General features: G+C 45.7%; 4 protein-coding genes across 5 annotated transcripts; 2 read left to right on the top strand and 2 right to left on the bottom strand.

The window, feature by feature from the left end:
• The first annotated feature begins 1,312 nt into the window (after positions 1–1,312).
• Positions 1,313–8,356, top strand: LOC149462465 (protein ZBED8-like). 2 transcript variants are annotated; one of them, XM_089676785.1, is made up of 2 exons: positions 1,313–1,937; positions 6,211–8,356. In XM_089676785.1, the coding sequence occupies exons 1-2, from the start codon at positions 1,322–1,324 to the stop codon at positions 8,157–8,159; spliced, it is 2,565 nt and encodes an 854-aa protein (XP_089532911.1). In that variant the 5' UTR covers positions 1,313–1,321; the 3' UTR covers positions 8,160–8,356. The 2 variants fall into 2 exon arrangements, with proteins under 2 accessions (XP_089532911.1, XP_089532909.1); XM_089676783.1 differs by having other exon boundaries at positions 1,313–2,021.
• A 28,213-nt stretch (positions 8,357–36,569) lies between these two features.
• LOC149462464 (uncharacterized) lies at positions 36,570–44,204 on the bottom strand. Its single transcript, XM_089676781.1, has 7 exons — positions 44,069–44,204; positions 42,881–43,678; positions 42,696–42,782; positions 42,532–42,603; positions 38,098–38,162; positions 37,934–37,999; positions 36,570–37,382 (listed from the first exon to the last, which is right to left on the bottom strand). The coding sequence occupies exons 1-7, from the start codon at positions 44,130–44,132 to the stop codon at positions 36,609–36,611; spliced, it is 1,926 nt and encodes a 641-aa protein (XP_089532907.1). The 5' UTR covers positions 44,133–44,204; the 3' UTR covers positions 36,570–36,608.
• Positions 44,205–44,247: 43 nt separating this feature from the next.
• LOC149462463 (uncharacterized) lies at positions 44,248–54,865 on the bottom strand. The gene is made up of 2 exons (XM_089676782.1): positions 54,745–54,865; positions 44,248–44,526 (listed from the first exon to the last, which is right to left on the bottom strand). Exons 1-2 carry the CDS (start codon positions 54,808–54,810, stop codon positions 44,248–44,250), a joined length of 345 nt encoding a protein of 114 aa, XP_089532908.1. The 5' UTR covers positions 54,811–54,865.
• A 23,071-nt stretch (positions 54,866–77,936) lies between these two features.
• On the top strand, positions 77,937–142,617 carry LOC149462462 (uncharacterized; the record flags this gene model as incomplete). The annotated part of the gene is made up of 6 exons (XM_089676820.1): positions 77,937–78,080; positions 82,064–82,270; positions 82,350–82,556; positions 141,993–142,116; positions 142,233–142,330; positions 142,411–142,617. Coding segments are annotated over exons 1-6 (987 nt in total), but the record flags the coding sequence as incomplete, so codon positions are not given.
• Positions 142,618–144,179: the final 1,562 nt, after the last annotated feature.

Raw genomic sequence — 144,179 nt, 5'->3', positions numbered from 1 at the left:
TATATACTCCATGTTGTACATTACATACTCCTGACCCCTGCACTATATACTCTATGTTGCACATTACATACTCCTGACCCCTGCACTATATACTCTATGTTGTACATTACATACTCCTGACCCCTGCACTATATACTCCATGTTGTACATTACATACTCCTGACCCCTGCACTATATACTCTATGTTGCACATTACATACTCCTGACCCCTGCACTATATACTCTATGTTGTACATTACATACTCCTGACCCCTGCACTATATACTCGTGTGTTGTACATTACATACTCCTGACCCCTGCACTATATACTCGTGTGTTGTACATTACATACTCCTGACCCCCACACTATATACTCTATGTTGTACATTACATACTCCTGACCCCCGCACTATATACTCTGTTGTACATTACATACTCCTGACCCCTGCTCTATATACTCTGTTGTACATTATATACTCCTGACCCCTGCACTATATACTCTGTTGTACATTATATACTCCTGACCCCTGCACTATATACTCTGTTGTACATTACATACTCCTGACCCCTGCACTATATACTCTATGTTGTACATTACATCCTCCTGACCCCTGCACTATATATCCTATTGTACATTACATACTCCTGACCCCTGCACTATATATTCTATGTTGTACATTACATACTCCTGACTTCTGCTCTCCCCCCTCCCCCCACTGCTATATATACACATAATATGGATTGTCTTTTGTTCCCCCCATTTCCTCCCACCTGGACATTTTATATCGAATGATGTGATTGGAGCACAGACTTTTACATGGTGATAATAATGTGATAACATCCTCCAACTTTGGACCCTTAAACAGAAAGCGATAATGAGGGAGGAGTCAATACCCCAATGATGGTGGTCTTCAGGATCAGTCCAGTCTTCATCTTGGTTGTTCTCCCCCCATCCTCACTCTCTGACCTCTGGTGGGGCTCAGCCCCGCTGTTCTTCATGACTAAATCATGGACTAAATAAGGAAGTGCAGTACTTCTTGTGTTGGGAAGATGGTGATGAGTGATAGAGGGGGTGGGGACCCTCGTCCTATAATCCCCTCATCACTGTCCCTCCTATAAAAGACAGTTCTGGTTGTTTCCTCACTCTCTGACTAAGGTCCATGAATAAAGAAATGACCTGGTAGGAGATCAGAGGAGCCATTTCCTAGTTCCCTTGAGGGTGGAATTGTAAGCTCCTCAGAGACCAAGCTGCCTGATGTGGGCAGAGTCCTGGTTTGGGGGAACCAATCAGCTCCTGTCTAGTAATCCTCTTTGTCTTTGTATTTTAGTCCATGGCCGGGAGATGAGGAAAACCTCCGAGGATTGTCTCACTTTGTCTCCAGACTGGAAAGTAGAAGATGAGGACATCACACAGTATAGTCCAGGAGAAAACCCGGCTCCCTCCAATGTCCATCCGGCACCACCCAGTGTAGATGGACCATCGGATTCCTCGTATCCTGAGGAACCTCAGACTGTGCAGGACCGGGCCGGCCTTCCAACAGGGAAGAGGTTCTCCTGTCCTGAGTGCGGGAAGGGTTTTTCATTGAAGTCCAGTCTTTACAGACATCATAGATCTCACACAGGGGAGAAGTCATATTCCTGTCCTGAGTGCGGGAAATGTTTTTCAAGGAAGTCTGATCTTTACAGACATCAAAGATCTCACACAGGGGAAAAGCCGTATTCCTGTCCTGAGTGTGGGAAATGTTTTTCACATAATTCCAGTCTTCAAACACATCAGAGATCTCACACGGGGGAGAAGCCGTACTCCTGTCCTGAGTGTGGGAAATGTTTTTCAGAGATGTCCAATCTTCATAAACATCAGAGATCTCATACGGGGGAGAAGCCGTATTCCTGTCCAGAGTGCGGGCAATGTTTTTCACAGAAGTCCCATCTTTACACACATCAAAGATCTCACACAGGTGAGAAGCCGTATTCCTGTCCTGAGTGTGGGAAAAGTTTTTCAGAGAAGACCAGTCTTTACACACATCAAAGATCCCACACAGGTGAGAAGCCGTATTCCTGTCCTGAGTGTGGAAAATGTTTTTCAGATAAGTCCAGTCTTCACAGACATAAGAGATGTCACACGAGGGAAAAGCCATTTTCCTGTCCTGAGTGTGGGAAATGTTTTTCACAGAAGTGCCATCTTTACACACATCAAAGATCTCACAAGGGAGAGAAGCCGTATTCTTGTCCTGAGTGTGGGAAATGTTTTTCAGTGAAGTCCAGTCTTTACACACATCAGAAATCTCACACGGGGGATAAGCCATATTCCTGTCCTGAGTGCGGGAAATGTTTTTCAGTGAAGTCCCATCTTTACACACATCAAAGATCTCACATGGGGGAGAAGCCACTTTCCTGTCCTGAGTGTGGAAAGTGTTTTTCAGATAAATCCAATCTTTACAGACATCAGAGATCTCACACAGGGGAGAAGCCGTATTCTTGTCTTGAGTGCGGGAAATGTTTTTCAGTGAAGTCCAATCTTTACACACATCAGAGATCTCACACAGGAGAGAAGCCATATTCTTGTCCTGAGTGTGGGAAATGTTTTTCACAGAAGTCCCATGTTTACATACATCAAAGATCTCATACGGGGGAGAAGCTACTTTCCTGTCCTGAGTGAGGGAAATGTTCCTCACTGAAGTCCTGTCTTCCTGTACATCAGGGATTATAACAGGGTAGACAGATCAGACAGGGGTCAGTACTTATTGGGGGGTGGAATGGGAAAAGATGGGGGGAGGGCTATGGCAGATGATAAGAAGGTTCCCATGTTACAAATAACCAGTGGAATTGGTACCATTTGTATGAAAATAAAAAATACACAAAATCCGTGTAAACAAGGTGTCGGTGAATGAAAGTGTTTGCTCACCAATGCCAGAAGTCTGCCCAGCACAATAGGTGAGTTGGAAGGTTTGGTGCATGAAGAGAACTAGGATTGAATTGGTATTGCTGAATCTTGGCTTCATTCCTCACATGACTGGGACATTCATATTCCTGGCTAGGTTCTCTTTCGGAGAGACGGGGGAAATAGGAAAGGTGGTGGTGTCTGTCTCTATGTGAGAAGTGATCTCAGAGCAAGTGTGAAAGAGGACCTAGTTGATGGAGAGTGTAATGAGGCTGAAGTATTATGGGTGGAACCAGGGGTGGACTGACAACTCCTGGTGCCCCCGGGCAATAGGGGATCATGGGGCCACTTTGTCCTTGCCCAAACTCAAAATAGCTAATGAAAAAGGTACCAGGGGCATCTCGTGGGTCCCCCTACTTACCCCGGGCCCTCGGGCAGTACACGAGTTTCCAAATAGTCAGTCTGTCCCTGGGTGGAACTGCACATGGGGGGGCGTACTACAAAGGTCATCATTGTATTTTGTTATAGGCCTCCCAGTGTTAATGAGGAGGTGGAGACTCCGCTCCTCGCAAAGATGGAAAGGGCTGCAAGGGCTGGGACAGTGATAATAATGGGGGATGGGAACTACCTGGAAATTGACTGGAGTAATGGTACTACAGGAACAGTTAAAAGACAGGAATGTGTAAACCTACTACAGGACAATTCTATGGTCCAGTTCATAGAAGCCCCAACTAGGAATGATGCTCTGCTGGACCTGGTCATCTCCAAACATGCAGAGCTTATTACGAATGTCCATATAAAAGATTATCTGGGTAGCAGTGACCATAACATGATTTCATTTATTGTTAGCTGTAAACAGCGAGCACATACGGGAAAAATAAAAATGCTGAATTTTAAGAGCTAATTTTTAAAGGCTGAGATCTGCTTTCCATGACTTAGATGGTTAGGGAATATTGGCATTGATGAACACAACACAGAAATGGGAGTTCTTCAAAAAGACTGTATGTGACCACACTGCAAAATATATTCCCATGGGCAACAAGTATAAAAGGCTACAAATCCAACCTATGTGGCTTACGGCCAAAGTTACAAAAGCGATAGATAATAAGAAAAGAGCTTTTATTAAATATAACAATGAAGGAACGCGATCATCGTTTACACATTACAAAGAATATTATTTACATGTTTCCCTCTGTACAATGCACATCCTCTGCCATTGAAGTGTTACATTTGTTGGAATGGGATTGTGGATCCATCAATATGAGTTCCGGGGTCAAGAATGGCTACATTTGATGTCTTCTTATCAGGCGGACTTTTCCCTGAAGGAACAAACTGAAACAGAAATGTATTCGCTGTTTTTGAGGTTGGGAAAGCTCTTGGAAAAGAAATCGGCACTTTTTTGTCATATTAAAACATTCGATAAGTATGCCCGAGAAAAGATCAACCCACTTGGGTGGAGGATCCAGATCTTTCCCAACATTGAAAAAATAAGTGAGCAATTCAAGAGGGAACGGGAGGAAAGCCTACAATCATGCTCACAGCAAAAGATGTCCATATTGGCTCCGGAATATAATAAACAGATGTTATCATTGGAGAAGGATATTGGAGATGCAGAGAGATTGTTATCTGCATTCACAACACTTTCATTGTATTCTGATTTGGGGAGGAAACTTAGGGAAGGCCTAGCAGATTTGTACAAACACTTATCAATGAAAAAAGAGAATACATTTTGGTGAGATAAAATAGTGTTTTTGGAAGGAAAAGCATAAAGGTGGACGATCCTTCAGTACATGAACCTCCAGAGGAGGCGCTATCACCACTCTACACAGGACACCTTAGAACAGTGGTCGGCAAGCCGTGGCTCGCGAGCCACATGCGGCTCTTTACACACTTTAATGCGGCTCTTCTGTGGGCCGGGCGCCTGCTCCCCTCCCTCCTCTCGGGCGGTCGCCCCAAAAGTCAGGACTCTGCAGCTAGCCTCTGTCAGTGCGCGCCCTGTGTGCAGCCCCGGCGGCCGGCTCTACACAGCTCCAGTCGGGTCATGTGGTATAGGGGGGGCGTGTATTTCTGTGTAGCGCCGCGGCGGCGAGGCAGCATCCTCTCTCTGTCTGCTGCCCTCAGAAGAAGACTGTGCCTCCCAAATCAGCAGCGTGTCATCCGGTAGGTGTAGCAATGGCCTGGCCTGCCTGCCTCTGGGGACTCAATTTCTGTGACAGAAAAAGGAAGGGTTGGGGGGGGGAATGGAGGGGGGGAGGGGATGAATATGAACTATATGCCTCTGGAACTTGGAAATGAGAGATGTGGGCAGGGCCAGGGAGAGACAAATGAAAGGGGTGACTGATGGCCATCATGGAGGGGGGGGATAATTATGAATTATGTACTCATATGAGAGATGTGAACTGTGAACAGGGCAAAAAGAAAGGGGTGACTGATGGCCATCATGGGAGGGGGGGGTGGTGATTATGAATTAAGTGTGCCTAACTATGGAAATGAGAGATGTGAACAGGGCAGGGTAAAAAGAAAGGCGTGATGGCCATCATGGGGGGGGGGAAATGCGACATGAGGGGGGAGAAATGTGACACGAGGGGGAGAAATGTGACACGAGGGGGAGAAATGTGACATGAGGGGGTGAAATGTGACACGAGGGGAGAAGTGTGACATGGAGGGGCAGAAATGTGACATTGTGGGATTGACATAAAAAGGGTTGATGTGAAAAGGGGGTTGTGGACATAAAATTGCGGAATATCGTAATCTAGGAGCCAACAAAATAAGTTAGTGGCCAGGTTCTGAGGTCAATATATAACAGTACCAGTGAGGACTATTTGAGTGTGTTTTCACATACTTTTATATGTACTTTTTTATTTGTATCTTGATTTTTATTTCATTTTATGTTGTCATTTTTTACTTTTATTCAACTTGACTGCAGAGCCAGTGCAATGTGTGCATGCCTGTTTTATTACTTTTACTTCTTGCCTACTGTTTGGGTGTATCCATCAAGGTGGAGAACCCTGCTTAAAATATCCATGATGAGCCCCACTCATTTTATAATACTATTTACACACACATAAGATGCCATATATGCGTCATCCACAGATAAATACCAGTGCGTCATCCACAGATCCCCCATAACAGTGCGTCATCCACAGATCCCCCATAACAGTGCGTCTTCCACAGATAAATAACAGTGCGTCTTCCACAGATAAATAACAGTGCGTCATCCACAGATCCCCCATAACAGTGCGTCTTCCACAGATAAATAACAGTGCGTCATCCAATATTACTTCTTTTATGTGATTAAGGATGCCGGTTTGGTGTTGGTGGCTTTATTTTAAAATGAAACATTTTTATAGGTGCCCTGTTTGACATGGCTACAAAGAAAAAACAACGAAAAACGGAAGACGAAAACCGTGAATTTAAAGTGGAATGGACCGAGACTTTCGCGTTTCAGAACGTAAATGGCTTTCCGACCTGTCTTATTTGTAAAGAAAAATTGGCGCATAACAAAAAATCTAATTTGGAGAGACACTTTACAACAAAACACTTGTCCTTTAGTAATAAATATCCTGTTGGTGATGCAAGGAAGAAAGCAGTTGAGGAACTTCTGAAGAGTCAAGAAAAATCAAGTTCTGCGTTTAATCAGCGGGTGCAGTCTTCCAACTATGTTAATTTTGCAAGTTTTGCGGTTAGTCAAGAGATTGCTAAGAGAGGCAAACCATATACAGATGGCGAATACATAAAACGTTGTTTTATAAGTGCATCAGAAGAGTTATTCAGGGATTTTAAGAACAAAGAAGAAATTCTAAAAAAAATGAAAGAGTTGCCATTGTCTGCTAAAACAGTGAAGGATAGAACAGCCAAAATGTCTTCCAATATAACCAACCAACAAGTTGATGATCTTAAAGTGGTTTCAGCTTTATCAATAGCAGTTGACGAGTCTTGTGACTTAAATGATACAGCTCAAGTTTCACTTTTTGTAAGATTTATGTCAGCTACAGGTCCCAAAGAAGAACTTTTAGGATTATTGCCACTGAAAGGTCAAACACGTGGAGAGGATATAGCAAATGCTGTAATTGGTTGCATTGAAAAATATCATATTCCACTTGATAAAATCGTCTCAATTGCAACAGACGGGGCAAAAAGTATGACCGGCGTAAGAAATGGATTTGTTGCTATTATGAAAGAAAAAATTAGTCACGAGATACTTACATACCATTGCATCATAAATCAAGAAGCACTTTGTGCGCAGACATTTCCAGAAGAAATGTGCAAAGTTATGGAATTGGTGACTAAGATGATCAACTCCATTGTAGCTAAAGCTCTTCATCATCGCCAATTTAAAGAATTTTTAGTTGAAATTGAGAGTGAGTACGCAGATCTTCTGCTGCATAACAAGGTACGTTGGTTATCAAGAGGAAACGTTTTGAAACATTTTGCTTCCTTATTATCAGAAATCAAAGCATTTTTCCTCGAGAAGGGTGTTCACTATCCAGAATTAACAAACGATCAGTGGACCCAAAAACTGTATTTCATGGTGGATGTTACTTCCCATCTAAATCAGCTTAATCATAAACTACAGGGGAAAGGAAACACAATTTTTTCGATGTTAGAAGAAGTTATTTCGTTTGAAAACAAATTATCTGTTTTTGCTCAAGATTTTGACAGAGAAACTTTGATTCACTTTCCAAGCCTGTTGAAACATTGCCAAGAAAATAATTCTGATATTGACATTACCTATTTTAAAACAGCACTTTTAAATATGAGGGAAGCTTTTCTCAAGAGGTTTCAGGAATTCAGAAACAGCAAAGCGACGTTGGCCTTTGTTAAAAAACCTCTGGATGCCACTGTAACGGAATTAAATTTTTCTCCCTTTAATATCGACATTGGCAACTTTGAAATGCAATTGCTGGATTTAAAAAACAAAGAACTGTGGAGCTCGAAATTTGAACGTCTTTGTGCTGATTTAGAAAGATTGGAGAAAAACAAATGTGAACTTAGTTCACAGAACAAGTGGTCTGCTTTGAAAGACCTGGAGAAGGAAGATATTTTGATTTTTAACACCTGGAATAGTATTCCTGACTCATTTAATCAACTAAAAAAGCTAGCGTTTGCTGTTCTTTCCTTGTTCGGGTCTACATATTTATGCGAACAATCATTTTCAAGCATGAACCTTATCAAGAGTAAATCGAGAAATCGTCTCATCGATGAGAACCTGGAATCGTGCCTAAAATTAAAAACAACAACATACAAACCTGACTTACTCAAACTATCCAAGGAAATGCAAGGCCAATGTTCACATTAGTGGTTGTGACTTTGTCAGTCATTGTCAGGATGTCATTTTCTCTACATTGTAAGGCAAATTTTACGGAATTTAACGTTATCGATAAATAATATCGTTGTAAAGTTTTTGTTTTATTAGTTGTGTTATTTGTATCCTCCCGACCTATGTGGATACTTGCATGCAGAATATTCTCAATAAAAACTTATTGAAACTAAAAACAGTGTACCATCCTATGTATTTTCAGTTTTAAAAATGTGGCTCTCAAAATAAATTTCAATCGTGGTTTTGGCGAGATTTGGCTCAGTTGAAAAAAAAGGTTGCCCACCACTGCCTTAGAACATGAACCTCCAGAGGAGGCGCTATCACCACACTGCACAGGACACCTTAGAACATGAACCTCCAGAGGAGGCGCTATCACCACACTGCACAGGACACCTTAGAACATGAACCTCCAGAGGAGGCGCTATCACCACACTACACAGGACACCTTAGAACATGAACCTCCAGAGGAGGCGCTATCACCACACTACACAGGACACCTTAGAACATGAACATCCAGAGGAGGCGCTATCACCACACTGCACAGGACACCTTAGAACATGAACCTCCAGAGGAGGCGCTATCACCACACTACTCAGGACACCTTAGAACATGAACCTCCAGAGAAGGCCCTATCACCACACTGCACAGGACACCTTAGAACATGAACCTCCAGAGGAGGCGCTATCACCACACTGCACAGGACACCTTAGAACATGAACCTTCAGAGGAGGCGCTATCACCACACTACACAGGACACCTTAGAACATGAACCTCCAGAGGAGGCCCTATCACCACACTACACAGGACACCTTAGAACATGAACCTCCAGAGGAGGCGCTATCACCACACTACACAGGACACCTTAGAACATGAACCTCCAGAGGAGGCCCTATCACCACACTACACAGGACACCTTAGAACATAAACCTCCAGAGGAGGCACTATCACCACACTGCACAGGACACCTTAGAACATGAACCTCCAGAGGAGGCGCTATCACCACATTACACAGGACACCTTAGAACATAAACCTCCAGAGGAGGCGCTATCACCACACTACACAGGACACCTTAGAACATGAACCTCCAGAGGAGGCCCTATCACCACACTGCACAGGACACCTTAGAACATGAAACTCCATAGGAGGCCCTATCACCACACTGCACAGGACACCTTAGAACATGAACCTGTTGTTCGGCCCACGTATTGCTTATCACAGGGACACGTAAGCATATAGACCACGTTTCTAGTGTTACAGGAAATGAAATTCTTCATGTTATCCGATCTGCCTGTGCTGCTCCAGGTGAAGGAATCTAATCTGCGTTTCCTTATACCATTACAGGTACATATAACACACCTATTACAGGGATGACACCCTGGAAGGTTAGCAAACAATGAAACCGTCTTGGGTGGGTCCACAGTATTAGGTGCCAACCGGTGTCTAATGGCCATTGCCTTACGGAAGATTATTTCTGGTTTACCAGGTAAGATGTTGGCAAGCACTGGATCTGTTTTCAGGATATCCCAATTTTTCTTAACCATTTCCATACCGGGCACTTTTCCCCCTTCCTGCCCAGGCCATTTTTCAGGTTTCAGCGCTCTCACACTTTGAATGACAATTGCGCGGTCATACAACATTGTACCAAATCTAAAATGTTATAATTTTCTTCAAATAACTAGAGCTTTCTTTTGGTGGTATTTAATCATCGCTGAGGTTTTTATTTTTTGCTAAATTAACAAAAAAAAATGAAAATTTTGAAAAAACAAATACGTTTTTATTTGTTTCTGTTATAAAAGTTTGCAAATGAATAATTGTTCTTCATAAATTTAGGCCGAGATGTATTCTGCTACATGTCTTTGGTGAAAATAACCCAAATTAGGATGTATTAGTTTGTAGGAAAGTTATAGAGTTCACAAACTATGGGATAGATCTGAATATTGATCAATCCTGAAGTACTGACAGCCAATCTCATTTCTTGAGGTCCAAGAATGTCAGAACAGTACAGATATCCCCAAAATGTCAGAACAGTACAGATATCCCCAAATGTCAGCACAGTACAGATATGCCCCAAATGTCAGGACGGTACAGATATCCCCCAAATGTCAGGACAGTACAGATATCCCCCAAATGTCAGGACGGTACAGATATCCCCCAAATGTCAGGACAGTACAGATATCCCCCAAATGTCAGAACGGTACAGATATCCCCCAAATGTCAGGACGGTACAGATATCCCCCAAATGTCAGGACGGTACAGATATCCTCCAAATGTCAGGACAGTACAGATATCCCCCCAAATGTCAGAACGGTACAGATATCCCCCAAATGTCAGGACGGTACAGATATCCCCCAAATGTCAGAACGGTACAGATATCCCCCAAATGTCAGGACGGTACAGATATCCCCCAAATGTCAGGACGGTACAGATATCCCCCCAATTGTCAGGACGGTACAGATATTCCCCAAATGTCAGGACGGTACAGATATCCCCCAAATGTCAGGACGGTACAGATATCCCCCAAATGTCAGGACGGTACAGATATCCCCCAAATGTCAGGACGGTACAGATATCCCCCAAATGTCAGGACGGTACAGATATCCCCAAATGTCAGGACGGTACAGATATGCGCCAAATGTCAGGACGGTACAGATATCCCCCAAATGTCAGGACGGTACAGATATCCCCCAAATGTCAGAACGGTACAGATATCCCCCAAATGTCAGGACGGTACAGATATCCCCCAAATGTCAGGACAGTACAGATATCCCCCAAATGTCAGAACGGTACAGATATCCCCCAAATGTCAGGACGGTACAGATATCCCCCAAATGTCAGAACGGTACAGATATCCCCCAAATGTCAGGACGGTACAGATATCCCCCAAATGTCAGGACGGTACAGATATCCCCCCAATTGTCAGGACGGTACAGATATTCCCCAAATGTCAGGACGGTACAGATATCCCCCAAATGTCAGGACGGTACAGATATCCCCCAAATGTCAGGACGGTACAGATATCCCCCAAATGTAAGGATGGTACAGATATCCCCCAAATGTAAGGATGGTACAGATATCCCCCAAATGTCAGGACGGTACAGATATCCCCCAAATGTCAGGACGGTACAGATATCCCCCAAATGTCAGGACGGTACAGATATCCCCCAAGTGTCAGGAAGGTACAGATGTCCCCCAAATGTCAGGACAGTACAGATATCCCCCAAATGACCCCTTTTTGCAGAGTAGACATTCTGACGTATTTCATAAGAGGCACGGCAAGTTTTTTGAAGTTGTATTTTTTTTGGCATAATTTTTCGGAAAATGAAAAAAATGCAAAAAATTATTTTCACTATTTTTTTTTTACATTCTGTCACCAGTGCAGTACAGCGTCATCATATAACTGGCATGGCGGTGATCAGGGACACTGACTGGTGACAGTATGAAAAAAAAAAAAATACATTTTTTTTTTTAAATTGTTTATTAATTTTTTTTTCTTTATTTAAGATTTTTTTTTCATATTTCATTATGTCCAAAGTAGTACAATGTTACCATAGTAACACTGTAGATCACTGACCATTCACAGCTAGACACTAGTATACAATGGATGGCATGAATGAAGCCATCCATTGTATACAACTGTCATGTGACCTGCTGTGATTGGTCACAGAAGGTCACATGGTATCGGCAACGGGGGCCGATACTCAGATCTGTCATCGGCTGTGTCCGAGGTACACGGCCGGTGACAGATCGCACCGCTGCGTGGCTCTGCGAGTGTGTAAACTGCACATGTTCGGGAGGACGCCACATGGCGTCCACCCGGAAATCTAGAACGTTTTCCCAGCTTCCATTCGTCTATTGTCCGGGAGGGAAGTGGTTAATAATCCCGCTTATAGCTCTCTATTGTATGGAATAGGTTGTTATGAAAGGACAGACCAGTGAAGTTGGTGTTTTCATTGTGTCAATGAGCATTTGGTCCCTATCAGGACCAGCCACAGTTTTGAGAGTATTATCCAGCGTATTTACACTGTATCCTGTTTCTACAAATCTGTCTTTAAGGACTTTAGCCTGAGAATTGTAATCATCAATATTTGTGCAATTTCTATGAATTCTTGTGTTCTGGCCCTTGGGAATATTTTGTAACCACGTCGGGTGGTGGCAACTATCCGTAGGAATATAACTATTCCGGTCTGTTTTTTTTAAAACTATTTCATCGTGACATTACCATTTATGTTCATTGTAGTAAGGTCTAATAAGTCCATTTCTGATTTGCTGTAGGAATATGTTAGATTAATGTTCAGGCTATTATTATTTAAGGTGCTAAAGAAATTCGTTAAGGATTGCTCGTCTCCATTCCAAAAAAGAAGGATGTCATCTCTATACCTTTTGTATAGTAAAAGTTCCGGCCAATCACGAGCATCAATCAGGTCTTCCTCCCAGGAAGCCATAAACAGATTAGCCAAGCTAGGGGCAAATGTGGCCCACATGGCCACGCCTTTAATCTGTAAATAATATTCCTTATTGAACCAAAAATAATTATTTTGAATTGCAAACTCTAAAAGGTTTAAAATGAATTCTCTTTGTGCTAAGGGTAAGGTGCTGCAGTGTGAAAGAAAGAAATCGTCTGCTTCCATGCCGTCCTTATGACTGATGTTAGAATATAGAGATGTCACATCAGAAGTGACAGAGAATGTGTCTGGTGATAGAGCGACATCTCTCCCTACATTAAGGACTTGTTTTGTGTCTCGGAGATATGATGGTGTCTGTGTAACTAGTGTCTGTGTCTCGGAGATATGATGGTGTCTGTGTAACTAGTGTCTGTGTCTCGGAGATATGATGGTGTCTGTGTAACTAGTGTCTGTGTCTCGGAGATATGATGGTGTCTGTGTAACTAGTGTCTGTGTCTCGGAGATATGAGGGTGTCTGTGTAACTAGTGTCTGTGTCTCGGAGATATGATGGTGTCTGTGTAACTAGTGTCTGTGTCTCGGAGATATGATGGTGTCTGTGTAACTGGTGTCTGTGTCTCGGAGATATGATGGTGTCTGTGTAACTAGTGTCTGTGTCTCGGAGATATGATGGTGTCTGTGTAACTAGTGTCTGTGTCTCGGAGATATGATGGTGTCTGTGTAACTAGTGTCTGTGTCTCGGAGATATGATGGTGTCTGTGTAACTAGTGTCTGTGTCTCGGAGATATGATGGTGTCTGTGTAACTAGTGTCTGTGTCTCGGAGATATGATGGTGTCTGTGTAACTAGTGTCTGTGTCTCGGAGATATGATGGTGTCTGTGTAACTAGTGTCTGTAGGTAATAATCAATATACTCTCCTACTTTACAACACAGCGACCCTATACCACTAACTATCGTCTACCTGGTGCTGTAATAGGGTCCTTGTGAATTTTAGGTAGTAGATAAAACACGGGTAGTTTAGGGGCTACTGGACATAAAAAGGCTTTTTCTTTTTTATTTAAAATCTTATTGTCAAAACCATGTTTGATAATCTGTTTCAAAGTACGTTTAACCACATGCCGCCCAGCCACTGTATAAATACGGCAGCAGGGCGGCACGGCTTGGCAAAAGCACATTTTAAAACATGTGTTTTGTAAACAGGTAGGGGGCGCACGCGAGGTGTTCCGCCGCCCTACCTGTCCCGCCGATCACAGCTGTGGATGTCAGTTGCCGAGTCACAGCCGGTCATTACCAGCTATGTCCTGGCGATCATCGCTGACAGAGAGCAGGGCTGCAGTAGCTGTGCTTTCTGTCAGTTCCCTGACAGCTCCAGGACACGCTGATCAGGACAGAAGAGTTTCTCTCTCCCGATCAGCGGTGTTCCCTGCAGTACACACCCCGCCCCCTAGTAAAACACTCCCCTCACACAGTTAACCCTTCCCTGAATAATAAACTTAAAACCTTCCTCCCCAGTGCCATTAGTACAGTGTCAGTGTTTTTTTTTTGCACTGATCACTGTATTGGTGTCACTGGAGATGTCAGTGACCCCATGTCAGTACCCCCCCAATGTCAGAATGTCCGCTGCAGTCCCGCCATAAGTCGCTGATCACCGCCATTATTAGTATAAAAAAAAACCTAAAAATCCCAGTATCTTTCCCGCCATTTGTAAACGCTATAACTTTCACGTAAACCAATTAATTTATACGTATTGGGGTTTTTTTTTAGCAAAGACATGTCGCAGAATGCATTTTGGCAGAAATTTATGACTAAATTTTATTTTTACATTTTTTTTTACTGGACATGTTTTATAGCAAAAAGTCCAAAATATTGTTTTTTTTCCTTAAAATTGTCAGCCTTTTTTTTATAGCGCAAAAAATAAAAACCGCACAGGCGATCAAATACCACCGAAAGAAAGCTCAATTTGTGGGAAAAAAAAAAGGATGTAAATTTCATTTATGTACCGTATTGCATGACCGCGCAATTGTCTGTTAAACTAGCGCAGTGCTGTATAGCAAAAAATTGGCATAAATTGCAGTATCTATACCATAGTTTGTAGACGCTATAACTTCCACACAAAGCACTCAATATACACTTATTGGGATTTTTTTTTACCAAAAACATGGAGCAGAATACATTTTGGCCTAAATTTATAACCAACTTCGAGTTTACTATATATTTTTTATAGCTGAAAGTAAAAAATATTGTTTTTCTTTAAAATGTTTGGCTTTTTTTGTTTATAGCGTAAAAAATAAAAAGCGCACGGATGATCAAATACCACCAAAAGAAAGCTCTATTTGTGTGAAAAAAAGGACGTAAATTTAGTTTGGGTGCAGCATTGCATGACCGCGCAATTATCAGTTGAATTAGTGCAGCGCCGAGAAGCAAAAAGAGGCGTGGTCAGGAGGGGTGTAAATCCTCAGGAGGTCAAGTGGTTAAAGCTGGGAGAGGGTCTTCTGGGAGGAGAGAGTAAGTAGTTGTATCATTTAAAATATTGTAACCTTCTGGAATGTAGTCACTTTTATTAAGGATCACCACCCCTCCCCCCTTATCAGCCGGTCTAATGACCAAATCCTTCTTCTGGAGGAGGGACTTCATGGCTTTGTTGATGCCGGCACCACCATGCGGCTGCTTAATGCGTATATTTACCAAATCTTTCAGGACTTTCTCTTTAAAGAGATTGATAAAAGAGTGATTGTGGTGGGGGGTTGTAGGTGGATATTGTGGTGGGGGGGGGTTGTAGGTGGATATTGTGGTGGGGGGGTTGTAGGTGGATATTGTGGTGGGGGGGTTGTAGGTGGATATTGTGGTGGGGGGGTTGTAGGTGGATATTGTGGTGGGGGGGGTTGTAGGTGAATATTGTGGTGGGGGGGTTGTAGGTGGATATTGTGGTGGGGGGGTTGTAGGTGGATATTGTGGTGGGGGGGTTGTAGGTGGATGCCTTGCGGAGATTTCAATGTACAAAGTGACTGGAGGAAACTTCGGTAGGAATCGGATTCTCGGCAAAATGCCTGTTGGGAGATAATTGTCTGGTAAACTCCCGTATATCAATGTAAGTTGTAATTTGTGACGTTTCTTGGCTAGGGATATTTTACACCTTTGTCCAATAAGTGTAATTCCTCCTTGGTAACTTCATTCTCACTCAAATTAATAATGCTCTTGTCTATTAGAGTCTCCTTTTTGTTGTTGTGTCTGTTGCAGCGTCTGCCCCCTCTCTTTCCCCTGTAGTGTCGCTCCTTTTTCGGACCCTTCCTTCCCCTATAAAACGCTGTTGTGTATTAGAGTTGTAATTATACTGAGTCCTCCCTAGGAGTGGAAGGAGGGGCCCTATGGGCTTGATACTGAGGTCTATTAGGTGGGCCTCTCCTATGATGGTTGGAATAGGATTGTGGTCCCCTTCGTTCATTATTTGGGGAAGGTTGGTATTGGGTGTGAGGAGAATGGTATGATGGGGATCCAGAGTAGGTATTGTCATGGTTTGGTCTAGAACCTTTGTTTTTAGATGTGGAATTTCTATTCTGTGTGGTATTTATGGATACCATCTATGGTCTCTAGTCCATTCCTTAGCAGACCCGGAGAGGTAAGTGTGCATGGATGGGGTGTAGGTCAGTCCTTACCCTAGATGAAATCTCTCATACAGACACAATGGGACTCATGGGACTTTATAAAGAGGAACTCCAGAAAAACACATCAATAAAGAGCTTAAAATGTTTTATTCACAATCAGTATATAAATCATAAAACCCTCCCAGCAGGTGTACAAGGCCATGAAATCTATCACAAAGTGCATCAATGGACAATTCCTGGACAACAATCACCGTGGGACAGAATTCTGAGATGTTATCTCCTGTCCATTCCTTCTCTGTGAATGGGGCTAAAACACCGATGTCATTAGGAGATTTGCTGAGCCGGGGGAATGTTCTCCATCATTACAGAGCATTTCACACTTCATGTCTTTGGTGACCTCTGATCTCCTTATGAACAGTTTCTTCCATGATGAAGATCAGCCATGGAGTATATCTGAGGTGTATATCAGGGTGTGCTTCTTCCCCACATGAGAGCTGGGATGTCCAGCAACATTCATCTAGAAGACATTTCCCACACTCAAGGCACTAATTCACCTCCAGGGTTGTGTGGGACCCCTGATGTACAGGAAGACAGGACTTCAGTGAGGAACATTTCCCTCAGGACAGGAAAGTGGCTTTTCCCCATGTGAGATCTCTGATGTTTGTAAAGATGGGACTTCTGTGAAAAACATTTCCCACACTCAGGACAGGAATATGGCTTCTTCCCAGTGTGAGATCTCTGATGCGCAGAAAGATTGCACTTCTTTGAAAAACATTTTCCACACTCAGAACAGCAATATGGCTTTTCACCTGTATACAGTCTCTGATGTGTGTAAAGATTGGACTTCTCTGAAAAACATTTCCCGCACTGAAGACAGGAATACGGTTTTTCTCCTGTGTGAGATCTTTGATGTCTGACAAGTTTAAATTTTTGTACAAAACATTTCCCACACCAAGGACAGGAATACGGTTTCTCCCCTGTATGAGATCTTTTATGCCTATTAAGACTGCCCTTATCTAAAAAACATTTCCCACACTCAGGACAGGAATACGGTTTCTCCCCTGTGTGAAATCTTTTATGCCTATTAAGACTGCCATTATTTGAAAAACATTTCCCACACTCAAGACAGGCATATGATTTTTCCCCCGTGTGGGATCTCTGATGTCTGACAAGTTCAAATTTTTGTACAAAACATTTCCCACACTCAAAACAGAAACACAGTTTTTCCCCCGTGTGAGATCTTTTATGCCTATTAAGGCTGAATTTAGAAGAGAAACATTTCCCGCACTCAGTACAGGAGAAGCTCTTCCCTGTTGGAAGGCCAGCCCGGTCCCGCACAGTCTGAGGTTCCTCAGGATACGAGGAATCCGATGGTCCATCTACACTGGGTGGTGCCGGATGGACATTGGAGGGAGCCGGGTTTTCTCCTGGACTATACTGTGTGATGTCCTCATCTTCTACTTTCCAGTCTGGGGACAAAGTGAGACAATCCTCGGAGGTTTTCCTCATCTCCCGGCCATGGACTAAAATACAAAGACAAAGAGGATTACTAGACAGGAGCTGATTGGTTCCCCCAAACCAGGACTCCGCCCACATGAGGCAGCTGTGAATGTTTACATGTCCTGTGCACTGTGAATGTTTACATGTTATGTGCAATTAAACCATGGCAACATCTAATGTTTGTGTAGTATTATGTTCAGCAGACTGTGTTCTTCTATGGTTGTGACTTAGATGACATTCAGAGCACATTTTATGCCCAATTCATGCAAAACTCCATGTAATCCCAAGGGGTTCACATACTTTTTCTTGCAACTGTATATATATATATATATATATATATATATATAAAAATACAGTTGTGTTCAAAATAATAGCAGTCAGACATCACTAACCGGATCAATCACTGTTTTTGGTAGAAATGATATCTCTACATGGCAAATAATTTCCTAGCAGGTGTAGTAGAGTAATAGAAATCCCACAGACCCAACAGTCATGACATGCATGCTGCTGATTCTGTGTCATTGAATCACTCATTGAAAGGGGCGTGTTCAAAATAATAGCAGTGTGGAGTTCTATTAGTGAGGTCATTCATTCTTTGACAGAACAGGTGGCAATTATTGCCCTTATTTAAGGAAGGAAGGCAGCAAATGTTGTACATGCTGGTTACAGTGCATTTCTCTCTGAAATTCTGAGGAAAATGGGTCGTTCCAGACATTGTTCAGAAGAACAGCGTACCTTGATTAAAAAGTTGATTGGAGAGAGGAAAACATATAAAGAAGTGCAGAAAATGATCGGCTGCTCAGCTAAAATGATGGCAAATGCTTTAAAATGGCAACCAAAACCTGAAATATGTGGAAGAAAGCGAAAAACTACCATTGGAATGGATAGAAGAATAGCCAAAATGGCACGAACTCAGCCAACAATCAGCTCCAGGAAGATGAAAGAAGGTGTGACGTTCCCTGTGAGGACTGTTACAATTAGAAGACGCCGATGTGAAGCCAAGCTATCTGCAAGAAGTCCCCGCAAAGTCCCACTGTTGGGAAAAAGACATGTGCTGAAGAGGTTACAATCTGCCAAAGAGCACATTGACTGGCCTAAAGAGAAATGGGGCAACATTTTTTGGACTGATGAAAGTAAGATTGTTCTTTTTGGGTCTAGTGGGCGGAGACAGTTTGTCAGACGACCCCCAACACTGAATTCAAGCCACAGTACACTGTGAAGACAGTGAAGCATGGTGGTGCAAGCATCATGATATGGAGATGTTTCTCATACTACGGTGTTGGGCCTATTTATCGCATACCAGGGATCATGGATCAGTTTGAATACATCAGAATACTTGAAGAGGTCATGCTGCCTTATGCTGAAGAGGAAATGCCCTTGAAATGGGTGTTCCAACAAGACAACGACCCCAAACACACCAGTAAACGTGCAACATCTTGGTTCCAGACCAACAAGATGGACGTTATGGAGTGGCCAGCCCAATCCCCGGATCTTAATCCAGTAGAAAACTTGTGGGGTGACATCAAAAATGCCGTTTCTGAGGAATAACCAAGAAATAGAGAAGAACTGTGGAATGTGGTCCAATCATCCTGGGCTGGAATACCTGATCACAGGGGCCAGAAGTTGGGTGACTCCATGCAACACAGATGTACAGCAGTTCTCAGAAACAGTGCGACTACAACCAAATATTCATGAAGTCATTCAAAGGAAAGCAAAATCTTCAAATATTTCTCAGTTTATATAGTGAATGTTTGAGTTTGTAAAGAAGAATACAAACACTGCGATTTATTTGAACCGTCTAATATTCACTTTTCTTCCATTTTTTTAGAGGAACAACACAAATTTGATGTATTTTTCTTCATGTTGTGATTTGGAATAGAATGTGTCGTGTTCTCAATGCATTTGTGTGGATGGAAATAAAAGCTATTAGAAGGATTTTCAGCTTTATTCACTTTTTTCAACACACTGCTATTATTTTGAACACAACTGTGTTCCAACACAGTTATATATATTGGGTATATCTTTTTCTGTAAATATTTTTATTGCACCATTTTGACATTTTTAATTATAAATCCTGTTTTCTGAAAAGTGTTGAACTGTTTCTAAAGCTCTTTAATGCAAACTAAGAATCCCTGTCTCTGAAGAGCGCTACTGTGTGTTTTAAACTTCTGCATACATTTGCCTGCGGTGACAGTGTGTATACAGATGCTTATTCCAACATCACAGTGTTATTGCTAATATTGGCGAGTTTCCTCCTACTCTGTACAAAAGGTGGTGGTGGCAGTGTGAAGGGTTAATTGCGTAATTAACCTGACCCAGTAACAATCGCTCTGAGGTTGCGGTACATAGATTGTGGTCCATTGGCTGGAAAATCTTTGTGCAGGGTGCAGCTGAGCGTGGCATTGTTATGCACGTGACAGCGCGGTTTTAGATTGGCTAGTCCTTTGGTCACGAGTTGGGGAGAAGGGCTGGGGGTCTGACACTGTGACCGTCACAACTTCTTCTATGGATTACCTTGAACCTGTGCTATGTACCTTAATGTGTCTAGAAATTGGACATGTTTTCAACTGAAAATACAATTATTAGTAATATTTCCCCTGCAAATGAGGATCAGCTCCTCGGTGGAGAACAGCGATCTCGCCATGTCCAGATGTGGTCTGGAATTCCACAAAAGAACAATTCACAAAGCTAAAAAATAGACTTGCAAATTACCACTAAACTCTCCTAACTACACTCCCATCCACTCACACTCCCCACTACCACTTCCAGGTGTGTGCAAACATCCTTCCGCCAACATAATGACGTATTTCTGGTATGACAGCTGCTCCAGCGCCTCCTCCAACAGCCGTCTTGGCGTTTATTTGTGCACCATAGCAATTTTCCATGTGGCTCCATTGTGTATATGACATTCGCAAATATATGTTTGCGGCTCTATTGTGTATATGACATTGGTGAATGTATGCTTGCAGCTCTACTGTGTATATGACATTGGTGAATGTATGCTTGCAGCTCTACTGTGTATATAACATTGGTGAATGTATGCTTGCAGCTCTACTGTGTATATGACATTGGTGAATGTATGCTTGCAGCTCTACTGTGTATATGACATTGGTGAATGTATGCCTGCAGCTCTACTGTGTATATGACATTGGTGAATATATATTTGCCGGTAAAGGCACAAAGTCAACATAAATTGGGGGTCCAATGTATTACTGTTAAGAGGATTGTAGAACAAGAATAGCTAGATGCACATTGAACACGACCTATTCATTGGTAAATAACATGGTCTTGTGGTGCAATAGGGGGCTTTTGGTTGGTTAGTTTGGACATACGTGCACATGTGCGCTCTAACAAGCTAGATTTGGACGTATTATATCGCTCGCAAAATATAAGTGTTAGGGTTGCTAGTATATTGAACTTGAACATGGAATAACCCCCCCAAAAAATAAATAAACATAGTCCAAATGTTTATTGATCAAATACATGGTCCACATTTATTTGGACAGCAGAAACAAGTAGGTACATTCAATTTCTTGGTGGGACAAAAAAAAAGCAGGATTGATGTTGCTAAAATAGAACGGTCCTGCTTATAAGAGCTTACAATCTAAAAGATTATACTTCTAATGAACTGTGCTTTCACAGGTTACAGCAGAAAACAAATGATTAATATGAATCATGTAGTAGGCTTATCTATCCACAAAACAGGCTGCAGATCAAAAGATCAATATAAAAATACATACGTGCCAGAATAAAACACCTCCCACCTCCCCAAATCCCCCACACATACATTTCTCACCATGTTTGTCTGCAAACTGCATTTCAGTCTAAATAAAGCAAACTATAGCCAAGTGTAGATTTGGAAGAGCAGAGCAATGGACATGTGTTAGGATTACAATACAAAGATAATAAACACAATCATTGTACAATAACACACAAACACACCTTAGAAGGAAAAAAATGCAAAACATTTACAGCCCACATCAAAACACAGCGTGAGTGTGGCCTGGGGCAATTCACCACAATATCTCTTCCTCCCCAAACACAGCGTGAGTGTGGCCTGGGGCAATTCACCGCAATATCTCTTCCTCCCCCAAACCACCACAGACAAGGACTTGCAGAAAATAACGTGGCCTGTACAAGGAAAAATTTTGCCACTACTGCATCTTTTTACATAACATAGGCCACACCCACCACTGTCATTCATTGGGTCAGAGAAAGTGTTTGCACCTGATGAATCCTCTTCCCACCTGCGGTAACCCTTGGTATACAGGCCCCACAAATCAGAGTCAGAAAGAAAGCCACAGTGAAGTGTACCTGTGCAGCATACAACAGAACATTGAACAGGGATGTGAAAGGGAACCCTATTGGCAATATTTCTTGGCCCTATGGGCACAATTCACTGCAGATTATCGCATGAGTTAAGGCAGTCACATGACCACATCTCACATGCAATACTGAAAAAGGCCTTACACCGCGGTCACATCAAAGCCGATTTAGAAATTGTGCGACATACAGTGAAGATGCCTATTTCCTTGCGATTTGCAAGACATCTGACACAGATATCTATGCAAATCGTCACAAAAGTAGTACATGTACTACTATAGAAATCAGTGTCGGAAACGCACCCATGTGACCGCTCTAATAGCAGACAATAGGGTGCAACTTGGCATATGATTTGCAAGTCGATTTGTCATGCAAATCACATGCCAATTCGCACTCAATGTGACCGCTATTAAAGAGTTCATATTGGTGTGGTTCAAACTTGGCTGGAGCCACAACAATTTCTAAAGTAATGAATACACTACTTTTCATGCGCCTATCAGTGCCGCCTAACAGTGCTAGTCAGTGCCGCCTAACGGTGCCATATATCAGTGCTGCTTTTCAGTACCCATCAGTGATGCCTGTCAATGCCCATCAGTGTCACCTACCAGTGCCTCCTCATCAGTGCCCATCAGTGCCACCTATCAGTATCCATCAGTGCAGCCTATCAGTTCCCATCAGTGCAGTCTCGTTAGTGCACATCAGTGAAGGAGAAAATTCACTTAGTTACAAAATTCGATAACAAAAACAAAGAAAAAACGTTTTTTTCCCAAAATGTTCAGTGTTTTTTGGTTTAAGAAAAATAAAAAACCGAGGTGATTAAATACCACCAAAATAAAGCTCTGTCACAAAAAAAATGATAAAAATGTCATATGGGTACAGTGTTGCATGACCGCGCAATTGTCAAAGTGTGAGAGCGCTGAAAGCTGGAAATTGGCCTGGACAGGAAGGGGGCATACGTGCCCTGTAGGCTTGTGGCTAAAGGACTTGTCAAAGACCCTGTACTGTGGTTTTTTACACACTTTTTTTTTGTGAATTAGTAGCGGTACCATGTAGCGCATACTCATTCATGTAGGGGGATGCTGGGATCTGGGGGCCCCCTTGTTAAAGGGGGCTTCCAGATTCTGATAAGCCCCCCACCCGCAGACCCCCACAACTACCGGCCAGGGTTGTGGGGAAGAGGCCCTTGTCCCCATCAACAGGGGACAAGTGCTCTGGGGGGGGAGCCCCCCTGCCCCAAAGCACCCCCCCATGTTGAGGGCATGTGGCCTGGTATGGTTCAGGAGGGTGGGGCACTCGCTAATCCCCCCTTTCCTGACCTGCCGGGCTGCATGCTCGGATAAGGGTCTGGTATGGATTTTGGGGGGACCCCACACCATTTTTTTTTTACCCCTTAATATTCATACAGACCCGAAGGGCTTGTTATGGATGGGAGGGGGGACCCCACACTGTTTTTTTTTTTTTTTTATTGCAGACGTTTATTTTTCGATTCAGCTGTGAAAATAAATATTATCTAGACCTTCTAAATAAGTAAAATCATTACAGAAATAATTATAAAGGATAAGAAACAAAAAAAGAATCAATAGAACTAAGGAAATCAAATTAGATTACATGAAGATCTGCCTGGCTACAAATGGTGCTGGTTGTCACACACAGGAGACGTGACCGAGTGCCGGCTATCAGAGGACTCCACACACAGGAGACGTGACCGAGTGCCGGCTGTCAGAGGAATCCACACACAGGAGACGTGACCGAGTGCCGGCTGTCAGAGGACTCCACACACAGGAGACGTGACCGAGTGCCGGCTGTCAGAGGACTCGACACACAGGAGACGTGACCGAGTGCCGGCTGTCAGAGGAATCCACACACAGGAGACGCGACCGAGTGCCGGCTGTCAGAGGACTCCACACACAGGAGACGTGACCGAGTGCCGGCTGTCAGAGGACTCCACACACAGGAGACGCGACCGAGTGCCGGCTGTCAGAGGACTCCACACACAGGAGACGTGACCGAGTGCCGGCTGTCAGAGGAATACACACACAGGAGACGTGACCGAGTGCCAGCTGTCAGAGGACTCCACACACAGGAGACGTGACCGAGTGCCGGCTGTCAGAGGAATCCACACACAGGAGACGTGACCGAGTGCCGGCTGTCAGAGGACTCCACACACAGGAGACGCGACCGAGTGCCGGCTGTCAGAGGACTCCACACACAGGAGACGTGACCGAGTGCCGGCTGTCAGAGGACTCCACACACAGGAGACGTGACCGAGTGCCGGCTGTCAGAGGAATCCACACACAGGAGACGTGACCGAGTGCCGGCTGTCAGAGGACTCCACACACAGGAGACGCGACCGAGTGCCGGCTGTCAGAGGACCCCACACACAGGAGACATGACCGAGTGCCGGCTGTCAGAGGACTCCACACACAGGAGATGCGACCGAGTGCCGGCTGTCAGAGGAATCCACACATAGGAGACGTGACCGAGTGCCGGCTGTCAGAGGACTCCACACACAGGAGACGTGACCGAGTGCCGGCTGTCAGAGGACTCCACACACAGGAGACGCGACCGAGTGCTGGCTGTCAGAGGACTCCACACACAGGAGACGTGACAGAGTGCCGGCTGTCAGAGGACTCCACACACAGGAGACGTGACCGAGTTCCGGCTGTCAGAGGACTCCACACACAGGAGACGCGACCGAGTGCCGACTGTCAGAGGACTCCACACTGAGATTTACTATTGAAGAGCGGCTAAAAAGCAAGCGCCCACAGAGGACGTCTAAAATGTGTTCTGCACATGCTCATTTATATCTGCCATAGACCATGGAAAAGCGTCTAGTTCTTCACTGTCACAACTTTCTTTGAAAAACTATTTTTTATACATTTTACAATTTTTTGGAAATGTCAGATATTGTTTAAAGTGAAGTCCTGATAATTGGGAAAGCAAATTTCGATGTGAACGTCTCTGCAGTGATTTTTCATGGTGTTAGACGTGCTTCTTAGCAAGTCTGCTTTGTGAGTCTGATTCCTGGTTAGTAAATTTGATTTGGCGTCTACTCGTTGATGCTTCTCTTTAGTAAATGTCTTTGCAGTCTAAAAGTAGACGGTCGCTATTAAAAGGTAGACGTTAGCACACGGAAATGTGCCTAGGCACAATAGTAAATCAGGGTCTTGATGTCTCATTAAAGAGAACCCGTCACCACAAAATGCGATCATACGGGGGATATTGGTTCCTTATATGTTGGCATTACAGTGAAAAAATGAAAGGTGCACCTAAACACCTAAAACCCCGCCCCCTAATCATTGAATTCCCACATACATACTAACCAATATTCCAACTGTGCCTACATACAAGATCATGGATTGCACCACACATTACATCACGCCATACATGCCAGAGTGAGAGCAATCATTCTCCATCCATGATTCAGGGTCACCTCTATATTAAGGACCCGGAAAGGCTTTTATAGCGCCCCCTAGGGGCCATTTCTGAGGACAACGTTTGTCATGGTTTCATCATCACACTATTGTAGGGCTGGGCGTGTTGGGTATCTAGTTACTCAGCACAACCTCCTTTGTTTCCTGTTTTTGGGTAAAATATTACATTTGTTCACTAGATGACACTAATTCCTATAAAACGTTGTGCCATCTAATGGCGGAATGCACATTTTCAGCTGTAAATGAATGGTTGGTTTATTATTGCAGCTTGGATGACCTTCTATCCTTCAGTGTGTTCTGTACTCACAAGTGATGAGGATGACCTCAGTGATGGAGATGAATCCATGCCTGATGAAGGGAACTAAGGGCTCCACTTATAGAACATTCATTGGACAGAAGAGACAAGTGTCCATCCAGACATGACAAATTCTGGACCTATGTGATTTAACACAGTGATTTCCTCTGATTGTCAGCTCCATCTAGTGGTCATAATGCAGTATGTTCCTGAAATACCTACATCAGTAAAAGTTGCAGAATATGAAATGATGGTCCCTATTTGGAGCCAATGATCACATGAAATAAAATGTGGCCAAAAGATGTCACAGCCGGGTGAATGCCGGTCACAGTTATTAAACTTTTATTTAATAGATCTATACGTGTTTGTGAAATCTCCCACCACAAAATGTACTCAGCCAATCACAGGGCAGGACTCCATTTTTATTCTTTTCCTGCTATCAATGGCCGACCCGGTCCCACACTTCATCCATGTTTTTGGGGACCTCTGATCTCCTTATGAACTGTTTCTTCCATGACAAAGATCAGCCATGGAGTATATCTGAGGTGTATATCAGGGTGTGCTTCTTCCCCACATGAGAGCTGGGATGTCCAGCAACATTCCCACACTCAAGGCACTAATACACCTCCAGGGTTGTGTGGGACCCCTGATGTACAGGAAGACAGGACTTCAGTGAAGAACATTTCCCTCACTCAGGACAGGAAAGTGTCTTCTTCACCGTGTGAGATCTCTGATGTCTGGAACGACTGGACTTGTCTGAAAAACATTTCCCGCACTCGGGACAGGTATAAAGCTTCTCCTCCATGTGAGATCTCTGATGCTTGTAAAGATGGGCCTTCTGTGAAAAACATTTCCCACACTCAGGACAAGAATATGGCCTCTCCCCCGTGTGAGATCGCTGATGTCTGGAAAGGTTTGACTTGTCTGAAAAACATTTCCCACACTCAGGACAGGAATACGGCTTCTCCCCCATGTGAGATCTTTGATGTGTGTAAAGAATGGACTTCTGTGAAAAACATTTCCCACACTCAGGACAAGAATATGGCCTCTCCCCTGTGTGAGATCGCTGATGTGTTTCAAGTTTTGATTTTTGTACAAAACATTTCCCACACTCAGGACAGGAATAAGGCTTCTCCCCCGTGTGAGATCTCTGATGTTTATGAAGACTGGACTTGTCTGAAAAATAGTTCTTGCACTCAGGACAAGAATAGGGCTTCTCCCCCGTGTGACATCTCTGATGGCTGGAAATATGGGACTTCTGTGAAAAACATTTCCCGCACTCAGGACAGGAATACGGCTTCTCCCCTGTGTGAGATCTCTGATGTTTGTGAAGATCGGACTTCTCTGAAAAACATTTCTCGCACTCAGGACAGGAATACGGCTTCTCCCCCGTGTGAGTTCTCTGATGTCTGTAAAAATTGGACTTCAGTGAAAAACATTTCCCGCACTCAAGACAGGAATACGGCTTCTCCCCTGTGTGAGATCTGTGATGTTTGTGAAGACTGGACTTCTGTGAAAAACATTTCCCGCACTCAGGACATGAATACGGCTTCTCCCCCGTGTGAGATCTCTGATGTATGTAAAGATCGAACTTCTGTGAAAAACATTTCCCACACTCAGGACATGAATATGACTTCTCCCCTGTGTGAGATCTTTGATGTATGTAAAGAGTGGACTTGACTGAAAAACATTTCCCGCACTCAGGACAGGAATACGGCATCTCCCCCGTGTGAGATCTTTTATGCACATTAAGTTTGGATTTACAATAGTAACATTTTCCGCACTCAGGACAGGAATACGGCTTTTCTCCCGTGTGAGATCTTTGATGCCTATTAAGATAAGATTTATAACGGAAACATTTCCCGCACTCAGTACAGGAGAAGCTCTTCCCTGTTGGAAGGCCGGCCTGGTCCTGCACCGTCTGAGGTTCCTCAGGATACGAGGAATCTGATGGTCCATCTACACTGGGTGGTGCCGGATGGACATTGGAGGGAGCCGGGTTTTCTCCTGGACTATACTGTGTGATGTCCTCATCTTCTACTTTCCAGTCTGGAGACAAAGTGAGACAATCCTCGGAGGTTTTCCTCATCTCCCGGCCATGGACTAAAATACAAAGACAAAGAGGATTACTAGACAGGAGCTGATTGGTTCCCCCAAACCAGGACTCCGCCCACATCAGGCAACTTGGTCTCTGAGGAGCTTACAAGTCCACCCTCAAGGGAACTAGGAAATGGCTCCTCTGATCTCCTACCAGGTCATTTCTTTATTCATGGACCTTAGTCAGAGAGTGAGGAAACAACCAGAACTGTCTTTTATAGGAGGGACAGTGATGAGGGGATTATAGGACGAGGGTCCCCACCCCCTCTATCACTCATCGCCATCTTCCCAACACAAGAAGTACTGCACTTCCTTATTTAGTCCATGATTTAGTCATGAAGAACAGCGGGGCTGAGCCCCACCAGAGGTCAGAGAGTGAGGATGGGGGGAGAACAACCAAGATGAAGACTGGACTGATCCTGAAGACCACCATCATTGGGGTATTGACTCCTCCCTCATTATCACTTTCTGTTTAAGGGTCCAAAGCTGGAGGATGTTATCACATTATTATCACCATGTAAAATTCTGTCCTCCAATCACATCATCCGATATAAAATGTCCAGCTGGGAGGAAATGGGGGGAACAAAAGAGAATCCATATTATGTGTATATATAGCAGTGGGGGGAGGGGGGAGAGCAGAAGCCAGGAGTATGTAATGTACAACATAGAGTATATAGTGCAGGGGTCAGGAGTATGTAATGTACAACATGGAGTATATAGTGCAGGGGTCAGGAGTATGTAATGTACAACACAGAGTATATAGTGCAGGGGTCAGGAGTATGTAATGTACAACACAGAGTATATAGTGCAGGGGTCAGGAGTATGTAATGTACAACATGGAGTATATAGTGCAGGGGTCAGGAGTATGTAATGTACAATATAGAGTATATAGTGCAGGGGTCAGGGGTATGTAATGTACAATATAAATTATACAGTGTAAGGGTCATGACTCATAATATTGGTATTCAGTAATCAGTAGAAGATTAAATGTTTACTGTAGACAAGTTGCAGAGATCCCACACCGCTGCCTCCCATCTCCTGAGACTGCACTCAGTGACTTGGGTCTGAGACACTACAGACATATCCCTCCACCCGGCACAGCCAGCAGACCACAGAGCAAAGAACCCTGGGAGAATTGTTCTGCCTGAGATCTTACTGGCCCAGACATGGGACAGAAGACCCAAAACACACACACCACAGGTGCCTAGGTCTAGTAACACTTATGGTGAAAATGAACATTTTGCTGCCAGCTGAACCCCAGAACCTCCATAAATCCAGTCTGGATACATAAATTGTGTCTGCAGCACAGAGAAGGAAGATTATCCGAGAGAAATCCAGGAATACAGGACGGGGAACACAGCTCAGGAAAGTGACCAGGGGATTACAGGCTGATATCACCCAGTCCCCGCCCTACTCTGGACCAATCAGTGAGCAGTATGGGTGGAGGAATGGATTTAGTGTTCATGACCCACCTGTGCTGATCTCTGTAGGAGTGTCCTCCTCTATAAATGTCCCCGTTATTCCATCCTCCTCCATAGACTGCTGATCATCCCTCACATACGCCTCTTCTTCTTCTGCTTTCACCTCAAATTCTATATCGATTGGATCTCCACTCTAAATCAAGGAAATGAGAGAGAATATCATCTGTAAAATGTAAGGTCACATAAAATATCCACACATTGTCTCTATGAGTCCATGTTCTAGATGCTCCATCCCACCAACCTTGTAATAGTGAGAGATGGTGTGACCTTCCTGTGTGGAATCCCGGGAATACAGAGGACGGGGACATCTCTCTGGTGGGTTCCTGGTATTAGGTGGCTCCATCATCTCCTTGTGTCCTTCTGAAAACTCCTCCATCACTCCATACTCCTCATCCTCTCTTTATACTCTTCTTTAACATCAATATTATCATCCCCGAGGATTCCACTCTGAAAGATATAATAAAACATTCATTGTAACAAACATGCTGTGTATAAATCACAACTACCAATAATTGTCATCATCTACCTGATGATGGTGAGGGATGGTGTGACCTTCCTGTGTGGAATCCCGGGAATACAGAGGACGGGGACATCTCTCTGGTGGGTTCCCATGACTGGATCCATCTGTAGGAAACACACACACTGACTGAATCCATTGTTTCTATGTGTTTATCAGATGATGGGGGATCTAGGTGGATCCTCCGTACTGCTCTCTCCTTTACAATAAAGTCTCCTCTTACCCGGTGATGTGAGGGGCGGCTGATTGTCCATCATGACGTCCTTGTAGAGATCCTTGTGTCCTTCTAAATACTCCCACTCCTCCATGGAGAAATAGACAGTGACACCCTGACACCTTATAGGAACCTGACACACACAATGATACAGTCACCATCCAGACACATCCCTTGTCTGTTACTGGAGAATGTCCCAGAATTCCCGGCACCGCTCACCTCTCCTGTCAGCAGCTCAGTGATCTCTCTGGTGACTTCTAGAATCTTCTTCTTCTTTCTCTCTTCTATCAGGGAGGGAGGTGGAGGCAATGTGATGTCATATGATCTCCAGACTTCACAGGAGGAAAACTCTACATCTGAACACAAATAATCACATCAAATGATATTCCCAGAATCCTCCTCACCTCTCCATTCAGGTCTCCATTTTATTAAAGCCCCACTTCAGGCTGAGGTATAATTCCCCCCCACAGGACCCCCACACTACGCAGGGTATAGGCTTGTTGCAGCATTCTGATGTCATTACATACAACGCAGGACCAACAGTCCCACTTTACATGTGAGGATACCAAGGGGCCCCACATCCTAAGAGCATCAGAAAAATGTCAGATGAAGGGACATTGGGGGGAGGAGCTGTGAGGTCAGTGTGATGTCATAGGATTCTCTGACTCTGAATGGAGGGACATTGGGAGGAGGAGCTGTGAGGTCAGTGTGATGTCATAGGATTCTCTGACTCTGGATGGAGGGACATTGGGGGGAGGAGTTGTGAGGTCAGTGTGATGTCATAGGACATATAGACTCTGGATGGAGGGACATTTGGATGGGGAGATTTGAGGGGTTCTCTATATGAGGCTCCCGTGCAAACCAAATCCTTGTTCCTGGGTGCGTCCTACCTCTCCTAAACTGAAGAGTGACCTTTGACCTTTACCATCCAGAAATCTGTCCGGAATCTGTGGAAGTAAGCTGTCATGTGATCAGGTGACGTGCGGAGGAACGGAGTGTAAATAGCAGACAATTGTCTCCAGAGCCCCTAATGGTGGGGATGGATTTGGCGGCGTGCTGGTGCCAAGTTTCCTCCCCCCAGGGTCACTGCAGGTGTGGAGAAAAGCTGTGTAAGAGGATATGGAGGAGAGATGAGGAGGAGATCCAGGAATCAGGAGAAAGGTCAGGGCAAGCAACAGACGAGCGCATCCAAGAGACCAAGCCGGGGTCACTACACAGAAAATCAATCCAAGGAAACAACAGGCAGGACGAGGAATAGCAAGAAGGAGCTGAGAGACAAATGAGAATATTGCTCAGCCAATGGGAGATGATCTCAGCATGACTTCCATCATGAAGGAGATGAGGGGGAGGGGAGGAAGTCACTGAAGGTGACCATAGATCCATGGAAATTCAGCTGGTTCAGCAGGGATCGCTCACATTTCCATCCATGTGTGGCCACTGCCGGATAAAAGCCACTCCCCCAGCGGCTATAGCCAATAGCTTCAGTGCTGATCCGTGTATTCTGAGAGCGGAGGAGTCCCCCCATTGTCAGAATACAAGAGTGCAGCGGGGAGGATTCCCCCATCCACCTCCAATGTGCGGATGGGGGAATCACTTCAGCTTTTTATGGTCATCCCGCTGGCTGAACGATAAAACTGAACCATGTAGGCCAGCTTTGGGGGCAAATATATTATCATCAACTCCTCCCCCTGAAGGGGTTCATCTACATATTACCTCCTCTGCCGCCAGATCCAGGAATGTCTCCTCTCTACTTCCTCATTCATGGAACTTCCTGTCTGTACCTGACATCACTTCCTGTCTGTACCTAACCTCACTTCCTGTCTGTACATGACATCACTTCCTGTCTGTCTTCCATAGAGACTTCCTGTCTGGGTAGAGATGAGATCACCACCTTGTGGAGCTCAGAGGAACTGCAGCCCCGAGAAGCGTCTGGTAGTGTGACCCAGGTGTAGGGGCAAGATGAGTTCCCCCATGAAGATGTGTGTCTCTGATGCATCTGCGCATGTCACGGTTTTTGGCAGCAGCAGATGATCGCTGATCACCATCCATAGCACAGAACTGCCACATCTAAGAAATTAAATATTATTAAATTTTATGATTATTATAATTATGAATTAACTAGTTAACAAAAGTAAGAAATTGCCATGAAGGGTTAATTCAAGAAGGTCGGATGCAGCAGTTTAGTAATCGATTGATTGTGACTGAAACTGTAACATGTGCAGATGTGTCCGGGACACACATCTTCATGGGGGACTCATCTTGCCGCTACACCGGCCTTGTGCTGGGTGTGTATGGACTGTAGATCCTTATAGAGGGGTCACCTCCACTCCCACCAAGGGGGACAGAAATATATGACTGCTCGGGGGAGGGGTTTTGGCTCCTTTGATTTTGCAGTAACATTGATTGCAGATTTAGTCCTGTAGAACATCTGGTATATGGATACAAAGCCCCCCAGCTGGGAGTAAAGGGTGGAAATGGCTGGTGACCCCCAGATTTGGGCAATGATGTCATCACTATAAATGGATAAAACCCGCGCTATGTGTAACAACTCCAAACCTACAAAAACCTTCTAGTGGACTGCTGCTGTAACAAAGGGAAGGATTCCCTGTCATCTAGAAGAGCATTATGTGTCACAGCGCTGTCCTATTGTGTGTGCACAGAAATCATCACAAATACACTACAAATATGTGGAGACATTCAGAGATAAAGAGCTCGGGGCTCCAAATCCTATTCTCTGCACATCCACTGCTTCCACTTTACACCCACTTCATTGGTCTTATGGGGTTTATCGATAAATGAAGGAAACTGAACCGTGTGCAAATCATCCACAACATAAAGTGCTTTGTGCTCAAGATGCTGCTCCCTGCACATCCACTGCTTCAACTTTACACCCACTTCATTCATCTCATCAGATTTGCTGCTATAGGAAATCATTTAAAATGATCATAAGAACAATTCTGCAGCTAATTGGCCACTAGGATTACTTTTACATGAAAGCCACCCACCAGCTAATAAACCAGCACTAGAATGATGCCTGTAGCTGCAAGCATCCTCCCGGTATAACCACTCCAAGTCCAGCGACGTTCCAGTACATTGCTGGTCCATGTTGGACATATATGTACCAGCAGAGAACACGGACATACGATGAATCGGGTCTGCGGACCAATATGACTGCAATTCATTCTTTTCTGTAATGTCCATGTTGAGGGTTCGGCCCAATAAGTTTTAATTTCATAAACGGTGATAGAGTTCCATGTGAATTGTGTGACAAGAGCTGAATTTGGGTGTCGCCATGTATTGTGGTGTATAAATTGCCTTGGCCCACAATTGGTACAAATCTTCTGTGAAGAACAGTGGAGGGGCTGAACACTAGTGCTGGCAGTGACCGGGCCGATCCGGCTAACACTGAGTATTGGGGACACTATACAAAGCCGGCACTAGTATAGTTCTGTTCATGATCAATATATTGATCCGTACAAACACTATACTAGTAATGGCGGTGATCAGCGACCTATAGCGTGAGTGCGACAGTGTGCGGCCAATCTAACGCCAGCTGACCCTGGCTGGGAGGGGCTTACTGACCCTGACACTATCTGATGTCACTAGTGGCAGGAATACAGTGATCAGTGAAACATTCTATATACTGACACTGTACTAATGGCACTGGCTGGGTGACGGGGCCATCAAAGGGTTAAATGTGCTAATCTAACCTGTGTGTGTACAATGTAGTGGTGCTTTTACTCGGTGCCGTGTTCTCTCTTCTATCCCTGGACCGACCGGGGGGGGGCAGCAGGGGGTGCAGGCGCATTGACACTGGAAGCGATGCAGATTACGTCACTTTGCCAAGAGCTGCTGCTCGCCCACAAAATGCAGGTAAGTGGTTGGTAAGTAGGTAAAAAAAAAACCTTAAGAAAAATTTAAAACAAAATTCTCAATATGGTATTTAACTTTATTTTTTAATACTTGTATCAGAATAGTAGGATGTTACCATAGTAACCATTGTACTACTGTGGGGGGGAGGGGGGTGATCAGGGATTTTGTTTCCACACTTTTCTTTGCAGGAGATATAATGGTCATTTCTCCGGCAATGCAAAGCTTGCTGTCAGAACCGAACTCATTCATCAACTGTCATCAGTGAGTAAGCTTTTTGACAGCTCAAGATTGTGATCTGTGATTGGCTGGAGCTGGTCACATGGTACAGGGTGCTGTGATTGGACCCATGTATCATGTGACAGCTGTGGGCCAATCATAGCTCACTAGGAGGAGAAGCAGAGCTGTTATGAATGAGATTGATTCATAATAACTGCTTACATTGGGATCACCTAGAGATCACATGATCACCGGGTCACAATCACTGGGATCTTCATTCCCCTGTATCCACCAGACACAGCAGTCGGGGGAGGGGAGCGCTGTGTGCCGGCTCGGGTGTGTGGTGTGCCCCCTGTGTTAGTACAGCCAGAGTGACGTACAAGTACATTGCTTTGCCTGTAGCTGCCGCCTGGCCACAGTACATTGCGGGTGGGAAGCGGGTAATCTAGGACTAAGGATTCCCAGCTCACTCCTTGGGCCATGATATCATCCAGGCAAGAAATGTAAGTTCTATGTTCCAATTATGAGGTGACAACAGCATAGAGTGCTTTCAGGATAATGGACAAAGGTAGACAAGCATTGCATGCTGTTGTTGTGTAAAGCAAGTCTGTCTCCTTTTTTATTACAGATAATACATTTTGTTTGGCTTTTTCTACATTGTTCCCCGATCCTGACATTCGTGGCCTCCTGGGCTGGATGTGCCGCTGGATCCAGGCCCTGGAGCAAGCCCTGGAGGTGGAACCAGACGAGGACCAGCCCAGCCTTGGAGCCTATTTCAGGCAGCAATTTTAGTTTAGTTACAATTTTTTATGATGTTTTATAGTTTTCTATTGATTGCTGGTAATAAATGTTCTATTTCTCTTGGACAGTGCCCTGTGTTGTGGCCTTCTTCAGCCTTTGCAGGTCGGCAATCTTCTTCATTGCAGTTGGAGCTGATCTGCATGTCCCTAAAGCATTGCAGGACTCTGCTAGCTCCAGCTGCACTGGACAATCTTGCTTACCTGGAATTTCTGGTAATGTCCAAACGAAGTCTTTTCTGGCAAGTCCAGCTTTAGGACTGTAGCAGATAGGATTGCATGTTTCTGAGAGGTAAACCAGCTCCTTCAATCCTAAGCTGGGATACATAAAGATTGAAGTTGTCTGCTTGCTGTCTGCAGCTACTCCCAATCTTGGTTTGCTTCCTCTTGTGAAATGCTGCAACACTTTACACAGAACACTCCATTCACGTTACATTGTTCACGTTTGGAGTAGCTCTTCATTCCATCCAGGGACTTCTACATAGCTTGGTGGAGTGGAGTTGTGCAGACTGACAAAAGGGGGTGCAGCCAAGTAGACAATGTGTGGGGGGATCCTGTGGCCCAACTCTGTCAAGATGTCTCCCATCACCTCATCTCTAGTTGGGATTGGCATTACACAGAAGTCACATGACTTGAAAGCTGCTCTTGGATGGACTATCAGTTATGGATGAGACCAGTTACATGCAATGTCCCCCAGAAAAGAAGGGGCCCTAATGGGCAAATTGTCTATCTGCTCCACACATACCACTTGGATCCAACTTGTTGCTCATTCACATGTCAGTGTTTTGGCAACAAGAGGTGGGGAGGGAATGAAGTGAGGAACAAGTGTCCACTGGGCACATAAATTCCATAGGCACACACGTCTAGAATCAGGCAGCTAAAGATCCTATGCTCCCCAACCAATCTCAGGGCAAGATGTTACACGGGGTGTAAAGCAAACTTAGTCTGGGTCCAGTTAGTCCAGCATAATGATAGTCCAAACAACAGAAGGCCTTCTTCTTATCTCCCAACCTTTCTGTGTCTCTAGCATTCCTTGGCAGGCTTACTGTGTGTAAGTTGTGTCCTGGTGTCACGCCTGGTGTCCTGGATATTACACACTTCTTGTATAGTGTGAGTCAATGAAGTAGCACAGGGAACATATTTGGACAGCAGTGTCAGTCTCTGGGGAGGTGAGTGTTCCATGCAGGAGTCTTGGCTAAAACCAGCACCCCAAAAAGACAAAAGCTAGCCGACACTTAGAGAACAAGCTGCAATATTGTGTGTTCCCATATTGGGGAACGTTAGCCTTGCCCACAGAGTCCACTGATAATTCTAAGCTCCCTTGGGGCAGCCAAATGGTTAGCAGATAATGGCCAACCGCTACATGTGCCAGAGAACTTGTGTGATGGGGAACAGCTAAAACTATTTGCAGGACAGACCACCAGGTGAAAGCAGCAGAAAGGCCAAAGAGTCTAACCACCAATGCCTCTGGAAGGGTCACCTTTTAGTTTTCTTTCTGAAGTGCTGCTTTTTTAGTGTTCGCTATTTGGAATTATTGGTAGCCATACTCAGAAAAGCACCTGTGTTGGATTCCCTACATGACCAAGCCACCATTATTACCCCAAATGTATTTCTGACAATTTGAAAGACACGTTCTGCTACTTTCCAAATAATGTTTATTACAAAAAACATACAAAATTAATGGGGAGGAGGAGGCTGTTGCTGCAGAGGGGGTGGGTGTGAGGGTTGGGGGGGTACAGTGTGTGGAGGGGCTTGGAAAGAGTGGTGGGGAGGGAGGGCTGGGGGAGAGGTTGAATGGGGGGAATGGAAGACAGGGAGAATGTGGGGAGGGGCATTTGAGGGCTGAGGAGAGTGGGCAGGATGTGGAAGGTAAGGGTGGAAACGGGATTGAGAGGAGGAGCATGTAGAAACAACGGGAGGGGGTGTGAAAGTGGGGGTGTGGTCAAGGGGCAAAGTGGAGTGTGAGGAAGGTGCAAAAGAGGGATCCATAGGGAAGGAGGCATACTGGTCTTCAGGTGGGGTTTCTTGAGGGGGCTGCTCCAGAGTGGGTAGTTCCAGATTCGGCACCTCCAAGACTTGTTCCTCTGCTGCTTCCCGGGCACTTTCTACAGGGGAACTCTGTGGCAACCTTGGCATTGACCCCAAACTACTACTGCACAGGGGTTGGGAGCCTCTGGCCGAAGGTGCATTTTGTTCAGCCCCTGCTTGACATAAGGCCCAGATATCATGACTAAGGTCCTGCAGCGCTGTAGTCTGCTCCCTGACCGAGGTGACAAGTCCAAGCAGGGCTTCATGTTGGAGCCCCAGTAACCTTTCTATATTATTGGATGCATTAGAAAGCCTCCTTTGCTCCCATAATCTTTCCATGTTGAACGACAGCCTTTCCCCAAGCTTGCGAAGGCGGCTGGGTCCAGGTGGACGGGGTGCTGAACCAGCTGCATCCAATGTTGGCTGCAAGGAGAAACAAACAAAAAAAAGAAAGCGCGTTTAACACACAGCATGACAGGGGGCTCATTTGACACCAAACCTGGGGCGGACTGACCATTGGGGAACTCGGGCACTGCTGGGGTCAGTAGGGGGCCCCATGAAATGTCCCTGGTACCTTTCATAGGCTTTTTTGGGTGTGGTTTGAGGGTGAGCGAGCACACAGGGGCCCCATGATCCCCTGTTGACCCGGGGCCCCATGAGTTGTCAGTCCGCCCCTGCACCAAACACTAGTTCATGTTCTTGTCCCACCCCTAGGACCAGGTATTGGTGAATGCCTTTCCCTGACACATTACACTGGATGAACATTTGACTGAAATTAATGATTTCTCATCTTTCCCCAGACTGATACCTTCCTGCTGATTTGTCACATGCACATCACTCCCTCCAGCTCCTGACTAAGCAAGGATTCGAAAAAAGTAAGTTACACATCATGTTGCCAAGTCCTGCCCAGCCAGGAACGGAGTTATACTCTAAATGGGTGACTCATTAGGGAGAACATCTTTAGCATCTCTTACCGGAGGTTCAGGCAACTCAGGTGGAGGTGACGGCATTTCACACAAGTTTGGAGTGCCTGAACTTCCCTGCACCACAAAACAAAAAAAACAATGCATGACATTTCCCAAATACACATTCAGCATGCATTTGTACATCCCCCACCCCATTACAGCAGTTCCTGTACCCCAACATCAGATGTAGATTCCTCTCCCACTCCAACAGCTGCGGCCTCCAGGGGCAAAAGATGATCTGCAAATAGAGTTCAAGATGATAATTAGTAACAGATACTAGTTAGGCTGTGTGACGGACAGCAGAAATATTCTTTTATTTTTGTGTTTTGTTTGTGGCCAAACAGTTAGCTTGTCTGCTTTGTCTACAATTTGGAGTTCTTGTGCCCCGCAGGAGGTGGGAAATGGGATTGATCTCAGCAGGGAGTGCAGACAGCATGGTCTTTTGTGGTTGTGAAAGGCCCGACCAGACCAGACCAGTTCTCACCGGGAGTTTGGGGTTTGGACAATTGAAAGGGCCATGCAATCTCTTGATGAATGAGAGAGCTAGAGAGAGGATGTCAGAGCCCCTCCTGGCCGAGCCCTAACTAGGAGATCCATTGAACTGTGCTTTGCTTTGTGCACTGCTGGGACTTGTAGTCCTATATTGCCTGTGTAGTCTTGAAGCTGCGGCCAAGACACACAACCCTCTGAAGACCCATGAGCTGTTGGTCCCCTGCTCTTGAGAGAAGCGCTGTGTGAGGTGTGAGCTGAGGACAGACCCCACAGCTAAGACCCTCGCTGTTGATCCTGGAAAGCTGACCCTGTCTGCTGATCGCTGGTTGTCCCTGGAAAGCTGACCCTGCTGCTGATTGCTGTGAGGGTCCCTGTCTACTGATCGCTGCTGTCCCTGGAAAGCTGACCAATGTGAGGGTCCCTGAACCGTGAGTGTTCCTGCACATTGTTTGCTGGTTGCCCCTGAAAACTTCCTGCTGTGAGTGCCCCTACAAGCTGCATGTGGCAGAGTGTGGAACTATCCTTATTGTGCACCCCATTGCCCTTGCCCAGACTGTCTTATGGTGTACCCATATCACCCCTGTCTGGACTGCCCCATTGTACGCCCATATTTCCCTTGCCTGGACTGCCCCATTGTATGCCCATATTTCCCCTTGCCTGGACTACCGCATTGAATTCCTATATTATCCTTGCCCAGACTGCCCTGTGGAACACCCCTATGCCCCTTGCCTGGACTGCCCCATTGAATACCTGAACTATTGCTTGCTTGAACGGCCCCTATTGTGTACCCGGAGTAATACTTGCCTGAACTGCCCCTATTGTGTACCCGGAGTAATACTTGCCTGAACTGCCCCATTGTGCACCCGGATTAATACTTGCCTGAACTGCCCCTATTGTGCACCCGGATTAATACTTGCCTGAACTGCCCTATTGTGTACCCGGATTAATACTTGTGTGAACTGCCCCTCTTGTGCACCCGGATTAATACTTGCCTGAACTGCCCCTATTGTGCACCCGGAGTAATACTTGCCTGAACTGCCCCTATTGTGTACCCGGATTAATACTTGTCTGAACTGCCCCTATTGTGTGCCTGGATTATTGTAGCTACCTGGACTGCCCCACTGAATGCTCGGATTATCGCTACCTGAATTGACCTATCGTGGGCCGGATTATCACTGTTTGGACTCCTTCCCCCTTTTTGGGTACCCGCCCGCTACCCTTGTTACCCTGATTGTCTCTCCTACTTCAATAAAACGTTGTGTGTTTATCATCCTCCGTGTGTTCTGTCCTGCCTACGCTTCCGTCACAGGCTGCATGTATGATGTGACATTTGTGACCAAGGTTTGAGGGATTGCTCATTGGTATGTTCTTCACCCAAGTTTATCCAGACAAATAGAACACTGGCAGCCACAGCCCAGGAGACTGGTAGGGAGTAGAAAGAGCCATGGTAAGGCTCAGGAGCAGGGGCCACAAGAATGAGGGGCCACCTTTCCTGCCAAACAAGGAGGCAGATGTTAGGATGGCTCCATTATGCCCATAGGCTACTGCACCCATTTTGACCATGGGCTTCAAACATTAAAGCAAAAGATATAACATTTGTCATTAAGGCAACATTCCAAAAAGGATTCAATAGGTTATAGAAGGGTCACCCAGGGAAAAAAATGGGTTGAATCAAATATAAATGTTCCCCAAAATATTTCCAAAGCCAAACGCATGTAAATGCACCCAAAAGAATTGTTGATATAACTGTTGATCTGAAGAGACCAAGAGCAATGCATCCAAAACTCCTTTAATCACTTTAAACCGCAGGTCTCCTGCAAACTCAATGTGAAAAAGAAAATAATGAACTCATGTGGCAGTCTCAGAGTTACTTGATCTTGTATCTGAAAACATTAAACAGCCTTTCCAGATGATTGGAAGCTGAGCTACAAAGGGCGGGACTACTCAATATTGAACCCTACGGACTAAGACTGGGATGTCATTGAAGTTCATGTGTGTGGAAAGGAAGTCATCCCAGCAGTGTTGGCAATATAGTGTATTTGTCAATGAACTATAGATTAGTCTTTATAATGCCTTTTGGGCTTTAGGTGCTTCAATCCTGAGATTCTCGGTGGATAACTCTGACAAAGGAATAGATCTTCCTGCTAGTCATGTGATGTGCCAAAACAAAGCAGTCTAATTATCGGCCCCAAGTTTACATGAGAGGCCCAAAGCATTAGTTAGGTTCCAGTTTTTTTGGGGGGAGGGGCACTGTAAAATGATTTGACTCTTTTCCTGGAATCAGGAAAATTAAATTGTGTTATATTATTTGGATCTGGTTGGGTTTTTGGACTCCGGGAAAATGGCCCCAAGAATACTCAGTCTTGGTATGTATTTGATTTGGCCTCTACATTTGGAGCAATAGGAGAATGGTCGCCGTCACTTGGAACTTGACAATTGGGTGAGTAGCTACATTTCTTGATGTTGACCTCAAGTTTTACTATGCTGAAGTCCCAGATCACATGATGAAACAAGTCAGGAGAGTAGCCCACTAGATATTACTGCCAGCAGGGTCAGCACGGCTTTTATAACCACTTGCCTATCCGGCACTTAGACCCCCTTCCTGCCCCGGACAATTTTCACCTTTCAGCGCTGTCACACTTTGAATGACAATTGTGGTCATGCAACACTGTACCCATATGACATTGTTATCATTTTATTCACACAAATAGTGGTTGCTTCTGGTGGTATTTAATCTCTGATGGGTGGTTTGTTTTTTGTACTATAAACAAAAAAAGAGCTAAAAATTTGAAATTAAAAAGTTTTTGTCTTTGTTTCTCTTTTTCAAACAGGTAATTTTTCTCCTTCACTGATGTGTGTCGATGAGGTGGCATGGATAGGCAGCACTGATGGGCACTGATAGGCAGCACTGATCTGCACCAATGATGGGCACTGACTGGCAGCACTGCTGGGCTCTGATCATCAGGTCAATGATCATCAGTGAGCTGGTGATTGGTGCTGATCTGTTCTCTGCCAATTGTCGGTTATCTGCAGTACTTTACTCCCACTGTGACAGCATGAGGAAAGTGCAGCTGATAACCGGCAACTGCATTTACCGGTGATCTGCCATGATCACGTGGTAAAAGGCCGCTGTGATTGGCCTTTTACCACATCATGTGATCAGCTGTGTCCGTAGGACACAGCGACCCCTGAGATGGCTGGGTGTGCACCCCCAGGGGCCTATGGGAGGGCGTGTTCTGGGAGGATGTTGTATGACGCCCTCCCCAGACTGTAGCCAAATGACAGCTACAGTGCGGGTGACAAGTGGTTAAACACTACTCTGGAAATCAGCATCCTTAAGGGGCCAATAAACTCATTGAATGGAAATGTAAACAATCATGAGCTCTTTTGGGCTTTATTTTTAACAAGGATTTGCCTGGAGACCTTAAAATGAGACTTACTGATTCCAAGTGAAGTGGAGGAATGCTGTCAGTTCTGCCACCCATAGTGGTGACCAAAGTGTGTTTGACCTTCCCTTTGTGTGGCTCAAACCTGAAGGTGAGCGGCACGATTGGGAGGTGATGGGTCCCTGTAGTGGATCATTTCCTGTATATTGAGCAGGCATGATATATGATGTCACTAAACACCAAACACATTGGATATTCTGGGACTGTCAGAGTTGAGCATGGTGACGTTGGTCAGATTACATGTATGTGTTTACATGCGTGGAATGTTTTTGTGTCTGGGAGAAGTTGTGAAGTTGCGAGGGCGAGTCTAATTTGGAACGCTCAGGAGGTGTCAGCTAGTTAGTGATGTTTGGAACTTTATTGCTCTCATCAGTTAGTTCCCCCATTTGGTTTGGTGGGGTTACCTGCTTTTCATGGTTCAGGGAAACTGGTCCCAGGACATTTGGCAGGGATTAGACACATTTCTGTGTGGTAACAGTTTTCCACACTGATTTCTCTAGGGGTTTGAGCGCAATACAGTGAGGAACCCCAAAGAAATCCAGCGTGTTGTGGAGATATATTTGTGTTCACACAGAGTTTAGCATTGGTTTGTTCTGCATTCCTAAGAGGATGCTCATTGGCTCATCCTGAGTGATTATGATTGTTGTAGACAAGCACATTAATACATACCCAGATCTTCCTCCATTCCTGGCTGCAGTGGGGGGAGCCGCTCCTCCTCCTCCTCCTCCTGCTGATGTTGTGCTGTGAATAGGACATTGACATGTGAGATGATTGATGTTCTAGCAGTCTGTTCAACATTACGGGGGGGGGGGGCATTCCCAATGAGTGCTTACCAGGAGGGAACATCTCTTCATCAGCGTATGTGTGATCTGGCTTGTCCTCTGATGGGCTGGCTGGGGCTGCCCCTGCCTCGGGATTGGCTACAACACAACACAAGACAAAATGAACAACAAATGGTAAATGTTAAAAAGATAACACAACTTTGAAGACACAATATGGACATGTGTGGTGTACTTACCACTCTGCCAGTCATCAGTATCTTCATGAGCCGTCACCCCAAAAATCGTGTTGAGACCAATGATTGGCAGAAGTGCCCGTTCTGCCTGAGACAGTTCCTGCAGATGGTCAGGGTCCACCCCATGCCTTGTAACATGCCCCTGCCGAGCCCACAGAGTCAGCTTCTCCTTTGAATTCCACCTCAGATCACGCATACGCTTCTTCACATTCTTGGGGTACCGGCGTACCATCCTGCCCACTGCATTTACGGCCACCGTGATTTCCTTCCACAGACGGTCCTTTGCTGCCTTACCGCTGCGGTAGGACCTGGGCCCCGAGATGCATTCAGCCCGTTCTACATAAGCAGCCACCATGGCCCAGATCTCATCATGGGAGAAGGGTGGAAAATTGGGCTGGGATTGGGCCTGGGCCTGGGACCTTCTGCCTCCCCTTGATGTCCCTTCTCCTGGGCTCAAAGGGGATACAGCAGCCCCAGGTGAGGTCCTCAACTTAGCTTCCGCCTTTTTTCTGAAGGAAGACTGGCCCCTTCTGCCACCAGTTTGTGACCCCTTCACACCACAGTCAGACCTCTGGTCCACCCTAGCCCTAATGGACCCCTGGGCCCCAGTAGCTCCCCTGGCATCATGGCCAAGGTGTGGCCCAGTGTCCCCCCTGGCACCATGGCTCCCCCTGGAAGCCTGGCCTTTTTGCCCCCTTGGGGGTGCCATGGGAGGAAACGTGGGCAGGGAGTCTGGCTGGATGCTGTTTGCAGCAGCAGTGGGTCCTAAGTGGTGGGATGTCCGTGTGTTAGTGTGGAAATCTGCAACAGAAAAAGGGACATAAGGGCAAGGGTCAGTTGTCTGGGTCAAAAGACTGGAAGAATTGCTCTGTCAGAGATTTTGCAAGACCAGGGCATGGGAAAGAAGGTCCAAGACCCAAATGCCAAGTCAAGCAACGTCTATGGTGAAAATCAACATTTTTCTGCCAGCTGAACCCCAGAACCTCCATAAATCCAGTCTAGATACATAAATTGTGTCTGCAGCACAGAGAAGGAAGATTATCCGAGAGAAATCCAGGAATACAGGACGGGGAACACAGCTCAGGAAAGTGACCAGGGGATTACAGGCTGATATCACCCAGTCCCCGCCCTACTCTGGACCAATCAGTGAGCAGTATGGGTGGAGGAATGGATTTAGTGTTCATGACCCACCTGTGCTGATCTCTGTAGGAGTGTCCTCCTCTATAAATGTCCCCGTTATTCCATCCTCCTCCATAGACTGCTGATCATCCCTCACATGCGCCTCTTCTTCTTCTGCTTTCACCTCAAATTCTATATCGATTGGATCTCCACTCTAAATCAAGGAAATGAGAGAAAATATCATCTGTAATTTATAAACTCACATTAAAAAATCCACAAATTGTCTTCATCAGTCCGAGTTCTAGATCCTCCATCCCACCGACCTTGCAATACTGAGGGATGGTGTGACCTTCCTGTGTGGAATCCCGGGAATACAGAGGACGGGGACATCTCTCTGGTGGGTTCCTGGTATTAGGTGGCTCCATCATATCCTTGTGTCCTTCTGAAAACTCCTCCATCACTCCATACTCCTCATCCTCCTCTTTATACTCTTCTTTAACATCAATATTATCATCCCCGAGGATTCCACTCTGAAAGATATAATAAAACATTCATTGTAACAAACATGCTGTGTATAAATCACAACTACCAATAATTGTCATCATCTACCTGATGATGGTGAGGGATGGTGTGACCTTCCTGTGTGGAATCCCGGGAATACAGAGGACGGGGACATCTCTCTGGTGGGTTCCTGTAGCTGGATGACTCCACCATGGTGTCCTGGTACAGATCTTTGTGTTATCTTAGAAGCTCTGACTCCTCCATCCCCCCATCCTCATCCTCCTCCTCTTTTATCTCTTTGTTAACCTCAACTTTAGGATCTCTCAGGTTTCCACTCTGAATATATAATAAAAATGACATCAATGGTAACAATGCAGATAATGTACAGATCCTAATGATACTATCAGTGATTGTTCCTCATCTACCTGATGATGGTGAGGGATGGTGTGACCTTCCTGTGTGGAATCCCGGGAATACAGAGGACGGGGACATCTCTCTGGGGGGTTCCTGGTATTAGGTGGCTCCATCATATCCTTGTGTCCTTCTGAAAACTCCTCCATCACTCCATACTCCTCATCCTCCTCTTTATACTCTTCTTTAACATCAATATTATCATCCCCGACGAATTCCACTCTGAAAGATATAATAAAACATTCATTGTAACAAACATGCTGTGTATAAATCACAACTACCAATAATTGTCAACGTGATGATGGTGAGGGATGGTGTGACCTTCCTGTGTGGAATCCCGGGAATACAGAGGACGGGGACATCTCTCTGGTGGGTTCCCATGACTGGATCCATCTGTAGGAAACACACACACTGACTGAATCCATTGTTTCTATGTGTTTATCAGATGATGGGGGATCTAGGTGGATCCTCCGTACTGCTCTCTCCTTTACAATAAAGTCTCCTCTTACCCGGTGATGTGAGGGGTGGCTGATTGCAAGTCCCTGATGAAGTCACATGACAGTGACGTAACGCGTAGGTCGGAGAACGGAATGTGGTGACGTCATTTCTGACATGAACGGCCACAGCCATATTGGTACACCCAGTACACCCATATCAGCACATGTGATTGGTGCGTTGTTTGATCTGTTCCCATGTAAGTCCTCATTTGTCTTTACAATAAATATGATTCATTTATAATATCACACTATGGAAGGACTTGTTCTTGTCTCCCTGGGAGTGCTGTGGGCCGGCTGTTCTTTCTGGTCCAACAATCCCCTGGCAGGAGTTCTGTGCACTGGTGGATTTCCGTGTCCAAAGGTGAAAGATCTATTACCACCGCTGAGCAGTATGGTACACCAGTGAGGGGATATCATCCCTACATCGCCATTTGGGATTCCACTTAAAGGGCCCCTGCAGGGAGTGTCCTGAAAGCCTTTTGGCCCCTTGGGGTCTGGGCACAGAGATGAGGAGGCAATGTAGCCGGTGTGGGATTCAACAATCATTTACCTATCCACGTTGTGGTTTGTTTTTTTATGTGTTTTTGTTGGACATTTTTGCATGGACTTTATGTCTTTTTTACAAATTTATTTCTTCATTGTGTTATTGTATTTGCGGTGCTCAGTAATACATTCATTTGGTGTTGCTGTGCGTTTATATCACCATTTCCTCTTTTATACTAGCCGCACTCTATATATGTTTGCCACATTTATTGATGGTATTTCTATGGTCACTTATTAGTCGGTTTATGTCACATGGCCTTTGGATGCACATTGTGGTGACTCTTTAGTTGCACGGTCACAATGTTTGGCCGCACTGTGCGTTGTTATTGTCATTCTTCTGTGATAAGTGGTTTGTACACTTTTCATATTAAGCTCTTCATTTTGTATTTTTCACATTTTGCTCCACTTTCTCATCAGTTGTATTCACGTTATGTCATGTATGTTGTGACGGACTCCTATGTCCCACTATTACTGGGATTGAGTTCAGATTTTATTTCTCCCGGATCATTTCCGTGCGTTTTGCCCGCGGTCACAATTTATTGTCTGTTACACCCTGTGGTCCTCATTTTGGACTTCTATGATTTCACCTTTCCCTTCACTCCCATATTCCTTCCATTTACTGATGATGTTCTGGTGTATTCTCTGTTGTCTTCTCATCTCATGATTTGTATTGGAATGTCTGCGGCATTATTGTGATTAGCGCAGCATCAATGTTCTGTCAGTTGTCTGTTACTAGTGGTATAGCCGGGTGTGCGCTGCGTCCCAATAGTCCCATCTTTTCTAGTAGCAGCGAAAAACGTTTTTTACAAATTTTTGCCCCCTACAACATTACTGTGTATATCTTTGACTCATGACAACTATCCAAAAACAGAAAAGGAAAAGGGAGGGGAGGAAAGTAACACAACACCTCCATAGAGTAGTCACTTGTATCATAACATCAACTACAATGACATCCCAGCTATGAGGAGATGACTCCCAGTCACCATAGAGCCACAGGATAATACACCTGGGCCAGCCCATCAAACACTTTGGGGGTATGAAAAAAGTAGGCCCAGCCAGTCATTGGAAGGCAGGTCTAAGGGTGTAAATATAGATAAAACAATCTAATATCTTATTCATCCCAACAATTTCAAAAAGGTATCTTACCAAAAAATGTTTATATTGGTGCTTAATTGATGGAACAAACGCACTTGTCCGGCGAGGAGACGACCACAACTGGAAAAGGGCATGATATAAGGATTGTGCCACGAGGATCATAAATCTGATAACCTGTACGGATTAACAGCCCTGAAAGAATGGCACTGGGCGGCTGTGAACCGAGGCCTATGTAGTGTCCAGGCGAGGCACGTCTGTGTTGTGACGTGTGACATCACCGCGTCCGGCCATCAGTGATGACACCGGCGTGCTATGGCCATTCATGCTACATCACAGGCCTGCACAGGGAGGGACAGAAGGTCCCTACCAAGCCACGGAAGATTGGACCCTAGCAAGGATACACAAGGGACACCACGGGCACCCGGCCGCACATCAGGCCCAACCAAACGGCCCATCAGCCCAGTGAAAAAACAAAGGAGCAATAGCAGGTCCAGACCCCAGAGGCCAGGAGGGGAAACAGCAGCAGGATGCATACACATATAAAGATTGATAATCATACAGCAATGTGCTGCAACAGCGTAGTATACAGAGATAGAAACAAAATAAATATCATAATAAAGGTTACAAAATGGACATACGTTATAGCAAGGCTGGGAACTACATCGGTAGGGGAAGTAGCACACACAGCTGCAATGATTCCCACAATATAGGCACTGTATTTAAACAGTAACTTGAAGAAATTTACAGAAATATAAAGAGTTCATGGAAATGACAGAATTATAAAGGGATCACGGAAATGACAGAATTATAAAGGGATGACGGAAATGACAGAATTATAAAGGGATCACGGAAATGACAGAATTATAAAGGGATGACGGAAATGACAGAATTATAAAGGGATGATGGAAATGACAGAATTATAAAGGGATCACGGAAATGACAGAATTATAAAGGGATGACGGAAATGACTGAATTATAAAGGGTTCACGGAAATGACAGAATTATAAAGGGATGACGGAAATGACAGAATTATAAAGGGATCACGGAGATGACAGAATTATAAAGGGATCATGGAGATGACAGAATTATAAAGGGATGACGGAAATGACAGAATTATAAAGGGATGACGGAAATGACAGAATTATAAAGGGATGACGGAAATGACAGAATTATAAAGGGTTCGTGGAAATGACAGAATTATAAAGGGATCGTGGAAATGACAGAATTATAAAGGGATCACGGAAATGACAGAATTATAAAGGGATGACGGAAATGACAGAATTATAAAGGGTTCGTGGAAATGACAGAATTATAAAGGGATCGTGGAAATGACAGAATTATAAAGGGATGACGGAAATGACAGAATTATAAAGGGATGACGGAAATGACAGAATTATAAAGGGTTCGTGGAAATGACAGAATTATAAAGGGATCGTGGAAATGACAGAATTATAAAGGGATCACGGAAATGACAGAATTATAAAGGGATCACAGAAATGACAGAATTATAAAGGGTTCGTGGAAATGACAGAATTATAAAGGGATCGTGGAAATGACAGAATTATAAAGGGATCGTGGAAATGACAGAATTATAAAGGGATCACGGAAATGACAGAATTATAAAGGGATCGTGGAAATGACAGAATTATAAAGGGATCGTGGAAATGACAGAATTATAAAGGCATGACGGAAATGACAGAATTATAAAGGGATGACGGAAATGACAGAATTATAAAGGGATGACGGAAATGACAGAATTATAAAGGGATGACGGAAATGACAGAATTATAAAGGGATGACGGAAATGACAGAATTATAAACGGAAATGACAGAATTATAAAGGGATGACGGAAATGACAGAATTATAAAGGGATGACGGAAATGACAAAATTATAAAGGGATCGCGGAAATGACAAAATTATAAAGGGATCACGGAAATGACAGAATTATAAAGGGATGACGGAAATGACAGAATTATAAAGGGATCACGGAAATGACAGAATTATAAAGGGATCACGGAAATGACAGAATTATAAAGGGATGACGGAAATGACAGAATTATAAAGGGATCGCGGAAATGACAGAATTATAAAGGGATCGCGGAAATGACAGCATTATAAAGGGATGACGGAAATGACAGAATTATAAAGGGTTTGTGGAAATGACAGAATTATAAAGGGATCACGGAAATGACAGAATTATAAAGGGATCACGGAAATGACAGAATTATAAAGGGATCACGGAAATGACAGAATTATAAAGGGATCAGGGAAATGACAGAATTATAAAGGGATCACGGAAATGACAGAATTATAAAGGGATCACGGAAATGACAGAATTATAAAGGGTTCACGGAAATGACAGAATTATAAAGGGATGACGGAAATGAATGAATTATAAAGGGATGACGGAAATGACAGAATTATAAAGGGATCACGGAAATGACAGAATTATAAAGGGATCACGGAAATGACAGAATTATAAAGGGATCACGGAAATGACAGAATTATAAAGGGATCACGGAAATGACAGAATTATAAAGGGATGACGGAAATGACAGAATTATAAAGGGTTCGTGGAAATGACAGAATTATAAAGGGATCGTGGAAATGACAGAATTATAAAGGGATGACGGAAATGACAGAATTATAAAGGGATGACGGAAATGACAGAATTATAAAGGGTTCGTGGAAATGACAGAATTATAAAGGGATCGTGGAAATGACAGAATTATAAAGGGATGACGGAAATGACAGAATTATAAAGGGATGACGGAAATGACAGAATTATAAAGGGTTCGTGGAAATGACAGAATTATAAAGGGATCGTGGAAATGACAGAATTATAAAGGGATCACGGAAATGACAGAATTATAAAGGGATCACGGAAATGACAGAATTATAAAGGGTTCGTGGAAATGACAGAATTATAAAGGGATCGTGGAAATGACAGAATTATAAAGGGATGACGGAAATGACAGAATTATAAAGGGATCACGGAAATGACAGAATTATAAAGGGATTGCGGAAATGACAGAATTATAAAGGGATCACGGAAATGACAGAATTATAAAGGGATCGTGGAAATGACAGAATTATAAAGGGATCGTGGAAATGACAGAATTATAAAGGCATGACGGAAATGACAGAATTATAAAGGGATGACGGAAATGACAGAATTATAAAGGGATGACGGAAATGACAGAATTATAAAGGGATGACGGAAATGACAGAATTATAAACGGAAATGACAGAATTATAAAGGGATGACGGAAATGACAGAATTATAAAGGGATGACGGAAATGACAAAATTATAAAGGGATCGCGGAAATGACAAAATTATAAAGGGATCACGGAAATGACAGAATTATAAAGGGATGACGGAAATGACAGAATTATAAAGGGATCGCGGAAATGACAGAATTATAAAGGGATCACGGAAATGACAGAATTATAAAGGGATGACGGAAATGACAGAATTATAAAGGGATCGCGGAAATGATAGAATTATAAAGGGATCGCGGAAATGACAGCATTATAAAGGGATCACGGAAATGACAGAATTATAAAGGGATGACGGAAATGACAGAATTATAAAGGGTTTGTGGAAATGACAGAATTATAAAGGGATCACGGAAATGACAGAATTATAAAGGGATCACGGAAATGACAGAATTATAAAGGGATCACGGAAATGACAGAATTATAAAGGGATCAGGGAAATGACAGAATTATAAAAGGATCACGGAAATGACAGAATTATAAAGGGATCACGGAAATGACAGAATTATAAAGGGATCACGGAAATGACAGAATTATAAAGGGTTCACGGAAATGACAGAATTATAAAGGGATGACGGAAATGAATGAATTATAAAGGGATGACGGAAATGACAGAATTATAAAGGGATCACGGAAATGACAGAATTATAAAGGGATCACGGAAATGACAGAATTATAAAGGGATCACGGAAATGACAGAATTATAAAGGGATCACGGAAATGACAGAATTATAAAGGGATGACGGAAATGACAGAATTATAAAGGGTTCGTGGAAATGACAGAATTATAAAGGGATCGTGGAAATGACAGAATTATAAAGGGATGACGGAAATGACAGAATTATAAAGGGATGACGGAAATGACAGAATTATAAAGGGTTCGTGGAAATGACAGAATTATAAAGGGATCGTGGAAATGACAGAATTATAAAGGGATCACGGAAATGACAGAATTATAAAGGGATGACGGAAATGACAGAATTATAAAGGGTTCGTGGAAATGACAGAATTATAAAGGGATCGTGGAAATGACAGAATTATAAAGGGATGACGGAAATGACAGAATTATAAAGGGATCACGGAAATGACAGAATTATAAAGGGATGACGGAAATGACAGAATTATAAACGGAAATGACAGAATTATAAAGGGATGACGGAAATGACAGAATTATAAAGGGATGACGGAAATGACAGAATTATAAAGGGATGACGGAAATGACAGAATTATAAAGGGATGACGGAAATGACAGAATTATAAACGGAAATGACAGAATTATAAAGGGATGACGGAAATGACAGAATTATAAAGGGATGACGGAAATGACAAAATTATAAAGGGATCGCGGAAATGACAAAATTATAAAGGGATCACGGAAATGACAGAATTATAAAGGGATGACGGAAATGACAGAATTATAAAGGGATCGCGGAAATGACAGAATTATAAAGGGATCACGGAAATGACAGAATTATAAAGGGATGACGGAAATGACAGAATTATAAAGGGATCACGGAAATGACAGAATTATAAAGGGATGACGGAAATGACAGAATTATAAAGGGATCGCGGAAATGACAGAATTATAAAGGGATCGCGGAAATGACAGCATTATAAAGGGATCACGGAAATGACAGAATTATAAAGGGATGACGGAAATGACAGAATTATAAAGGGTTTGTGGAAATGACAGAATTATAAAGGGATCACGGAAATGACAGAATTATAAAGGGATCACGGAAATGACAGAATTATAAAGGGATCACGGAAATGACAGAATTATAAAGGGATCAGGGAAATGACAGAATTATAAAGGGATCACGGAAATGACAGAATTATAAAGGGATCACGGAAATGACAGAATTATAAAGGGATCACGGAAATGACAGAATTATAAAGGGTTCACGGAAATGACAGAATTATAAAGGGATGACGGAAATGAATGAATTATAAAGGGATGACGGAAATGACAGAATTATAAAGGGATCACGGAAATGACAGAATTATAAAGGGATCACGGAAATGACAGAATTATAAAGGGATCACGGAAATGACAGAATTATAAAGGGATCACGGAAATGACAGAATTATAAAGGGATGACGAAAATGAATGAATTATAAAGGGATGACGGAAATGACAGAATTATAAAGGGATGACGGAAAGGACAGAATTATAAAGGGATCACGGAAATGACAGAATTATAAAGGGATCACGGAAATGACAGAATTATAAAGGGATCACGGAAATGACAGAATTATAAAGGGTTCACGGAAATGACAGAATTATAAAGGGATGACGGAAATGAATGAATTATAAAGGGATGACGGAAATGACAGAATTATAAAGGGATCACGGAAATGACAGAATTATAAAGGGATCACGGAAATGACAGAATTATAAAGGGATCACGGAAATGACAGAATTATAAAGGGATCACGGAAATGATAGAATTATAAAGGGATGACGAAAATGAATGAATTATAAAGGGATGACGGAAATGACAGAATTATAAAGGGATGACGGAGATGACAGAATTATAAAGGGATGACGGAAATGACAGAATTATAAAGGGATGACGGAGATGACAGAATTATAAAGGGATGACGGAAATGACAGAATTATAAAGGGATCACGGAAATGACAGAATTATAAAGGGATCACGGAAATGACAGAATTATAAAGGGTTCACAGAAATGACAGAATTATAAAGGGATCACGGAAATGACAGAATTATAAAGGGATCACGGAAATGACAGAATTATAAAGGGATCACGGAAATGACAAAATTATAAAGGGATTGCGGAAATGACAGAATTATAAAGGGATCGCGGAAATGACAGAATTATAAAGGGATCGCGGAAATGACAGCATTATAAAGGGATCACGGAAATGACAGAATTATAAAGGGTTTGTGGAAATGACAGAATTATAAAGGGATGACGGAAATGACAGAATTATAAAGGGATCACGGAAATGACAGCATTATAAAGGGATCACGGAAATGACAGAATTATAAAGGGTTTGTGGAAATGACAGAATTATAAAGGGATCACGGAAATGACAGAATTATAAAGGGATCACGGAAATGACAGAATTATAAAGGGATCACAGAAATGCAGTATATCATAATATGTTTCACGGAAGATTACTTACGTCTTTGAAGCCCAAATTTCTTACAAAATAGCAATGGAGGTCACTCAAAAAAGAATCCCTAATAATTGCTATAAATATCAGATACATTCAGTTCAATTGAAAATGGATCCAAAATTCAACACAGGACCCCCACATAACTCAGGGTAAAGCTTGGCATAAGCAATTCTGATGTCATTACATATGACAGGACAAACAGTCCCACTGTGCTAGTGAGAATAACAAGTACCTGCTGACATCCCAAGAACATCAGAAAAAAACAGATGGAGGGGCATTGGGGGGAGGAGCTGTGAGGTCAGTGTGATGTCATAGGATTCTCTGACTCTGGATGGAGGGACATTGGGGGGAGGAGCTGTGAGGTCAGTGTGATGTCATAGGACATATAGACTCTGGATGGAGGGACATTTGGATGCGGAGATTTGAGGGGTCCTCTATATGAGGCTCCCATGCAAACCAAATCTTTGTTCCTGGGTGTGTCCTACCTCTCGTGAAGAGTGACCTTTGACCTTTACCATCCAGAAATCTGTCCGGAATCTGTGGAAGTAAGCTGTCATGTGATCAGGTGACGTGCGGAGGAACGGAGTGTAAATAGCAGACAATTGTCTCCAGAGCCCCTAATGGTGGGGATGGATTTGGCGGCGTGCTGGTGCCAAGTTTCCTCCCCCCAGGGTCACTGCAGGTGTGGAGAAAAGCTGTGTAAGAGGATATGGAGGACAGATGAGGAGGAGATCCAGGAATCAGGAGTCAGGGCAAGCAACAGACGAGCGCATCCAAGAGACCAAGCCGGGGTCACTACACAGAAAATCAATCCAAGGAAACAACAGGCAGGACGAGGAATAGCAAGAAGGAGCTGAGAGACAAGTGAGAATATTGCTCAGCCAATGGGAGATGATCTCAGCGGAGTCCCCCCATTGTCAGAATACAAGAGTGCAGCGGGGAGGATTCCCCCATCCACCTCCAATGTGTGGATGGGGGAATTGCTTCAGTTTTTATGGTCATCCCGCTGGCTGAACGATAAAACTGAACCATGTAGGCCAGCTTTGGGAGCAAATATATTATCATCAACTCCTCCCCCTGAAGGGGTTCATCTGGGTTCCCACACTATATATCTGTGTATCATCATCTGCTGGAGATAAAAGACGTCACAATGACTATGGAGGAAGAGGACAGACGTGACTATGGAGGAAGAGGACGGACATGACTATGGAGGAAGAGGACGGACATGATGGGGGGTTACTGGGTGTAAATAGAACATAACATCTTATTACCTCCTCTGCTGCCACTTCTCCTCTCAGCTTCGCTTCCACACTGAAAGTCTTGTCTGTACCTGACATCACTTCCTGTCTGTTCCTGACATCACTTCCTGCCTGTACCTGACATCACTTCCTGTCTTCCATAGAGACTTCCTGTCTGGGTAGAAGTGAGATCCCCACCTTGTGGAGCTCAGAGGAACTGCAGCCCCGAGAAGCGTCTGGTAGTGTGACCCCGGCCTTGTGCTGGGTGTGTATGGACTGTAGATCCTTATAGAGGGGTCACCTCCACTCCCACCAAGGGGGACAGAAATATATGACTGCTTGGGGGAGGGGTTTTGGCCCCTTTGATTTTTCAGTAACATTGATTGCAGATTTAGTCCTGTAGAACATCTGGTATATGGATACAAAGCCCCCCAGCTGGGAGTAAAGAGTCCACAAGGTGCTGATCTCACCTATACTCACACAGGAAGTCTCTATGGAATGCAGACAGGAAGTGATGTCAGGGACAGACAGGAATTGATGTCAATCACAGAAAGGAAGTGATGTCAGGTACAGGCAGGAAGTGATGTCAGGTACAGACAGGAAGCAGAGAGAGACATTGGAGGAAGTGGCAGCAGAGGAGGTAATAAGATGTTATTTAATATTTACACCCAGTAACCCCCCATCATGTCCGTCCTCTTCCTCCATAGTCACGTCCGTCCTCTTCCCCCATAGTCACGTCCGTTCTCTTCCTCCATAGTCACGTCCGTCCTCTTCCTCCATAGTCACGTCCGTCCTCTTCCTCCATAGTCACTAGAGATGAGCGAATCGAACATGGCGAAGTGGAATTCGTTTTGAAGATTGGGAAATATTCGATTCGCGACAAATCCAAAAATTTGCAAACTTCGGATGCACGAATCGAATTTTCCCAAAAATGGCGGCGACATGTGTGGCGACGGAGCGGGGATCTCTGGGAAGGCGCGCAGACAAGGCGCGCTGACCCATAATGCATTCATTCATGACATGTGATCGCATTAGCCAATCAGCAGCCAGCCAGCCAGCACTGTGTAATGGTAGAGCTATAAATCGCGGCCATCTTAGAATTCTCCATTAGCCTCCGGTCATTCAAGAGAGACAGACCTGTCTGTATTGAGGGACAGAGTTAGGGCCACAGAGACTTTAGGGCCACAGAATCGTTACTCAGGGACACAGAATCGTTACTCAGGGACACAGAATTGTTACTCAGGGACACAGAATTGTTACTCAGGGACACAGAATCGTTACTCAGGGACAGACACAGAATTGTTACTCAGGGACACAGAATCGTTACTCGGGGACACAGAATTGTTACTCGGGGACACAGAATCGTTACTCAGGGACACAGAATTGTTACTCAGGGACACAGAATTGTTACTCAGGGAAAGACACAGAATTGTTACTCAGGGACAGACACAGAATTGTTACTCAGGGACACAGAATTGTTACTCAGGGACACAGAATTGTTACTGTGGGACACAGAATCGTTACTCAGGGACACAGAATTGTTACTCAGGGACACAGAATTGTTACTCAGGGACACAGAATCGTTACTCAGGGACAGACACAGAATTGTTACTCAGGGACACAAAATTGTTACTCAGGGACACAGAATCGTTACTGAGGGACACAGAATCGTTACTCAGGGACACAGAATCGTTACTCAGGGACACAGAATCGTTACTCAGGGACACAGATTTGTTACTCAGGGACACAGAATTGTTACTCAGGGACACAGAATTGTTACTCAGGGACAGACACAGAATTGTTACTCAGGGACACAGAATTGTTACTCAGGGACACAGAATCGTTACTCAGGGACACAGAATTGTTACTCAGGGACAGACACAGAATTGTTACTCAGGGACACAGAATTGTTACTCAGGGACACAGAATCGTTACTGAGGGACACAGAATTGTTACTCAGTGACACAGAATTGTTACTCAGGGACACAGAATCGTTACTGAGGGACACAGAATCGTTACTCAGGGTTACAGAATTGTTACTCAGGGACACAGAATTGTTACTCAGGGACACAGAATCGTTACTCAGGGACAGACACAGAATTGTTACTCAGGGACACAGAATTGTTACTCAGGGACACAGAATCGTTACTCAGGGACAGACACAGAATTGTTACTCAGGGACACAGAATTGTTACTCAGGGACACAGAATCGTTACTCAGGGACACAGAATCGTTACTCAGGGACACAGAATCGTTACTCAGGGACACAGAATCGTTACTCAGGGACAGACAGAGAATTGTTACTCAGGGACACAGAATTGTTACTCAGGGACACAGAATCGTAACTCAGGGACACATAATCGTTACTCAGGGGCACAGAATTGTTACTCAGGGACACAGAATTGTTACTCAGGGACAGACACAGAATTGTTACTCAGGGACACAGAATCGTTACTCAGGGACACAGAATCGTTACTGAGGGACACAGAATCGTTACTCAGGGACACAGAATCGTTACTCAGGGACACAGAACTGTTACTCAGGGACACAGAATTGTTACTCAGGGACACAGAATCGTTACTCAGGGACACAGAATCGTTACTCAGGGACACAGAATTGTTACTCAGGGACACAGAATCGTTACTCAGGGACAGACACATAATTGTTACTCAGGGACACAGAATTGTTACTCAGGGACACAGAATCGTTACTGTGGCAGAATTGTTACTCAGGGACACAGAATTGTTACTCAGGGACACAGAATCGTTACTGAGGGACACAGAATCGTTACTCAGGGACACAGATTTGTTACTCAGGGACACAGAATTGTTACTCAGGGACACAGAATCGTTACTCAGGGACAGACACAGAATTGTTACTCAGGGACAGACACAGAATTGTTACTCAGGGACACAGAATTGTTACTCAGGGACACAGAATCGTTACTCAGGGACACAGAATCGTTACTCAGGGACACAGAATTGTTACTCAGGGACACAGAATTGTTACTCAGGACAGACACAGAATTGTTACTTAGGGACACAGAATTGTTACTCAGGGACACAGAATCGTTACTCAGGGACACAGAATCGTTACTCAGGGACACAGAATTGTTACTTAGGGACACAGAATTGTTACTCAGGGACACAGGGATTACAATTGTTACTCAGGGACTGGGGTGCTTATTGAATTATAGAGTATGTCAGACAACACGCAGAGGAGTGGCAGAGGAGGCAATGTTTCAGGAGCGAGCAAACGTGGCAGCAGAGGAAGGGGTCGAGGCAGCACTAGTCGCAGCCAGAGGCCAGTGCTCCCGGTGTCATCCAGCGGTCGTGTCTCCACCGACAACCCTGCCATCATCGATTGGTTGGCTCGGTCGTCTTCCTCTTCCCAGGTCACCTCTGACACCTACAGCCAACGGTCGGTGGGTACGTCAGACACAACCGTTAGTTGGCATGGCCCGGGAGCAAGCCCACTGAAATCACGTGTCCTCTACCTGCCCCTGTCCTTTGGTGTTCCCTCACCAAGCGAAGTATCGCATGCTGTGGGCTCAGCCCCACTGTACAGTGAGGAAGAGCTAACAGAGGGCGGTCAGGAACGAGAGGAGACATCCGCCTCTTCAGCAGCCAGGCGAAGAAGTACTGGCGAGGAGAGTGGCTCGGTAGCCGGTCTAGACAGGTCTGTCTCCTGACCCACACGCAGCCGAGGGGGCTAGTAGTGACGCGGAGACCCTAATTGATGATGATGAGGCTGATCGCACTTGGCAGCCTCGTCGTCATCAGGCTATTGCTTCCGCATCATCAGGAGAAGAGGGTGCCAGCTTGCCAGCGAGCAAAACAGTCGGTGGGTTGCCCAGGAGGCAGCAGGGTCGCAGCAGTGTCAGTGGAGGCAAACGGCCACGGAGTAGAGCACCAGCTCCACTGCAGCCTACCACCACGGCCAGTAGTGGTGCCGGTGTGCACGGAGGAAGTAGCAGTCAGCCAATGAGGAGTAGCGGGGGCAAAGTTTCCTACTCAGCGGTGTGTCAATTTTTCGTGGAAGTAAACGTAGCCGTATGTCGACTATGTGGCCAGAAAGTCAAGCGTGGCCAGGGGGCCCATGTTGGGACTACAGCGTTGCGTCAGCATATGCAGCGTCGCCATTCGGTGGCCTGGTAAAACCGTGATAAAGATACGGCGGTTCTGCCTGCCCCAGCCCCCGCTCCATCACCCGCTCCGTTACTTGCTCCGTCACCCGACGTGAATCGCCCTCTATCAGCCAGTCAAGGCTCCAACACCTCTGCTGAGGCGAGTTGTCGCTCGTTGGCATCTTCCGCTCGTTCAGATGCTCCTTCTCCTGCTACTCCTCTTCACGGATTCCGTCAGCAGTCTTTATTGGAATCCGTTTCCAAGAGACAACAGTTTGCGAGCACGCACCCGACGGTGCAAAAGCTGAACGTCCTCCTGTCCAAGTTGCTGGTGCTGCAGTCCCTCCCTTTCCAAGTGGTGGACTCAGCACCTTTCCGAGAAATGATGGCTTGTGCCGCGCCGCGGTGGAGAGTGCCAAGCCGGCATTTCTTCGCCAAAAAGGCAGTGCCAGCCCTGCATTCACATGTAGAAGAGATGGTGGGCCAGTCTTTGAGCATGTCGGTCTCTGCCAAAGTGCACGGCAGCGCCGACGTGTGGAGCTGTAACTACGGTCAGGGACAGTACATGTCATTTACGGCCCACTGTGTGAACGTGGTGCCGGCACAGCCGCACCAGCAACTTGGACAGGTCACGCCGCTTTTGCCTCCACGTTTGCACATCCTTGGTCCAGCAAAGATGTCCGCCTCTACCACCTCTTCTTCCGCCGTGTCCTCAGCCGCCACCCCCGTGCCAAGTCCCATGCCCCAAACATGTTATTATTTTTAACATAGGCCTCTGTATGGCCTTCAATTTAAGCTGCTTACGCTTCGCCACTCTGCCATGGGCCCCTGTACCGCCTCCTCTTGCTGCTGCCAGGTCCAGAGTGTGTCATGGGTCCCTGTACGGCCTCCCATTGCTGCTGTCTCCATCGCCACACTCTGCCATGTGCCACTTTCATGTCTCCTCACACTGCTGGTGGGTTCCATTTTGTCATAGGGTGCTGTATGGCCTCCCATTGCTGCTGCCAGGCCCGTAATCTGCCATGGGCCCCCGTACCGACTCCTCATGCTGCTGCCAGGCCCGTAATCTGTCATGGGCCCCTGTACCGCCTCCTCATGCTGCTGCCAGGTCCAGAGTGTCTCATGGGTCCCTGTACGGCCTCCCATTGCTGCTGTCTCCATCGCCACACTCTGCCATGTGCCACTTTCAGGTCTCCTCACACTGCTGGTGGGTTCCATTTTGTCATAGGGTGCTGTATGGCCTCCCATTGCTGCTGCCAGGCCCGTAATCTGCCATGGGCCCCCGTACCGACTCCTCACGCTGCTGCCAGGCCCGTAATCTGTCATGGGCCCCTGTACCGCCTCCTCATGCTGCTGCCAGGTCCAGAGTGTGTCATGGGTCCCTCCACGGCCTCCCATTGCTGCTGTCTCCATCGCCACGCTCTGCCATGTGCCACTTTCAGGTCTCCTCACACTGCTGGTGGGTTCCATTTTGTCATAGGGTGCTGTATGGCCTCCCATTGCTGCTGCCAGGCCCGTAATCTGCCATGGGCCCCCGTACCGACTCCTCATGCTGCTGCCAGGCCCGTAATCTGTCATGGGCCCCTGTACCGCCTCCTCATGCTGCTGCCAGGTCCAGAGTGTCTCATGGGTCCCTGTACGGCCTCCCATTGCTGCTGTCTCCATCGCCACACTCTGCCATGTGCCACTTTCATGTCTCCTCACACTGCTGGTGGGTTCCATTTTGTCATAGGGTGCTGTATGGCCTCCCATTGCTGCTGCCAGGCCCGTAATCTGCCATGGGCCCCCGTACCGACTCCTCACGCTGCTGCCAGGCCCGTAATCTGTCATGGGCCCCTCTACCGCCTCCTCATGCTGCTGCCAGGTCCAGAGTGTGTCATGGGTCCCTGTATGGCCTCCCATTGCTGCTGTCTCCATCGCCACACTCTGCCATGTGCCACTTTCAGGTCTCCTCACACTGCTGGTGGGTTCCATTTTGTCATAGGGTACTGTATGGCCTCCCATTGCTGCTGCCAGGCCCGTAATCTGCCATGGGCCCCCGTACCGACTCCTCATGCTGCTGCCAGGCCCGTAATTTGTCATGGGCCCCTGTACCGCCTCCTCATGCTGCTGCCAGGTCCAGAGTGTGTCATGGGTCCCTGTACGGCCTCCCATTGCTGCTGTCTCTATCGCCACACTCTGCCATGTGCCACTTTCAGGTCTCCTCACACTTCTGGTGGGTTCCATTTTGTCATAGGGTGCTGTATGGCCTCCCATTGCTGCTGCCTCCACCGCCACACTGTGGCTCCACACTCTGGTTTTGGCCCCGTGACTGCCCAAATGAGTGAAGTGTGCGGTGATTCTAAGATCGACGGCACTCATCTGCATGTCATACTGACTGACAGTATTATTTCTCTTCCCCAGCAGACTCCAAGGGCATTTAAATTAAAGGTACAGTGTTCTGCACTAATATAAAGTCTCTCTGAAGCCTAGAAACACCCTTTTTATAAGTTAAATTCGCAGCGAATTTATTCGACTCGAATCAAATTTATTCCGCGAATTCGGCGAATCAGCCGAATCGAATTTTTGAATACTTCGCTCATCTCTAATAGTCACGTCCGTCCTCTTCCTCCATAGTCGTGTCCGTCCTCTTCCTCCATAGTCACGTCCGTCCGTCCTCTTCCTCCATAGTCACGTCCGTCCTCTTCCTCCATAGTCATGTCCGTCCTCTTCCTCCATAGTCACTGTGACGTCTTTTATCTCCAGCAGATGATGATACACACATATATAGTGTGGGAACCCAGATGAACCCCTTCAGGGGCAGAACATTCCCCCACTTCTGGGGCCGGAACATTCTCCTCATTGTGGAGATAAATTCTTGTAATATGGTCCTCTAAACAAACAGCACTGACAATAAATAGACAAGACAAGGACCATCCTGACCATACATGGCCTACAAAGGGCAATGATGACACTACACAGGCAGCCAATGGGCAATCATTACACTATGCAGCCAACACAATGATGGAGTGCCGGGGTCAGGAGTATGGAGCATAGAGCCCCTTACATTGCTGCTCAGGAGGAAGGAAACATTCCTTTGTAACAAAAAATATATATACAGTCATGGCCGAAATTGTTGGCACCCTTGATATTTTTCCTGAAAATCAAGTATTTCACACAAAAAAGGTATTGCATTAACACATGTTTTGCTATACACATGTTTATTCCCTTTGTATGTATTGGAACAAATATAAAACAGAGGCAGAAAAGCAAATATGACATAATGTCACACAAAACCCCAAAAATGGGCTGGACAAAAGTATTGGCACCCTTAACTTAATATTTGGTTGCACACCCTTTGGAAAACATAACTGAAATCAGTCGCTTCCTATAACCATCAATAAGCTTCTGACACCTCTCACCCGGAATTTTGGACCACTCTTCCTTTGCAAACAGCTCCAGGTCTCTCTTATTGGAAGGACACCTTTTCCCAACAGCAATTTTAAGATCTCTCCACAGGTGTTCAATGGGATTTAGATCTGGGCTCATTGCTGGCCACTTCAGAACTCTCCAGCGCTTCTTTGCCATCCATTTCTGAGTGCTTTTTGACGTATGTTTGGGGTCATTGTCCTGCTGGAAGACCCAGGATCTTGGACGCAAACCCAGCTTTCTGACACTGGGCCCTACAGTGCGACCCAAAATCCTTTGGTAATCCTCAGATTTCATGATGCCTTGCACACAGTCAAGGCACCCAGTGCCAGAGGCAGCAAAACAACCCCAAAACATCATTGAACCTCCACCATATTTTACCGTAGGTACTGTGTTTTGTTCTTTGTAGGCCTCATTCCGTTTTCGGTAAACAGTAGAATGATGTGCTTTACCGAAAAGCTCTATCTTGGTCTCATCTGTCCACAAGACGTTTTCCCAGAAGGCTTTTGGCTTACTCAAGTACATTTTGGCAAACTGTAGTCTTGCTTTTTTATGTCTCTGTGTCAGCAGTGGGGTCCTCCTGGGTCTCCTGCCATAGCGTTTCATTTCATTTAAATGTCGACGGATAGTTCGCGCTGACACTGATGCTCCCTGAGCCTGCAGGACAGCTTGAATGTCTTTGGAACATGTTTGGGGCTGCTTATCCACCATCCGGACTATTCTGCGTTGCAATCTTTCATCAATTTTCCTCATCCGTCCACGACCAGGGAGATTAGCTACAGTGCCATGGGTTGCAAACTTCTTGATAATGTTGCGCACTGTGGACAAAGGCAAATCTAGTTCTCTGGAGATGGACTTGTAACCTTGAGATTGTTGATATTTTGCCACAATTTTGGTTCTCAGGTCCTCAGACAGTTCTCGTCTCCTCTTTCTGTTGTCCATGCTTAGTGTGGCACAGACAGACACACAATGCAAAGGTTAAGTGAACGTCTCTCCTTTTTATCTGCTTTCAGGTGTGATTTCTATATTGCCCACACCTGTTACTTGCCCCAGGTGAGTTTACAGGAGCATCACATGCTTGTAACATTCTTATTTATCCGCAGTTGTGAAAGGGTGCCAATACTTTTGTCCAGCCCATTTTTGGAGGTTTGTGTGACATTATGTCGAATTTGCTTTCTTTCCTCCCTTTTTTTGTTTTGTCCCAATACACACAAAGGGAATAAACATGTGTATAGCAAAACATGTGTTAATGCAATACGTTTCGTGAGAAATACATGATTTCCTGGAGAAATATCAAGGGTGCCAACAATTTCGGCCATGACTGTAAATCTGAGGCTCTTTTAGGAATGTTTTCGGCTTTCAAAAATGAAAGGGGCTTTATAGCGACTAAAAAGTTTAATATGTATAAAATTGTGCTGTTTATCTCCTCCTCCCCTCCCCGCCTGTCTCCAGCACCGCACCCGGGGACTAGCAGGGAGAGGAGAGACCTTGCAGTGTAATGAGCACCGATTGGCTGCTCATCAGAAAAGGGGAGTGTCCAGCTTATCCTTTATCCCTTTCACTGCCAGAACTGTTTTTGCATGTTTAAAATAATAATTTTAGGCCTAAACATGATACAAAACCCCAAAATATCGATTTTATGAAAGTAGAGACTTTAGAGAAGAAAATAGGGGCAGTTCTAATTTTTTATGTCACAAAATATTATCCAAAGTCTAGGAAATGTCAAATTTCAGTAAAATATACACTTGTTAAGTTCAGGGTACAAAAAAAGGAATAAATGACCCATTTATGTGTAAAAATATAAAAGCCGAGGTTGCAGCGAGTAAATAGATATCCAACATGTCAAACCTTAAGTTGTGTGTGCTGAAATGGTGACAACCTTTAGTCCCCGGTATTATCTATAGGGGACACATTTATAGCCCCTTCTAGGTCATCAGTATAGAGTACGGAGGAGGTCTGCTCCTAGAATTATCCTCTCATTCTGGTGTGACCGGCGATATGTAACGTGTATCACAATCAATGTTATCACGTGTAGGCGCTCCAGCGTGTGCTCTTATGTTTGGGTGTGCATATATGTGGGGGTGGGGGAGGCCTTAAAATTTTTTAAAGGGAGGAGTTATGTACTTGGTTGTAACTTTAATTGTTTACAATTAAAACATTTTTAAGTAAAAACATTGTTACTTAAGGGGACAAAGTCCTCTATGAGATGACTTTTGATGACAGGTTCTCTTTATTGAGACATCCAGGGTCTAAAGGACCCCCAATGTCTCCCCTGTACTCCATTGGATGTAATGTAGTGCACATCGCATCGCATTACATTCTTTGCCGGCCTCGATGGTCTGGAAATCTGTCATAATGTCACTTCTGGGTCAGGACAAGAAGGGAGTGAACGTGTCCGCTCTCCTCCATCCCCTCTACCCTCCGACACCCGCTGACCCGGGCCCACAGATGGGCAAGCAGAGCCGGGGAAGCAGAGTAGGTACAGGAGAGGATCACACACACGGGGTGGCAGAGGCTGGCACCTGAAAGGAGAGCCCTGCGGCTTGCCCTCAGCAGGGATAAAGAATAAAAACAATACTTGCCCGGCCCCCAGAACTACATGTCCCGGGCGTCGGGTGATGTAAAGTGACCATCCCTGCATGATGAGCCGACATTGACCTCACAGCACTGCCTCAGAGCAAACTAGTCATAGGAAGGATCAGATTTATCATTCCTTGTCTGCAGATCTAATACTCATCAAAACCAGTTCAGAGACCAAACAAACCCAACAGAGAAAAGGGGCCCCGGACCTCAAAATTGTAGTAAACACTAAACAGTCCAAACTAAATGTCTTCCCATGGGGGGAGTAGTTCTTCCCTGTCCAGCAACCCTCCTATTCCCCCCTCACATCCACATCCTATTATTGTGTGACCAATACCATCCAAATCATTCTTACTTTCATTTCCCAAAGTTATCCGTCTACAAGGAGACCTGTATAGATCACATGATGGCACCAATGAGGATGGAGGAGGACCGGAGTCACATGACTGAGAAGATACTAAACCTCACCCTGGAGATCATCTACCTGCTGACCGGAGAGGTGAGGAGGATTCTGGGAGGTCACATGACATCACTCTCATCTCTATTAATAAAACACAGACCTGACCGGAGAGGTGAGGAGGATTCTGGGAGGTCACATGACATCCCTCTTATCTCTATTAATAAAACACAGACCTGACCGGAGAGGTGAGGAGGATTCTGGGAGGTCACATGACATCACTCTGATCTCTATTAATAAAACACAGACCTGACCAGAGAGGTGAGGAGGATTCTGGGAGTCTAACATGATATTCCTATTGGTTCCTCAATACAGAGATTTCCTCTTCTGAAGTCAGGTGATCATATGACCATCACAGTGCCTACATGTGACTCCCTAAACCCTGAGAGACACAACATGCAGAAGATTCTAGAAGTCACCAAGAAGATGATGGAGCTGCTGACAGGAGAGGTGAGCGGTGCCGGGAATTCTGGGATATTATCCAATCACTGATAGTATCATTAGGATCTGTACATTATCTGCATTGTTACCATTGATGGCATTTTTATTATATATTCAGAGTGGAAACCTGAGAGATCCTAAAGTTGAGGTTAAAGAAGAGATAAAAGAGGAGGAGGATGAGGATGGGGGGATGGAGGAGTCAGAGCTTCTAGAAGAACACAAAGATCTGTACCAGGACACCATGGTGGAGTCATCCAGCTACAGGAACCCACCAGAGAGATGTCCCCGTCCTCTGTATTCCCGGGATTCCACACAGGAAGGTCACACCATCCCTCACTGTTACAAGGTTGGTGGGATGGAGAATCTAGAACATGAGCTTGTGGAGACAATGTGTGGATTTTTATGTGACCTTAAATTTTACAGATGATATTTTCTCTCATTTCCTTGATTTAGAGTGGAGATCCAATTGATATAGAATTTGAGGTGAAAGCAGAAGAAGAAGAGGCGTATGTGAGGGATGATCAGCAGTCTATGGAGGAGGATGGAATAACGGGGACATTTATAGAGGAGGACACTCCTACAGAGATCAGCACAGGTGGGTCATGAACACTAAATCCATTCCTCCACCCATACTGCTCACTGATTGGTCCAGAGTAGAGTCAACACTTGGCAATATCAGTCTGTAAGACACAATTTATGTAACTAGACTGGATTTTTGGAGATTCTGGGGTTCAGCTGGCTGCAAAATGTTACGTTTTCACCATTAGCATTAACCTAGGCACCTGGGACATGTACTTTGGGTCTCCGGCCCCATATCTGGTTCTAGCAAGATCTCTGACAGAACATTTCTCCCAGGGTTCCTTGCTCTGTGGTCTGCTGGCTGTGCCGGGTGGAGGGATATGTCTGTAGTGTCTCAGACCCAAGTCACTGAGTGCAGTCTCAGGAGATGGGAGGCACCGGTGTGGGACCTCTGCAACTTGTCTACAGTAAACATTTAAGCTTCCACTGATTGCTGAATACCAATATTATGAGTCCTGACCCTTACACTGTATAATTTATTTTGTACATTCCATACTCCTGACCCCTGCACTATATACTCCATGTTGTACATTACATACTCCTGACCCCTGCACTATATATTCTATATTGTACATTACATACTCCTGACCCCTGCACTATATACTCCATGTTGTACATTACATACTCCTGACCCCTGCACTATATACTCTATGTTGTACATTACATACTCCTGACCCCTGCACTATATACTCTGTTGTACATTACATACTCCTGACCCCTGCACTATATACTCTGTTATACATTACATACTCCTGACCCCTGCACTATATACTCTATGTTGTACATTACATACTCCTGACCCCTGCACTATATACTCTATGTTGTACATTACATACTCCTGACCCCTGCACTATATACTCTATGTTGTACATTACATCCTCCTGGCCCCTGCACTATATACTCTGTTGTACATTACATAGTTTTGTTTTCTGCTCCCCCCTCCCCCCACTGCTATATATACACATAATATGGATTCTCATTGTTCCCCCCATTTCCTACCAGCTGGACATTTTATATCGGATGATGTGATTGGAGCACAGACTTTTACATGGTGATAATAATGTGATAACATCCTCCAACTTTGGACCCTTAAACAGAAAGTGATAATGAGGGAGGAGTCTATACCCCAATGATGGTGGTCTTCAGGATGAGGGAGGAGTCAATACCCCAATGATGGTGGTCTTCAGGATCAGTCCAGTCTTCATCTTGGTTGTTCTCCCCCCATCCTCACTCTCTGACCTCTGGTGGGGCTCAGCCCTGCTGTTCTTCATGACTAAATCATGGAGTAAATAAGGAAGTGCAGTACTTCTTGTGTTGGGAAGATGGCGATGAGTGATAGAGGGGGTGGGGACCCTCGTCCTATAATCCCCTCATCACTGTCCCTCCTATAAAAGACAGTTCTGGTTGTTTCCTCACTCTCTGACTAAGGTCCATGAATAAAGAAATGACCTGGTAGGAGATCAGAGGAGCCATTTCCTAGTTCCCTTGAGGGTGGAATTGTAAGCTCCTCAGAGACCAAGCTGCCCGATGTGGGCGGAGTCCTGGTTTGGGGGAACCAATCAGCTCCTGTCTAGTAATCCTCTTTGTCTTTGTATTTTAGTCCATGGCCGGGAGATGAGGAAAACCTCCGAGGATTGTCTCACTTTGTCTCCAGACTGGAAAATAGAAGATGAGGACATCACACAGTATAGTCCAGGAGAAAACCCGGCTCCCTCCAATGTCCATCCGGCACCACCCAGTGTAGATGGACCATCGGATTCCTCGTATCCTGAGGAACCTCAGACTGTGCGAGACCGGACCGGCCTTCCAACAGGGAAGAGCTTCTCCTGCATTGAGTGTGGGAAGAGATTGCAATCTAAATCTGGTCTTAATGTGCATGAAAGATCTCACACGGGGGAGAAGCCGTATTCCTGTCCTGAGTGCGGGAAATGTTTTTCAGACAAGTCCAATCTTTACAAACATCAGAGATCTCATACGGGGGAAAAGCCATATTCCTGTTCTGAGTGTGGGAAATGTTTTTCAGTGAAGTCCAGTCTTTTCACACATCAGAGATCTCACACGGGGGACAAGCCGTATTCCTGTACTAAGTGTGGGAAATGTTTTTCAGTGAAGTCCAGTCTTTTCACACATCAAAGATCTCACACAGGGGACAAGCCGTATTCCTGTTTTGAGTGTGGGAAATGTTTTTCCCAGACATCCCATCTTTACAAACATCAGAGATCTCACACGGGGGAGAAGCCGTATTCCTGTCCTGAGTGCAGGAAATGTTTTTCAGATAAGTATCATCTTTCCAGACATCAGAGGTCTCACACGGGGGAGATTCCATATCCCTGTCCTGGGTGCGGGAAATGTTTTTCACAGAAGTCTGAACTGTACATACATCAGAGATCTCACACGGGGGAGAAGTTGTATTCCTGTTCTGAGTGTGGGAAATGTTTTACACAGAAGTCACATCTTTACATACATCAGAGATCTCACACAGGGGAGAAACCATATTCCTCTCCTGAGTGCGGGAAATGTTTTTCAGTTAAGTCCCATCTTTACACACATCAGAGATCTCACACAGGGGAGAAGCCACTTTCCTGTTCTGAGTGCGGTAAATGTTTTTCAGATAAGTCCAATCTTTACTTACATCAGAGGTCTCACACGGGGAGAAGCCATATTCCTGCCCTGAATGTGGGAAATGTTTTTCGCAGAAGTCCCATCTTTCCAGACATCAGAGATTTTACACAGGGAGAAGCCACTTTCCTGTCCTGAGTGAGGGAAATGTACCTCACTGAAGTCCTATCTTCCTGTACATCAGAGGTCCCACACAACCCTGGACGTGTATTAGTGCCTTGAGTGTGGGAAATGTTGGTGGACATCCCAGTTCTCATGTGGGGAAGAAGCACACCCTGATATACACCTCAGATATACTCCATGGCTGATCTTCATCATGGAAGGTACATTAGACCAGGAGATCAGAGGCCCCTAGAGATGTAGAAGAAGCAGGAGATCATAGGTCTCCAGAGACATGGATGAAGTGGTGGAAGAAGCAGTAGACCAGAAGATCAGAGGCCCCCAGAGACATGGATAAAGTGGTGGAAGAAGCAGTAGACCAGGAGATCAAAGGTCCCCAGAGACAAAGATGAAGTGGTGGAAGAAGCAAGTAATCATAGGTCTCCAGAGACATGGATGAAGTTGTGGAAGAAGCAGGAGATCAGAGGCCCCCAGAGACATGGATGAAGTGGTGGAAGAAGCAGGAGATCAGAGGTCTCCAGAGACATGGATGAAGTGGTGGAAGAAGCAGGAGATCAGAGGCCCCCAGAGACATGGATGAAGTGGTGGAAGAAGCAGTAGACCAGGAGATCAGAGGTCCCCAAAGACATGGATGAAGTGGTGGAAGAAGCAGGAGACCAGAGGTGCCCAGAGACATGGATGAAGTGGTGGAAGAAGCAGGAGATCAGAGGCCCCCAGAGACATGGATGAAGTGCTGGAAGAAGCAGTAGACCAGGAGACCAGAGGTGCCCAGAGACATGGATGAAGTGGTGGAAGAAGCAGGAGATCAGAGGCCCCCAGAGACATGGATGAAGTGCTGGAAGAAGCAGTAGACCAGGAGATCAGAGGTCCCCAAAGACATGGATGAAGTGGTGGAAGAAGCAGTAGTCCAGGAGATCAGAGGTCCCCAGAGACATGGATGAAGTGGTCACAATACAATAGTACGATGGAAATCTATCAATCTCTTATGTTTCACCATAAATTGAAAAAATAAAGCAAGTGTGAAGCCAAAAACAATGAATTGTGTGGTTCTCCGATTATGAGGGAAATGACAGATGTGGATGCCACCAACACTTCTCCATGATGAAGCACACAGCACTTCAGGGTACAACACCGGGGGGGGGCTTCCCAGAATCCTATGACCCCCAATTCAGAGGGATCACCCAGCACTTGTCTATCAATCCAAGATCTCCAGCTTTCCTCCAACCCCCATCTCAGAGGATGGCAGTGCTGCGTCCCATCAGATCGCTGTGCAGATAGACTGTGATATAGTAGAAAAGACACTCTCCATGGTGTCATCAAACACCAATTAATACATTTTGGCTGAAATTTATGATGAAATTTGTTTTTTTATTGTTTAATAGCAAAAAGTCCAAAATATTTTTTTTTCTCAAAATTGTCGTCTTTTTTTAGAGCACAAAAAATAAAACATGCACAGGTGATCAAATACCACCGAAAGAAAGATCCAATTGTGGGCAAAAAAGGATGTAAATTTCATTTGGGTGCAGCGTAGCATGACCGTGCAATTGTCAGTGAAGTTAACACAGTGCCGTATCACAAGAAAATGGCCTGGTCAGGAAGGGGGGGGGGGTGGTAAATCCTCCAGAGGGGATAATGTGGTAAATGGCCTTGTCAGGGAGGGGGGTAAATCCTCTGGAGGGGTTAATGTAGTAAATGGCCTGGTCAGGAAGGGGTATAAATCCTCCGGAGGGGGGGTTAATGTGGTAAATGGCCTTGTCAGTAAGGGGGGGGGGTGTGAGGGAGGGTAGGCAGGACAGAACACACAAAGCAGAGGGCAAACATTTAAAGCTTTATTAAAAGAGACAAAAATCACTCAATGGGGAGTAGTGGAGAGAGAGAGAGCCCAGAATACTTTGTAATTCAGCCCCGATGGGCAAAGTTAAAGTCTCTACAGCAGTTTGTAGTCCAACAGGGAGGTAAGAGGCAGTTCATAAACAGGTCAGATAACACAGGAGAGGCATACATGCAGAGCTGGTGTGATAGTCCCAGATAGAGCTGATGTGATAGTCCCAGATAGAGCTGGTGTGATAGTCCCAGATAGAGCTGGTGTGATAGTCCCAGATAGAGCTGGCAGCGTCTCAGGCAGAGCTGGTGTGATAGTCCCAGATAGAGCTGGCAGCGTCTCAGGCAGAGCTGATGTGATAGTCCCAGATAGAGCTGGTGTGGTAAGCTCAGGCAGAGCTGAGGTGATAGTCCCAGATAGAGCTGGCAGCATCTCAGACAGAGCTGGTGTGATAGTCCCAGATAGAGCTGGCAGTGTCTCAGGCAGAGCTGGTGTGATAGTCCCAGATAGAGCTGGCAGCGTCTCAGGCAGAGCTGGTGTGATAGTCCCAGATAGAGCTGATGTGATAGTCCCAGATAGAGCTGGCGGCATCTCAGGCAGAGCTGATGTGATAGTCCCAGATAGAGCTCTCAGCGTCTCAGGCAGAGCTGGTGTGATTGTCCCAGATAGAGCTGGCGGCATCTCAGGCAGAGCTGATGTGATAGTCCCAGATAGAGCTCTCAGCGTCTCAGGCAGAGCTGGTGTGATAGTCCCAGATAGAGCTGGCAGTGTCCCAGATAGAGCTGGCAGTGACTCAGGCACAGCTGATGTGATAGTCCCAGATAGAGCTGGCAGCGTCTCAGGAAGAGCTGATGTGATAGTCCCAGATAGAGCTGGTGTGATAGTCCCAGATAGAGCTGGTGTGATAGTCCCAGATAGAGCTGGTGTGATAGTCCCAGATAGAGCTGGCAGCGTCTCAGGCAGAGCTGGTGTGATAGTCCCAGATAGAGCTGGTGTGATAGTCCCAGATAGAGCTGGCAGCGTCTCAGGCAGAGCTGATGTGATAGTCCCAGATAGAGCTGGCAGTGTCTCAGGCAGAGCTGATGTGATAGTCCCAGATAGAGCTGGCAGCGTCTCAGGCAGAGCTGGTGTGATAGTCCCAGATAGAGCTGGCAGTGTCCCAGATAGAGCTGGCAGCGTCTCAGGCAGAGCTGGTGTGATAGTCCCAGATAGAGCTGGCAGTGTCCCAGATAGAGCTGGCAGTGTCCCAGATAGAGCTGGCAGTGTCTCAGGCAGAGCTGGTGTGGTAAGCTCATGTAGAGCTGATGCGGCTTCTGGGGTCCCCCTTCCTCCAATGGGGCTCAGGCAGAGCCTGGACCACTAGAGTCCAGCTACAGCTGGACCCCTCAGTGGCTGCACAGCAGAATGGCTCATCAGGAGAGACCAACACTGACCTCTTAAACCCCCTGAGCAGGATGAGAGGTGGAGGGGGGTCATTAGCAGGATGACAATGGAGGGACTACCTTAATTGAGTTTAGGGACATTTTGGATGACAATGGAGAGAATGGACAGGAACAGAACTACAGTAATTGAATTTGTAGCTGTAAACAGGAGGACAGTGGGGAGGATATTATATTTAGGCAAAAGACTGGACAGGATGGACAAGGAAACACAATAATTGGATTTGTAGCTGTAAAAGGGATAACAATGGGGAGGATACACTAATTGAATTTGGGACCTTTTGTGGAGGGGACACATTAATTGCAGCTAGGGGCCTTTGGCACACAGGAGTAGAATACTAATTGGAGGATGCTCTTCCTATGGCCAGGAGGGATTAAAGGAACAAGGAATTAATAACTGGGCTGGCAGAGAACTCGTGACACTCAGGATCATTATTCAGGAATTAATAATTGGCCGGGGCCCCTATACCGTGATGGGGGGTAAATCCTCAGAAGGTGGAGGGGTTAATGTGGTAAATGGCATGGCCAGGAAGGGGGGCAAATCCTCAGAAGGTGGAGGGGTTGATGGGGTAAATGGCTTGGTCAGGAAGAGGAGGGTAAATCCTCTGGAGGGGGAGGGGTTAATGTGGTAAATGGCTTGGTCAGGAAGAGGAGGGTAAATCCTCTGGAGGGGGAGGGGTTAATGTGGTAAATGGCTTTGTCAGGAAGAGGAGGGTAAATCCTCTGGAGGGGGAGGGGTTAATGTGGTAAATGGCCTGGTCAGGAAGAGGGGGTAATTCCTCCAGAGGGTGAGGGGTTAATGTGGTAAATGGCCTGGTCAGGAAGGGGGGGGTAAATCCTCTGGAAGGGGAGGAGTTGATGTGGTAAATGACCTGGTCAGGAAGGGGGGGGGGTAAATCCTCTGGAGGGGTTAATGTGGTAAATGGCCTGGTCAGGAAGGTGGGGTAAATCCTCTGGAGGGGGAGGGGTTAATGTGGTAAATGGCCTGGTCAGGAAGGTGGGGTAAATGCTCTGGAGGGGGAGGGGTTAATGTGGTAAATGGACTTACAATGAAAAGATGACAATCAAGCTCTTCATATCATATAAACAACTCGCATTCCAGAATCCAAGATGGCGGCAGTGGGATCACGTATGTGTAGGGTCATGTGTTCCATGTTTGCCCCGGAGAGGAAGAGTCGTAGTCTGTACATGGAGTCCTAGCGTGGTTTATTTCCTTCTCATGGATGAAGTGTGGGACCGGGTCGGAGTATATTTTGTGGTGGGAGATGTCACACTTGGAGGTCTGTTCCATAAAACAATGAGCTGAAGGAATGTGAGCCGTGTTCACCCAGCTGGGACGGGTTTTGGCCGTATTTTATTTCACATCATCATTGGCTCCATCTAGTGGCCATATTATTGTATTGCACTATTTTTACATCAGGAGGTATTTCAGGGAAGATACAGCATTATGGCCACTAGATGGAGCTGATGATTATAGGAAATCACTTTAACCTCTTAAGGTGGAACTTCACTCTCCCAATCAGCATTGACTATTTCTAGTCCTTACACTGCTAGCATCGGTATATAGATAGGAAAGTAGATCATATTTACTTGTTTTGAATGTTTTTTTTTTACATATTGTTACTCACTTCCTGGTTTCCTGCCTAGGAAAATGATGTCATACACCCCAACAGTCTTCGGAAGGGGAGGGAGGGTTCTCCGCTCAGCCAATGCCTAAGCTAAGGGCTGATGGATTCCAGGAAGTAAATGCTACAGGAATCATCTGCCCTTACTCAAGATGGCTACTGACAGAAATGCTGGGGTGATGTTTTTCAAAATGATTTCTCAGCAAAATAAATCCTGAAGACACGGAGGGATGGATGGATGGATGGATGGATGGGGGAGTTTGCTTTGAATATTACCAATGAATTAAATAGTATTTTTGGTGTGTGGTGTTCAGATGAAGTGCAGATCCATTTTAACCGCTTGTCAACTGCGTATAACTGAATGACGGCTACAGCATGGTTGTCCAGTCCTGGGAGGGCAACATATGATGTCCTCACAGAGACGCACCCTTGGGGCGTGCACCCGGTGATCTCTGCATCCTACGGACACTGCTGATCATGTGATGTGGTAAAAAGCCAATCACAGCGGCCTTTTAGCACGTGATCAGCTGTGTCCAATGACAGCAGATCACCGGGAAATGCAGTTGCTGGTTATTGGCTGCACTTTCCTCACACTGTCACAGCATGAGGAAAGTACTGGCAATAACCGGCAATTGTCAGAGGATGGATCGGCACCGATCATCAGTAGTGCCTACCAGCTGTGCCCAGCAGTGCCTAGTAGTGCCATCCACCTGTGCCCAGCAGAGCCACCCATCAGTGCTGCCCAGTAGTACCACCCATCAGTCAGTGTCGCCTATCAGTGCCCATCATTGTTGCATATCAGTGCCGCCCATCAGTGCTGCCTATCAGTGCAGCCTTATCAACGCACATCAGTGAAGGAGAAAACTTACCTGTTTATAAAATTTTATAATAGAAACAAAGAAAACGTTTTTCAAATGTTTTGCTCTTTTTTTCTTTATAGCGCAACAAATAAAACATCCAGCAGCAATTAAATACCACCAAAAGAAATCTCTATCTGTCTCAAAAAATGATAACAATTTCATATGGGTACAGTGTTGCATGACCGCTCAATTGTCATTCAAAGTGCAACAGCGCTGAAAGCTGAAAATTGGCCTGGGCAGGAAGGGGGTATAAGTGCCCAGTAGGGAGGGGTTATTTTTTGCTATTTGGCACTACGCTACTTGGTAATTGCTCAGTCATGCAACAATTTGTGCAAATTATATATATAGAATTTGTTTCACATAAATGGAGCTTTGTTTTGGTGTTATTTGATGCCCACTGAGGTTTTTATTTTTTATTATATAAATGAAAAAAATGAACATTTAAGAAACCCCCCAATATTTTCTGTTATAAAACATCCAAAAGGAAAAAAAATTTTTCCTTATAAATTTCAGCCAAAATGTATTCTGCTACGTCTTTGGTAAAAATAAATCCTAGTTTTTTTGAAGTTGGCAGTTTTGGTCCCAATTTTTGGGAAAATAAAGAAATTAAATATTTTTTCACGTTTTTTTCTACAAACTCACCAGCGCAGTACAGCGTCATCACATGACTGATGTGGTGGTGATCAGGGACCTGACTGGTGACAGTATGATAACAAACAGAACCAAAAAAAAACAATAAAAACATTTTCAATTTATTAAACTTTTTTTCCCTCAGAGTAGTGTCCATAGCAGCACTGCACTACTCTGGGGGGGATCAGGGATTCTCTTTACAATGATGATCACCGTGTCAGCAATGCTTTATACAGAGTGTCATTCATGACAGCTGTGATTACTAGTGATCTGTGATTGGCTACCACTACATGACATAGTAGAGGGTGCTGTGACTGGCCCAGGTACCATGTGATAGCTGTGGGCCAATCACAGCTCACTAGTATCAGAATGAGATTCATTCATAGCATGTTTGGTGACATTGTGATCCTGATATTAGCACAATGCTGTATCCAGGGTACACTTCAGTACAGAATCATTATCATCGGATTATTATACAGGATTTATAGAGTGACAACAGTCTGCGCAGCGCTTTACAACATGATGGAAGACAGTACAGCTACAATACAATTTGGTACAGAAGGAATCAGGGGGCCGGCTCGTGGGAGCTTACAATCTAAGAGGGAGGGTGAAGTGATACAAAGGTCATAACTGGGCAATGGGCCGATGGAGGAACTAAAACACAGTGTATTCATTAGAAGCAGGAGAGGCTTCTTTACAGAGAAGGATTTCAGGGATCCTCTAAAGGTGGATAGAGTAGGAGATAGTCGGACAGATTGGGGTAGGGAGTACCATAGGATGGGAGAGGCTCAGGAGAAGTCCTGGAGGTGAGCATGGAAGGCAGTGAAAAGGGAGCCAGAGAGCAGGAGGTCTTGAGAGGACTGAAGGGAGCGGTTTGGTTGGTGTTTTGAGACCAGGTTGGTGATGGAGCTGGGGGCAGAGTTGTGGATGGTTTTGTAAGTTGTTAGTATTTTGAATTTGATTCATTGGGTGAGCGGAAGCCAGTGGAGAGGACAATTCAGCAGAAGAGGCCATAGAGGAAGAGGAGGGGGAGGGGGTGGAGCAGACAGATGTGGCAGAATCACCACCAGGTTTTTGGAGGCATGGTGGTGGAACAAGCTCCAGAACTGAACCCTGTCCTGCATCCTTCCCAGCTGCTAGCAGAGTCACCCAGTGTGCCGTGACGGATATGTAACATCCCTGACTGTGCCTGCTGGACCACGTGTCAGTAATGTGGACCTTGCTGCTGACCGCCTTGTCCAACAAGGCCAAAACATGACCTTCCACATGATGGTACAGAGCTGGAATGGCCTTGCATGAAACAAATTGTCTTTTCGGAACCTGTCACTGTGATACAGCACATTCTGCAAATTCCCGGAAGGGGGAAGAGTCCACCAGATGGAAAGGCAGCAGTTGTAATGCAGCAATTTGGCCAGGATAGAATGTGGATGGGTGGGACAGTCTATTTTTCACGGTTCAGCAAATGGGGTAGTGAAATGTTCCTGCTGAAATCAACAGGTGGTGTCCTGCTGTCAGATGGGCCACCCACTGCTGTACCATCACTCCTCTCAGTGGAGGCTGTTGAGAAGACCTGACGTTTTACAGTAGAGATCCCAGATGAGGAGCAAGGAGAAGTCTGCACTTTTTCTGGGTCTTTCAGGTGCTGTTACCAGCGGGCTGCATGGCAGCTCATCATACGTCTTGTCAAGCATGTGGTGCCCAAGTGGCTGGTGTATTGGCCACGCTTGGTCTGCTTCAGTCAAAGACTGCAAACAGCAATGCTGCACATGTGTTGAAGAAAGCCCCCACCAGAGAACTTGTGGAAGTCTGCCTGGAGTCAGCAGCGCCCCCCACCTGTGGAGCTCTGTCATGGGATGCCATTGGTTGGCTGCCCTTATGCCTGTCCCTGGAGGGTCTCCTGCCTTGTTGGAGTTCTGCCTCCTCCTCACTGTCCTCCTCTGTTCTCTCAGGCACCCAAGTATGGTCAGTGACCTCATCATCCCCATCCTCCTCATCAATGGGGCCAACTTGGCAGTGTGCTGCGGCTGGGGGAACAGGACTGACAATTTCTTTTCCCTCACTGGCGCCCCCTCTCTCTAGGCTCACGTCACTCCTTTCCTCATCCTGGGAACCAACATCACAGCATTCAGATTGCTGCACATCCTCCAGCAGCATGGGACTGACACTATGATCCAATCATTCTGGTGACTCCTCCATGCATGATGGTGGGGCTACGGAAGGAGCAGCTGTGGTGGACAAGGAGCCGGAGGAACAGGACACTTTGGCAGCTGTGGTGGAAGGCAAAATAGTATGAGCCTGGATGACAGAGGATGAGGATGACTGACTTATCCACTCCACCACTTCTTCTGCATGTTGTGGTTCAATAATACGGCCAGCACTTTGGCCAATCATGGCTCTCCCTGAGAACTCACCTGTTATTGGCCAAAGCATTGCACCTGACCACAGGTCAGGTGCAATGTTTTGGCCAATCACAAAGCATGTTTTACATTGTTTGGGCACGCGGGCAAACTTCCTGCATAATGGTGAACACTCAAACAGTTAATGTTCGAGTCGATCTTATGTTTGACTTGAACCGTCAGCCCATCCCAACTCAAAATATTATTCTCTGTGGATCTACTGCTTCCACTTTACACCTACTTCAATTGATCTTGTGTTGTTTGCCAGTAAATTAAGAATACTGAACAATATGCAAATCCATATACAACAAAGTGTTTTGTGCTCAAGATGCAGTTCCCTGCAGATCTACTGCTTCCACTTTACACTGACTTCATGTAGCACTACCTCAGAAGGAGCTGAATGTTGCCCCCGTTTTCCCTTTGCTTTGCCCCACACAAGGCAAACACACACACTTCTGCTCGTTGTCTCCAATGACCAGTCTAGGGGATGTTTTGTGTTTGGAGTTTATTGTAGAACTGGGGATAGGGATGGGGAATGTAGTCGGATCCTCCAGAATCAGAACTCTTCACACTGAGGACATCTAGCTGATCTCTTAGTAGAACACTTGTGAAGTCTCGGCTGACAGTAGATAGCAGACTTCTCAGTAACAAATAGCAGCAAGTAGTTGTAGGAGAGCCAAGTCCCATTAGCAGTAGCAATACTTGGACAAGCTCTGCAGAACACTAGGCAGGGCTCCCTTTCTCAGACCCAGGCTGACTATCAAGCACCAGAGGGGTAACAAGCACACAGAGCCCCCCAGATCTCTCAGAGTTTGCACTCACAGGTCCAAGGACAGAATGGTTGCCTCCTTCCAATCTTCCAAGCCACTCTCTCCAGTGATACCAGACAGAGCTTTGGCAGACAGCTCCCCTCAGTCAGCTTACTGTAGAATCAGGGTCACTCTCTCTAACTTCAGGCCCTCAGGTCACCCACCCGAGGCCACATAACAGCAAGTGCCAGGCGAGGCAGCCTGGCTGGTGCAATCCTCTCCGAGGAAAGACACTGAACCCATGTGCTCTCAGAGTATAAATACCACTCCCAGCATGCAATGGGGCCACCCTCCCCTGCAATTGGCCAGGACTGTATCCATATTCATGCTGGTCATTTGTCTAGCCAATTCCCATGTTCTGGAAGACTCTCATAGCTTCCTGAAGGCAGGAAGAACTCAGACAAACTCCAACAGAACCAGAGCAGCATGAGCAGACCTGACTAATCAATCACAGCTCTCTGTAAATCAGAATACCCGACTGAATTTACCTGACAGCCTCTCTGGTGAGCAGAGAAACACAGCTATGCTTTACCTGACTACACATCCTAGACCTGACCAGGAGGGGGCGCTACATTCATTCATCTCATCAGATTTGCTGCTATAGGAAATCATCTCAAATCCTGTGCAAATCCATGGAGACCGACAATATTGTGTGCTCAGCATAGTGTTCTCTGCAAGTCCACCGCTTCCACTTTGCAGCTACTTCAATCCACTTATTTTACTCCAAAAATCCACCAATCAGTGAAAAGTTGATAAGGTGCGAAAGTGCTCCGCCCTCCAAATTGTGTGGGCTGTAGTGTAGCCACGCCTTCTTCCACCTCTTGTACACGGGATGGTGAGGGCGCCCCCTAGTAGTGCTTCCCCCTCATCACACCAATAGGACTCCCAGCTTTTCAGCTCCCAGAGTCAGAAACATCCTTCACACTCTCCTCATCTCCGATGGTAAAGGAACCGGATCCTCCTCGCTCACTCCTGCAAGTCTGCTGCGGGTTCTGTCAGTCTCCCTCCTAGACTCCGCCTCCAACCGCCATTCCAGCAGGAGCTCCGCCTCTAAATACACACTCAGGGAGGAGAGAAAGGGGAACCCGACATCGTGTGACACCTTTTATTACATGGAAATATGAAAATCAACGGGACTAATGCAATCACATTTACTGCAAAATCAATGGAGCCAAAATGTGTCCCCCGAGCAGTCATATATTTCTGTCCCCCTTGGTGGGAGTGGAGGTGACCCCTCTATAAGGATCTACAGTCCATACACACCCAGCACAAGGCCGGGGTCACACTACCAGACGCTTCTCGGGGCTGCAGTTCCTCTGAGCTCCACAAGGTGGGGATCTCACTTCTACCCAGACAGGAAGTCTCTATGGAAGACAGACAGGAAGTGATGTCAGGTAGAGACAGGAAGTGATGTCAGGTACAGACAGGAAGTGATGTTAGGTACAGGCAGGACGTATAGAGGAGACCTTGGTGGAAGTAGCAGCAGAGGAGGTAATACGATGTTATTTTCTATTTACACCCAGTAACCCCCGTCATGTCTGTCCTCTGACTTCTACCCAGACAGGAAGTTCCATGAATAAGGAAGTAGAGAGGAGACATTCCTGGATCTGGCGGCAGAGGAGGTAATACGTAGATGAACCCCTTCAGGGGGAGGAGTTGATGATAATATATTTGCTCCCAAAGCTGGCCTACATGGTTCAGTTTTATCGTTCAGCCAGCGGGATGACCATAAAACCTGAAGTGATTCCCCCATCCACACATTGGAGGTGGATGGGGGAATCCTCCCCGCTGCACTCTTGTATTCTGACAATGGGGGGACTCCTCCGCTCTCAGAATACACAGATCAGCACTCAAGCTATTGGCTGCAGCCGCTGGGGGAGTGGCTTTTATCCGGCAGTGGCCACACATGGATGGAAATGTGAGCGATCCCTGCTGAACCAGCTGAATTTCCATGGATCTATGGTCACCTTCAGTGACTTCCTCCCCTCCCCCTCATCTCCTTCATGATGGAGACTATTGTCTGCTATTTACACTCCGTTCCTCCGCACGTCACCTGATCACATGACAGCTTACTTCCACAGATTCCGGACAAGTTTCTCGATGGTAAAGGTCAAAGTTCACTCTTCAGTTTAGGAGAGGTAGGACGCACCCAGGAACAAGGATTTGGTTTGTAGAGGAGCCTCATATAGAGGACCCCTCAAATCTCCCCATCCAAATGTCCCTCCATCCAGAGTCTATATGTCCTATGACATCACACTGACCTCACAGCTCCTCCTCCCAATGTCCCTCCATCCAGAATCAGAGAATCCTATGACATCACACTGACCTCACAGCTCCTCCTCCCAATGTCCCTCTATCCAGAGTCAGAGAATCCTATGACATCACACTGACCTCACAGCTCCTCCTCCCAATGTCCCTCCATCCAGAGTCAGAAAATCCTATGACATCACACTGACCTCACAGCTCCTCCTCCCAATGTCCCTCCATTCAGAATCAGAGAATCCTATGACATCACACTGACCTCACAGCTCCTCCTCCCAATGTCCCTCCATCTGACATTTTTCTGATGCTCTTAGGATGTGGGGCCCCTTGGTATCCTCACATGTAAAGTGGGACTATTGGTCCTGCGTTGTATGTAATGACATCAGAATGCTGCAACAAGCCTATACCCTGCGTGGTGTGGGGGTCCTGTGGGGGGAATTATACCTCAGCCTGAAGTGGGGCTTTAATAAAATGGAGACCTGAATGGAGAGGTGAGGAGGATTCTGGGAATATCATTTGATGTGACTCTTTGTGTTCAGATGTAGAGTTTTCCTCCTGTGAAGTCTGGAGATCATATGACATCACATTGCCTCCACCTCCCTCCCTGATAGAAGAGAGAAAGAAGAAGAAGATTCTAGAAGTCACCAGAGAGATCACTGAGCTGCTGACAGGAGAGGTGAGCGGTGCCGGGAATTCTGGGACATTCTCCAGTAACAGACAAGGGATGTGTCTGGATGGTGACTGTATCATTGTGTGTGTCAGGTTCCTATAAGGTGTCAGGGTGTCACTGTCTATTTCTCCATGGAGGAGTGGGAGTATTTAGAAGGACACAAGGATCTCTACAAGGACGTCATGATGGACAATCAGCCGCCCCTCACATCACCGGGTAAGAGGAGACTTTATTGTAAAGGAGAGAGCAGTACGGAGGATCCACCTAGATCCCCCATCATCTGATAAACACATAGAAACAATGGATTCAGTCAGTGTGTGTGTTTCCTACAGATGGATCCAGTCATGGGAACCCACCAGAGAGATGTCCCCGTCCTCTGTATTCCCGGGATTCCACACAGGAAGGTCACACCATCCCTCACCATCATCAGGTAGATGATGACAATTATTGGTAGTTGTGATTTATACACAGCATGTTTGTTACAATGAATGTTTTATTATATCTTTCAGAGTGGAATCCTCGGGGATGATAATATTGATGTTAAAGAAGAGTATAAAGAGGAGGATGAGGAGTATGGAGTGATGGAGGAGTTTTCAGAAAGACACAAGGATATGATGGAGCCACCTAATACCAGGAACCCACCAGAGAGATGTCCCCGTCCTCTGGATTCCCGGGATTCCACACAGGAAGGTCACACCATCCCTCACCATCATCAGGTAGATGATGACAATTATTGGTAGTTGTGATTTATACACAGCATGTTTGTTACAATGAATGTTTTATTATATCTTTCAGAGTGGAATCCTCGGGGATGAGAATATTGATGTTAAAGAAGAGTATAAAGAGGATGATGAGGAGTATGGAGTGATGGAGGAGTTTTCAGAAGGACACAAGGATATGATGGAGCCACCTAATACCAGGAACCCACCAGAGAGATGTCCCCGTCCTCTGTATTCCTGGGATTCCACACAGGAAGATCACACCATCCCTCATTGTTACAAGGTTGGTGGGATGGAGCATCTAGAACATGGATTCATAGAGACAATGTGTGGAGTTTTTATGTGATGTAACAATATTAACGCTTATGTCTTACAGATGTTATTTTCTTTTCTTCCATTGATTTAGGGTGAAGATCTGATAGATATAAAAGTTGAGGTGAAAGCAGAAGAAGAAGAGGCGTATGTGAGGGATGATCAGCAGTCTATGGAGGAGGATGGAATAACGGGGACATTTATAGAGGAGGACACTCCTACAGAGATCAGCACAGGTGGGTCATGAACACTAAATCCATTCCTCCACCCATACTGCTCACTGATTGGTCCAGAGTAGGGCGGGGACTGGGTGATATCAGCCTGTAATCCCCTGGTCACTTTCCTGAGCTGTGTTCCCCGTCCTGTATTCCTGGATTTCTCTCGGATAATGATCTTCCTTCTCTGTGCTGCAGACACAATTTATGTCTCTAGACTGGATTTATGGAGGTTCTGGGGTTCAGCTGGCAGCAAAATGTTGATTTTTACTCTAAGCATTGCATAATGTAGGCACCCAGGACATGTGACTGGGGTCTCCTGCCTTGTGCCTGACTCCTCCAGGGGACCTTCTCTGTTATCTGCTGGCTGTGCCGGGTGGAGGGATATCTCTCTAGTGTCTCAGACCCAAGTCACTGAGTGCAGTCTCAGGAGATGGGAGGCAGCGGTGTGGGATCTCTGCAACTTGTCTACAGTAAACATTTAATCTTCCACTGATTACTGAATACCAATATTATAAGTCCTGACCCTTACACTGTATAATTTATAGAAAAAAATATGCAGCGCTAAAAAACATATATCTTATAAAGGTAAGTATAACCATACAGTTGCAAGAAAAAGTATGTGAACCCCTTGGGATTACGTGGAGTTTTGCATGAATTGGGCATAAAATGTGCTCTGAACATCATCTAAGTCACAACCATAGAAGAACACAGTCTGCTGAACATAATACTACACAAACATTAGATGTTGCCATGGTTTAATTGCTAATAATATGTAAACATTCACAGTGCAGGGAGGAAAAAGTATGTGAGGCCCTAGCTTAATGACTTCTCCCAGAGCTAATTGGAGCCAGGAGTGAGCCAACCTTGACTCCAATCAGTGTGATGATATTGGATGTGTTGCTGACAGCTGTCCTGCCCTTAAAAAACACACACACCTGTTTTGGGTTTACTGGTTTCAAGAAGCACTGTCTGATGTGAACCATGCCTCGCAGAAAAGAGCTCTCAGAAGACCTACCATCAAGAATTGTTGACCTGCATGAAGCTGGAAAGGGTTACAAAAGTATCTCCAAAAGCCTTGATGTTCATGTGTCCACGGTAAGACAGACTGTCTACAAATGGAGAAAGTTTAGCACTGTTGCTACTCTCCCTAGGCGTGGTCGTCCTGTAAAAATGACTGCAAGAGCACAGCGCAGAATGCTGCATGAGGTAAAGAAGAATTCCAGAGTGTCAGCTAAAGACCTACAGAAATCTCTGGCACATGCTAACATTTTTGTTGACACATCTACAATAAGGAAAACATTGAACAAGAATGGAGTACATGGGAGGACACCACGGAGGAAGCCATTGCTGGCCAAAAAGAATATTGCAGCGTGTTTGAAGTTTGCAAAAGAGCACCTGGATGTTCCACAGCACTACTGGCAGAATATACTGTGGACAGATGAAACCAAGATTGAGTTGTTTGGGAAGAACACACAACACTATGTGTGGAGAAAAAAAGGCACAGCACACCAACATCAAAACCTCATCCCCACTGTGAAACATGGCGGAGGGAGCATCATGGTTTGGGGCTGCCTCAGGGCCTGGAGGGATTGTTGTCATTGATGGGAAAATGAATTCCAGAGTTTATCAAGACATTTTGCAGGAAAACGTACGACCATCTGTCCGCCAACTGAAGCTTTGCAGAGGATGGGTGATGCAACAGGAAAATGACCCAAAGCATACACGTAATTCAAGAAAACAATGGCTGCAACAGCACAGAATACGCCTTCTGGAGTGGCCCAGTCAGAGTCCTGACCTCAACCCGATTGAAATGCTGTGGCATGACCTTAAGAGAACGATTCACACCAGACATCCCAAGAATATTGCTACACTGAAACAGTTTTGTGAAGAGGAGTGGTCCAAAATGACTCCAGATCGTTGTGCAGGTCTGATCTGCAACTACAGGAAACGTTTGGTTGAGGTTATTGCTGCCAAAGGAGGGTCAACCAGTTATTAAGGCCAAAGGTTCACATACTTTTTCCTCCCTGCACTGTGAATGTTTACATGTTATGTGCAATTAAACCATGGCAACATCTAATGTTTGTGTAGTATTATGTTCAGCAGACTGTGTTCTTCTATTGTTGTGACTTAGATGACATTCAGACATTTTATGCCCAATTCATGCAAAACTCCACGTAATCCCAAGGGGTTCACATACTTTTTCTTGCAGCTGTAAGTGGCCGCTGATATGAGCGCAAAATGGTGCAAATTACATCTTGGCTTGATTATTGCGAGCCTCACAAGGTGGAGCCATTTAGGAGTGTGGAGTCAATGCTTAGAGCTGCCTGATGAGTCTGTGAGCGGAGTGAGACCCCCGAGTGTGAGTTATCATCTTGATTGTCCACTGCTGAGCCTGATGACCCCGCAGCCTCGGACCAGATCCGATGACCCCATCATAAGAATATACATATAATGCGCATATTATATGTACTTCTGGTAAGTGCATCACCTCACCAGATCTTGGCACCAGTATTGATGGTCATGAAGCACCGATCACCTTGCATGATGGACATCATTATTTTGTGATTGGACTCACTAGGACTGTCACGTTATTACTGTTATGTCATTCATAGACGTATTTCCACTCCACTACTTTTGCGCTCATATCAGCGCCCACTTATAATATACGGTTATACTTACCTTTATTTTTTATTTTTGTATTAACAATTTTTATTAGTTTTCACATATATATATATAGTGGGGCAAAAAAGTATTTAGTCCCCACCAATTGTGCAAGTTCTCCCACTTACAAAGATGAGAGAGGCCTGTAATTGGCATCATAGGTAGACCTCAACTATGAGAGACAAAATGAGAAAACAAATCCAGACAATCACATTGGCTGATCTGGAAAGAATTTATTTGCAAATTATGGTGGAAAATAAGTATTTGGTCACCTACAAACAAGCAAGATTTCTGGCTCTCACAGACCTGTACCTTCTTCTTTAAGAGGCTCCTCTGTCCTGCACTCATTACCTGTATCAATGGCACCTGTTTGAACTTGTTATCAGTATAAAGGACATCTGTCCACAACCTCAAACAGTCACACTCCAAACTCCACTATGGTGAAGACCAAAGAGCTGTCGAAGGACACCAGAAACAAAATTGTAGACCTGCACCAGGCTGAGAAGACTGAATCTGCAATAGGCAAGCAGCTTGGTGTGAACAAATCAACTGTGGGAGCAATAATTAGAAAATGGAAGACATACAAGACCACTGATAATCTCCATCGATCTGGGGCTCTATGGAAGATCTCACCCCGTGGGGTCAAAATGATCACAAGAACGGTGAGCAAAAATCAAAGGACCATACGGGGGGACCTAGTGAATGACCTGCAGAGAACTGGGACCAACGTAACAAAGGCTACCATCAGTAACACACTACGCCGCCAGGGACTCAGATCCTGCAGTGCCAGACGTGTCCCCCTGCTTAAGCCAGTACATGTCTGGGCCCGTATGAAGTTTGCTAGAGAGCATTTGGATGATCCAGAAGAGGATTGGGAGAATGTCATATGGTCAGATGAAACCAAAATAGAACTGTTTGGTAGAAACACAACTCGTCGTGTTTGGAGGAGAGAGAATGCTGAGTTGCATCCAAAGAACACCATACCTACTGTGAAGCATGGGGGTGGCAATATCATGCTTTGGAGCTGTTTCTCCACAAAGGGACCAGGACGACTAATCCATGTACAGGACAGAATGAATGGGGCCATGTATTGTGAGATTTTGAGTGCAAACCTCCTTCCATCAGCAAGGGCTTTGAATATGAAACGTGGCTGGGTCTTCCAACATGACTATGATCCCAAACATACGAAGAAGTGGCTTTGTAAGAAGCATTTCAAGGTCCTGGAGTGGCCTAGCCAGTCTCCAGATCTCAACCCCATAGAAAACCTTTGGAGGGAATTGAAAGTCCGTGTTGCCCAGCGACAGCCCCAAAACATCACTGCTCTAGAGGAGATCTGCATGGAGGATGGGCCAACATACCAGCAACAGTGTGTGCCAACCTTGTGAAGACTTCCAGGAAACGTCTGACCTCTGTCATTGCCAACAAAGGATATATAACAAAGTATTGACATGAACTTTTCATATTGACCAAATACTTATTTTCCACCATAATTTGCAAATAAATTCTTTCCAAATCATCCAATGTGATTGTCTGGATTTGTTTTCTCATTTTGTCTTTCATAGTTGAGGTCTCCCTATGATGCCAATTACAGGCCTCTCTCATCTTTGTAAGTGGGAGAACTTGTACAATTGGTGGTGACTAAGTACTTTTTTGCCCCACTATATATATATATACATACAGACATAGTGTCACATAGCAACAGTGAGGAGGCCATCAAAACCATACATTTGGAGAAAGGTGGGAGGAAGTGAAATTATCCCATGGGTGCCACACTGCCTCGAACACAGCAATCGAACAGGCGTGTAGAGCAGTCAGGTACTCCATCTGTCTCACATCAGCAATAATTTTAAACAGAGTTGGCATCGAAGGAGGAATAGAGGATAGCCAACACATAGGAATGCTTCTTCTAGCCGCTATCAGGATATGTGTGGCGAATTTCCTGGCCATTTTGGGAAGACCTGGGAATGGCAGACTCAATAAAAAGTACAGAGGTTCAAAGGGAAGGGAGGTATGCAATAGCAATTGTAAAAAGGACAAAACCTCTTCCCAAAAGGGAACGATGGATCCACACGTCCAAAAAATGTGGAAGAGAGCCAAGGTCTTTCCCGCAACGCCAGCAAGCAGAAGAAGCATTCGGATTAAAGGCATGGATTACATCAGGAGTTTTGTACCACAGCATCATCATTTTGTATGTATTTTCCTTATAAACCACACAGACAGAAGATTTAGATGAGTTTTCCCAAATTTTCCTCCACTGCATCAGATCAATGTCACATTGTAAAAACTGGGACCACTTGCGCATGTAGTGGTGAGTGTCATTAGAGAGGGGGGAGGCATCCATAAGAAGTTTATATGTATTACAAATTAAGCCCCTTTGATGTGGACCCTGTATGCACAGACGCTCAAAGGGAGTGGGTTTCCCAAGAGTCAATGTGGGGGACATGGTAGAGAAAAAGTGGCGCATCTGGAGGTAGATATACAAGTGTTGGGAAGGTAGATCCTTTTTCTGGAGGTAAGCGAATGGATGCAGCCTCCGAGTCACGGGGTGTACTAAATGACGTAGTTGGAAGAGGTTACCTGTGACCCAAGGGAGCACCCGGGACACGGCCAAACTGTCTGGAAGGCTGGGGTTGAAGAGGACATTAGTCAGTGCGGAGCAATCCGATGTCAATGCAAACCTAGTCTTACATTTCTGCCAGATACTCATGGAGAATTGCATGGGGCCAAGGAAAAAATGACAGATAGGGACAAGGTCCACCGCCGAGGTCGACCAGAGGATCTCAGTCCACAGGTTGGGAGGGTTATAAGACCACGATGCGAGGAAGCGGAGATGAGTAGCATAGTAACAGGTCACGATATCCGGTGCCCCTAGGCCTCCCCTAGAGCGCAGAGAGAGTAGTACACTACGTGCAATTCTATGTCGCTTATTATACCAGATGAAATGTAGAAGGGATTTCTGGAGGGAGTGTAGTCTGGACATAGGAACAGGAATGGGGAGGGTCGCAAATAAGTACAGAAGTTTGGGCAGTACAGTCATTTTTATGACATTGATGCGTCCCAGGAAGGATATGGGAAGGGTATCCCAAAATTTCAAGGAGCGAGAAATAGCTGTAAATAAGGGGGGGAAATTGGCGTCATATATAGAATCGTAGGAGGAAGTGAGACTAGTACCCAAGTATTTTAGAGAATGAGTGCACCATCGATAAGGGAAGGATTCCTGGAGAGACGTGAGAACAGCTGGTGGGATATGGAGTGGAAGTGCTTCAGTTTTGGAAGTATTAACCTTGTAACCCGAGAGAGTCCCAAACTGACATCAAATGTTTTGCAGTACTGGAAGAGAGATTTGGGGATTCGAGAGTGTAAGGAGGATATCATCCACAAATAGAGATAGTTTGTATTCATGGCCATGGGATAATATCCCTTGTATGTCGGGGTGAGACCGAATTGCAATAGCCAAAGGTTCCAAGCAGAGGATAAACAATAGAGGGGAGAGTGGGCATCCCTGTCGCGTACCATTCGACATCTGGAAGGAGGGGAGAGAAAGGAGGCCAATCTGACCTGCGAGGAAGGATAAGAATAAAGAGCTTTTAAAGCTGCCACGAAGGGGCCACGGAAGCCAAACTTCTCCAAGACCATAAACATATAAGGCCAGCTGAGGCGGTCGAAAGCTTTTTGGGCATCTAAGCTCAATAAAATGGTGGGCGTAGCAGACCGATTAACCAAGTCAACCAGGTCAATGGATCTCCTAGTATTGTCCACTGCATGTCTGGCAGGAACAAAGCCTACTTGGTCTCTGTGTATGAGCTTGGCTAGGATATTAGTAAAAATCTTGTAATCGGAATTAAGTAGGGAAATAGGACGGTAATTATCTAAAATAGAGTGATCTTTGTCCGGTTTGGGAATTACGGAAATGTATGCACAGGAAAAGTCAGCCTGGGGAGTAATACCCTTGAAAAAATCCTGATAGAGAGAGAGAAGATGTGGAGCCAGGATACCAATGAAAGTCTTGTAGTAAGAGTAGGGAAGTCCATCTGGTCCTGCCGATTTTCATGAGGGGAGATGTTTGACTATATCAAATAGTTCCTCAGAGGAAATGTCAGCATTAAAGGCCGAGATGTCAGAGGGCGATAGCTTCATCAATAGTAGAGGATTAAAAAACCTATCGAAAGAAGTCTCTGTGAGGGGAGGATGGAGATCTGGGGTCAAACAGTTGTAAAGGGACTCGTAATAGGAGCCAAAAAGGGAGACCATTACATTGGGGTCATAAGTAGGGTCCCCATTTGGTTGGATGAGATGGTCCGGCAGTGTAGAGGGAGTTTGGGCTTTGAGTCTAATAACGAGCATGCGGTGAGGTTTGTTGGAAAATTCATAGAACTTCTGCTTGACCCAGAGAAGAGATTTAGTGGACTTACAGGCATCAAGAGCCTTGATTCGGTCACGGAGAGAGGTCACTTTACGCAGCCCAGAAATAGATGGTTTTGCGAGAAGTCTACGTTCAGCCAAAGTTAACTGGTGGACTAAGGTAGTCCTGGCACTCTCTGAGGATTTCTTCAGGCGAGAGCCCATGGAGATACACAGACCTCAAAATACCGCCTTGTGGGCTTCCCATACGGTTGAGTTGGATGGTACAGAGCCTACATTGTGGCAGAAATACATGTCAAGTCCCTGTGAAAGCTCAGCACGGAGATGTTCCGTGGTTAAAAAGGTTTCATTAAGGCTCCAATGACCCACCTTAGGCCTAACAGTAGGGAAAAAGAGATTTAAGGTCAAGGAGGCATGATCAGACCATGTGATAGGGTTGATATCAGAGGAAACCAGAAGGGGGAGCAGAGGAGCTGAAATAAAAAAGTGATCTAGTCGTGAATAACTACGATGAGGAGTGGAGTAAAAGGTGAATTGTTTGTGAAGGGGGTGCCGGATCCGCCATGCATCAAAGAGACGATGTTCCCTGATCAGCTTACGCAAAAGATTTTGAAGACGAACATTGCAGCTTCGAGGGAGTAGACTCAAAAAGAGCCTTCCTATCTTTATGTGGTGAGAGCATTAAGTTAAAATCACCCCCTATAATCATGTGTGGAGTAGGGAAGGAACCTAATTTGGCGAGTGTTTGTGTCAGAAACTGTAACTGACCTGAGTTGGGGGCATATAAGTTCATCAAGATAAGAGGAGTATCACCAAGTGTACATTCTAAAATAATGAAGCGACCATGGTGGTCGACCCTGGAGGAAACGACTCGAAGGGAGCAATGTGTCCGAATCAAAATTGCCACTCCAGCCTTCCCAGATGGGTCAAAGGCCGAGTAGGATTGGGAAAAAAACCTTGAGGCAAAACGAAAGGAGCCCGTTGATTTAAAATGGGTCTCCTGGACAAAAATAATGTCTGCTCCTGAAGATCGGAATTCCTTCAAAGCCATCCACTGCTTCTGAACGGAATTAAGGCCTTTGACATTATATGACATAAGTCGCAAAGCCATCACAAAATAACAATAGATATAGCATGTGTACCAGCAGGAAAGGTAAATGGAAAACCATCGATGAAACTAAACAAAAAACAAATGACATTAATAGATAAACCGGAAACATAACAATAAAAGACATAGATATCCGTGAGGATATACACTTGGGAAAAACAACTATACCCAAGTCGTCCAGGCCAGTGGCTGGACGGGATCGGGGGCAACACGACAACCGAACATAACAGTCGTCAAACCAGAAAATCAGAGCAAATGAAAGCACCCAGCAAGGGCTCAGCCAGGGGAAAAAAAAAGGGGGGGGTAGGGAAGGGAAGAAGGGAGGGAATAAAGGACAACCATGAAGTATCTGCAGGAGAACACTCTAGAAGAGCATCAGGTAGGCTCATCTCTGGAATGAGGACGAGGACGTTGTGGAGTACATGAAAAATGCTTCCGACCCCTACAAACTGGTGTCCAAATCTTTTTGGGAGTAACAGAAGGGCGAGATGGAGTAGGCGGTGATGAGGAGGCGTCTTCTGGTAGAGGAGGTACTCCCAATTGCTTCAGAAAGGAGTCCGCCTCTTGGAGATCACATAGAATAACTTGGGAAGTGTCTTTGGAGACAACCAGCTTGAAGGGAAATCCCCAGCGATAAGGGACACAGTGGTGTTGAAGGTGCGTGGTGATTGGTTTCAGTGCCCGCCGTTTGGCCAGGGTGATCGGAGAAAGATCACAAAAGAGCTGGAGCTTGTCCCCTTTAAATTCCAAGGAAGGCTTGTTGCGTACGGAGGCTAGCAAGGCTTCTTTGCTTTCAAAAAAATGAAAACGAACGATGGCGTCACAAGGTCTGGTACCATCAGCAGGTCTAGAGCCTAGTGATCGGTGGGCCCTGTCCATGCGCCAATCTGCTTCTGGGACCGCGGGGGCGGTTGCGATGAAAAAGGATAAGAGATGTCGGCGGAGTTGGGAATCGGCAATAGATTCAGACATACCGCGAATATGGATGTTCTGCCGACGTTCCCGGTTTTCCAAATCTTCTTGTTGGAGCTGGATTTGTGACATGGTGTGTTTCAGATACACGTTATCTTCTTCTAAGACATGGACGTATTGCACCAATTCATCAAATTTGTTCTCCAATTGATCCGCACGCTCACCGATCTGAGCTATTTCCCCTCGAAGATCCAAAGCCAATTTGCCCACTTCGGTGGATATAGAGGCGGTAATGTTGCGTAAAAAAACTTGAAGTTTTTCCTCCAACGCAAACACCGTGAGAGAAGATGAGGAGTGAGGAGTGAAAGGAACAGTGGAAGGATGGCTCAACGAATGGTGTTCTATTGCCCCCCCTACCAGTGTCAGGGGCTCGGGATCCTTCATCTGGGGGTTAGGAGACCGTGGGGATGCAGGGGATGCTGGCTACACTGTAGAGCTGGTGGCTGCAGTACCTCCGGCCACCACTGGGGGCCCGGAGCTCGTTCTCCGGGTCTCAGCTGTAATAGAGGCCGGGGATTGCGGCCTGGTGAGGAACCACTGCAGCGGGGATGGCCGCGGGTCACTCGGCAGCGAGAAGGGCTTCCAGCGCCCGATCTTCCCCATTGTCTCTTCCCTTATCGTGGGGGCCGGGTGCAGAGCTGAGGTGACTCACCCAGGGACGCTCGGAGGCCGACGCTGCGCCATGGGTGAGTCGCTAAGGCCAGGGAAGCAGGGAGCCTCAGGGGAACATGGCCATCACCTGTCCTGGTCGCGCATGCGCCCCCCTTACCTTTATAAGATATATGTTTTTAGCGCTGCATATTTATTTCTATTTATCATTTTAAGGTGTTGAGGTTTTACCTTTATATGCTGGCTGCTTTTTTTCCACTTTTAATATTGCGCTCACATTTACGCTTTATATATACTGTATAATTTATATTTGTAACGGAACCGGACCCCGAATGCGCTAAGGTATTTCCGTTAGACTCTCGCTTCCCTGTCCGAACATTATCCACGGACACCACCGCTGACCATACAGGAAATAGACAGCACCAGGCTCTTCTTAAGACAGGAAGTGAGACTGCTTTATTTTAACACAAACACAAGATATACACAGGGTGGGGAAATACAACCAGTAACAGGAAACACATCAGCAGGCCATCCCATCAGGGGGAAGGGCTGCTGGAAACACCCCCCACCAAACCAAGACATACCATAGAACAATGAGATACACCATGTGGCAGTAGACAATACACACACAATAGAACAATGGGATACTCCCAGTGACAGTAGACAATACACACCCAATAGAACAATGGGATACACCCAGTGGCAGTAGACAATACACACACAATAGAACAATGGGATACTCCCAGTGGCAGTAGACAATACACACACAATAGAACAATGGGATACACCATGTGGCAGTAGACAATACACACACAATAGAACAATGGGATACACCATGTGGCAGTAGACAATACACACACAATAGAACAATGGGATACACCATGTGGCAGTAGACAATACACACACAATAGAACAATGGGATACACCATGTGGCAATAGACAATACAGGAACACATACATCCCATAATAGTTTGCTGTCAGGGAAGACACAATAGAACAATGGAGAAACCACATGGCAGTAAACAATGAACAACCCCCACACCCCACCTATACATGTCTACACAATACTAGGACATTCCACCCCGTACCCCTAACAGGCACAGGGTGATTTACACATAAGAGGGATATGGGGAGCTGCAGCAGGGGTCTTCCCACCACTCCAAAGGAGGCTGTGCCCCCCACCCAAAGTCACTCCCCTCATAATATTGTACATTACATACTCCTGGACCCTGCACTATATACTCTGTTGTACATTACATACTCCTGACCCCTGCACAGTATATTCTATGATGTACATTACATTCTCTTGACCCTTGCACTATATACTCTATGTAGTACATTACATTCTCATGACCCCTTCACTATATATTTTATGTTGTACATTACATTTTCCTGACACCTGCACTATATATTCTGTTGTACATTACATACTCCTGACTCCTGCACTATATACTCTGTTGTGCATTACATACTCCTGACCCCTGCACTATATACTCTATATTGTACATTACATATACCTGACCCCTGCACTATATACTCTATGTTGTACATTACATACTCCTGACCCCTGTACTATATACTCTATGTTGTACATTACATACTCCTGACCCCTGCACTATATACTCTATGTTGTACATTACATACTCCTGACCCCTGCACTATATACTCTATGTGGTACATTCCATAGTCCTGACCCCTGCACTATATACTCTATGCTGTACATTACATTCCTGACCCCTGCATTATATACTCTGTTGTACATTACATCCTCCTAACCCCTGCACTATATACTTTGTTGTACATTACATGCTACTGACCTCTGCACTATATACTATATAGTGTACATTACATCCTCCTGACCCCTGCACTATATACTCTATGTTGTACATTACATAGTCATGACTTCTGCTCCCCCCCTCCCCCCACTGCTATATATACACATAATATGGATTCTCTTTTGTTCCCCCATTTCCTCCCAGCTGGACATTTTATATCGGATGATGTGATTGGAGCACAGACTTTTACATGGTGATAATAATGTGATAACATCCTCCAACTTTGGACCCTTAAACAGAAAGTGATAATGAGGGAGGAGTCAATACCCCAATGATGGTGGTCTTCAGGATCAGTCCAGTCTTCATCTTGGTTGTTCTCCCCCCATCCTCACTCTCTGACCTCTGGTGGGGCTCAGCCCCGCTGTTCTTCATGACTAAATCATGGACTAAATAAGGAAGTGCAGTACTTCTTGTGTTGGGAAGATGGCGATGAGTGATAGAGGGGGTGGGGACCCTCGTCCTATAATCCCCTCATCACTGTCCCTCCTATAAAAGACAGTTCTGGTTGTTTCCTCACTCTCTGACTAAGGTCCATGAATAAAGAAATGACCTGGTAGGAGATCAAAGGAGCCATTTCCTAGTTCCCTTGAGGGTGGAATTGTAAGCTCCTCAAAGACCAAGCTGCCTGATGTGGGTGGAGTCCTGGTTTGGAGGAACCAATCAGCTCCTGTCTAGTAATCCTCTTTGTCTTTGTATTTTAGTCCATGGCCGGGAGATGAGGAAAACCTCCGAGGATTGTCTCACTTTGTCTCCAGACTGGAAAGTAGAAGATGAGGACATCACACAGTATAGTCCAGGAGAAAACCCGGCTCCCTCCAATGTCCATCCGGCAACACCCAGTGTAGACGGACCATTGGATTCCTCGTATCCTGAGGAACCTCAGACTGTACGGGACCGGGCCGGCCTTCCAACAGGGAAGAGCTTCTCCTGTACTGAGTGCGGGAAGGGTTTCCTTTATGAATGCCGTCTTAATGTGCATAAAAGGTCTCACACGGGGGAGAAGCCATATTCCTGTGCTGATTGTGGGAAATGTTTTTCACTGATGTCCTACCTTTGCAAGCATCAGAGATCTCACACGGGGGAGAAGCCGTATTCCTGTCCTGAGTGTGGGAAATGTTTTTCAGTGAAGTGTAATCTTTACACACATCAGAGATCTCACACAGGGGCGAAGCCGTATTCCTGTCCTCAGTGCGGAAAATGTTTTTCAGTGAAGTGTAATCTTTACTCACATCAGAGATCTCACACGGGGGATAAGCCGTATTCCTGTCCTGAGTGTGGGGAATGTTTTTCACAGAAGTCCAATCTTTATAGACATCAGCAATTTCATACAGGTGAGAAGCCGTATTCCTGTCCTGAGTGCGGCAAATGCTTTTCATTGAAGTCCAGCCTTTACAGACATCAGAGATCTCACACGGGAGAGAAGCCGTATTCCTGTCCTGAGTGTGGGGAATGTTTTTCACAGAAGTCCAATCTTTATAGACATCAGCAATTTCATACAGGTGAGAAGCCGTATTCCTGTCCTGAGTGTGGCAATTGCTTTTCATTGAAGTCCAGCCTTTACAGACATCAGAGATCTCACATGGGAGAGAAGCCGTATTCCTGTCCTGAATGCGGGAAATGTTTTTCAGTGAAGTCCCATCTTTACACACATCAAAGATCTCACACGGGGGAAAAGCCATATTCTTGTCCTGAGTGTGGAAAATGTTTTTCAGATAAGTCCAATCTTTACAGACATCAGAGAACTCACATGGGGGTGAAGCCACTTTCCTGTCCAGAGTGAGGGAAATGTTCCTCACTGAAGTCCTGTCTTCCTGTACATCTGGGATTATAAAGAGGTAGACAGATCAAACAGGGGTCAGTACCCCTAGGGTAAGGAATGGGGGGAGGGCTATGGCACATGATAAGAAGGTTCCCATGTTACAAACAACCAGTGGAATTGGTAGCATTTGTAGGAAAATAAAAAATACACAAAATCTGTGTGAACAAGGTGTCAGTGAATGAACAAGGTGTCAGTGAATGAAAGTGTTTGTTCCCCAATACCAGAAGTGTGCCCATCACAATAGGTGAGTTGGAAGGTTTGGTGCATGAAGACAACTAGGATTGAATTGGTATTGCTGAATCTTGGCTTCATTCCTCACATGACTGGGCCATTCATATTCCTGGCTAGGTTCTCTTTCAGAGAGACGGGAAATAGGAAAGGTGGTGGTGTCTGTCTCTATGTGAGAAGTGATCTCAGAGCGAGTGTGAAAGAGGACCTAGTTGATGGAGAGTGTGATGAGGCTGAAGTATTCTGGGTGGAACTGCACATGGAGGGCGTACTACAAAGGTCATCATTGAAGTTTGTTATAGGCCTCCCAGTGTTAATGAGGAGGTGGAGACTCAGCTCCTCACACAGATGGAAAGGGCTGCAAGGGCTGGGACAGTGATAATAATGGGGGATGGTAACTACCCGGAAAGTGACTGGAATAATGGTACTGCAGGAACAGTTAAAGGGCAAAAATAAACCTACTACAGGACAATTTTATGGTCCAGTTCATAGAGGCCCCAACTAGGAATGATGCTCTGCTGGACATAGTCATCTCAAACCATGAAGAGCTTATTACGAATGTCCATATAAAAGAACATCTGGGTAGCAGTGACCATAACATGATTTCATTTATTGTTAGCTGTAAACAGCGAGCACATACGGGAAAATAAAAATGCTCAACTTTAAGAGAGCTAATATCCCTGGGAGGGAATATTGGCATCACAATGAACACAACACAGAAATGGGAGTTCTTCAAAAAGACTGTATGTGACCACACTGCAAAATATATTCCCATGGGCAACAAGTATAAAAGGCTACAAATCCAACCTATGTGGCTGTCGGCCAAAGTTACAAAAGCTATAGATAATAAGAAAAGAGCTTTTATTAAATATAACAATGAAGGAACGCGATCATCGTTTACACATTACAAAGAATAGAACAGAAGATGCAAAAAGGAAATAAAGGCAAAAACTGAAAACAAACAACAGAAAGATATCAGGACGACCCCAAAACATTCCTCCAATCTATGAATAGTAGAAAGGTCCAGTCCCAGCATGTAGGCCCTTTACAGAACCATCTAGAGGGGGGGGGGACAAAGAGAAGGACAATGTATGAAATCCCTTCTTCAGCTCTGTGTATACAAAGGAGCATGGGGGGGCTCTTGTCCATAATGGGGGGTGGTACTGACACCCCCCAGATGATCCACATTGGCTCACAATTGATATGATCCAGAAATATTTAGACAGAATAAAGGTGAATAAAGCCCCTGGACCGGATGGCAGACACCCACGGGGCCTTAAAGAATTCAGCTCTGTCATCTCACAGCCATTGTTTCTCATTGTTAGGGACTCTTTAATGACTGGCATAGTACCACTGGATTGGTGTAAGGCCAATGTGGGGCCAATATTTATAAAGGGGACAAAATCTTTCCCAAGTAATTATAGAGCTGTTAGTGTAACTTCTATAGTTGGGAAGATACCGGAGAGTTTAACCCCTCCCCCTCCTGAGGATTTACCCCCCTTCCTGACCAGACCTCTTTTTGCTTTCGGCGCTGCATTAGTTCAACTGATAATTGCGCGGTCATGCAATGCTGCACCCAAACGAAATTTATGTCCTTTTTTTCACACAAATAGAGCTTTCTGTCGGAGGTATTTGATGACCTGTGCGCTTTTTATTTTTTGCGCTATAAACAAAAAAAGACCAAAAATTTTGAAAAAAAAAAAAAATTTTTTACTTTTGGCTATAAAAATATATAGTAAACTTAAAGTTAGTTATAAATTTAGGCCAAAATGTATTCTGCTCCATGTTTTTGGTAAAAAATCCCAATAAGTGTATATTGATTGCTTTGTGTGATAGTTATAGCGTCTACAAACTATGGGAGAGATAATGGAATTTACACCATTGTTTTACTATACAGCGCTGCACTTGTGTTACTGACAATTGCGCGGTCATGCAATACGGTACATGAATGAACATGTAACTAAACTCTTCTTTAAACATAGATGAATCTATCCCAATATACAATAAAATAAAAAAATAAATTGTAAAATAAAATTAAAAATCCCAAAAAATCAAACTAAATGTCCCAAAAAATAAATGTCCAAAATGTCTCTGTAAAGATGTCTTTCCAAATTCCAAAGCAAACTCGTATCATCTTTAATCATCCAGTATGGAAATTCCAAAATTCTTCATGAACCTCAAAAAAATAAACTTCTGATAGTGTATTACCTTTATACTGAACATACATGTAAAATAGTGAAAGAACCGTGTATCATGCCAACTGCATACCGTGAGCTCACACGTGAAAAAACAATTCCTCTACCAATATATCAATCTCTGAATATGTAAATACACTCGTGACAAGAATCAGAAGAGTGACCATTCCAAGTCCAAACGATGAAACGTGATCACCTCCAAATAGTGAGAATGGAGAATAACCCAAATCTCTAATAGTGAGCTCTACAAACTCAATAATAGTGAACAATAAAGTGCTCTCCTCCAACTGGTGCAACAATGGATCATTCCCCTCTGGAAATAAATCCCAGGCTTTCAGGGGATAGTCGCACTCTCCAGGCTTCCTAATGTTCCTGTTGGCACTCTTCCATATTCCTCATCAGGTGAGATAGGAGACAATCAGCGCTATATAGTAACAGAAGTCAATATTTATTGAATATCTTACATTACAATTGAAGAATATCAGCTTCCAGCATTCAGAACAGCTCAGGTGTAGTCCTATGTATAGAGAACCGCATGTTCCCACTTCCAAAATGGCCACCACCACACTTCCGGTTTTGCGTGAGTGCGTTAGACGTTGCGTGTCCCAATGTGTTTTGTCACTTCCTGGACTTTTTCACACGGGATCAAGATGTCTGAGAGGTGGTTCCTTATATTCTGTCCCACATCATGGGCAAGAAATCGAATCCGCCATCTTACTATATGGAAAAATGGTGGCATGTATATCTTTATTCCCATTTCCTATACAAGCACTGCAATCCCTATACGAGCACTGCAATCCCTATATGAGCACTGCAATCCCTATACGAGCACTGCAATCCCTATACGAGCACTGCAATCCCTGTACGAACACTGCAATCCCTATACGAGCATTGCAATCCCTATACAAACACTGCAATCCCTATACGAGTGTTTTAGTCATGGACTTAATCATCCAGTGCTTATCTGTTCCTGTCCTAATTTATGACGCTAGCTTTTGAAATGTGCGCACATTGGAAGGGACTCACGCTGACACACAAGTTCAGTCTATGAATACTTCTAGTTTATTATAATGAGAAAGCGAACTTATATATGCAGAATGATGCGAGAGTCATGTGACAACAGCATAAGCATTATATTAGTCTTTGATTGGTCATTTCCACACGAAAACAATCTCCGTCATGGTATAGGTGTGATCTTCTTCAGTCTTATCTCATAGAGAAGAAAAACATTCTTTGTTTCCCAAATCACACGGTGGGAGGGGGTCTGTGTGTGTGAGCAGACATTTCTTAAGCAAGGATTTCTTATAGTACCACAAAGCCCAGCAGGCAGAAAATATTCACACAACATATGTATTAAAGTATAAAAGTAAATATTTATAAAACTTATAGAAATAGCGTATATATATATATATATTCAACAGGAAATGAAATAGGCATTTTACCAAATCCATCACAGTCCCCAATTAAAATGACTATTTTACTCTGTCCCTATAAGACCTCGCTCATCTGTCCCTATAAGACCTCGCTCATCTGTCCTTATGTACCTTGGAACTCTTTTATGCTGCACGTTAGACAGGTGAAGACTATTTCATCACCCCCCTTGCCACAGACTTTGTACATAAGGAAGTCAGATGCTATCCCTACAAAATTGTGAGATTACTATTGGCGGAGAGGGACCGTAATGGGGTATAAGGTTTTCCTTCATCTACCATATGGAGATCCTCTTGCTCCTGGTTCAGGAAGGTAGGTGTTCTGTTGTCTACAGCTCTGCTCATCAATTTCCTCACACATGGTATAACACAGCATACAACCAGGACCAGGAGAATCAGAATTATTAGTACAGTTACCCCTATTTGGGCAAGTATCTTTTGCCACCCACTCATCCAACTGAAATATTGATCCCACAAGTCTGTGATCCCTGAATTCTTTTTCAACTCAACTGACAGATCTTCCAATTTCTTCATAGACAGAGTAACCTTACCATTCGAGCCAGCATTGTCAGGAATATATGTACAACATGTTCCGGTTCCTTCTATCATTTTACAGACACCTCCTTTTTCTGCTAGAATCATGTCCAGAGCCATTCTATTCTGGAATGTCATGTAGGATGTAGGGGCTAGCTGGTCAACGATTCCTTGAAGGGAATCCCTGGTGTAATTCACAAACCTCTGTTGGTTGTAGTATATGTAATTTATCTAATCTACATTTTTATTAACAGTTATCATGGGAATCAGGGATTCGAAGCCTGCTTTACTTGGTCTCTGGCTTTAAATTTATTAGACACCCCCCTTGGGACTCCAATGGCATCTATATACACATGTGGGTCAAAACTACCAGAAGGAGCTTTTCGTTTCCTCCTATGGCCAAGCGTTGGGTCAGGGGTATTTTCTGCTAGGATGTGGAGAGGCATAATGACCTTTGCAAGAGCATACTCACCAGTCCAAATCCCTTCCAATCTTATTCTAATCTTTTGGTCCCCAGTAATCATCCATGACACATATGTATACCTGGTCACTACTATCGGAACATGCTCGTTGTGTCAAGATCATATAGATTATGGTCATAGCACCACATGGGATCTATACTACAGAAATCAAAGGTGTAAATAGCTACATGAGTGTTGGATGAGTTGTACCAAAATATAGTGGTGTCACCTATATTTCGGTGATATCCACCTGTTGAGCCTCTGTCAGACTCATTAGAAAAAGGATATACAACATAGTTGTCATGGTGTAGATGACACCTTTCCCTCAGGGTTCGAGACTTTCTTGCAGTGGGAGGCGTGTATCCAAGTGTTCTTCCCGGCCACCTTGTCAGAAGGGGCTGTGGTCAGCAGAACTTGGAAGGGACCATCATATCTTGGCTCAAGGGAATGTTTCCTCATAAATTTCTTTACTAATACCCAATCTCCGGGTAATAGGCTGTGAGTTTCTGTATCTGACTCAGAATCTGGAATGGAGAAAACACTTGGACATGGATACGGGTTAATTCACGTGATAATACAGTCACATAATCAGTTAACACATCACATTGTAATTGCAACTGTTCTGGAAAATAACAACCAAGTCTGGGGGCTGAGCTAAACAAAATCTCATAAGGGGATAGGGAGTGTTCTCTCTTGGTGTGTATCTGACACTAAATAGGGCAATAAACAGACTGTCTGGCCAACTCATGCCAGTCTCTTGGGCCATTTTTTAGCATTCTTTCTATTTTTTCACTACTTTGGGGGTGATAGGGGGTATGGAACGCCAGAGTGACTCCTAATGCCGCCCATATTCCTTTGGTTACTGAAGCTGTGAAGGCGGGGCCCTGGTCACTCTCTATCACCTTTGGAAGCCCATATCTGCATACAACCTCAGTGAGGAGTTTCTTCGCAGTTGTTTTAGCAGTCATGTTAGTTACAGCAAAGGCCTCTGGCCAACTGGAAAACATGTCCAACACCACTAGGGTGTACTCAACCACCCACTCTTTGGCATCTGGATATGGTCAATTTGTATCCTATGAAAAGGGTATAGGGGTTTGGCCAAGTGTTTCTGTAGTGTCTTCTCTGTGCGTCCCGGATTGCATTTTTGGACAGATGGCACATGTTCTGCAAAAATTGTTCGTCAATGTGGTGATTCCAGGCGCTATATCGTACTTGTTGATAAAAGAGTTCATGAGGCTCTTTGACAGATGGGCTGCTCCGTGTGCCCACTGGACTACAGCTGGAAACATATTCTTGGGTAAACAAAGCCTCTTGTTGCACTCAAACAGACCGTCTTTGAGAATAGCTCCTCTCCATCTCCAGCTTTCTTTTTCTTCTGAACTTGCTGCTTCTTGGAATTCCTTGAGGTAGCTTCTGTCCACAGGTATGGTCTGTAAGGTGAATATTGGTTCCCACTCTCCGGTCACCTCTCCTTCCATTTCTGGTGATCCCATGGCCGCTCGTTTTGCCGCCAGATTATTGCCTTTGGCTTCTGAAGAGTTTAATTTCCCATGAGCTTTTACCTTCAGAATAGCCACTTGAATGGGTAGAAGGAGTGCTTCCAGCAGTTGTCCAATGGCTGCTCCATGTCTTTTGGACGTACCTGCCGCAGTCATAAATCCTCTTGCCTTCCATGTGGGTCCAAAGTCATGGGCCACCCCAAAGGCATATCTGGAGTCTGTGTAGATATTGGCCCTTTTTCCTTCCACCATCTGGCATGCTGTTGTAAGTGCTTGAAATTCAGCTCCCTGTGCAGATATTGCTGGCGATAGGGCTCTTGCCTGTAGGACTGTGTCTGCAGTAGTGACCACAAATCCTGTATAATATTTGCCTCCATCGTCTGCATATCTGGAACCATCAACAAAAAAGGTGAAGTCTGGGTCCTGCAGTTGTGTTTCACTCACTGTGGGGAGATGGAAGATTTCCATTTTCATCACTTCAAGAAAATTATGAGGCTCAGTGGCTCCATCATCCTCTCCACTTTCTGCATTACCTTCATTACCCCCCTCAGCAATTGGGAGGAGAGTGGCCGGATTCAGGGTTTGGCAACGCAGGAGAGTGACATTATCAGGAAATTGGAGGGAACACTGTAGTCTAAGATGCCTCGTTGTGGACAAATGTTTAGGTTGGACTTGGTTTAAAATGGCAGCAATGGCATACGGTGCCAGAAGAACAAGTTCATGTCCCAGTACGATATCAGAGGTCTTATCCAGCAGAGCTGGAGCAGCAAAAACTGCACGCAGACACGAGGGTGCTCCTCTAGCCACTGGGTCCAAACGGCATGAGTAGTAGACTACAGGTCGTAGGCAGTTTCCGTGGGTCTGGGCCAATACTCCTGTTCCATGGCCTTGGCGTTCAGACACGAACAGTTTGAAAGGTTTCTCATAGTCTGGTAGACCTAGGGCTGGGGCTGAAGAAAGTAAGCGTTTTAGAGCCAAAAAGTTGGAGACGGCCTCTTCGGACAGATGGAAGGGCTCAGACTTGAGAGCATCGTAGAGTGGTTGCATAAACCAAGAAACATAAGGAATCCATGACCTACAGTAGGATATGAGGTCAAGAAAGGCATGGAGTGGCTTCTGGCCTAAAGGGAGTGGCAAGTTCTGGATGGCCTTAACTCTTTCCTCCGTAAGATGCCTTGTTCCATGTGAGAGGCAGTGGCCCAGGAACACGACTGTTGTAGAGCACCATTGCAACTTCGGTTTAGAGGCCTTACAGCCTTGGTGTGCCAAGTAACATAGTAAACTCTCTGAGGCTTCTTCAGCCGTGGGCAGGTCATCAGCACAGAGGAAAAGTCATCCACATATTAAAGAAGGACCACTGCCGAATGTTCCTTTTGCCACGTGCCCAGTATGGTGGTCATGGCTTTGGCAAACTGGCTCAGGAAATTTTGCGCCCCCTTGTGGCATAACTGCCCAGGTGTATTGCCGCCCCTCATGGATAAAAAAACGAAGAAATATCTGCAGGGAAGATACACGGTGAAATACTTTGCTGTTGGAGGTACCCCTGTGAGTAAAGTGTGGGGATTTGGAACGATAGGTGTCTCTAAGACAGTGGCTTCATTCACTGCTCGGAGGTCCTGTACCATCCTGTACTTCTCTGGTTCTCCTTTGGGTGTCTTCTTTTCTTATCGGGAACAAAAGCGTATTACATGGAGAGGTACAAGGTATGAGTGCACAGTTTACCACAAGGGACTTGACCTGCTTCGAAATGGCCTTGGATTGCGCTGGTTTCAGTGGGTACTGTGGTTTCCTGGGTAGGGGAGCTCCAGGCTTCAGTTCCACCATAATTGGGGGTACCTTTTAAACGTCCAATATCTTCGGGTCCTGTGGACCATAAACAACTTTGGATTCTGCTCAGCACATCCGGTGCTACGTAGAATGTACCATTGACTTGTAAGACCGGACACACTGGGTAGAGGCGGCTCACTCGAGGCGTTGGCCTTCCATTTGTCTAATTTGGTGTACCAATATGGCCGCCTCCAGGAAGTGTACTGGGCTGGGCAGGAAGGGACAAAGCAGGAGCAGCAGGATGGCTGCCATCAGGAATTGTACTGGGCTGGGCAGGAAGGGACAAAGCAGGAGCAGCAAGATGGCTGCCATCAGGAAGTGTACTGGGCAGGGCTGGGGTGGTGGGCATAAAGTAGGCGTTAGATGAAGGGCAGGGCTGGGGTGGTGGGCATAAAGTGGGCGTTAGATGAAGGGCAGGGCTGTCCCTCCCCTCCTCCACCCCACATTCCAACATAGGGCGGTGGTTTTAGCACACTTCCAATTACAATTTTGTGATACACATACATTATACAATCGCCTTTTTCTTGAATTTCTTCCAGCTATCCTTTATGCAACGCTTTTACAGTTTTGTACCAAACGTCTGTCACGTTCAGCAAACCTTTATCACATAACATTCCTCTCTGTTCCTACAATGATTTATGCCAGTCCTGACCTTCAGCTTACAAACTTTCGCTACTTTAGATAACTTTTTAACTGCTTCACTTCCTTCACATCTCTTCACAATATGACATGCCAGTAATCCTTTTCAATATATAACACATTAATGGTACACATAAACAGTTTTTTTTTTTTTTCTCTCTGTAGCAATACCTGTTCTGTCCACTACTCTTTGTGGATAACTTTGGCTACATTATACCAAACTTCTTGCTGTCTTCAGCAAAATTCTTTGTCAACTAAGACATCTTTCTTCTCCTTTTTTTTTTTTTCTTCGCCATTCTTTTGGCTGTAAACGACCTCCCTTATCTGTGATTCCACATACTTTCACTAACTTAACTAATCCCTTCACATACTGCTCCCCCTCCCTCTGTGCAACCAGGTCACGTGCTAACATTCCTTTCTAGGGGTCTTATCAGCGTCTGACCCATCTCCTCCTGTCTCTGGTCCTTCCTAACAAAAATCTAAGACACTTCACAGGCTGCTGTCCAGACTTTCCTTAACCCTTAACAAACCCCAACCTTCTGTTATGAATGGCAAACATTAACTCACAGACACACATTTAGGACATAACATATCAGTCTATCTTGGTGGGCTATGAGTACAGATCACTGAGTAAATCTTCGTAACCCACACAAACAGTTACGGCACCCCGCTGTCACACTACAGTGACGTGTAATCCGCCACCTCCTCTCTTGTGGTCAACACACAAGGTTACCACACACCAAGAGAAATTATGTGTCAAAACCCTCAGTAGGTCCACTCCTCTTCCACCTCAAGACTGATACATAAAAACACACAACAGAGACCCAGGTAACAGATAAGCACATGCAGGTATATTTAAATAAACTCCGGGCAAGCAAGGTTACCTGCTTTTAGTGACCTTTAGCAGCCGTACTAGGCACAGGTATGAATCAACAACAAAGACAGGATAAGCAATGGTAAGATAGCAAAATATATCTTACCATGCTCCAGAGGCGATCAATCTCCGGCCTGTCCAGTTTGACTGACAGCTAATGCCCTTTTCATGTCAGCTGGCTGCAGGTTCATTACTCAGTTCCCGGGTTTCTTGGCACCAATTGTTTTAGTCACGGACTGAAATCGTCCACTGCTTATCTGTTCCTGTCCTAATTTATGATGCTAGCTTTGAAATGTGCGCACATTGGAAGGGACTCATGCTGACACACAAGTTCAGTCTATGAACACTTCTAGTTTATTATAATGAGAAAGTGAGCTTATATATGCAGAATGATGCGAGAGTCATGTGACAACAGCATAAGCAAAATATTAGTCTTTGATTGGTCATTTCCACACGAAAACAATCTCCGTCATGGTATAGGTGTGATCTTCTTCCATCTTATCTTATAGAGAAGAAAAACATTCCTTTGTTTCCCAAATCACATGGTGGGAGGGGGTCTGTGTGTGTGAGCAGACATTTCTTAAGCAAGGATTTCTTATAGTACCACAAAGCCCAGCAGGCAGAAAATATTCACACAACATATGTATTAAAGTATAAAAGTAAATATTTATAAAACTTATAGAAATAGCGTATATATATATATATATTCAATAGGAAACAAAATAGGCATTTTACCAAATCCATCACACCCCCACTTACAACCCGTGTCCCCCTCCTCACCCCATTCATCCTTCCTTCCCCTCATCACTGAACTGTCCCCACCTTTATCCTCTGTCCTTCTCCCTTCCCCCTCTTCAGCCCCATTTTGATCTCACTCACTCTTCCTCGTTATCACCTCCCCACCCCATCACCCTTTTCAGCTCCCAGTCCCCCACTTCACCATCGTTTCCCTCCTTCATCCCCTCCTCATCTCCCCATCCACCTATCACCTTCCCATCCCCCTCTTCTCCTTTCCAGCTTTTTGTCCCCTATTCACTTCCCCCTTCTACACCCTCCTTACCCCCTCCTTGCTGCTCCAGTCACCTCCTCCTCACCCTCTCTTCTCTCTCACCTCCTTTTCCTCCTCCTCACCTCCTCTTCTCCCTCCTCTCTCTCCTCACCCCTCTTCATCCTCTGTCCCTCTTCTCCCTCCTCACCCCCTCTTCTCCCTCCTCACCCCCTATCCCTCATCCTCACCCCCTCTTCTCCCTCCTCACCTCCTTTTCCTCCTCCTCACCTCCTCTTCTCCCTCCTCTCTCTCCTCACCCCTCTTCATCCTCTGTCCCTCTTCTCCCTCCTTGCCCCCTCTTCTCCCTCCTCGCTCCATATTCTCCCTCCTTGCACCCTCTTCTCTCTCCTCACCCCTCTTCTCCATCCTCACCCCCTTTTCTCCCTCCTCACCCCCTATTTCTCCTCCTCACCCCCTCTTCTCCCTCCTCACCCCCTCTTCATCCTCTGTCCCTCTTCTCCCTCCTCACATCTCTTCATCCTCTGTTCCTCTTCTCCCACCTCCCCTCTTTTCATCCTCTGTCCCTCCTCACCCCCTAATCCCTCCTCCTCACCCCCTCTTCTCCCTCCTCACCCCCTATTCCTCCTCCTCACCCCCTCTTCTCCCTCCTCACCCCCTATTCCTCCTCCTCAGCCCCTCTTCTCCCTCCTCACCCCTCTTCATCCTCTGTCCCTCTTCTCACCCCTCTTTGTGCAGTGCTCCAGGCTGTGTGAATACACGTGGCTATATATTGCCTCCTGGCTGCCTGTCAACAGCTCTATGAAAATTGATCCACCACGGATCACTCTTCAGAGGGGTGGTAAGGTCTGCTGAACATGTAAATAAGCCCTAAAAGCTGTCCAGATAACCAAATCCATAAATGCTGCCAGTGATGAACGAGACCTGGGTGTCTGTCTGTATTGTGGTCAATCTTCCTGTGTGTAGTTATCACATCTGATTGTACAATAGATCATCAATATGCTTCTTCTAGAGTCACAAGCTTTTCAAACAAATGCCCCGCCCCTAATTAAAGTGCATTCTCCACCCATGATGGTTTGCTGGACACAGAGAAAAAGAAGGTGTCCCTAGAAATTTATATGGAATGTTGGCTACTATGTAGAGGGGTCACCTCCACTCCCACCAAGGGGGGGATATCTGACTGCCTAGTCCAGCCTTCCTCAGCCAGGGGTCCTCCAAAGGTTTCTCGGGGCTTCTTAGACAAATAGGATTTTTGGTTGACCTGTAAAAGCCATTTGTTGGGGTACATGACGGGACACACAGCATCTTATTACATCCCTACTATCCTGCACCACCTACAGGTGATTGGACACCGGAACAACAGACAGGAAGTCCCCTTGTAGTGCGTGACTCTTATGTAGTTCAGGTAGATATCACGGTTCACTGCTCTTTTTTAGGAATTTAACTAGCAAGGCCTAACTAAATAGAAAGGAAAACTTAGAAAAATATAATTAAAAAGTCATTGTAAAAATATAAACTTTGCCTACCTTAAAAGTGCACAGTGTCTGTCAGTAGAGCAGTGAACGTGTCAGTAGAGCAGTGAACGTGTCAGTAGAGCAGTGAATGGTGTCAGTCAGAGCAGTGAATGGTGGCAGTATGGCAGAGGATGATGGCAGTAGAGCAGTGAACGTGTCAGTAGGGCAGTGAACGTGTCAGTAGAGCAGTGAATGGTGTCAGTCAGAGCAGTGAATGGTGGCAGTATGGCACAGGATGATGGCAGTAGAGCAGTGAACGTGTCAGTAGGGCAGTGAATGGTGTCAGTCAGAGCAGTGGATGGTGGCAGTATGCCAGAGGTTGATGGCAGTAGAGCAGTGGATGGTGGCAGTAGAGCAGAGGATGGTGGCAGTATGGCAGAGGATGATGGCAGTAGAGCAGAGGATGGTGGCAGTATGGCAGAGGATGATGGCAGTAGAGCAGTGGATGGTGGCAGTATGGCAGAGGATGATGGCAGTAGAGCAGAGGATGGTGTCAGTAGGCAGCGGATGGTGTCAGTAGTTTTTAATTTTAAATTATATTTTTTACAACTTTATTTTTTTTTATTAGTTTTTACCATTTTATTTTTGTGGTTTTATTTTAACAACTCTGTTGTGGAATGATTCTGTTCATTCACAAACTGAAGCATAGCAAATACAGTTTACTATGTCTCAGTTATGAATGAACACAGCGAGTGATCAGCGCTCCCAATCACCATCTGGAAGATCATCCACAGCAGCCGATGGGGAATGAGAGGATGAGAAGTCAACAGCACTGATGGAGAGCACACAGAGTGGCCAGGCAGAAGAAGGAAGGGGACAGGAGGAACATTGGGGGCTGCATTTACTGGAACCAATCCCCTTTCCTCAGGTAGCAGCTGACTGCCAGCTTGAGGGAGAAGCTGGCTTTCATCTGCAGCGTGAGGAGAAGGGATTGGTTCCAGTAAATGCAACCCCTACTCCTGTGCAGGTCCAGAAGGCCAGCAATGAAGGGATGCAATCTACCCATCACCTACCTCTGGTCAACAGGTAAATCATAATCAACGGGTTGCCAATCACCTCTGAACGAAGAACTGACTCCTCCAGAGACAAATGCTGGCAGCTGAGGAAAGTCCACCCTGAAAACTTCTATTTCTGGAGGGTGCATGGCTACTAGAGCAGGAACACAAAGAACCGGACATCTGGGGCCTCTCTAATGAATTACATATGCCCAGCCATGGTGTTATCTAATTGGGCCCTCACAGGGACCTTCAGTCATGTCAACCAATGCAGGAAAACAAGACTAAGCACCCCCACTATCAGAGCATTGGAAGCAGCAACCCCACCTACAACAACTAAGTCTTGTGGTAATAAAAAGGGAGAAAGCAATCTCAAAGACAACCAACAGTCCAGAATCTAATGATTGTGACCTCCCATTCCACGCCATCAGGACATTTCATAGTAAAGGCCTGGAATAGCACTGGGGAAAAGGTAGCCTACTTCCCAAGAACCTCGGGTAAAATCCAATGAAGGAAACCTTACCAGTGACCTGAACAAAGTCACCTGAGCCTACCCGGGAGGAAGAACCACTCTCACCTAGGCAGACTTCAGGGACAGGTCCCAAAATTCCAATCAGGAGTAACAAAGTGAGCCTGGAGTAGCGCACCCAAAATGGAGAACCCAACCAATCTCTGAGTGGGCATCAGGGGAGACTCATTGAGGAGAATTTACTAAAACTGGTGCAGCTGTGCATAGTAACCAATCAGCTTCTAGGTTTTACTGTCAAAGCTTTATTGAACAAGCTAAAATTAGAAGCTGATTGGTCACTATGGACAGCTGCACCAGATTATGTGTCCATTAAAAGACCCAGAATCAGAGCCAAGACCCTAGTGAACCTCTGGGAATCAGGAATTGTGGACAGGTCAAACGGTAAGGACACAAACAGGAGATAACATTCCTCCATCATAAATGTCAGGGATCTCTGGAAAAGGAAAGAAACAGGAAGTTGGCCCCCTTTATGTCCACCGATGCCCGGAAGACTCCCACCTGGAAAGAGCGTATCACTAGATACACAAATTCCATCTAGAACTTCCACTCATGAAGAGAGCTGTCACAATGACTTCAGATCCAGAATGAGAATCTGAATCTCCTCTCCTTTAGGCGCACCCTGAAAACCCATCTCTTCAGGGAAGCCTACCCCACCCCCTGCTAACTTGCCGACCTCCTCCACTCTTCCTACCACTCCATCCCCCACAGCTATCTCCTCCTGTGCCACCATCCCCTCCCTCCTAGATTGTAAGCTGGAAAGAGCAGGGCCCTCGATCCCCTCATGTTTTGCATTGTATTGGTATTGTTCTGTCACATGTTCTGTCCCCCTTTGTAATGTACAGCGCTGAGCGAACTATTGGCACTTTATAAATACTGTATAATAATAATAATGAGATGACCATCACCGTTTGGTATTGAAACCATAGAAGGTTTGAGCCTAAAGTAGGAACCTCTTGTCCTCTGTGAAATCACTCCCTGAAACAAATGAAGATCACGAGTTTGTGAAGGAACAAATCTGTTATGCAGAATGAAGGGAAAAGGTGAGGAGCAGAAAGGCTCAGAATTCCAACTCATAGTCGGGCCCCACCATGCTCAGGTGAGTGGAGTGGAGGTGCCTCTTCAACTGAAGTCTCTTGTTTAGCTGGAGTGAATTCTCAGGACTCCTAATGGAAATGGGGACTGCAAAGGAAAGCATGAAACTTGAAAGCAGCAAATGAAACCTTTTTGTTGAAGTAGAAGGAGCAGCAGATTGTTGGAAATGTGAGCTTTCCCTACCCCGACAGCACCAGAGTGGCCCCTCTTCCCGATAACTTCTGAATAGAATAACTTTTGGTTGAGATGAGAGATTGCCGGCTCTACTGGAAGCATACACCCTCTCTGAGTGAACTCGCTCTCCCTGGGGCATTGCAGTTTCCATGGAGAAGTCTTTCCTTGACCCACTTCCAGTATAAAATGTCATCTGCCTCTTGCTTCCTCCATCAGGTCCCTTCCATAACAAGGAGAGAGGTGAAAGGGAACACACGTGTTTGAGACCTAAAAGGTCCAACCGGCACCAATCCCAAATGCTATGCTATCCCTTAACCAAGCAAATATAGATTCTTCCATAATCACACAGGAATCGGAGGCAAGATATCCCTAGAGGTTGCAGAAATACCTGATAGGTGATCAGAGTCAGAGCCCCAAAAAGGAGACCTTGACCCGACTTTTCTGCCATCTAGTAGGCCCTGCTGACCCATATAATATGACCAACAATCCAGCGATCCTGGTCCGCTGAGAAGGCACTGTGCCCTGGTTACCCCAGTTGATCACTCACCCAGCCTACCAGTGCCCATAGCCACTCCCAATCATGAAGGTGTGTGCTGGTGCTGCCCCCAAGAACCTTGTGACCAGTCATTGTGTCTACCTGTAGGAGTCATCCAGGCTACAACCATGTACATCTGGGGTGTGTGGGCCTGTGGGGGAGAACACTGCCAGCTGCTTACAGCATTTGGAGACTCTCCATGAATAGTCTGCATGTATGGATGTGCCGCCTGACATGTAAACAGGCACAAGCACCACCTCACTTCTGTCATCCTCGCCTACACTGCATGTATACGCTTGCAGCCCAACGTCCAGACAAGGTGGAGGACAAAGAACTTCAACTACCACAGTAGTGCCAAAAGTCTGCCGGGCCTTTCAGAGCACCACTTCCACTATGTAGTGTTCCTGTGACCTGGGGAGGCACCTAACAATGCAAGAGTGTAGCGCCATCTAGTGTTCATGAATTGGCAATAGTACAGCAGTGCCTCATTATTGCCACTAGATGGAGATGATGACTATAGGAAATCACTATATGAAATAAAATACGGCCAATATTCATCATGCCTAGGCAAAGGTGTGTCATATTCATTCAACAAGTAAAAATTAAAAGGCCTGTAAATAGTTACAAAAGTTAACACCACAAAATGTACTCAGCCAATGACAGGGCAGGACTCCATTTTTATTCTTCTTCTGACATCAATGGTCAACCCGGTCCCACACTTCATCCATGTCTTTGGGGGCCTCTGATCTCCTTATGAACTGTTCCTTCCATGATGAAGATCAACCATGGAGTATATCTGAGGTGTATATCAGGGTGTGCTTCTTCCCCACATGAGAGCTGGGATGTCCAGCAACATTCATCTAGAAGACATTTCCCACACTCAAGGCACTAATACACCTCCAGGGTTGTGTGGGACCCCTGATGTACAGGAAGACAGGACTTCAGAGAGGAACATTTCCCTCACTCAGGACAGGAAAGTGGATTCTCACCCGTGTGAGATCTCTGATGTCTGTAAAGATTGGACTTATCTGAAAAACATTTCCCGCACTCAGGACAGGAATACGGCTTCTCTCCCGTGTGACACCTTTGATGTTTGTAAAGACTGAACTTGTCTGAAAAACATTTCTCGCACTCAGGACAGGAATATGGCTGCTCCCCTGTGTGAGATCTCTGATGTGTATAAAGATTAGACTTTACTGAAAAACATTTCCCGCACTCAGCACAGGAATAAGGCTTCTCCCCCGTGTGAGATCTCTGATGTGTGTAAAGAGTAGACTTCTGTGAAAAACATTTCCCGCACTGGGGACAGGAATATGGCTTCTCCCCCGTGTGAGACCTTTGATGTTTGCAAAGACTGAACTTGTCTGAAAAACATTTCCCGCACTCAGGACAGGAATGTGGCTTCTCCCCCGTGTGAGATCTCTGATGTTTGTAAAGATTGGACTTACGTAAAAAACATTTCCCGCACTCAGGACAAGAATATTTCCTCTCCCCCTTGTGCAATTTCTGATGTGTGTAAAGACTGGAATTGTCTGAAAAACATTCTCCACACTCAAGACAGGAATACGGCTTTTGCCCCGTATGCGATCTCTGATGTCTGTAAAGATTGGACCTTTGTGAAAAACATTTTCCGCATTCAGGGCAAGAATACGGCTTCTCCCCTGTGTGAGATCTTTTATGCACGTTAAGTTTGGATTTGAAATGGAAACCCTTCCCGCACTCAGTACAGGAGAAGCTCTTCCCTGTTGGAAGGCCGGCCCGGTCCCGCACTGTCTGAGGTTCCTCAGGATAGGAGGAATCCGATGGTCCATCTACACTGGGTGGTGCCGGATGGACATTGGAGGGAGCCGGGTTTTCTCCTGGACTATACTGTGTGATGTCCTCATCTTCTACTTTCCAGTCTGGAGACAAAGTGAGACAATCCTCGGAGGTTTTCCTCATCTCCCGGCCATGGACTAAAATACAAAGACAAAGAGGATTACTAGACAGGAGCTGATTGGTTCCCCCAAACCAGGACTCCACCCACATCAGGCAGCTTGGTCTCTGAGGAGCTTACAATTCCACCCTCAAGGGAACTAGGAAATGGCTCCTCTGATCTCCTACCAGGTCATTTCTTTATTCATGGACCTTAGTCAGAGAGTGAGGAAACAACCAGAACTGATACATAAATTGTGTCTGCAGCACAGAGAAGGAAGATTATCCGAGAGAAATCCAGGAATACAGGACGGGGAACACAGCTCAGGAAAGTGACCAGGGGATTACAGGCTGATATCACCCAGTCCCCGCCCTACTCTGGACCAATCAGTGAGCAGTATGGGTGGAGGAATGGATTTAGTGTTCATGACCCACCTGTGCTGATCTCTGTAGGAGTGTCCTCCTCTATAAATGTCCCCGTTATTCCATCCTCCTCCATAGACTGCTGATCATCCCTCACATACGCCTCTTCTTCTTCTGCTTTCACCTCAACTTTTATATCTATCAGATCTTCACCCTAAACCAAGAGAATGAGAGAAAATATCATTTGTAAGACATAAGCGTTAATATTGTTACATCACATAAAATATCCACACATTGTCTCTATGAATCCATGTTCTAGATGCTGCATCCCACCTACCTTGCAATAGTGAGGGATGGTGTGACCTTCCTGTGTGGAATCCCAGGAATACAGAGGACGGGGACATCTCTCTGGTGGGTTCCTGGTATTAGGTGGCTCCATCATATCCTTGTGTCCTTCTGAAAACTCCTCCATCACTCCATACTCCTCATCCTCCTCTTTATACTCTTCTTTAACATCAATATTATCATCCCCGAGGATTCCACTCTGAAAGATATAATAAAACATTCATTGTAACAAACATGCTGTGTATAAATCACAACTACCAATAATTGTCAGTCATCTACCTGATGATGGTGAGGGATGGTGTGACCTTCCTGTGTGGAATCCCGGGAATACAGAGGACGGGGACATCTCTCTGGTGGGTTCCTGTAGCTGGATGACTCCACCATGGTGTCCTGGTACAGATCTTTGTGTTCTTTTAGAAGCTCTGACTCCTCCATCCCCCCATCCTCATCCTCCTCCTCTTTTATCTCTTCTTTAACCTCAACTTTAGGATCTCTCAGGTTTCCACTCTGAATATATAATAAAATGCCATCAATGGTAACAATGCAGATAATGTACAGATCCTAATGATGCTATCAGTGATTGTTCCTCATCTACCTGATGATGGTGAGGGATGGTGTGACCTTCCTGTGTGGAATCCCGGGAATACAGAGGACGGGGACATCTCTCTGGTGGGTTCCCATGACTGGATCCATCTGTAGGAAACACACACACTGACTGAATCCATTGTTTCTATGTGTTTATCAGATGATGGGGGATCTAGGTGGATCCTCCGTACTGCTCTCTCCTTTACAATAAAGTCTCCTCTTACCCGGTGATGTGAGGGGCGGCTGATTGTCCATCATGACGTCCTTGTAGAGATCCTTGTGTCCTTCTAAATACTCCCACTCCTCCATGGAGAAATAGACAGTGACACCCTGACACCTTATAGGAACCTGACACACACAATGATACAGTCACCATCCAGACACATCCCTTGTCTGTTACTGGAGAATGTCCCAGAATTCCCGGCACCGCTCACCTCTCCTGTCAGCAGCTCAGTGATCTCTCTGGTGACTTCTAGAATCTTCTTCTTCTTTCTCTCTTCTATCAGGGAGGGAGGTGGAGGCAATGTGATGTCATATGATCTCCAGACTTCACAGGAGGAAAACTCTACATCTGAACACAAATAGTCACATCAAATGATATTCCCAGAATCCTCCTCACCTCTCCATTCAGGTCTCCATTTTATTAAAGCCCCACTTCAGGCTGAGGTATAATTCCCCCCACAGGACCCCCACACTACGCAGGGTATAGGCTTGTTGCAGCATTCTGATGTCATTACATACAACGCAGGACCAACAGTCCCACTTTACATGTGAGGATACCAAGGGGCCCCCACATCCTAAGAGCATCAGAAAAAAGCCAGATGGAGGGACATTGGGAGGAGGAGCTGTGAGGTCAGTGTGATGTCATAGGATTCTCTGACTGGATGGAGGGACATTGGGGGGAGGAGCTGTGAGGTCATTGTGATGTCATAGGATTCTCTGACTCCGGATGGAGGGACATTGGGAGGAGGATCTGTGAGGTCAGTGTGATGTCATAGAATTCTCTGACTCTGGATGGAGGGACATTGGGTGGTGGGGATGGATTTGGCGGCGTGCTGGTGCCAAGTTTCCTCCCCCCAGGGTCACTGCAGGTGTGGAGAAAAGCCAATGGGAGATGATCTCAGCATGACTTCCATCATGAAGGAGATGAGGGGGAGGGGAGGAAGTCACTGAAGGTGACCATAGATCCATGGAAATTCAGCTGGTTCAGCAGGGATCGCTCACATTTCCATCCATGTGTGGCCACTGCCGGATAAAAGCCACTCCCCCAGCGGCTGCAGCCAATAGCTTCAGTGCTGATCTGTGTATTCTGAGAGCGGAGGAGTCCCCCCATTGTCAGAATACAAGAGTGCAGCGGGGAGGATTCCCCCATCCACCTCCAATGTGTGGATGGGGGAATCACTTCAGTTTTTATGGTCATCCCGCTGGCTGAACGATAAAACTGAACCATGTAGGCCAGCTTTGGGAGCAAATATATTATCATCAACTCCTCCCGCTGAAGGGGTTAATCTACATATTACCTCCTCTGCTGCCAGATCCAGGAATGTGGACTCTCTGCTTCCTCCTGATTCACCTCTCCACGAAAACGTCCTGAGTGTACCTGACATCACTTCCTGCCTGTATCTGACATCACTTCCTGTCTGTACCTGACATCACTTCCTGTCTGTACCTGACATCACTTCTGTCTGTCTTCCATAGAGACTTCCTGTCTGAGTAGAAGTGAGATCCCCACCTTGTGGAGCTCAGAGGAACTGCAGCCCCGAGAAGCGTCTGGTAGTGTGACCCCGGCCTTGTGCTGAGTGTGTATGGACTGTAGATCCTTATAGAGGGGTCACCTCCACTCCCACCAAGGGGGACAGAAATATATGACTGCTCGGGGGAGGGGTTTTGGCCCCTTTGATTTTGCAGTAACATTGATTGCAGATTTAGTCCTGTAGAACATCTGGTATATGGATACAAAGCCCCCCAGCTGGGAGTAAAGGGTGGAAATGGCTGGTGACCCCCAGATTTGGGCAATGATGTCATCACTATAAATGGATAAAACCCGCGCTATGTGTAACAACTCCAAACCTACAAAAACCTTCTAGCGGACTGCTGCTGTAACAAAGGGAAGGATTCCCTGTCATCTAGAAGAGCATTATGTGTCACAGCGCTGTCCTATTGTGTGTGCACAGAAATCATCACAAATACACTACAAATATGTGGAGACATTCAGAGATAAAGAGCTCGGGGCTCCAAATCCTATTCTCTGCACATCCACTGCTTCCACTTTACACCCACTTCATTGGTCTTATGGGGTTTATCAATAAATGAAGGAAACTGAACCGTGTGCAAATCCATCCACAACATAAAGTGCTTTGTGCTCAAGATGCTGCTCCCTGCACATCCACTGCTTCCACTTTACACCCACTTCATTCATCTCATCAGATTTGCTGCTATAGGAAATCATCTCAAATCCTGTGCAAATCCATGGAGACAGACAATATTGTGTGCTCAGCATAGTGTTCTCTGCAAGTCCACCGCTTCCACTTTGCATCTACTTCAATCCACTTATTTTACTCCAAAAATCCACCAATCACTGAAAAGTTGATAAGGTGTGAAAGTGCTCCGCCCTCCAAACTGTGTCAGCTGTAGTGTAGCCCCGCCTTCTTCCACCTCTTGTACACGGGATGGTGAGGGCGCCCCCTAGTAGTGCTTCCCCCTCACCACACCAATAGGACTCCCAGCTTTTCAGCTCCCAGAGTCACAAACATCCTTCACACTCTCCTCATCTCCGATGGTAAAGGAACCGGATCCTCCTCGCTCACTCCTGCAAGTCTGCTGCGGGTTCTGTCAGTCTCCCTCCTAGACTCCGCCTCCAACCGCCATTCCAGCTCCGCCTCTAAATACACACTCAGGGAGGAGAGAAAGAGAAATCCGACATCGTGTGACACCTTTTATTACATGGAAATACGAAAATCAACGGGACTAATGCAATCACATTTACTGCAAAATCAAAGGGGCCAAAATGTGTCCCCCGAGCAGTCAGGCTGCAGGAGATCTGCTGAGACATAGAGAGGGAAATGGGTGCTAATAGGCTGAAGGAGATCCACTGAGACATAGAAAGGGAAATGGGAGCTAATAGGCTGCAGGAGATCTGCTGAGACATAGAAAGGGAAATGGGTGCTAATAGGCTGCAGGAGATCTGCTGAGACATAGAGAGGGAAATGGGAGCTAATAGGCTGCAGGAGATCCGCTGAGACATAGAAAGGGAAATGAGTGCTAATAGGCTGCAGGAGATCCGCTGAGACATAGAAAGGGAAATGGGAGCTAATAGGCTGCAGGAGATCTGCTGAGACATAGAAAGGGAAATGGGAGCTAATAGGCTGCAGGAGATCCGCTGAGACGTAGAAAGGGAAATGGGAGCTAACAGGCTGCAGGAGATCCGCTGAGACGTAGAAAGGGAAATGGGAGCTAATAGGCTGCGGGAGATCTGCTGAGGCGTAGAAAGGGAAATGGGTGCTAATAGGCTGCGGGAGATCTGCTGAGGCGTAGAAAGGGAAATGGGTGCTAATAGGCTGCGGGAGATCTGCTGAGACGTAGAAAGGGAAATGGGAGCTAATAGGCTGCAGGAGATCCGCTGAGACGTAGAAAGGGAAATGGGAGCTAATAGGCTGCAGGAGATCCGCTGAGACGTAGAAAGGGAAATGGGAGCTAATAGGCTGCAGGAGATCCGCTGAGACGTAGAAAGGGAAATGGGAGCTAACAGGCTGCATGAGATCCGCTGAGACGTAGAAAGGGAAATGGGAGCTAATAGGCTGTAGGAGATCCGCTGAGACATAGAAAGGGAAATGGGTGCTAATAGGCTGCAGGAGATCCGCTGAGACATAGAGAGGGAAATGGGAGCTAATAGGCTGCAGGAGATCTGCTGAGACAATGAAATGTGTATGAAATGGATGGATGTGCAGACACTCCCAGAAGATGATGTCATTATGAGTGGATTGATATATATTTTTGCATTGTCCCCCCCAGAAGGATCAGGTTTGGCGGGATCGCTCTCATTAGCTATACATTTGTATTTTGTGTTCTGTGTTTGTAAGACTTTTCTATATGTAATAAGAGATGTTTGTTGAACAGTTGGTTACATAAGAGTTACATTTATTTCTTCTTCCTTTATTCAGTAATGTTTCATCTCCCGTAGTATCCCTGTAAGGTACATATTATACAGGAAGGGGGATTATGGGATGGATCTCGGGGCTGCAGTTCCTCTGAACTCCACAAGGTGGGGATCTCACCTATACTCACACAGGAAGTCTCTATGGAATACAGACAGGAAGTGATGTCAGACACAGACAGGAAGGGATGTCAGACACAGACAGGAAGTGATGTCAGGTACAGACAGGAAGTGATGTCAGGTACAGACAGGAAGGGATGTCAGACACGGACAGGAAGTGATGTCAGGTACACACAGGAAGCAGAGAGGAGACATTGGTGGAAGTGGCAGCAGAGGAGGTAATAAGATGTTATGTTTTATTTACACCCAGTAACCCCCGTCATGTCTCTCCTCTTCCTCCATAGTCACGTCCGTCCTCTTCCTCCATAGTCACGTCCATCCTCTTCCTCCATAGTCACGTCCGTCCTCTTCCTCCTTAGTCACGTCCATCCTCTTCCTCCTTAGTCACGTCCGTCCTCTTCCTCCATAGTCACATCCGTCCTCTTCCTCCATAGTCACGTCCGTCCTCTTCCTCCATAGTCACGTCCGTCCTCTTCCTCCATAGTCATGTCCGTCCTCTTCCTCCATAGTCACTGTGACGTCTTTTATCTCCAGCAGATGATGATACACACATATATAGTGTGGGAACCCAGATGAACCCCTTCAGGGGCAGAACATTCCCCCACTTCCGGGGCCGGAACATTCTCCTCATTGTGGAGATAAATTCTAGTAATATGGTCCTCTAAACAAACAGCACTGACAATAAATAGACAAGACAAGGACCATCCTGACCATACATGGCCTACAAAGGACAATGATGACACTACACAGGCAGCCAATGGGCAATCATTACACTATGCAGCCAACACAATGATGGAGTGCCGGGGTCAGGAGTATGGAGCATAGAGCCCCTTACATTGCTGCTCAGGGGGAAGAAAACATTCCTTTGTAACAGAAAATGTATATAAATCTGAGGTGCTTTTAGGAATGTCTGGGGCTTTCAAAAATGAAAGGGGCTTTATAGCGACTAAAACATTTCATATGTGTAACATTGTTCTGTTTATCTCCTCCTCCCCTCCCCCGCCTGTCTCCAGCACCGCACCCGGGGACTAGCAGGGAGGGGAGAGACCTTGCAGTGTAATGAGAACCGATTGGCTGCTCCTCAGGAAAGGGGAGTGTCCGGCTTATCCTTTCTCCCTTTCACTCCCAGAGCCGTTTTTGCATTTTTTGCACATTTAAAAAATAATTTTAGCCCTAAAGATGACACAAAACCCCCAAAATATCGATTTTCTGAAAGTAGAGACTTTAGAGAATAAAATAGCGGCAGTTCTAATTTTTTATATCACAAAATATTATCACAAAGTCTAGGAAATGCCAAATTTCTGTAAAAAATACACTTAAGTTAATTTCAGGGCACAAAAAAAGCAATAAATGACCCATTTATGTGTAAAAATATAAAAGCCGAGGTTGCAGCGAGTAAATAGATATCCAACATGTCAACCCTTACGTTGTGTGTGCTGAAATGGTGACAACCTTTAGTCCCCGGTATTATCTATAGGGGACACATTTATAGCCCCTTCTAGGTCATCAGTATAGAGTACGGAGGAGGTCTGCTCCTAGAATTATCCTCTCATTCTGGTGTGACCGGCGATATGTAACGTGTATCACAATCAATGTTATCACGTGTAGGCCCTCCAGCGTGTGCTCTTACATTTGGGCGTGCATATATGTGGGGGTGGGAGGCCTTAAAATTAGGGAAGAGTTATGTACTTGGGTGTAACTTTAATTGTTTACAATTAAAAAAAAAACATTTTTACTTGAGGGGACAAAGTCCTCTATGAGATGACTTTTGATGACAGGTTCTCCTTATTGAGACATCCAGGGTGTAAAAGACCCCCAATGTCTCCCCTGTACTCCATTGGATGTAATGTAGTGCACATCGCACCGCATTACATTCTTTGCCGGCCTCGATGGTCGGGAAATCTATCATAACATCACTTCTGGGTCATGACAAGAAGGGAGTGAACGTGTCCGCTCTCCTCCATCCCCTCTACCCTCCAACACCCGCTGACCCGGGCCCACAGATGGGCAAGCAGAGCCAGGGAAGCATAGTAGGTACAGGAGAGGATCACACACACGGGGTGGCAGAGGCTGGCACCTGAAAGGAGAGCCCTGCGGCTTGCCCTCAGCAGGGATAAAGATTAAACACAATACTTGCCCGGCCCCCAGAACTACATATCCCGGGCGTCAGGCAATGTAAAGTGACCATCCCTGCATGATGAGCCGACATTGACCTCACAGCACTGCCTCAGAGCAAACTAGTCATAGGAAGGATCAGATTTATCATTCCTTGTCTGCAGATCTAAAACTCATCAAAACCAGTTCAGAGACCAAACAAACCCAACAGAGAAAAGGGGCCCCGGACCTCAAAATTGTAGTAAACACTAAACAGTCCAAACAAAATGTCTTCCCATGGGGGGAGTAGTTCTTCAATGTCCATCAACCCTCCTATTCCCCCCTCACATCCACATCCTATTATTGTGTGACCAATACCATCCAAATCATTCTTACTTTCATTTCCCAAAGTTATCCGTCTACAAGGAGACCTGTATAGATCACATGATGGCACCAATGAGGATGGAGGAGGACCGGAGTCACATGACTGAGAAGATACTAAACCTCACCCTGGAGATCATCTACCTGCTGACCGGAGAGGTGAGGAGGATTCTGGGAGGTCACATGACATCACTCTTATCTCTATTAATAAAACACAGACCTGACCGGAGAGGTGAGGAGGATTCTGGGAGGTCACATGTCATCACTCTGATCTCTATTAATAAAACAGACCTGACCAGAGAGGTGAGGAGGATTCTGGGAGGTCACATGTCATCACTCTGATCTCTATTAATAAAACAGACCTGACTGGAGAGGTGAGGAGGATTCTGGGAGGTCACATGACATCACTTATCTCTATTAATAAAACACAGACCTGACCGGAGAGGTGAGGAGGATTCTGGGAGTCTAACATGATATTCCTATTGGTTTCTCAATACAGAGATTTCCTCTTCTGAAGTCAGGTGATCATATGACCATCACAGTGCCTCCATGTGACTCCCTAAACCCTGAGAGACACAACATGCAGAAGATTCTAGAAGTCACCAAGAAGATGATGGAGCTGCTGACAGGAGAGGTGAGCGGTGCCGGGAATTCTGGGACATTCTCCAATCACTGATAGTATCATTAGGATCTGTACATTTTCTGCATTGTTACCATTGATGTCATTTTTATTATATATTCAGAGTGGAAACCTGAGAGATCCTAAAGTTGAGGTTAAAGAAGAGATAAAAGAGGAGGAGGATGAGGATGGGGGGATGGAGGAGTCAGAGCTTCTAAAAGAACACAAAGATCTGTACCAGGACACCATGGTGGAGTCATCCAGCTACAGGAACCCACCAGAGAGATGTCCCCGTCCTCTGTATTCCCGGGATTCCACACAGGAAGGTCACACCATCCCTCACTATTACAAGGTTGGTGGGATGGAGCATCTAGAACATGGACTTGTAGAGACAATGTGTGGATTTTGTGTGTGATGTCACAATCATAAATCTTACATTTTACAGATGATATTTTCTCTCATTTCCTTGATTTAGAGTGGAGATCCAATCGATATAGAATTTGAGGTGAAAGCAGAAGAAGAAGAGGCGTATGTGAGGGATGATCAGCAGTCTATGGAGGAGGATGGAATAACGGGGACATTTATAGAGGAGGACACTCCTACAGAGATCAGCACAGGTGGGTCATGAACACTAAATCCATTCCTCCACCCATACTGCTCACTGATTGGTCCAGAGTAGGGCGGGGACTGGGTGATATCAGCCTGTAAGACACAATTTATGTAACTAGACTGGATTTTTGGAGATTCTGGGGTTCAGCTGGCTGCAAAATGTTAAGTTTTCACCATTAGCATTAACCTAGGCACCTGGGACATGTACTTTGGGTCTCCGGCCCCATATCTGGTTCTAGCAAGATCTCTGACAGAACAATTCTCCCAGGGTTCCTTGCTCTGTGGTCTGCTGGCTGTGCCGGGTGGAGGGATATGTCTGTATAGTCTCAGACCCAAGTCACTGAGTGCAGTCTCAGGAGATGGGAGGCAGCGGTGTGGGATCTCTGCAACTTGTCTACAGTAAACATTTAATCTTCCAATGATTACTGAATACCAATATTATGAGTCCTGACCCTTACACTGTATACTTTATATTGTAAATTACATACTCCTGACCCCTGCACTATATACTCTATGTTGTACATTACATACTCCTGACCCCTGCACTATATACTCTATGTTGTACATTACATACTCCTGACCCCTGCACTATATACCCTATGTTGTACATTACATACTCCTGATCCCTGCACTATATACTCTATGTTGTACATTACATACCCCTGACCCCTGCGCTATATACTCTATGTTGTACATTACATACTCCTGACCCCTGCACTATATACTCTATGTTGTACATTACATACTCCTGACCCCTGCACTATATACTCTATGTTGTACATTACATACTCCTGACCCCTGCACTATATACTCTATGTTGTACATTACATACTCCTGACCCCTGCACTATATACTCTATATTGTACATTACATACTCCTGACCCCTGCACTATATACTGTGTTGTACATTACATACTCCTGACCCCTGCACTATGTACTCTATGTTGTACATTACATACTCCTGACCCCTGCACTATATACTCTATGTTGTACATTACATACTCCTGACCCCTGCACTATATACTCTATGTTGTACATTACATACTCCTGACCCCTGCACTATATACTCTATGTTGTACATTACATACTCCTGACCCCTGCACTATATACTCTATGTTGTACATTACATACTCCTGACCCCTGCACTATATACTCTATGTTGTACATTACATACTCCTGACCTCTGCACTATATACTCTGTTGTACAGTACATACTGCTGACCCCTGCACTATATACTCTATGTTGTACATTCCATAGTCCTGATTTCTGCTCCCCCCACTGCTATATATACACATAATATGGATTCTCATTGTTCCCCCCCATTTCCTACCAGCTGGACATTTTATATCGGCTGATGTGATTGGAGCACAGACTTTTACATGGTGATAATAATGTGATACCATCCTCCAACTTTGGGCCCTTAAACAGAAATTGATAATGAGGGAGGAGTCAATCCCCCAATGATGGTGGTCTTCAGAATCAGTCCAGTCTTCATCTTGGTTGTTCTCCCCCCATCCTCACTCTCTGACCTCTGGTGGGGCTCAGCCCCGCTGTTCTTCATGACTAAATCATGGACTAAATAAGGAAGTGCAGTACTTCTTGTGTTGGGAAGATGGCGATGAGTGATAGAGGGGGTGGGGACCCTCGTCCTATAATCCCCTCATCACTGTCCCTCCTATAAAAGACAGTTCTGGTTGTTTCCTCACTCTCTGACTAAGGTCCATGAATAAAGAAATGACCTGGTAGGAGATCAGAGGAGCCATTTCCTAGTTCCCTTGAGGGTGGAATTGTAAGCTCCTCAGAGACCAAGCTGCCTGATGTGGGCGGAGTCCTGGTTTGGGGGAACCAATCAGCTCCTGTCTGGTAATCCTCTTTGTCTTTGTATTTTAGTCCATGGCCGGGAGATGAGGAAAACCTCCGAGGATTGTCTCACTTTGTCTCCAGACTGGAAAGTAGAAGATGAGGACATCACACAGTATAGTCCAGGAGAAAACCCGGCTCCCTCCAATGTCCATCCGGCACCACCCAGTGTAGATGGACCATCGGATTCCTCGTATCCTGCGGAACCTCAGACTGTGCGGGACCCGGCCAGCCTTCCAACAGGGAATAGCTTCTCCTGCATTGAGTGTGGGAAGAGATTGCAAACTAAATCTGGTCTTAATGTGCATGAAAGATCTCACACGGGGGAGAAGCCTTATTCCTGTCCTGAGTGCGGGAAATGTTTTTCAGACAAGTCCAATCTTTACAAACATCAGAGATCTCATACGGGGGAAAAGCCATATTCCTGTTCTGAGTGTGGGAAATGTTTTTCAGTGAAGTCCAGTCTTTTCACACATCAGAGATCTCACACGGGGGACAAGCCGTATTCCTGTACTAAGTGTGGGAAATGTTTTTCAGTGAAGTCCAGTCTTTTCACACATCACAGATCTCACACAGGGGACAAGCCGTATTCCTGTCTCGAGTGTGGGAAATGTTTTTCCCAGACGTCCCATCTTTACAGACATCAGAGATCTCACACGGGGGAGAAGCCGTATTCCTGTCCTGAGTGCGGGAAATGTTTTTCAGATAAGTATCATCTTTCCAGACATCAGAGGTCTCACACGGGGGAGATTCCATATCCCTGTCCTGGGTGCGGGAAATGTTTTTCACAGAAGTCTGAACTGTACATACATCAGAGATCTCACACGGGGGAGAAGTTGTATTCCTGTTCTGAGTGTGGGGAATTTTTTTCCACAGAAGTCACATCTTTACATACATCAGAGATCTCACACAGGGGAGAAGCCGTATTCCTGTCCTGAGTGCTGGAAATGTTTTTCAGTTAAGTCCCATCTTAACACACATCAGAGATCTCACACAGGGGACAAGCCACTTTCCTGTTCTGAGTGCGGGAAATGTTTTTCAGATAAGTCCAATCTTTACATACATCAGAGGTCTCACACGGGGAGAAGCCATATTCCTGCCCTGAATGTGGGAAATGTTTTTTGCAGAAGTCCCATCTTTCCAGACATCAGAGATTTTACACAGGGAGAAGCCACTTTCCTGTCCTGAGTGAGGGAAATGTACCTCACTGAAGTCCTATCTTCCTGTACATCAGAGGTCCCACACAACCCTGGAGGTGTATTAGTGCCTTGAGTGTGGGAAATGTTGCTGGACATCCCAGTTTTCATGTGGGGAAGAAGCACACCCTGATATACACCTCAGATATACTCCATGGCTGATCTTCATCATGGAAGGTACATTAGACCAGGAGATCAGAGGCCCCTAGAGATGTAGAAGAAGCAGGAGATCAGAGGTCCCCAGAGCAATGGATGAAGTGGTGGAAGAAGCAGTAGACCAGAAGATCAGAGGCCCCCAGAGACATGGATAAAGTGGTGGAAGAAGCGGTAGACCAGGAGATCAAAGGTCCCCAGAGACATAGATGAAGTGGTGGAAGAAGCAGGAGATCATAGGTCTCCAGAGACATGGATGAAGTTGTGGAAGAAGCAGTAGACCAGAAGATCAGAGGCCCCCAGAGACATGGATAAAGTGGTGGAAGAAGCGGTAGACCAGGAGATCAAAGGTCCCCAGAGACATAGATGAAGTGGTGGAAGAAGCAGGAGATCAGAGGTCTCCAGAGACATGGATGAAGTTGTGGAAGAAGCAGTAGACCAGGAGATCAGAGGCCCCCAGAGACATGGATGAAGTGGTGGAAGAAGCAGTAGACCAGGAGATCAGAGGCCCCCAGAGAAATGGATGAAGTGGTGAAAGAAGCAGGAGATCAGAGGTCTCCAGAGACATGGATGAAGTGGTGAAAGAAGCAGGAGATCAGAGGCCTCCAGAGACATAGATGAAGTGGTGGAAGAAGCAGGAGATTAGAGGCCCACAGAGACATGGATGAAGTGGTGGAAGAAGCAGTAGACCAGGAGATCAGAGGCCCCCAGAGACATGGATGAAGTGGTGGAAGAAGCAGTAGACCAGGAGATCAGAGGTCCCCAGAGACATGGATGAAGTGGTGAAAGAAGCAGGAGATCAGAGGCCCCCAGAGACATGGATGAAGTGGTGGAAGAAGCAGTAGACCAGGAGATCAGAGGCCCCCAGAGACATGGATGAAGTGGTGGAAGAAGCAGTAGACCAGGAGATCAGAGGTCCCCAGAGACATGGATGAAGTGGTCACAATACAATAGTACGATGGAAATCTATCAATCTCTTATGTTTCACCACAAATTGAAAAAATAAAGCAAGTGTGAAGCCAAAAACAATGAATTGTGTGGTTCTCCGATTATGAGGGAAATGACAGATGTGGATGTCACCAACACTTCTTCATGATGAAGCACACAGCACATCAGGGTACAACACCGGGGGGCTTCCCAGAATCCTATGACCCCCAATTCAGAGGGATCACCCAGCACTTGTCTATCAATCCAAGATCTCCAGCTTTCCTCCAACCCCCATCTCAGAGGATGGCAGTGCTGCATCCCATCAGATCGCTGTGCAGATAGACTGTGATATAGTAGAAAAGACACTCTCCATGGTGTCATCAAACACCAATTAATAAATTTTGACTGAAATTTATGATGAAATTTGTTTTTTTATTGTTTAATTGTAAAAAGTCCAAAACTTTTTTTTCTCAAAATTGTCTTTTTTTTATAGCACAAAAAATAAAACATGCACAGGTGATCAAATACCACCGAAAGAAAGATCCAATTGTGGGCAAAAAAGGATGTAAATTTCATTTGGGTGCGGCGTAGCATGACCGTGCAATTGTCAGTGAAATTACCGCAGCGCCGTATCACAAGAAAATGGCCTGGTCAGGAAGGGGGGGTGGTAAATCCTCCAGAGGGGATAATGTGGTAAATGGCCTTGTCAGGGAGGGTGGTAAATCCTCTGGAGGGGTTAATGTAGTAAATGGCCTGGTCAGGAAGGGGTATAAATCCTCCGGAGGGGGGGTTAATGTGGTAAATGGCCTTGTCAGTAAGGGGGGGGGGGGTGTGAGGGAGGGTAGGCAGGACAGAACACACAAAGCAGATGGCAAACATTTAAAGCTTTATTAAAAGAGACAAAAATCACTCAATGGGGAGTAGTGGAGAGAGAGAGAGCCCAAAATACTTTGTAATTCATCCCCGATGGGCAAAGTAAAAGTCTCTACAGCAGTTTGTAATCCAACAGGGAGGTAAGAGGCAGTTCATAAACAGGTCAGATAACACAGGAGAGGCATACATGCATGCAGAGCTGGTCCCAGATAGAGCTTGCAGCATCTCAGGCAGAGCTGATGTGATAGTCCCAGATAGAGCTGGCAGTGTCTCAGATAGAGCTGGTGTGACAGTCCCAGATAGAGCTGGCGGCGTCTCAGTCAGAGCTGATGTGATAGTCCCAGATAGAGCTGGCAGTGTCTCAGATAGAGCTGGTGTGATAGTCCCAGATAGAGCTGGCGGTGTCTCAGGCAGAGCTGATGTGATAGTCCCAGATAGAGCTGGCGGCGTCTCAGATAGAGCTGGTGTGATAGTCCCAGATAGAGCTGGCGGCGTCTCAGGCAGAGCTGATGTGATAGTCCCAGATAGAGCTGGCGGCGTCTCAGGCAGAGCTGATGTGATAGTCCCAGATAGAGCTGGCGGCGTCTCAGGCAGAACTGATGTGATAGTCCCAGATAGAGCTGGCAGTGTCTCAGGCAGAGCTGATGTTATAGTCCCAGATAGAGCTGGCGGCGTCTCAGGCAGAGCTGGTGTGATAGTCCCAGATAGAGCTGGTGGCGTCTCAGGCAGAGCTGCTGTGATAGTCCCAGATAGAGCTGGCGGCGTCTCAGGCAGAACTGATGTGATAGTCCCAGATAGAGCTGGCAGCGTCTCAGATAGAGCTGGTGTGATAGTCCCAGATAGAGCTGGCGGCGTCTCAGGCAGAGCTGATGTGATAGTCCCAGATAGAGCTGGCGGCGTCTCAGGCAGAACTGATGTGATAGTCCCAGATAGAGCTGGCGGCGTCTCAGGCAGAGCTGGTGTGATAGTCCCAGATAGAGCTGGCGGCGTCTCAGGCAGAGCTGATGTGATAGTCCCAGATAGAGCTGGCGGCGTCTCAGGCAGAACTGATGTGATAGTCCCAGATAGAGCTGGCGGTGTCTCAGGCAGAGCTGATGTTATAGTCCCAGATAGAGCTGGCGGCGTCTCAGGCAGAGCTGGTGTGATAGTCCCAGATAGAGCTGGCGGTGTCTCAGATAGAGCTGGCAGCGTCTCAGGCAGAGCTGGTGTGATAGTCCCAGATAGAGCTGGCGGCGTCTCAGGCAGAGCTGGTGTGATAGTCCCAGATAGAGCTGGCGGCGTCTCAGGCAGAGCTGATGTGATAGTCCCAGATAGAGCTGGCGGCGTCTCAGGCAGAGCTGGTGTGATAGTCCCAGATAGAGCTGGCGGCGTCTCAGGCAGAGCTGGTGTGATAGTCCCAGATAGAGCTGGCAGCGTCTCAGGCAGAGCTGATTTGTGATAGTCCCAGATAGAGCTGGCGGCGTCTCGGGCAGAGCTGGTGTGATAGTCCCAGATAGAGCTGGCGGCGTCTCAGATAGAGCTGGTGTGATAGTCCCAGATAGAGCTGGCAGCGTCTCAGGCAGAGCTGATGTGATATTCCCAGATAGAGCTGGCAGTGTCTCAGGCAGAGCTGGTGTGATAGTCCCAGATAGAGCTGGTGTGATAGTCCCAGATAGAGCTGGCGGCGTCTCAGATAGAGCTGGTGTGATAGTCCCAGATAGAGCTGGCAGCGTCTCAGGCAGAGCTGATGTAATAGTCCCAGATAGAGCTGGCAGCGTCTCGGGCAGAGCTGGTGTGATAGTCCCAGATAGAGCTGGCGGCGTCTCAGATAGAGCTGGTGTGATAGTCCCAGATAGAGCTGGCAGCGTCTCAGGCAGAGCTGATGTGATATTCCCAGATAGAGCTGGCAGTGTCTCAGGCAGAGCTGGTGTGATAGTCCCAGATAGAGCTGGTGTGATAGTCCCAGATAGAGCTGGCGGCGTCTCAGATAGAGCTGGTGTGATAGTCCCAGATAGAGCTGGCAGTGTCTCAGGCAGAGCTGGTGTGATAGTCCCAGATAGAGCTGGCAGTGTCTCAGGCAGAGCTGATGTGATAGTCCCAGATAGAGCTGGCGGCGTCTCAGATAGAGCTGGTGTGATAGTCCCAAATAGAGCTGGCAGTGTATCAGATAGAGCTGGCGGCGTCTCAGGCAGAGCTGGTGTGATAGTCCCAGATAGAGCTGGCAGTGTATCAGATAGAGCTGGCGGCGTCTCAGGCAGAGCTGGTGTGATAGTCCCAGATAGAGCTGGCAGTGTCGCAGGCAGAGCTGATGTGGTAAGCTCAGGTAGAGCTGATGCGGCTTCTGGTGTCCCCTTTCCTCCAATGGGGCTCAGGCAGAGCCTGGACCACTAGAGTCCAGCTGCAGCTGGACCCCTCAGTGGCTGCACAGCAGAATGGCTCATCAGGAGAGACCAGCACTGACCTCTTGAACCCCCTGAGCAGGATGAGAGGTGGAGGGGGGTCATTAGCAGGATGACAATGGAGGGACTGCCTTAATTGAGTTTAGGGACATTTTGGATGACAATGGAGAGAATGGACAGGAATGGAAATACAGTAATTTAATTTGTAGCTGTAAACGGGAGGACAGTGGGGAGGATATTATATTTAGGCAAAAGACTGGTTGGACAGGATGGACAAGGAAACACAATAATTGGATTTGTAGCTGTAAAAGGGATAACAGTGGGGAGGATACACTAATTGAATTTGGAACCTCTTGTGGAGGGGACACATTAATTACAGCTAGGGGCCTTTGGCACACAGGAGTAGAATACTAATTGGAGGATGTTCTTCCTATGGCCAGGAGGGATTAAAGGAACAAGGAACTAATAACTGGGCTGGCAGAGAACTTGTGACACTCAGGATCATTAATCAGGAATTAATAATTGGCCGGGGCCCCTATACTGTGATGGGGTAAATCCTCAGAAGGTGGAGGGGTTAATGTGGTAAATGGCCTGGTCAGGAAGGGGGGTACATCCTTCAGAGGGGGAGGGGTTGATGTGGTAAATGGCTTGGTCAGGAAGGGGGGTACATCCTCAGAAGGGGGAGGGGTTAATATGGTAAATGACCTGGTCAGGAAAAAGGGGTACATCCTCAGAAGGGGGAGGGGTTAATATGGTAAATGGCCTGGTCAGGAAAGGGGGGTACATCCTTAGAAGGGGGAGGGGTTAATATGGTAAATGGCCTGGTCAGGAAGGGGGGTACATCCTCAGAAGGGGGAGGGGTTAATATGGTAAATGGCCTGGTCAGGAAAGGGGGGTACATCCTCAGAAGGGGGAGGGGTTAATATGGTAAATGGCATGGTCAGGAAGGGGGGTAAATCCTCTGGAAGGGGAGGGGTTGATGTGGTAAATGACCTGGTCAGGAAGGGGGGGGGGTTAATCCTCTGGAGGGGTTAATGTGGTAAATGGCCTGGTCAGGAAGGGGGGGGGGGGGTTAATCCTCTGGAGGGGTTAATGTGGTAAATGGCCTGGTCAGGAAGGGGGGGGTAAATCCTCTGGAGGGGGAGGGGTTAATGTGGTAAATGGACTTAAAATGAAAAGATGACAATCAAGCTATCATATAAACAACTCGCTTTCCAGAATCCAAGATGGCTGCAGTGGGATCACGTATGCGTAGGGTCATGTGTTCCATGTTTGCCCCGGAGAGGAAGAGTCGTAGTCCATACACGGAGTCCTAGTGTGGTTTATTTCCTTCTCATGGATGAAGTGTGGGACCGGGTTGGAGTATATTTTGTGGTGGGAGATTTCACAAACACTTAGAGTTCTGTTCAAAAAACAATGAGTTGAATGAATGTGAGCCGTGTTCACCCAGCTGGGACGGGTTTTGGCCGTATTTTATTTCACTTAATCATTGGCTCCATCTAGTGGCCATATTATTGTATTGCACTATTTATACATCAGGAGTAGAGATGAGCGGATCGAACCAGGCGAACCGGAATTCGAGTCGAATTTCAGGAAATATTCGATTCGCGTCGAATCCGAAATTTTGCCTACTTCGGGTGCGCGAATCGAATATTTCCCGATCAGCCGGCAAAAGTGTCCCTGCAGAGAGCTCCGCTATTTCTGACAGTTCTCTGACAGAAGGAACACATGTTTAGCGGTTGAAACATTGTATCTATTAGTTTCCATTTAGGATACAGATGTTTCAACCGCTGTACATGTGAAGAAGCTGTCAGAGAACTGTCAGAAATAGAGGAACTCTGCACATACACTTTTTGCCGGCTTGGAATTATTCTTATTTTCATCCTACTTCTTCTTCTTCTTCTTCATCCTCATCCTCTTCTTCTTCTTCTGAGGATGAAGAAGAAGAAGAAGTAGGATGAAAATAAGAATAATTCCAAGCCGGCAAAAAGTGTATGTGCAGAGTTCCTCTATTCTGCAGATACACTTAGAGGAGCTCTGCACATACACTTAGAGGAACTCTGCACATACACTTAGAGGAACTCTGCACATACACTTAGAGGAACTCTGCACATACACTTAGAAGAACTCTGCACATACACTTAGAGGAACTCTGCACATACACTTAGAGGAACTCTGCACATACACTTTTTGCCGGCTTGGAATTAATCTTATTTTCATCCTACTTCTTCTTCATCCTCATCCTCAGAAGAAGAAGAGGATGAGGATGAAGAAGAAGAAGAAGTAGGATGAAAAGAAGAATAATTCCAAGCCGGCAAAAAGTGTATGTGCAGAGCTCCTCTAAGTGTATCTGCAGAGCTCCTCTAAGTGTATCTGCAGAATAGAGGAACTCTGCACATACACTTTTTGCCGGAAACCGCTGTATGGAGGGAATGTCCCAGAACTGTCAGAAATAGACTATTTCTGACAGTTCTGGGACATTCCTTCCATACAGCGGTTGAAACATTGTATCTATTTGTTTCCATAAATGGATCCATTTATGGAAACAAATAGATACAATGTTTCAACCGCTGTATGGAGTGAGTGTCCCAGAACTGTTAGACATAGTCTATTTCAGACAGTTCTATGACATTCCCTCCATACAGCGGTTGAAACCGCTGTATGGAGTGAATGTCCCAGAACTGTCAGAAATAGACAGAAACTGTCACAGAACTGTCCTTCTTCTCATCCTTCTCCTTCTTCTCATCCTTCTTCTCATCCTTCTTCTCATCCTTCTCCTTCTTCTCATCCTTCTCCTTCTTCTCATCCTTCTCCTTCTTCTCATCCTTCTCCTTCTTCTCATCCTTCTTCTCATCCTTCTTCTCATCCTTCTCCTTCTTCTCATCCTTCTCCTTCTTCTCATCCTTCTCCTTCTCCTTCTTCTCATCCTTCTCCTTCTTCTCATCCTTCTCCTTCTCAATCTTCTCATCCTTCTCCTTCTCCTTCTTCTCATCCTTCTCCTTCTCCTTCTTCTCATCCTTCTCCTACTTCTCATCCTTCTCCTTCTTCTCATCCTTCTCCTTCTCCTTCTTCTCATCCTTCTCCTTCTTCTCATCCTTCTCCTTCTTCTCATCCTTCTCCTTCTTCTCATCCTTCTCCTTCTCCTCATCCTTCTCCTTCTCCTTCTTCTCATCCTTCTCCTTCTTCTCATCCTTCTCCTTCTTCTCATCCTTCTCCTTCTTCTCATCCTTCTCCTTCTTCTCATCCTTCTCCTTCTCCTTCTTCTCATCCTTCTCCTTCTTCTCATCCTTCTCCTCATCCTTCTCCTTCTCCTTCTTCTCAACCTTCTCCTTCTTCTCATCCTTCTCCTTCTCCTTCTTCTCATCCTTCTCCTTCTCCATCTTCTCATCCTTCTCCTTCTTCTCATCCTTCTCCTTCTCCTTCTTCTTATCCTTCTCCTTCTCCTTCTTCTCATCCTTCTCCTTCTCCTTCTTCTCATCCTTCTCCTTCTCCATCTTCTCATCCTTCTCCTTCTCCATCTTCTCATCCTTCTCCTTCTCCTTCTTCTCATCCTTCTCCTTCTCCTTCTCCTTCTTCTCATCCTTCTCCTTCTCCTCATCCTTCTCCTTCTCCTTCTCCTTCTCCTTCCTCATCTCCAAGGGCATTTAAATTAAAGGTACAGTGTTCTGCACTAATTTAAAGGCTCTCTGAAGCCTAGAAACCCTTTTTATAAGTCATCTTCGTAGCGGATAAATTCGCATCGAATCGAATTTCATACTGGAATTCGCCGAATCAGCCGAATCGAATTTTTCAATACTTCGCTCATCTCTAATCAGGAGGTATTTCAGAGAAGATACAGCATTATGGCCACTAGATGGAGCTGACGATTATAGGAAATCAATTTAACCTCTTAAGGTGGAACTTCACTCTCCCAATCAGCATTGACTATTTCTAGTCCTTACACTGCTAGCATCTGTATATAGATAGGAAAGTAGATCATATTTACTTGTTTTGAATGTTGTTGTTTTTTACATATTGTTACTCACTTCCTGGTTTCCTGCCTAGGCAAATGATATCATACACCCCAACAGTCTTCGGAAGGGGAGGGGGGGTTCTCCGGTCAGCCAATGCCTAAGCTAAGGGCTGATGGATTCCAGGAAGTAAATTCTACAGGAATCATCTGCCCTTACTCAAGATGGCTACTGACAGAAATGCTGGGGGGATGTTTTTCAAAATGATTTCTCAGCAAAATAAATCCTGAAGACACGAATGGAGGGATGGATGGATGGGGGAGTTTGCTTTGAATATTACCAATGAATTAAATAGTATTTTTGGTTTGTGGTGTGCAGATGAAGTGCAGATCCACTTTAACCGCTTGCCAACCGCGCTATAACTGAATGACGGCTACAGCATGGTTGTCCAGTCCTGGGAGGGCAACATATGATGTCCTCACAGAGACGCACCCTTGTGGCGTGCACCCGGAGATCTCTGCATCCTACGGACACAGCTGATCATGTGATGTGGTAAAAAGCCAATCACAGCAGCCTTTTAGCACATGATCAGCCGTGTCCAATGACAGCAGATCACCGGGAAATGCAGTTGCCGGTTATTGGCTGCACTTTCCTCACACTGTCACAGCATGAGGAAAGTACTGGCAATAACTGGCAATTGTCAGAGGAGGGATCGGCACCGATCATCAGTAGTGCCTACCAGCTGTGCCCAGCAGTGCCTAGTAGTGCCATCCACCTGTGCCCAGCAGTGCCACCCATCAGTGCTGCCCAGTAGTACCACCCATCAGTACCCATCAGTCAGTGCCGCCTATCAGTGCCCATCATTGTTGCATATCAGTGCCGCCCATCAGTGCCGCCTATCAGTGCAGCCTTATCAACGCACATCAGTGGAGGAGAAAACTTACCTGTTTATAAAATTTTATAATAGAAACAAAGAAAACTTTTTTCAAATGTTTTGCTCTTTTTTTGTTTATATCGCAAAATATAAAACACCCAGCAACAATTAAATACCACCAAAAGAAATCTCTATCTGTCTCAAAAAATGCTAACAATTTCATATGGGTACAGTGTTGCATGACAGCGCAATTGTCATTCAAAGTGCAACAGCGCTGAAAGCTTAAAATTGGCCTGGGCAGGAAGGGGGTATAAGTGCCCAGTAGGGAGGGGTTATTTTTTGCTATTTGGCACTACGCTACTTGGTAATTGCTCGGTCATGCAACAATGTGTGCAAATGAAATATATATATATATAAAATTTGTTTCACATAAATGGAGCTTTGTTTTGGTGTTATTTGATCCCCACTGAGGTTTTTATTTTTTATTATATAAATGAAAAAAATGAACATTTAAGAAAACCCCCCCCAATATTTTCTATTATAAAACATCCAAAAGGAAAAAAAATGTTTCCTTATAAATTTCAGCCAAAATGTATTCTGCTACGTCTTTGGTAAAAATAAATCCTAGTTTTTTTGAAGTTGGCAGTTTTGGTCACAATTTTTGGGAAAATAAAGAAATTAAATATTTTTTCACTTTTTTTTCTACAAACTCACGTGACTGATGTGGCGGTGATCAGGGACCTGACTGGTGTCAGTATGATAAAAAATAGAACCAAAAAAAACCCAATAAAAACATTTTCAATTTTTTAAACTTTTTTTCCCTCAGAGTAGTGTCCATAGCAGCACTGCACTACTCTAGGGGGGATCAGGGATTCTCTTTACAATGATGATCACCGTGTCAGCAATGCTTTATACAGAGTGTCATTCATGACAGCTGTGATTACTAGTGATCTGTGATTGGCTACCACTACATCACATAGTAGAGGGTGCTGTGATTGGCCCAGGTACCATGTGATAGCTGTGGGCCAATCACAGCTCACTAGTATCAGAATGAGATTCATTCATACCATGTTTGGTGACATTGTGACCTGATATTAGCACAATGCTGTATCCAGGGTACACTTCAGTACAGAATCATTATCATCGGATTATTATACAGGATCTATAGAGTGACAACAGTCTGCGCAGCGCTTTACAACATGATGGGAGACAGTACAGCTACAATACAATTTGGTACAGGAGGAATCAGGGGGCCGGCTCGTGGGAGCTTACAATCTAAGAGGGAGGGTGAAGTGATACAAAGGTCATAACTGGGCAATGGGCCGATGGAGGAACTAAAACACAGTGTATTTGTTAGAAGCAGGAGAGGCTTCTTTACAGAGAAGGATTTCAGGGATCCTCTAAAGGTGGATAAAGTAGGAGATAGTTGGACAGATTGGGGTAGGGAGTACCATAGGATGGAAGAGGCTCAGGGGAAGTCCTGGAGGTGAGCATGGGAGTCAGAGAGCAGGAGGTCTTGAGAGGACCGAAGAGACCGGTTTGGTTGGTATTTTAAGACCAGGTTGGTGACATAGCTGGGGGCAGAGTTGTGGATGGTTTTGTAAGTTGTTAGTATTTTGAATTTGATTCATTGGGTGAGCGGAAGCCAGTGGAGATGACAATTCAGCAGAAGAGGCCATAGAGGAAGGGGAGGGGGTGGAGCAGACAGATGTGGCAGAATCACCACCAGGTTTTTGGAGGCATGGTGGTGGAACAAGCTCCAGAACTGAACCCTGTCCTGCATCCTTCCCAGCTGCTAGCAGAGTCACCCAGTGTGCGGTGACGGATATGTAACATCCCTGACTGTGCCTGCTGGACCACGTGTCAGTAATGTGGACCTTGCTGCTGACCTCCTTGTCCAACAAGGCCAAAACATGACCTTCCACATGAAGGTACAGAGCTGGAATGGCCTTGTATGAAATGAATTGTCTTTTCGGAACCTGTCACTGTGATACAGAACATTCTGCAAATTCCCGGAAGGGGGAAGAGTCCACCAGATGGAAAGGCAGCAGTTGTAACGCAGCAATTTGGCCAGGATAGAATGTGGATGGCTGGGACAGTCTATTTTTCACGGTTCAGCAAATGGGGTAGTGAAATGTTCCTGCTGAAATGAACAGGTGGTGTCCTGCTGTCAGATGGGCCACCCACTGCTGTACCATCACTCCTCTCAGTGGAGGCTGTTGAGAAGACCTGACGTTTTATAGTAGAGATCCCAGATGAGGAGCAAGGAGAAGTCTGCACTTTTTCTGGGTCTTTCAGGTGCTGTTACCAGCGGGCTGCATGGCAGCTCATCATACGTCTTGTCAATCATGTGGTGCCCAAGTGGCTGGTGTTTTGGCCACGCTTGGTCTGCTTTAGTCAAAGACTGCAAACAGCAATGCTGCACATGTGTTGAAGAAAGCCCACACCAGAGAACTTGTGGAAGTCTGCATGGAGTCAGCAGCGCCCCCCACCTGTGGAGCTCTGTTGTGTGATGCCATTGGTTGGCTGCCCTTATGCCTGTCCCTGGAGGACCTCCTGCCTTGTTGGAGTTCTGCCTCCTCCTCACTGTCCTCCTCTGTTCTCTCAGGCACCCAAGTATGGTCAGTGACCTCATCATCCCCATCCTCCTCATCAATGGGGCCAACTTGGCAGTGTGCTGCGGCTGGGGGAACAGGACTGACAATTTCTTTTCCCTCACTGGCGCCCCCTCTCTCTAGGCTCACGTCACTCCTTTCCTCATCCTGGGACCCAACATCACAGCATTCAGATCGCTGCACATCCTCCAGCAGCATGGGACTGACACTATGATCCAATCATTCTGGTGACTCCTCCATGCATGATGGTGGGGCTACGGAAGGAGCAGCTGTGGTGGACAAGGAGCCGGAGGAACAGGACACTTTGGCAGCTGTGGTGGAAGGCAAAATAGTATGAGCCTGGATGACAGAGGATGAGGATGACTGACTTATCCACTCCACCACTTCTTCTGCATGTTGTGGTTCAATAATACGGCCAGCACTTTGGCCAATCATGGCTCTCCCTGAGAACTCACCTGTTATTGGCCAAAGCATTGCACCTGACCACAGGTCAGGTGCAATGTTTTGGCCAATCACAAAGCATGTTTTACATTGTTTGGGCACGCGGGCAAACTTCCTGCATAATGGTGAACACTCAAACAGTTAATGTTCGAGTCGATCTTATGTTTGACTTGAACCGTCAGCCCATCCCAACTCAAAATATTATTCTCTGTGGATCTACTGCTTCCACTTTACACCTACTTCAATTGATCTTGTGTTGTTTGCCAGTAAATTAAGAATACTGAACAATATGCAAATCCATATACAACAAAGTGTTTTGTGCTCAAGATGCAGTTCCCTGCAGATCTACTGCTTCCACTTTACACTGACTTCATGTAGCACTACCTCAGAAGGAGCTGAATGTTGCCCCTGGTTTCCCTTTGCTTTGCCCCACAGCAAGGCAAACACACACACTTCTGCTCGTTGTCTCCAATGACCAGTCTATGGGATGTTTTGTGTTTGGAGTTTATTGTAGAACTGGGGATAGGGATGGGGAATGTAGTCGGATCCTCCAGAATCAGAACTCTTCACACTGAGGACATCTAGCTGATCTCTTAGTACCCTTGTGAAGTCTCGGCTGACAGTAGATAGCAGACTTCTCAGTAACAAATAGCAGCAAGTAGTTGTAGGAGAGCCAAGTCCCATTAGCAGTAGCAATACTTGGACAAGCTCTGCAGAACACTAGGCAGGGCTCCCTTTCTCAGACCCAGGCTGACTATCAAGCACCAGAGGGGTAACAAGCACACAGAGCCCCCCAGATCTCTCAGAGTTTGCACTCACAGGTCCAAGGACAGAATGGTTGCCTCCTTCCAATCTTCCAAGCCACTCTCTCCAGTGACACCAGACAGAGCTTTGGCAGACAGCTCCCCTCAGTCAGCTTACTGTAGAATCAGGGTCACTCTCTCTAACTTCAGGCCCTCAGGTCACCCACCCGAGGCCACATAACAGCAAGTGCCAGGCGAGGCAGCCTGCCTCCAGCCTGGCTGGTGCAATCCTCTCCGAGGAAAGACACTGAACCCATGTGCTCTCAGAGTATAAATACCACTCCCAGCATGCAATGGGGCCACCCTCCCCTGCAATTGGTCAGGACTGTATCCATATTCATACCGGTCATTTGTCTAGCCAATTCCCATGTTCTGGAAGACTCTCATAGCTTCCTGAAGGCGGGCAGAACTCAGACAAACTCCAACAGAACCAGAGCAGCATGAGCAGCCCTGACTAATCAATCACAGCTCTCTGTAACTCAGAATACCGACTGAATTTACCTGACAGCCTCTCTGGTGAGCAGAGAAACACAGCTATGCTTTACCTGACTACACATCCTAGACCTGACCAGGAGGGGGCGCTACATTCATTCATCTCATCAGATTTGCTGCTATAGGAAATCATCTCAAATCCTGTGCAAATCCATGGAGACAGACAATATTGTGTGCTCAGTATAGTGTTCTCTGCAAGTCCACCGCTTCCACTTTGCAGCTACTTCAATCCACTTATTTTACTCCAAAAATCCACCAATCAGTGAAAAGTTGATAAGGTGCGAAAGTGCTCCGCCCTCCAAATTGTGTGGGCTGTAGTGTAGCCACGCCTTCTTCCACCTCTTGTACACGGGATGGTGAGGGCGCCCCCTAGTAGTGCTTCCCCCTCATCACACCAATAGGACTCCCAGCTTTTCAGCTCCCAGAGTCAGAAACATCCTTCACACTCTCCTCATCTCCGATGGTAAAGGAACCGGATCCTCCTCGCTCACTCCTGCAAGTCTGCTGCGGGTTCTGTCAGTCTCCCTCCTAGACTCCGCCTCCAACCGCCATTCCAGCAGGAGCTCCGCCTCTAAATACACACTCAGGGAGGAGAGAAAGGGGAACCCGACATCGTGTGACACCTTTTATTACATGGAAATATGAAAATCAACGGGACTAATGCAATCACATTTACTGCAAAATCAATGGAGCCAAAATGTGTCCCCCGAGCAGTCATATATTTCTGTCCCCCTTGGTGGGAGTGGAGGTGACCCCTCTATAAGGATCTACAGTCCATACACACCCAGCACAAGGCCGGGGTCACACTACCAGACGCTTCTCGGGGCTGCAGTTCCTCTGTGCTCCACAAGGTGGGGATCTCACTTCTACCCAGACAGGAAGTCTCTATGGAAGACAGACAGGAAGTGATGTCAGGTAGAGACAGGAAGTGATGTCAGGTACAGACAGGAAGTGATGTTAGGTACAGGCAGGACGTATAGAGGAGACCTTGGTGGAAGTAGCAGCAGAGGAGGTAATACGATGTTATTTTCTATTTACACCCAGTAACCCCCGTCATGTCTGTCCTCTGACTTCTACCCAGACAGGAAGTTCCATGAATAAGGAAGTAGAGAGGAGACATTCCTGGATCTGGCAGCAGAGGAGGTAATACGTAGATGAACCCCTTCAGGGGGAGGAGTTGATGATAATATATTTGCTCCCAAAGCTGGCCTACATGGTTCAGTTTTATCGTTCAGCCAGCGGGATGACCATAAAACCTGAAGTGATTCCCCCATCCACACATTGGAGGTGGATGGGGGAATCCTCCCCGCTGCACTCTTGTATTCTGACAATGGGGGGACTCCTCCGCTCTCAGAATACACAGATCAGCACTCAAGCTATTGGCTGCAGCCGCTGGGGGAGTGGCTTTTATCCGGCAGTGGCCACACATGGATGGAAATGTGAGCGATCCCTGCTGAACCCGCTGAATTTCCATGGATCTATGGTCACCTTCAGTGACTTCCTCCCCTCCCCCTCATCTCCTTCATGATGGAGACTATTGTCTGCTATTTACACTCCCTTCCTCCGCACGTCACCTGATCACATGACAGCTTACTTCCACAGATTCCGGACAAGTTTCTCGATGGTAAAGGTCAAAGTTCACTCTTCAGTTTAGGAGAGGTAGGACGCACCCAGGAACAAGGATTTGGTTTGTAGAGGAGCCTCATATAGAGGACCCCTCAAATCTCCCCATCCAAATGTCCCTCCATCCAGAGTCTATATCTCCTATGACATCACACTGACCTCACAGCTCCTCCTCCCAATGTCCCTCCATCCAGAATCAGAGAATCCTATGACATCACACTGACCTCACAGCTCCTCCTCCCAATGTCCCTCTATCCAGAGTCAGAGAATCCTATGACATCACACTGACCTCACAGCTCCTCCTCCCAATGTCCCTCCATCCAGAGTCAGAAAATCCTATGACATCACACTGACCTCACAGCTCCTCCTCCCAATGTCCCTCCATTCAGAATCAGAGAATCCTATGACATCACACTGACCTCACAGCTCCTCCTCCCAATGTCCCTCCATCTGACATTTTTCTGATGCTCTTAGGATGTGGGGTCCCTTGGTATCCTCACATGTAAAGTGGGACTGTTGGTCCTGCGTTGTATGTAATGACATCAGAATGCTGCAACAAGCCTATACCCTGCGTAGTGTGGGGGTCCTGTGGGGGGAATTATACCTCAGCCTGAAGTGGGGCTTTAATAAAATGGAGACCTGAATGGAGAGGTGAGGAGGATTCTGGGAATATCATTTGATGTGACTCTTTGTGTTCAGATGTAGAGTTTTCCTCCTGTGAAGTCTGGAGATCATATGACATCACATTGCCTCCACCTCCCTCCCTGATAGAAGAGAGAAAGAAGAAGAAGATTCTAGAAGTCACCAGAGAGATCACTGAGCTGCTGACAGGAGAGGTGAGCGGTGCCGGGAATTCTGGGACATTCTCCAGTAACAGACAAGGGATGTGTCTGGATGGTGACTGTATCATTGTGTGTGTCAGGTTCCTATAAGGTGTCAGGGTGTCACTGTCTATTTCTCCATGGAGGAGTGGGAGTATTTAGAAGGACACAAGGATCTCTACAAGGACGTCATGATGGACAATCAGCCGCCCCTCACATCACCGGGTAAGAGGAGACTTTATTGTAAAGGAGAGAGCAGTACGGAGGATCCACCTAGATCCCCCATCATCTGATAAACACATAGAAACAATGGATTCAGTCAGTGTGTGTGTTTCCTACAGATGGATCCAGTCATGGGAACCCACCAGAGAGATGTCCCCGTCCTCTGTATTCCCGGGATTCCAAACAGGAAGGTCACACCATCCCTCACCATCATCAGGTAGATGAGTGACAATTATTGGTAGTTGTGATTTATACACAGCATGTTTGTTACAATGAATGTTTTATTATATCTTTCAGAGTGGAATCCTCGGGGATGAGAATATTGATGTTAAAGAAGAGTATAAAGAGGAGGATGAGGAGTATGGAGTGATGGAGGAGTTTTCAGAAGGACACAAGGATATGATGGAGCCACCTAATACCAGGAACCCACCAGAGAGATGTCCCCGTCCTCTGGATTCCCGGGATTCCACACAGGAAGGTCACACCATCCCTCACCATCATCAGGTAGATGATGACAATTATTGGTAGTTGTGATTTATACACAGCATGTTTGTTACAATGAATGTTTTATTATATCTTTCAGAGTGGAATCCTCGGGGATGAGAATATTGATGTTAAAGAAGAGTATAAAGAGGAGGATGAGGAGTATGGAGTGATGGAGGAGTTTTCAGAAGGACACAAGGATATGATGGAGCCACCTAATACCAGGAACCCACCAGAGAGATGTCCCCGTCCTCTGGATTCCCGGGATTCCACACAGGAAGATCACACCATCCCTCATTGTTACAAGGTTGGTGGGATGGAGCATCTAGAACATGGATTCATAGAGACAATGTGTGGAGTTTTTATGTGATGTAACAATATTAACGCTTATGTCTTACAGATGTTATTTTCTTTTCTTCCATTGATTTAGGGTGAAGATCTGATAGATATAAAATTTGAGGTGAAAGCAGAAGAAGAAGAGGCGTATGTGAGGGATGATCAGCAGTCTATGGAGGAGGATGGAATAACGGGGACATTTATAGAGGAGGACACTCCTACAGAGATCAGCACAGGTGGGTCATGAACACTAAATCCATTCCTCCACCCATACTGCTCACTGATTGGTCCAGAGTAGGGCGGGGACTGGGTGATATCAGCCTGTAATCCCCTGGTCACTTTCCTGAGCTGTGTTCCCCGTCCTGTATTCCTGGATTTCTCTCGGATAACACTGTTCAACAAATTTTTATTTTTTGCCAGTTTTGGAAACAAAAGGATCCATTTCTTAATGAATTTCACATTCCGAGTTCAAATATAACAATGAAATTTGTCAATTGGCTCTAGTTGTTCTGTAAACGGAAAGTTTTCTACTATAGGCGTAATGACTACATAATGCACAATAATTATATAGATAGATGTCTTTCCACAAATATAAAGCAAGTGATATTGACTACATAACAAAGCCTAAATGGCAGAATATATTGCATAGGATTACCAAGAAAAATTATAGCCATAAGCTAAGTTGAATCATTTTAATACTTAGGATTCTCACTAGTTTTGTCTTCAGTTTGTGTCGGTTTTGCTTCTCTTGGCTTTTCTCTTGTATTCGAGGAAAGGGCTATCTCTTACAACTGCACGTGACTACACGCTTCAGGTTCTTCCTCACTTGACTCAACCACGAAGGATTCTGGTGCTTTAGGAATTGGTAGCCCCTCTCCATGAGGAACTGGACGTAGTGCCGATGGAATATTTGGATAGTGCACAGATAACTTTTTCTTCTTATTTAGCCCTTTTACAATTGGAGGCACCATACAAAAGTAACAATTACTAACATGATCTGTTGGCTCTCTCCAAATCATTGGCACAGCGAAAGGCATAGATGCCTTTTTTCCATTCAACCATTGCTCCAGTGCCGTCCCACAAGAATTGCAGCATATATGTGGTGCCCAGCTCTTGTCCTGGTCTCCTATCTTGCAGCCAAAATATAAGTTGTAGGCTTTCTTAATCATTCCTGTTATCCTCTTTTTTTGTGAGATAAAAGTTATTTCACCGCAGATATAGCAGAAATTATCTGCTTTATTCACACA

This window comes from Staurois parvus, unplaced genomic scaffold (genome assembly GCF_062004578.1).
Source record: "Staurois parvus isolate SC_StPar_1 unplaced genomic scaffold, SC_StPar_1.0 ptg000174l, whole genome shotgun sequence".
NCBI classification, from domain to species: domain Eukaryota; kingdom Metazoa; phylum Chordata; class Amphibia; order Anura; family Ranidae; genus Staurois; species Staurois parvus.
This window is presented reverse-complemented; position numbering and strand designations above follow the sequence as displayed.

What these genes read in the sequence shown, in the direction of transcription:
- LOC149462465 (XM_089676783.1), top strand. Translation starts at nt 1,322, where the DNA reads ATGAGGAAAACCTCCGAGGATTGTCTCACTTTGTCTCCAGACTGGAAA. An exon ending in ACATCAAAGATCCCACACAG is followed by an intron (nt 2,022 to 6,210) that starts GTGAGAAGCCGT and finishes ACATTTTTATAG; the next exon opens with GTGCCCTGTTTGACATGGCT.
- LOC149462464 (XM_089676781.1), bottom strand. Translation starts at nt 44,132, where the DNA reads ATGGAGGAGGATGGAATAACGGGGACATTTATAGAGGAGGACACTCCT. An exon ending in AGGAATGGAGGAAGATCTGG is followed by an intron (nt 38,163 to 42,531) that starts GTATGTATTAAT and finishes CTCTATTTGCAG; the next exon opens with ATCATCTTTTGCCCCTGGAG. An exon ending in CTGAGTTGCCTGAACCTCCG is followed by an intron (nt 37,383 to 37,933) that starts GTAAGAGATGCT and finishes TTCTCCTTGCAG; the next exon opens with CCAACATTGGATGCAGCTGG.
- LOC149462463 (XM_089676782.1), bottom strand. Translation starts at nt 54,810, where the DNA reads ATGTCAGGTACAGACAAGACTTTCAGTGTGGAAGCGAAGCTGAGAGGA. An exon ending in GAGAAGTGGCAGCAGAGGAG is followed by an intron (nt 44,527 to 54,744) that starts GTAATAAGATGT and finishes TATATCTTTCAG; the next exon opens with AGTGGAATCCTCGGGGATGA.